Here is a 139,649-nt window from a genome sequence, read left to right on the forward strand (position 1 = left end):
TATCTCTATTCTCTTTGCCTTGGGCGTGAAATAAAGAAAGAAATTTTATCTTTTATCATTCATTAATTGGTCAAGTTGTTTGGAGACAGCAAATTCACAGTTTCCTCTCCACAAGTATTGTTTGAGTTATAGCCCACCTCTCTCTCTCTCTCTCTCTCTCTCTCTCTCTCTCTCTCTCTCTCTCTCTCTCTCTCTCTCTCTCTCTCTCTCTCTCTTCCTAGATTCAATGAACGGTTGTATAAACAACAAATCCAAAAGAAAAAGTACAAATTAATCAAGGGAGAAGAAATGTCCTTCATTCCTTTTTCTTGTTGTTTTTTTAAGCTTTTCTTAGACCCTAGCTATCATTGCTAGATATTCATAAAGAACTTCAACTTGTTTCTTTTAGTATTTGTTTAGATTTTGTACCCAAACTCTCACACTATGACAGATGAATCAAGAATGAGTCCACCCATTTAATTAACTAATAACATGTACAACAACCACATAGGAAATTGTACGTACTTAGATAACCTAAAAAAACATTTGGACCTATCTAGCTATCTATAAACGTTTTTTTTACATTAAGACGTGAATTCCGATATTTTTCAGTAAAGAGACACATATGTTATCACATAGTAAAAGTAGACTTCACTCTACCGACTCTGGTTTGACGATGAGATAGAAAGTAAGAGCCTATATGGTATGGATGGGAGGGAGAGTAATAGGATATGCAAGTAGGCAAGTTGATGGTGCAAGTAGAATTTAGATATAGAGAAGAAAGAGGTGATGAAGCAACTTGGAGGGGTGGTGGTGTAGGTGGTCCTAGCTATAGTATCAATGGCTAAGGCCATAAGGTGAGGATAGAAGATAAAAGAAGATAATACTAAGACCATTGATTTGAAGGTGGACTTCATGTGTGATCATTTCTTGAAAGTATCAACCACATTGATCATTAACTAAAACATTTGAAGTGAAAAATAAATGGAAGGCAAATATTCTTTTTTAATTTACATGAACTATAATGAAGTTATGTCATTCATCACATCACTACCTTTCCAACTATAGTTAATAAATTACCTTCCTCATGAATAATGACATCTAATAGTACTCCATCTACAACTTATTTAGTAATTTGAAAGGCTCTATCTTGGACATTTATTTTCTGTATTAATTTCTTCCCAATAAGAAACTAATGAAAATAAACTAACAAATTCTTAGAGAAAAAAATAATTTTGCTTTGATACAATACTAACTAAAATATTTATTGGTCAATAACAAGAAATATTTATCAAAATAGTCAAATTAAACTTGGTATCCGGATTCCACACGGTTTAGGGTCTAGAGTGTGTGTGGCCAAGTTAGAGGTGGAAGACAGCCAGACATGGCTGACCCACCTCACCACCTCCGCGCCTAACTGAAAACTTGAAGCTGCTATTAAATCCTACCTGGCATGACCCACTTACCCAACTTCTTTCCACATACACTTTACCCTGTATTACATTGACACGCTCTGAGAGAATCTCCCAAGCAAGACCAGGTCATAAATTCTTAAGTGCCATCTGGAATTTAAAGTTTCTCTTTCAAAAATATCTCAAATTGTACAATGCAATTGATATATTAAGATGATATAGAAATATTTAATTTTAAAATGTCTGAGAGAATCCCTAATGTAAAACTCTAAAAAAAATCATTATTAATCCTATGTGTCAAGTTTTAATTGAGATTTTCACTCTTAAGTAGTGAACATACAGAATGCTGAACTTGTTTCAATTACTTATTTGACATGATTATTTTTGTAAAAAAAATATTTAGTTACTTTGTAAATATATGAAGACTTGATTTCAATTGGTCCAAACTCAAATATTGATGAGTTGGACAGTTAAAGATACCCCAAGATGACACTCTATTTCTAGAGTGTCCCTTTAAGACATCTTAATTTAACTATCTCGGACAATTAGAAATCTAATTTAAGTTTCGAAAACTCTAAAAAGCTTATGTGACACATGACACTCAAAGTTTTAAGATTGAGTGTTGCACATGGGCGTACTTGAACCACGCCGATGCGAGTAGTAAGATATTCAAGCTCGGCTAGTGTCTTTGATTATTTGTTTAAGCTCGAGCTTGGTCGAGTAATTGGCCATTTTCTCGAACTCAACTCGTATATGTTTCAAAGAGCTCAAGCTCACAACATTTTAAGATTGTTTATCAAAATACTTTAAATTAAAATTAACTTTCCAAATTATCAAAATATTTTAATGATCATTTGTCACATACAACAACGATTAATTATTTATATTCCAATAATCTTTTGATGGTTGGTATTGCATGTACAAGTTTCAATACAATTACGTATTTATACACTATACTAATATGGATAGTATTTAAGTGAGTTGTTCACGAGTAGCTCGAGATACACTAGAAAATGATCGAGTTCGACTCGTTTATTTAAACAAGCATGATTTGATTGGCCTCGTATTGATTTTGTACTCGTTAATCTTCGAGTCGACCACGAGTTATAATCGAGCCAAACTCGAGCAACTCGTCATACACTCAACTCGAGTACAATGCTAGTGTTGCATTGGAGATGTTCTCAATTACAAACTCTATTTCTGAGTATCTTAAGTATCCTAGTCATTAAATTTAATTTCATGACTAATAGAAAGTCTTTATCTCTCAATTACTTTTTCGAGTGTTGCACTGGAGAAAGACTTAGATTAGAGACACTCACTTTAACGAAATAGGAAAGAGAATGTCAATCAAGACTAGACACATAAACGATTAGAGTTTTTTTTCGAGTTTCGCATTGGATATGCTCTTACTGTGATGTTTTTTCTCATGGTAAGAATCTTTTTTTTTATTGAAAGCTCAGAGCATCTCCAATGCAACACTCAATCTTAGAAACTCTAAGAGCATATCCAATGCAAAACTCATAAAAATCTCTATTCATCTTATGTGTCAAGTTCCAATTGAGATTCTCACTCTTAAGTGGCCTTAATAGAGATCCTCAATTTTTTTTGTCTCCAATGCAAAACTCTAAACTTATCTTATTTACTTATGTGGCATAGTTATTTTTGTCAATAAATAATTAGTTATTTTAGAAAATATAGAAGACTCGATTTCTATTGGTTGAAAATCAAATATTGATGAGTTGGGCAATTAGAGATATCTCAAGAGGACACTCTAGAAATAGAGTGTCCTCTTGAGATATCTATATTCCAACCTCAACACGTCATCTTAGAGATTCAAATAGAGTGTTGCATTGGAGAGGAGTTTTAAGAAGAAACTCTAAAAATCCTAGGTGGCACTCTGAGTTTCTAAGATTGAGTGTTGCATTGGAGATGCTCTAAGTACCACATATGATTTTTAGAGTTTTTGGTTGAAAACACACTCTAATGCAACACTCTATTTAGATCTCTAGGATGACGTGCCGATGGTGGAATAGAGATATCTCAAGAGGATTTCTAGAGGGTCCTCTTGAGATATCTCTAATTGTCCAACTAATCAATATTTGAATTTCAACCAATAGAAATCAAGTCTTCTATATTTTCTAAATAACTAATAATTTCTTTACGAAAATAACTACGACACGTAAGTAAATAAGATAAGTATAGAGTTTTGCATTGGAGATACAAAAAAGTTAAAGATCTCTATTTCCACCACATCGGAGCGAGAATCGCAACTGGAACTTGACACATAAGACAAATAGAGATTTTTTTGAGTTTTGCATTGGAGATGCTCTCATGGTATGAATCTGATTCGTCCAACTTTGCATACCGTCGTTTAGATATATTCGTAATGAGTTCAAATTGGCTAAGAAAATGATTTAACCGTTACATACCAGACAAAACAGATGCATCCTCCTATATTCTAACTCGAACTAATTCACACTACCTTCCTCTAAATATATGTTCTAAAAATCTTCTGAGCACTATGCCCGGAAATCCCAGTCTGAGAATGTTCCCCTGATAATGGCCCCTTAATAACGGTAGGGTCTAAAGTAGACATCGCCCGACTCCACTCAGAAGAGAACTTGGGCTACGGAGAGAGATTTACAGACTTCTTTACTTCGCTGGTCAAGTAAAACGTCTCAATATCTTAATCGCTTATAGTCGAATTTCATGAAATTACCTATAAAGTATTCTCCATTCACATTATTTTCCATAAGAAGGTAATACTCTATATTGTGATCAACAACAAATGAGATTGTTCTCCTTGTGTTTCATTTTCCTTAAAGGAGTACTATGATTTGACTTTCATTCACTTGTAATAAAGTATAGGTGTGGAAGTGTCAAATATATCAATCTTAAATCTTATCCATCTCACCCAATCCTAGTCAGAAATCAAAATTTCAGGTAAGAATTAGGTCAAAACTACATAATTAGTTTAGAAGTTTAGATTAGCCTCTGTATTGACTAACATATCTTACCACCTTTATACAGTCAATGCTCCCCAGGTTGTCACAAAGTCTGTTACTTCTAGAGAGAGAAAAAGATAGATACCCAAATTGCAACATCATTCACATTTTCATTAAGAAGAAAGTTAAGTGTGTTAAACCAGATTTGACTTGATTAATCTCATATCTTCTTTATGAAGTTCTAATTAACCATTATTTGAACAAGACTTGGAAAAATTCACAACCAATTATAATAGATATCAAGTAGAAATCCATCTAGAAACATTTACCACCAATGCAATTTTTGTGTGAGAAATGTTTCTTCAGAACAAGGTAGTATTTTTCGATGATAGAGGTATGAATTGTCTCGGAGTTAGATCTAAGATTTCGTCCGAGTCGTGATAATGGGTCTACTTGATTTAGCGATGCAGATTCGAACGACTCAGATTTATACAATGAGGAAAACAAACAATACCCAAATCTACAACACTGGCATCTCTAAGGGAAGCTGTTTATAACAACTTAAAAGATCTCTTATTTTAGGGCTAGAGTTATGAACTTGATCCATACATCAAAATGTAAGCTGAGTTCAATCAGACTATGTACTACTGTCAGTGAAGATAAAGAAATGACATTGTAAGCTGTTAGATACAGGTGCATTCATTGTGCTAGAAACATAAAATAAGTGTGGTAACTTATGCGCATGTTACACGAGTTCTAGAGCGCTTGCCACAATCAAAAGGAAACACATCAAACCCAAATACCTGAGGCAGTAGCTGCTAACATGCCCTAGACTCTTGATAACCACTAGAACAACGGTCTCAAGTCACTCGTGACACGATTAACTTCATTCTAAACTTGTAAGGGCTAGAAGCTTTAAAGTGACTTGGTTATGAGGATGAATTCTCCAGAGCTAAATATAGACTAAACTCTGTGTCCCTAAAGAGCTGTCTAACAGTTCCGCATTAGACTTCCAACTTTTATAGAGGACCAGTAAACTCGTGGACAATGGAATGGAGAAGTAGCTACATATTGTGGAGCGTGTTGCTAATTGTTTGAGTTGTCTCGCATAGGTTGTGGGAGGGGGTAGTGCTCAGTTTATTAGGTGTGAGGAAAAACCTCACCCATCTTGGTCTATACTGCGGGGGTGGAAAGGGCAAAGACCACCAAACAAATGCATCACAACCTAGACTTAATAATGTAGTATAGGTCTCATTGTAAGGGAAGCTGGTTTTCCAAGTCCTTGTGTGTAACACGGAAAGATTGTCGGAGTTATCCCACATAAGTTGAGGTTTATAAGCTAGTTTTTGAGACGACAGACGTCCAATATCCTTTACGTGTGAAGGCCCAAGACCACTCCAATACCAATATGGTCTATATTACCAAAAAGAGACACAACAAACAAATATGGACATTCATCTGGTGTGTGCATTCAGCACCAAAGACTTGCTAATGATCCAAAAACCACTTCAAATCTCAGCCAACTACATTTCTTCGATTCTATATTGGGACCTCTGTCTCTGTTTACCCATCTGAGACGAACCCATAATATCTCATTTTGTTTATATGTGAAGAGGCACTTCAGCTGTGAATTGATACTGACACCACATACACAAAATTACAAGCATTAATTAGACTCCAACTGTTTCTACTTTGTTATTTGCATTACTGCTTTTGACTCATATCGAACAAATCATCTCTTAGATAAATCGCTAATTCAAGCTACACCACAACACAAACATATACATTTTATTCTCTAAGTACTCAAATTGGCATATTCGGTTTATATATATATAAACATAGGCAACAGATAGCCACCAGATGCTAACATGGATACCATATGTCGAACTTCATTGTTGTTCTCGACTGAGAAACAAACATCTTTCACATTTTCATTAAGAAGAAAGTTGTTTATTAAACCAGATTTGACTTGTTTCATCTCACATCTTCTTAATGAAGTTCTAATTGACCATTATTTGAACAAGACTTGGGAAAAATTCTTAACCAATTATAATAGATACCAAGTAGAGCCTCGAGGTATAGATTAAATAGAGTTAGATTTAAGATAGTCTTTCTTGTCCGAGTCATGATATCTGAGACAATAGCTGCTAACATGTCCTAGACTCTTAATAACACTAAAACAATCGTTTCAAGTCACTCGTGACACGATAAACTTCATTCAAAACTTATAAGGGCTAAGCTTTAAAGTGACTTGGTTACAAGGATGAATTCACACCAAAGCTAAATATAGACTAAACTCTGTGTCCCCAAAGAGCTCTCTAACAGTTCCAAATTAGACTCCCAACTTTATACAGGACCAGTAAACTCGTGGACAGTGGAATGGAGAAGAAGCAACAAATTGTGGAGCGTGTTGCTAATGCTTTATAGGTCTCATTGTAGGGGAAGATGGTTTTCCAGGTCCTGATGTGTAACACGAAAAGATTGTCAGAGTTATTCCACATCAGTTGAGGTAACTAGTGGTGCTAAGTTTATAAGTACCACGGAAACCTTCATAATCTTAAGCTAGTTTTTGAGGCGAAAAACGTCCAATATCACTGTACTTGAGAGGCCCAAGACCTCTCCGATACAAATACGATCTATATTAACAAAAAGAGACACAATGAACAACTGTGGACATTCATCAAGTGTGTGCATTCAACACCAAAGACTTGCTAATGATCCACATAACCACTTCAAATCTCAGCCAACTACATTTCTTTGCTTCTACATTGACACCTCTATCTTGTTTTACACATCTAAAGCAAACCCATAATATCTCATTTTGTTTATACGTGAAGAGAGACTTCAGCTGTGAAGTGATACTGACACCACAAATAATAGTTGAATTGTTGAAACATATACGAAATTACAAAAGCATTAATCAGACTCCACCGGGTTCTAACTTGTTATCTGCATAATTGTTTTTGACTCGTATGGTACCAAACAAACCATCTCTTTGATAATTCAAGCTACACCTCAGTCTGAACAAATACAGGCGCGCAAGCACATACACTCACATATATGTTATTCCGTGATTACCCAAATTGGCATGTTCGGTTTATATATAAGCATAGGCAACAAATAATCACAGGATGCTAACACGGATACCATCTGTCGAACTTCATTGTTGTTCTCGACCGAGAAACGAACAAGTTCCCTTAACAAGTTCACATAAATTTACAACTCGCAATTGTGTATAGATATATAATGCATAGACTCATATTCTATAACCAGATACATATAAACCTATAATCTAGTACACATTATATAAGTACATTTTGCTCATTAAACTTTTGTTTCTAATAATTCATTCGAAACATTAATCTTAAATTCACTTTTAATCTCCAGTAAGTATTCGAAAAGGTATCACTATTCGTCAAACCAAGTTATGAAATTCTTTCACTCACTAAAATAGTAAGAACAAGATAAACAAAACAATGACAGAAATCTGATCAAATTCAATTTCTCACCAAATCTAACTTTGCCTTGCCATACGCTTCCTTAGCTTCCTGTACTTGTGCTTGTTCATCTTCTTTTTCCTCTTCTTCTTAACACTATCAGCCCAAATTGTCTTTCCATCATCACTGGAACCATTAACCTCTTCTTCCCCAAGCTCAGGTGGGTTAATAATGTTTAGAGATATAGGGTTCAGATTATACCCAAATGGAAAACTAGGGTAAAATTGTTCAGTTTTTGGAGAACCCAAAATAGGGTTTAGGTCATTGATTGGATTGGGGGGTTTGAAAGCAATGGGATGAGGTTGATGAATAAGGAAAGGAGTAATAAGATTTGAAGGTATTGGGTTGTTAAAGTTTCTGATGATAGGTGAAGTTTTTTTCAGTAGCTTATGAAGAAGCCCCGCCATTGGAGCAGAACGAAAATCTGAACAAAATTGAAGATCTGGGTTTCTCTTATTTTCTATTCTAAGATCTGATTACCTAAAAAAGGTGGGAACTTGGAACGAACTACACAGTAGAGAGAGAGAGAGACAGGAAGAAGAAGAAGAAGGTTCTGGTTTTATTCAGTTGATAGGGCTAGGGCTGACAATATACGGGTTTCTCAGCCCTAGTTGGCCCGTCTCGGATCAACAAAATCACGAGGGAAGCGATCCTCGCGCGAGTGCGCGCGCTTGATTCTTCATGGAAGATCAGACCACCTTTGATCCGGTAAAACCCTAATTTGCTTTTCTTTTCGTTCTTCTCTTTCCACATAGACACTGCACATTACAATTTTGATCATGTAAAACCCTAATTTAGCAGTTTTTCTTTTCTCATCTGTGTTTGTTAGGATCTGATTAACGCAATTTTCAAGCGAGTATGGAACAAGAAAGCCCTAGGTACTTCAAATTCTTTTTATCCTCTTTAACATTTTCAGCAGTAGCTGTTTCATTTACTAATTTGGTCATTGTTTTTCTTTTTCCCTTTGCAGAACGAGAAAGAAACGAAGGCGCTGAGAATTTGGAAAATGAGGTATAATTCATTAAACCCTTTTGCTTGTTTTTTGTAAGAAATTCGTTCTTTCTCTTTCTTTCATTAGATTTCAGATTTTAGGGTTATAATTTGGCTTGGAGATAGAAAAAAAAATGTTTGTTTTATTGTTCGTACAATCGGTGAACTTTTCAAGTGATGATTGTGATATAGTTAGTTCATACTTTGATCTACTAATAGTTATGAGGCTAAGGAATGGGTTCTTTCTGAGAAACTCCATCCTCACCACTTGATGTCTAAATCTCATAATTGTTTGCTCTTTCTATGATTTTTTTTTATTGGGTGCAGGCAGGAGCTGGAACATCGAAGAAAAATCGGCCAACGACAGGTAATTTTGCCTTTATTTAGATGTTTTTTGTTGATTGTTGATGGTACTCGGTAGTGTCTGAGAAAGGATATAAAAATGCCCATGTCAAGATTAGTGGTGAAATAGTATTGTGTGTGACAATTCGTCAACAATAGTATTGTGTGAGACAATTTGTATTCACTTCTTCGTCTATTTTCAATCTCAAATTCTTATGCTGAATTGGTGGCTATTTAAATGTGGGTATATAGATGTTCAATATTGTCTTACTAGCACTTATATATGCACGGACATTGAATGTTTGTTGTTTCGGTAATTCGTATCACTTGTGTATATTGCTGTGCTTTTGTGTCCTAGATCGTGGTGATGGGCGTTAATGGTATTTTGTGTCTAATGATGATTAATCTCTATGCTAGATAGTTCCATAAAAATGACATTAAGTAACTAGAGTCTCGTATATTAAGTTAATATACAGCATTACCTCCACACAACTAAACTAAACATTTGTATTTCCAAAAAAAAAACTAAACTAAACGTCATCATTTTATGAAGCATCCGATAATTCTGTCTAATTCACAGCTAAAAAGAATAAAAAACAAACAGATTGCTGATTTCCTTAAGATTTACCATTCACAATTGTTCTAACTCGTAAGATGAACTCGTTTTATAATCAAGAAGAAATTAAAATTTGATAGTTCATAGTTAGGGATTAAAATTAAGCACCTGTCGGTTTAGTCGGGTCGAGAATTTAACAGGTTCACTACAACTGGTCGTGTTGGTCAAGTGGGAACCAATAACTAGTCATGACTAACAGGGGCGTTAATACCATAGAGTGCTAGCAACTAGAATGCTTTTGATTCTGCTAGTACAATGACATTTTATCATGGTGGTATCTTTCATAGGCATATCCAATTTTTCGTGTCACATTTGTGATTAGCACTTAGATTTTATGTCTAGTTGAGAGGTCCCCTTTCCTGTTTTCATGTTGCAGCTAATGCAAATGCTCTCAAGCTGAGCTCAGAGCTTATTCGGCTCTTCATAGCAGGTACTGCTAACTGATTCCTTGTGGAAAGCAGTTGCTTGGCTGACTTGTAATTGTGTTCCATGTGCTTACAAAGTCATCTCTTGTTGATATAGAAGCGGTGTCACGTGCTGCTACAATTTCGGATGCTGAAGGTGATGATAAAATAGAAGCAACTCATTTAGAGAGGATACTACCCCAACTACTACTGGATTTTTAAGGTACATAAAAATATCGTATTTGATATCATCAACAAACCATGAAAGTCCTTGTTTTATGATATCATTAGATATTACTCCAGACGTACTATTTCTTCAAACATCAGAGTTACTTTTGGATATCCACTTAAAGAACTCAATCCCTTAAAACTCTTTATGCAAACGTATATGATTATTTGTTTTTCTCTAATCTACGTTATATAGACACAAACGACGAAGGAAGTCATTCAATCTTTATTTTCTCATCGCTTATTAACGACTCACCCTTCGTTTAACTAATAGTGAAAACCCTGTTACTCAAACAACTTTTATCTCACTCCCAATATTACAAATTAACTCAAACAGTGCTAAATATAGCTTTGGTTGTCGTTGAAGTTAATCGTCACAACATCGATATAAAATGTAGGGCTCCATTTGACGACCGCATTCGGTACAGGCGAGTTCATGAGTTTTTCCTGAAGTTCCAGGAAGAACTAAACGAGAACAATGTTCCGTAGTTGAATAAGATTTTAGAGCGTAGTCCAATGATTCTACAAACCCTAAACGATCAATATTTGCCTTCCATTCATCGAACTTAGTTAACGCCTGTAGAATTTTACTTCCATGAGCTTTTGCCATTATTTCTCCTGATCTTCTTCCTATAACAGCCCACCCGTCATTGCCACCGTCGAAAGTAAGCATTTTCGTAATTTCATGCATATGAGTATCGTTATCAATTGTTTTGCCTTGTTGCATTTTGGAATACCACATACTTTCTAACCTTACCCAGAAAAACCATATTGCTGTTAGGTCTTGCCATGAATGACTTAGTTTTTCAAGCATTATAGTGTGGATGTTCTTCTTTACTTGTTCTTTTGGATTGCTCTTCCCTACATATATCATCTCTAAGGGAACTTTGGCTTCTTGAGCTACCCTTCTCATTTCTCTGCTGAATTTTCTGATCCACTCGATATTTTCTCCTCCGTACAAGCATATAACTTTGTTTTCCCTTATCTGCTTAGAGTTATCAAAATAATCAATAATAATGATAATAGTAATTAAGATCAATTCATTTTGAAAATTTTGATCTTAGAAGTTCTCTTGTTATAGATGTTAGATTCATATAAATCAGAATCGGTGAGAAACTGACCCAGCTTAGTATTGAAGGATCAATCCCATCTATAATGAACTCAATTGTCCATTTCTCAGTGTTCCACAAGTCTTCCTCTCTCACCCTAGTGAAAGGGAAGGCTGAGATTCCCCATATCCACATCATGTGGATAGCATTCTGACACGTGACCTTTCCTTGTGGGTCCAACACCACTATGATTGGTTTCCTCTTGTCGAAGTGCCATTTCGCCTTTATGTATTTGATGACCACTGGACTGAGCAATGAAGGGTGATAAAGGGAGTACCATGGCATGGACGATTGAAGGTGATCAAATTTTTGTTGCATAGAATCGTTCCATATTGTGGGTGGGGCTGGGTCAAACACTGGCACCCATGTCACCTCATATGGTTTTTCAGTTTTGCCAATGTGGTTATTGTTGTATATTTGTTCAAGGATCATAATCTCCTCTTGAGGAATCTCATGGTCTGATATCAACAGCATCACTGTCTTCCTTCTTAGTACCTCCACTCCTACCTGTTTGTGATATAAACAAGTTAGGTACAGGAGACATAGCTAGCTAGAGAGAGAGAGAGAAATAGAGACTAGAGAGAGATAGAGAAAGACCCTTTTCTTAGAGGAACCATCAAGCAAGGGTAGGGGATCCTTTGAACAAAATAAAGCCTTGAGTATGTTAATATTGTAAGCTTGGGTAGTTTGAAAAAGAGCTACAAGATTCTCATACTCTTCGTTTTGTTTCTTAGTTTCTGCAATTCATGAATAAATGCACCATAAAAATATTATTATTACATATCTCATGTAATAACTATATTAAATATTTTCTAAAATTTAGGCATACGCACCTATTTCTTGACGGCATTTACCGATTTCAGTTCTTAGATTCTTATGCACTCTGTCAAGTTTGTGAGCTCGGGGTGGTAGTGAAAAATTCCAAAGCTCCATTGAGTGCCTAAACATTAAGTTGAAGTCAAGCAACAAAATATATTAGATTCACTTAGTAATAAAAGGATGCCATAAAATTTTGCAGGTCAACCTTCTCGGCTGCTAGTGTGTCACCTGCTTTGGCACTTCAGGGCTTCAAGGCTCTAAATGTGTTACTACGAAATACTGGTTTTCTCTTGTAAGGGCCTCCAGACTCCTCCCACTCGATGTGGGATTGGTTTAAAACATATGTGTTGATAATATATATATATATATAAAAAATTGTGCGGGCCAGCCTTCTGGACTGCTAGATATTATCTGCTTGGGCACTTTAAGGTCTCACAGCTTTAAATGTGTCACGAGGAAATAGTGCTTTCTACCTGATGTGGATTGATTCAAAACACTTGTATGTATACATATAACTTACTCTTGAGTCAGTTGCACGAGGCCATTGAAGAGAGAACTGCAAGACATGATACACCTAATGCCCCAATAAACAGCACCTTGAATTAGAGTTAGTGTCATGGACATTGATGAACCATCATTTTCTGTGATATATCCAGAAGGAAGCTCAAAAAACTCCATGATTGTCTCTGTTATACTTAAAATTGATTTGATCAGCTCATTTATGGCTTTTATAATCTCTGTCTCCATTGCATTTCGCTTACCGTTGCTCCATATTTCAGGTAGGTTCTTAAGAATCGATATCGATCTAGCTACTACATTCGTCCTGGAAAATTGTGCAGGTAACCAGCAGTCTCCATAATTAACAGCAAATGCAGCAAGAACTATGACTAATTTCACGTCCCATGAATACTCTGATACTATTTCGAACAGCCTCTGAGCCATCTCCATCTCCATCTCCCACGGATCACTCTCTGCATAGTAACATAATATCTACACACAAATATTAAACCGCCCGATTAAAAACATTGTTGTCATTGTTTACATATGGTAATCTGAAATGTTATTTTCAGTTTATCGAACATTATAAAAGCATAGCTAACCTCTTTTCTGATTTGACCTATATCATACACAACTTCTCTGAAGTTTGTATGCTCGAAAACATTGATCTCTGGTAGTTCCTCCTGTATAAAATCAAAAGCATGTCTTTTTCAGTATAATGTTGTCTTCATATTCAATCAAAATTTCATAATGCCAAGTAGTCGTTACTAATATATATACGTATATGTTTGTGTGTGCGTGCAGATATAGAAAGAGAGGACAATTTGGTGGATTACCGTTGTGGAATCATCAGACCTTGAAATGGCATGTTTTAATATGTTCTCTACTAGACGTAAAAGTGATCGAACTGTGTTCATATCAAGATCAATTTCGGGGTTATGAGTGGTTATGATATTTAACATAACACCTTCACCTTCAAAGCTAGATAGAGCAGCCGAATGGTGTCTATGTCTCATTTCAATTTCTCTAGATGATATCATTGCTTAGAAAATTATAAGAAAACCTTGTAAATTTAAGGTGAGAAGAAGAAGGCTTTCTCTAATTTAATGGTATATGGTGACAAATTGATATATATGGAGTAAGGTAAGAATAAAGGGTAAGTGAATTTGGTTCTTTGCTTGAGTGATAACATAAGGTTGTTACTTTGTTTTTAATTTATTTTATTGTTCTTGTTGATGGAGGATTCATTTAGGGCTAATGTTAGAAAAATACAAAAATGTTTACTTCATCGTCTATGCGCGTTGAAGTAGTAGCAAAAAATTTATTTGACATGAAAAACGGGTTGTTACAACAACATTCAAGTGAAACAAAAAATACAGTACTTGTTATGGAATCTTCTTTCTATTATTTCTCTTTAGGTCATTAGAATCGAATTTGATTTAGAAAATTAAAGTAGTAAGTCACGAATCTAAAAAATAAAGGTAGTTGATACCCTTCTCCATGGCCCATCCGTCGCTTTAGTGTATGTAACAGAGATGGTGACGCTTTCTCAGACCGTCGGAAAATTCACCGTTGCAATGGGTTGTTCATCCAAATTATTTTCCTTTCATTTCTTATTTACCAGGGAAATTTGGGTAACCATTGAAAAAATGAGCTTTAGTTCATTATCTTCAGATTGTAGATGATAATTAGATTGAATAAGCTCGGACCAGACTACCCTTATTGAGTAATCAAAGTCTCTCGCCCCGGAGAGACTAGGATTTGAATCTTACCGTTCGCAGAAAAAAAAAAGTTTAGAAAGAAAAAAAGAATTATAATATCGACATAACGGTGATTTTAACGTTCAATATTACAACATGTAAAGAGTGGCGAAATAAATAATAAGTCATGAACTTATTTACAAAATGTCATTTAACCAAAACAAATTTAATCACAAATTAGTTGACAAAAGTCTTGATTGGGTCAAATAGCATTTTAATAAATATTGCTTCTAAAGTGAGGTGATCAACTTTCAACAAAAAGACATTAGTGGGACGAATAAATGAGTGAAGACATTTATAGGGCATTCCAACGAAAAAAAACATTCATACGGTAACTACTAATTCAGTGGTTAACATTATAACCCACAAATTCATTTAGTATTTGAGGTCCCAGAACTTTAGAGGTACTTTCAGCCATACCACTAGAAAGTAAATCTAGGCAGATAATTATTTGAAGAGACTACAAGTCAAAATCTACTATAGTCCTATAAAATAAACTCTCTCTCTCGATAATTTTTTTTACTCTAAATAGACGGTCGGTCTAGGCTAAAAAAATTTAGAGAGACTGCAAGTCAGAATCTAGTATAGTCTTATAAAATAGGCCGCGACTTTGGGGAATAAAAAAAATTCTCAGGGGAATAAAGACTTTTCTTAAAACTAGTCAAATAAGATTGACTTTTATGTTTTTTTTTATTACTAAGGGACTTCTAATTTTTGGGAGTTCTCCTCCATCTCATCACCTCTCTCTACCACCTCATCGCCATCTCATCACCTTCTCCGGCGAAGGTCGCCGGCCGGTTAATTTTCCGGCCGGCGACCATCAAACATAAAAAAAAAAAAGTTTAATTTAATTTTTTTTCTCTCTCTTCTCTCTCCATTTTTTTTTGTTTTCCTTTCCTCTCTCTCTAGAACAGATCTAGAGAGAGAGAGTAGATCTCCAATCATAAAAAGGTTTTCATCATTCCTTCTAATCCAGTTTTTGGAATGGGTTTCTTCACATAATCAGATTTTGCTTTATAAAACCTCTTTTCTTGAGTCTTATTGAGTAGAATTTCTAGTGGACTATCAATTGGGTACTCAGCAAAATATATTGTAGATTGAACCCAACTCATTTCACTACAATCTATCTTCTCCAACCCTAACTCAGGAAATCTATATTTCATCAAAGTTAGGAGATTCTTAGAAACTCCAAGATACATGGAGTTGAATGAATCTTGTACTGTTTTTTTTTCTGGTTTGGGTATCATGGACGACGTCTAAGATGACTCGAATAAAGAGATTTTTAGGAAGTTTAGGTGCAACTTCTTGCCACTTATGAACTAGTGAAGTTGCACCTTGTTCTAGGGTTTTAGTAATTGTAAAAACTGTTACAGTTGATGGAACAGGAACCAATCTAGTCTTCCATGAAAGAATGACCCCAAAGCTCCCTCCTCCACCTCCTCTAATAGCCCGAAACAGATCTTCTCCCATTGATTCTCTGTTTAGAATTCTTCCATTAGCATCGATTATTCAAGCATCAAGGATATGATCAGCTGCAAGACCAAATTTTCTTAACAAAGCACCATAGATCTGGAGTACATTTTTTCGTGTAGATCACGAACAGACCAGGTCTGTTCGTGATCTACTCTCTCTCTCTCTCTCTCTAGATCTGTTCTAGAGAGAGAGAGGAAAAGAAAAAAAATGGAGAGAGATAGAGAGAGAAAATAAATTTTAATTTTAACTCTTTTTATGTTTGAAGGTCGCCGGCCGGAAAATTGGTCGGCCGGCGACCTTCGCCGGAGAAGATGATGAGATGGCGATGAGGTGGTAGAGAGAGGTGATGAGATGGAAGAGAACTCACAAAAAAATGTATTGTTTATTCCTGGAGAATTTTCAAAAAAATCTGGATTCCCTCGAGAATTTATTCCTCGGAGAATTTTCTTTATTCCCCAAAGCCGCGACCATAAAATAAACTCTCTTTGTAGCGATAAACATTTTCACTCTAGATAGACGGTCGATTCTTTCAACAAAAAAAAAAAAAAAAAAAAGATTGACGGTCGATTCCTGTCTAGGTGGGGTCAAGTCTACTTTTGTAGCCTCCCGGATTTGGTTGGTGAAATTAAGAGGGACAAGTAAATAAACTTGCTTCAAGGGGTAACTTTGATCTTTTCCTACCTTTTCAAGTTCACTAATATTCTATTTGTTTGCTCCATACCTGTTTGATTATATGTCTGATAGTCACATTTATATTTTTACTTCTTATTACTCTTAACACTAGTAATTGTGATCCAAATTTCAATTGACTAGAAAAAGAGAGAGAGAGAGAGAGTTGAATTATTTCTAGTAGTAGTTTTCATATTCATTACATGAAATTACTTATTACAAACACACATGGAATTCAAATTCAATTCAATATATAAATGGAAGGGATCAACATCCCTTATCCACCTTATACTAAAAAACCAATACTAGCAATATGGTTGAACCTACTATAAACCAATACTAGCAATAGCATACACACACATATAGATAGATAGATAGATGGATATAAATAGGTTGATAGATATAGATAGGTAGATGGGTAGGTAGATAGATATCCGACTTCACGCCCGAGTGCTTAATTTTTTGATTAATCGGTGCAGCAACGATACATGATGTACTTCTCCATAGGACGGCTACATTCGGAACAAACCACCATTTCAGGGATGCTTCCGGTTCCTGGCAGAATTAAACGGTTGCAGTGATGTGGTGTGTGGAGTTGATGCAAATGATCATTCAATGCAGGTATAAATCCTTTAGTATCGATATGCTCTTTCCATGCCTCAAACTCTGTGAATGATGTCAATATGGTTTCCCCTTTAGCTTTAGCTATATCAAGACCTGATCCCTTAAATATCACTGCCCATCCTTGTTCGCTTCCGTCGAAACTCAACATAGTCATGATTTCTTGCATTATTGTGTCATTCTCTACTGTCTTTCCTTGTTGCATTTTGGAATACCACATGCTTTCTAAGCGAACCCAGAAGAACCAAATGGAAGTGAGATCTTGCCAGCAATGGCCAAGTTTTTCTACTGTTATGGTGGCGATGTTCTTCCTTACTCGTTCTTTTGGGTTGCTCTTTCCAACATAAACTAGCTCTATAGGAGTACTGGAAGCTCTTGCTACTGCTTGGGCTGTGGTTGTGAACTTTCTGATCCATTCGATGTCTTCTCCACCGTACAAACAAATGAATCGCCCTTCGTTAATCTGTTAAACAACCATGTACAACTTTAGATGAGAAAGAGAAAGAGAGAGAACTAATCACAATCTTGATTGTTTTCTAAACTGGGTTTAATAGTTAGTTTTTTATGAGGCTATTTGGATAGTAAAACCGAATTAACGCATACGTACCCAGTTTAGTATTGTGGGGTCAATACCATCGACCAATAATTCGAGCCTCCATGTCTCTTCGTTCCATAAAGCTTCCTCTCTCATGCTAGTGAAAGGGAAGGCGAGACTTCCCCATATCCACATCATATGAAGTGCATTTCGGCTAACAACCTTTCCTTGAGGGTCCAAGACCACCAATATGGGTTTCTTCTCAAAGCGCCATACTTCCTTGATGTACTTGGTGACTGCTGGATCGATTATTGAAGGATGGTGAATGAAGTACCACGGCATTAATGCCTGCAAGTTCTCAAGTTTTGTTTGGTGGACTTCAGTCCATGGCAATGTCTTATCAACGAATGGAAGCCAAACAACCTCGTATTGACTCTCAATCCTAGTCGGCTGGTGCCTGGATTCCCTGTACATTTGTTCCAAAATTGAGAGCTCCGTTTGGGAGATGTCCAAGTCTGTTATTAGCAGTAACACATTTTTCCTCCTTAGCACGTCAAGGTGAACCTGTCGGACCAACAAAATCATTTTAGCTACCAAAGTCAGCAGATCCGTTATCTGCTAATATGTGTTATCATTGGCTAACTCTGAAACTCGAGTAGGGGTCCGTCGGGTCGTAAGAACATGGCCCAGGACCCAAACGGTAGGCAAGAAAATAATAAAAAGAGAGTGTTGAGACTAAGACCCTTTTTCTGGTGGAACCTTCAACCAAGGGTGGTAGATCGTCATGCGCATAAATCAATGCCCTCAGAACCTTCATGTTGTCAATGTGGATCGAATCAAAGAGGCGTACAAGCATATTATAAGCTTCGACATGTCGTTTTGCATCTGCATGAATCATATAGTATTTTTCACTCAGCCTTTTATATATGTTGCATAAGTACGATAATACTAATCAAGTCATAAGATCAAGACTTCATATGCTTTTATTATGCTAATGCGTTAAATTTAGTTTCACTCACCTATGTGCTGATAGCAAACAGCTAGTTGCTTGGTGAGGTGGCCATGAATGTTTGTAACTTTGTGAGCCAAGCTTGAAAGCTCCCAAGCCTCAGTCGTTGATGTTATATACCTGAAATTGAACTTAACTCAAAATCCATTCCTCTAATTGTGCTGGAAATAAGTTTATCTAATTGCAAGAAGATCCGAAACATACTCATGACCCAGGCCGATGAGACTAATCATTTGGGACGAGCAAGCTACAACACTTCGAATAGTCCAATAGGCAGCTGTAGGGATATGAGCCATGGCTAAGGACATTGGAGGCTGGTCATGTGAAATGTACTGTGCTGGAAGGTCTTTGAACTCAACAATGCATTTAGTGACATCTAACATGGCCTTGATCAGGGTCTTGAGAGCTTCAAACCGAGGCTTCATGAGATCCCCATGCTCCAGTATATCGGGTACTTGCTTGAGGAGAGCGACTGACTTGGCGAGGTTGTTGGTTGTGTAAAGTTGGGCAACTAGCCAGAACTCCCCATAGCTTACGGCAAAAGCTGCTAAAGCAATCACCACTTTTGCATCCCACGAATAGCTCGATAGTGTGTTACACAATGCGAGGGTGGTTGAGTGTGCATCTCCTCCGTCCAAACACTTGCAGGATATCTGTTTTCAATGCTTCATTAGAACTTCATAAAACACATCAGAACAGCAGAAATGTGTGATAAATGAGGTAAGGTCTAAGAAATTACAACCTCGCATGAAATTTTATGAATCGTATATGCCAAAGCTTCAAGCATGCCAGCGAAATCAGCATGGTGGGTCTTGTCTTCCAATGCATCCATATGTGCTTGTGTAGCTGCCTACAATACATAAAACCATCAAGATCAATATAATCTGTAATCTTTTTATGCAGAGAGACTAAGGTGGCGTTTTCTTTTCCACGTTCAACTTGTAAATCTGACTCGAGATCTCAATTGACTCAAATCAGGTTTCAGAAAGTTTGGTTCATGTAAGTCAGGCATAAACTAAGTTTGAATTAAGAGGTAATGTCTGTGTTAAGTTTGTGGCCATCCAACTCAAAACCAATTGGCAATGAGTGGAGAGGACCTATACTTTATATTCTTGGTTGCTAGTTACCCATTCTCCCATGTGGGACTATTCTCACACGCCCCCTCACGTGTGGTGTTTTTTGAGCCTAACACGTGTGTTTTTGTTCTTTACGGGTGACATGGAGCACGTGTGGCTTTTAAGCCTATCACGTGTGGGTCTAGCTCTGATACCATGTTAAGTTTGTGGCCATCCAACTCAAAACCAATTGGCAATGAGTGGAGAGGACCTATACTTTATATTCTTGGTTGCTAGTTACCCATTCTCCCATGTGGGACTATTCTCACATCTGAAATAAGGCGAAATGACTATTATGCTCTTGACTAGAACAAGTCAGACTCTGACGACTCAGATCAAGACAAGGAGACTCAGACAAAAACAAACACTACCAAACAAGTAAGTTCCCAAACCATCTATATATATATATGTGTGTGTGTGTGTGTGTGTGTGTGTGTGTGTGTGTGTGTGTGTGTGTGTGTGTGTGTGTGTGTGTGTGTGTGTGTGTGTGTGTGTGTGTGTGTGTGTGTGTGTGTGTGTGTGTGTGTGTGTGTGTGTGTGTGTGTGAACATTGAGTGAGTGTAATTACTTCGTGAATGGCACCGTCAAAGGAAGGGCTGGCACGATGAACTATATCTTCAACGATATGAAGAAGGGGCTTGACATTAACCTCCCGTCCATCCGGAGCATGAGTTGCTTGTATTTGCCTCATCATTACATTGTCATCAGACGATGTGAATAATTGTCGGTCACCTCTTAATAATGCATTATGTTGTACAGGATGAGGATTCAATGTAGTTGTTAATGGCATATGCTGCACAGGCAGAGGTTGCATTGTTTGAAGCGGCTGCACCGTATGAACTGCGTGCGACGGTTGCATTGTCTCATACGGTTTCATTGTCTGCACAGGCTGAACAGGTTGCATTGTTTGCAGAGGTTGAACAGGTTGAAGTGTTTGAGGTGAAACTCTTTCATTCAACTTATTACTCTGCTGTGACCCTCCATATTTCATTCCTCCTCCTGACATTTCTTTCCACACAAAAGCAGCTAGAGGAAGATATATATGTCTCTATATATATATAGAATGAGAGAGAGAAGGCTTTGTGATCAGTGTGGTGGAAGTCCTTGAATTCTTATTGGTTTATATAGTCATTAGGAAAGAACAATATACAATGAAAACATGGAATAAAGCTAACTACTTGAACTACTAGCTTGTTTCTTAAGTCTCTCCACTTTAGTTTTAGATCATGGGATTTACCTAAATCTAGATAAAGAAAAAATTCCCACTAGCTCTTCCTTTTGCATCTCAAAAATGTTGCCTAGGGACTTGAGTCGTTCGGTCGGTCATTTGGCGAGCCGATTGGGGTGCAATAAACCCATTATGGTGATGACCACAATCTCATATGGGGCAATAGCTTACTCTTGTTTGTCATTAGGTCTCAAACGTTAACGACAGAATATAGTGAAGTCCACTTTAATTGGGCAGTAACATTATATCTCTTGGTTACAAGGAACAAAGTCCGAGTGTTGTTGTTTCAACAAAAAGGACGGTTATCGGTCGGAAAAATTAAAAAAATTTTGGTCTGTAACTCTATAAGACAAAGTAAAAAATGTGGGAGACATTGACTTGTGAATCTTATTTTGATATATGCTTACCCATTAGAGTATCTGATATCTTCCTTGTGAATAAGAAAGATGAATAAAGGGGAAAAAAAATAGATCTTGCCTTATTGAAAAGAATTATGCCAAAAAGAGAAAGCATTTGAAAATCTAGAGGTTTGAGTGAGGAAGCTATCCTATAAGGGCATATCTTATGTATGAACTTTTGGTCCAACACTTGAATCACGTTATTTATGTTATTAAGATATTAGGGTGGTAGTTCAGTTGGTTATTCGAGAACTCAATTCACATTTTTCAAAGTCAATAGTAGAGTTATTTCGTCGGATATCTAAACTAGCGAAAGTCATATGTTTAACAAGTTTTATTTTCATCCACGAACAAACGTATAGAATCGTATCTTGATTGTCAATAATTAAATATAAAAGTGTTGCCTAATAAAAAAAATGTGTTACCTAGGTCCTCTACTATACTCAAAAGTATGGTTGTTATATCGATTGTAACCGTTGTTTTTAATGGTTAAATCAAGTCAAATATTTAATTTTCTGTTGTAACCAATGTTTTTTAATGGTGAGATCTAATTAGATATTTAAATGTAAATTGATTATACTTTTGATTGATTTTGATCATTAAGATAGGAAATGGTAGGACCTTTAAGAATACACAAAAGGACATCTTCTCACTCGCTTGAATTGGATATATCACTTTTATCTTCTATGGTCTTTAGAATTCTATGGAAATTCCATAAAAATTGCATTTGAAGTACCTTCCTTAAGGAGTTGTTAGACAACTTAGAAAGTGATTGGTCCAATATAGTGAAAAAAGAAAGGTAAAATTGAAGTCTAAAAGATGGTCTGAGAACTGCTACACATGAGATAGCTTGTTCGGCGGCTTATGATACAACCATGAAGGTTACAGGAGTATAAGCTTCAACTTGTAATTTCGACTTCGAACTCCATTGTTGTAACTTTGATTCTCTTTTGTAAGCTCTGAAACTATAAATAATATACAATGTTTACAGTTGTCCTGAAAAAAAAATTAAAAGATCATTTTCACTCTATGTAAAGACTACAAAGATGATCTACCCTATCTCCCTATATTCTACCCTTCAAATATCTAATTTCTGGTTATGTGGTCAAAATTTAGTATAATTTTAAAAATATTTTGCAGTTGTTTCTAATTTAGTATGAATAATGACAATATACAACAAAATATTTCTAAAATTACAAACGAAATTGTTAAGTAATTTGTATCTCTCTTGTTTGTCTCTAAGATTTATCTCGTGTAATTATCGAAGGTTAATTCAGATGAAGTGTGAAGCACATAGGCTTCATCAAACTCGGGTATATGTGTCGGGTATCGGACATTCAGAATATTTCCACACCTAGGGGAGAGGTTAAGGATTGTGTCGGGTAATTATCATAGCTCTAACATTACCAGTGGATTTTCTGAGTACTGGCCCAATAAAACAGGTCTGAATCATTTTTTGCTTTAATAGCTATGGAGATTTATCAGACTCCTAGTTGCATTGTAAGTCAGTTGCCGACAGATTTTGCCAATATCTTTCTTTGTGTAGTAGTTAATAAAAACAAGTTATTTAGTTCATAAAAAAAAGGATTATTTTGCGAAAGGGTCGTACATAAGTATCGGGTTTTGTGAAAGGGGCATGACTGTTTATTATTTTGCGAATGGGTCATGCACTAGTATTGACCAGTTAAGTTTTCAACACCGTTTATTCTAGCTATATTGTTTAAAAGTTTTAACATCACTAAATCTAACTACACTAAATTCACAAAAGAGAAAAATTATAACATTCAAAAAATTTGTTAGCTGCTTCTATTAATGTAACTTTAAATTTCTTTTAAACTATTAGATCAAACAAAATGACCCACCTAAAAATTTATGATGAAAATCGAAGGTTGAATAAAGAAAATAGGAAGAAGATGAATTTAATCTGTTACTTCGTTCAAAAACCGAATAGGTTCTTTCAGATTCACTTGGGTTAACGTCGTTAGATCTACTTAATGAGTTAACTTTTCATGCAATGCGAAATTTAAATCTAACATTTATTTAACGGTCAATAATAGTCCACGACTTTTTCGCAAAATAATAAACGGCCGTCCCTCTTTTGCAAAACCTAGTAATTATGTACGACCCTTTCACGAAATAAAGGTCTGAATAATTTAAGGAGTCGTGTCCAATTATTGTTCGCGCAATTGGGTACGAGAACGCGCGAAAAATAGTACCTTCCCTATCTATGTTCTTTCTTTTGCTTTAAATTTCCCCAATTGTCTAGATTTCATATTGATATTGGAATTTGATAGTTTAGCTGAAGAATTTCATGTTGATTCAGTCCAAAAGGTGAAACTTTTATGATTAATAGACATTCAAGAAGCTTACTGATTGAAAATATCTATAATTGGTCTAAAATTTGAAATCTAGAAAAAACCCTTTTTTCTGCTTCTTGTGTTTGTTGATTTCTTCATTTCTAACATACTATATGTTAAGATTGGGTATTCTTTTAGCCAGAGTTTAAATCTGACTCAAGTTATGTACTGGGTCGAGTCAAATGTCAGGATGTTTGTTATTTTCTCTGACTCGTCTGAATGGTTGATTTGAGCTGAAATTGGGTCCACTTGAGTCAGACAATTCATGTAGAGGCGAGTCAGATTCAGAGTTTGAAAAGACAGAAAAACAAACAAACATCAATTTGAGTAATTAAGTTGTTGTTTATGCTGATTTTTCGTTACAGAAAGTATTGAATGTGCGCATTAGATGTTGGTTCAGGTTTGTTCTTGTCTCTGGTTGTATTTCTATCTATGAATATGTTTCGATTATGCTTGGTCCATGCTAGTTCTAGAGGAAAGTTATGATATCGTAAAGGTTGGAACTTCATGAATTAGGAGGCTACTGAAGTGATACCAAACTCAAATTTGAACTAAAATCGGAATCCCAATTACTGCTTCATTAGTTTAAAAAAGAATTTCTGTTTAATTCATTCACCACTTTTAATTGTTAGGTACCTCTCATATTCTGGTTTGGACAATAAGGCTGGAAACATTTTCATTAAGGTTTCTTCTTTGCACCATCAATCTTTCCACAATGTGATCTTGTCCTTTAACCCTTCCCTTGGTTCGAACTTTGTGTCTGAAACTCTCAGCGATTCTAATGACCCCTCGCTGTAGTCTCTTTTGATATGATGCAGTCTTACCGAAATTTCTTTTCCCGTATCTCGCCACAGTAATCTTTCGCCATGAGCTATTTCCTCTCTTGCCAATCTATTGCCATTTTTTTGTTTTCTTGATTCAATGGATTCATAGATGTCCATGGTCTTCTGGCGTGCATACGACGGCTCATTACACAATGATTTTCCACATACCTCTGCATTACATATTGAAGATGTTAGAATTAAAAGTCGCGGAAGCTATCGAACCTATCCTAGAAATTGATCCGATTATGAAGATTAATCGAAAAGCTAAGTCAAAATCAAATATGCGAACAGAATTTAACGAGGTCCGGCTTTAAAGCCTACGTCCTCGGGCGAACAAGAAATCTTTATTGAAGGATAGATGAAGACGACTAACACAACCCGCAAGTTCGTCCCAAGATGGTACCGTATAGAATTTAACCTTCTATACTAGATCTTCGACAACCGAGAAATTAAACACCGCTAAAAAAACTATGAACCAAATTTCTCTCTTACTTGCTCTTTCTCTCTAGCTCTCTAAAGAAGAGTTGTTGTTGCTTGTGTTGGTGTGTTACAAAGAACTCAAGACCCCTATTTATATTATTATAAGCCGGCATAGGAAGTCCCAAGATTAGAACTTTGGTTTCTAAATTACTTAGGTTTCTAAATTTTGGTGTCAATTGCCAAACCGCCTATATCCAACTTTGGGTATCCACCGACCATAGCCAATTGGAAATCAAATTGGAAACTGCCTCCAATTTCTATTCAAACCGCCAAAGTGAACATGCCATCCTAAAACCGCCTCTTCAACTTTTTTTTAGAAACTGCCTCTTACAATTCTCCACCTCGTACACAATTTGATATACTTCAAATTTTGGACGAACACCAAGATACTCCTTGTAAGATATATCTGTTTCTTGTAACTTCATCCGACTGCACCATATGACCATGGCTGCCTACGTACCCTTTTACAGGATCAAGCCTACCGTAGTTCTACCAATCCTTCACATAAAGTTTACCTTGTCGCCATTACGCCCATTCGGGCAACTTAACACGAGCCGATTTGTAGCAATTCCAGGCAATGCTGAAACTTGCTACATGTCACCACTTTAGTCAACATGTCCGCGGGATTCTCATCTGTGTGTACCTTCATGAGAGAAACATCACCTTCCTCTATGACATCTCGTACAAAGTGATACCTGACATCGATATGCTTAGTACGAGCATGATGAACCTGATTCTTCGCCAAGTGGATTGCACTTTGACTATCACACCATACACTCACGCACTCCTGCTTAATCCCTAGATCATCCAGAAGACCCCACAACCACAATGCTTCCTTCACACCCTCGGCCATAGCCATATACTCGGCCTCCGTAGTAGATAACGCAACTGTAGATTGTAACATCGATCGCCAACTAACTGGAGCACCATGTACCCTAAATACATAACCAGTAGTAGATCGTCTTCTATCTAGATCGCCAGCATAATCCGAGTCAACATAACCGCTTATCTGACATGTGTCTCCACCAAAGCACAAACCCGTATCAACGGTACCCTTCAAGTACCTCAAGACCCACTTCACAGCTTCCCAATGTGTCTTCCCCGGGTTTGCCATAAACCTGCTAACTACACTGACCGCCTGTGAAATATCTGGACGAGTACACACCATAGCGTACATCAAACTGCCAACTGCACTAGCATACGGTACACGATCCATATGATCCTTCTCCACCGTAGTAGTGGGAGATTGTTTTCCCGAGAGCCTGAAGTGTGGTGCCAAAGGTGTTGACACCGCCTTCGCATTCTGCATCCCGAACCGAGAAACTACTCGTTCGATGTAACCTTTCTGATTCAAGTACAGTTTCTTACTTGACCGCTCTCTCTTAATCTCCATTCCCAGTATCTTCTTTGCAGCGCCCATGTCTTTCATCTCAAATTCTTGACTGAGTTGAGATTTCAACTTATTTATCTCCACCATGCTTCGAGAAGCAATAAGCATGTCATCCACATACAAAAGGAGATAAATAAAGTCACCTTCGCGAAGCTTCTTGATGTATACACAACAATCATAGTCACTTCTGCGAAAACCATGCTTTAGCATGAAAAAATCAAATTGTTTGTACCATTGGCGAGGGGATTGTTTCAATCCGTAAAGAGATTTCCTCAAACGACATACTTGATTTTCTTTGCCCTCAACCTTGTATCCCTCAGGTTGAGCCATATAAATTTCTTCTTCCAAATCACCGTGCAAGAAGGCGGTTTTAACATCGAGTTGTTCCAGCTCAAGATCCCTGTGAGCAACAATACTCAATAGCACCCGAATAGAAGTATGTTTCACGACCGGTGAGAAAATCTCATTGTAGTCGACCCCTTCTTTCTGTGCATAACCCTTGGCCACTAGTCTTGCCTTATACCTTGTACCCTTGATTTCGGAAGAATCCTCTTTCTTCTTGTACACCCATTTACAACCAATAACAGACTTACCTTCGGGCAATGGGACAACCTCCCATGTCTGGTTCTTGTGAAGAGACTCCATCTCTTCTTGCATAGCAACCAACCAACTCTCTCTTTCCGCCACGGTGATAGCTTGTTTGAAGGTGACCGGCTCGTCGTCTTCCACCGAGAGTGCATATTCAACCACATTTGCCTGCCCGTAATGCCTAAGAGGTTTGTCTGACCCTAACCTCTGTACCGGCTTATATAACCGTTTCGGCCTAGTGTGTACCGAAACATCCTGCTGCTGTTGTTGTAAAACTTGTGTACCTTCCCCTTGAACCTCCTCATGATCGGGTTCATCAATTTCCTCATCCTGAGTATTATCCTGATGCTCCACCTGATCATGATTCCTAGAAACCCGTTGGTCTTCGATTTCTACTTCCACTACTTGAGCTTTAGTAGACCCAACATCACCACAACTAGGCACCGTAGCTTTCGCCATAGCTACAATAGATGACTCATCAAACACCACATCTCTGCTGATTACAAACTTTTTGTCTTCCGTACACCATAGCCGATAACCCTTGACTCCTGTAGCATATCCTAAGAAAATTGCCTTCTTTGCTCTATTGTCAAGTTTGTTACCTTTAACATGGTAATAGGCCGTACAACCGAAAACCTTAAGTCTCCCGTAATCTGCATGTTCACCTGACCACACCTCGTAAGGTATGCCGCCATCTAAAGAAGAATGTGGAGACCTGTTCACAATATAACAAGCTGTAGCAACAGATTCTGCCCACCATTCTACGCCTAATCCCGAATTGGAGCGCATACATCTAGCCTTCTCAAGTAGTGTACGGTTCAATCTCTCTGCGACTCCATTCTGTTGAGGTGTGTTTACTACTGTCCAGTGCCTCACAATGCCTTCCTGATTACAAAACTCCTTGAATGCCCCATCCGTGTACTCGGTCCCATTATCTGACCTTAACGTCTTCAGCTTTCGACCAGTTTTGTTCTCAACCATTGCTTTCCACACCAGGAAAGTGTTGAATACCTCATTCTTATGCTTCAGAAAATAAAGCCAGACAAATCTCGAATGATCATCAACGAATGTAACAAAATACCTGGAACCACCCTTGGAAGGTAACTTTGCCGGTCCCCAGACATCGGTATGTACGTAGTCTAATACCTCTTTGCTCCTGTGCTTGCTTGTAGAGAACGTCACCTTGTGTGCCTTCCCGAACACACAATGCTCACAAAACTCCATGCAAGGCTTCTTCATGTCCTTCAACAAGCCTTTCCCGCACATCAGAGATAGACCCTTTTCTGACATATGCCCAAGGCGCATATGCCAAAGCGTCGTACTAGCCGTTGGATCCCTTCCACTGATTCCTACCGCTACATCTCCAGTAATTGTTGTCCCCAAAAGTTTGTATAAATTACCGTAACGAGTACCTCTCATTACCACCAAAGAACCCTTAACGACTCTTATGGAGCCATTCTCTATAATTATCTTACAGCCGTTCCGCTCCAACACACCAAGGGAAATTAGATTTTTCCGCAAATCGGGTATGTGTCTTACGTCCGTCAATGTTCTCACCACTCCATCGTGCATCTTGATCCGTATTGTTCCGAGTCCCACAGTTTTACATATACTATCATCACCCAGTATAACTGTACCACCATCTATACTCCTATAGGTAGTAAACATCTCCCTATTTGGGCACATATGGTGTGACGCCCCTGAATCAAGCATCCACTTATCGAAGATCTTCTCAGACACCTCTGTGACCGAGAAACATTCGTCCGCCTCTTCTGACACATATCCCGCCTCTTGCATCTCTTGTTTCTCCTTGTAGCCTTCGTTCTTTTGCTTCAACTTTCTCTTTGGACAAGCCGCTTTAAAGTGGCCAAGCTCACCACAACTAAAGCACGTTTTCTTGAAAGAGCCTCTAGATTTGGATCTAGATTTCCCGCCCTTTCCCTTTCCCCTTTCATTACTCCTCCCCCTCGTTACAAACAACCCTTGTGCTTGATCCTTGTCTACTCCACCCGACGCCATACTGCTAGTAGCAACCTTACGAAGGTCATCCGCTAATAGCGAATTTCTCGTCTCTTCCATGCTTAGACTATCACCAACAAGCATCAAAGTTTGAACAAGGTTCTCATAGGATTTAGGCAATGAAAGTAACAATATGAGGGCTTGGTCCTCATCCTCAACCTTAACATCAATATCCTTCAAATCTGAGATAATCCTGTCAAACCTATTCACATATTCCTGAATAGAAGAACCCTCTTCCATTCTACATGTGAATAATTTGGATTTTAAGTAGACCCGATTCGTTAAAGTTTTCGTCATGAAACTGCTTTCTAGTTTTAACCACACACCCGCCGCCGTTGTTTCTTCGTCTACTAGGAACGCCACGTCCCTCTCAAGACACAACATAATGGTAGCCCGTGCTTCGAAATCTAACTCTTCCCAATCCTCATCTGACATATCTCCTGGTTTCTTTCCCGTCAACGTCTTGTGTAATTTCTGCGAGATTAACAGATTCTTCATCTGCATCCGCCAATAAGAAAAATCGTTTTTCCCATTGAACTTCTCTATCTCATATTTCCCTGCTTTGACCGTACCACTTCTCGATCCCATCTTCTCCTTCGTTCAATCTCAAACAAGGCTCTGGTACCAATTGTTATAACTTAAAGTCGCGGAAGCTATCGAACCTATCCTAGAAATTGATCCGATTATGAAGATTAATCGAAAAGCTAAGTCAAAATCAAATATGCGAACAGAATTTAACGAGGTCCGGCTTTAAAGCCTACGTCCTCGGGCGAACAAGAAATCTTTATTGAAGGATAGATGAAGACGACTAACACAACCCGCAAGTTCGTCCCAAGATGGTACCGTATAGAATTTAACCTTCTATACTAGATCTTCGACAACCGAGAAATTAAACACCGCTAAAAAAACTATGAACCAAATTTCTCTCTTACTTGCTCTTTCTCTCTAGCTCTCTAAAGAAGAGTTGTTGTTGCTTGTGTTGGTGTGTTACAAAGAACTCAAGACCCCTATTTATATTATTATAAGCCGGCATAGGAAGTCCCAAGATTAGAACTTTGGTTTCTAAATTTTGGTGTCAATTGCCAAACCGCCTATATCCAACTTTGGGTATCCACCGACCATAGCCAATTGGAAATCAAATTGGAAACTGCCTCCAATTTCTATTCAAACCGCCAAAGTGAACATGCCATCCTAAAACCGCCTCTACAACTTTTTTTTTAGAAACTGCCTCTTACAGAAGAAATGTCCGGACTCCGGAACACTTACTTCTAGGGAGTAGTGATATGTGTAAAAGGCTATGCTTGAGATACACGAGGATGATACAAAAGATCAACCCATGCATAAGTTGGCAAATATTAGATGAAACTAACTCTGTAGTGAATGGAACTAATCTTGAAACATCAAATACACGAGAGGATTGCCTGTTCTTCTTTTCGCCTTTTCCGAAAAAAAAAACTTAAAGAAAACTAACTTGTTCTGAAATAAGTTCTCTCTATCATGCAAATAGTTAAAATACAGTTAGCTTCTTTCATGTTGATATTTTTTTGATAATTTCTAAAGCTAGATGGTCTTGGCAAATAACGTTTTTCCGGTAAAAAAAGGAAGTATGTGGCTAATCAAGGGTGATGTTTTTTAAGGTATTTGTGAATCAATTAACTACTTCATTTTGTACCTTCTTTTGCGATGCTCGATAAGTATCATCCCTGTTGTAGTTTTCTAACTATAATCTTCTTCTAGGAACGGGATATTTGACTGCATGCTTTGCATTGATGGTCGTGCAATTGGTGTAGAACACATTCCCGAGTTGGCAAGTACTTCCATTGAAAATATCCAAAAGAGTGCAGCCGCCCCGCTCTTGGAAGGAGGTTCCCTCTCTATAAATGATGGTGGTAAGTTCTCCGATACATACTTGTCATTGTGGTCCTCGACTAAAGAGTATTTCTACTATACATCTATGTACTATTTAGGTGGCTAAGTGTGTATAAGTCGTTTAATCACATACCGGCAACCATATAATTAATCTTACCTCGTAAAAAAATTTCTCATTTGCAACCTTGGTTTGATCTTATCTGCAATTCTGCATTACTATATATTATGTTTCGTTCCTCGGATTAGTTTAGGATTCTAATTTGACGAGAGTTTATATAATGGGTATTTTCTTTTAATCACATCAAAATGTTGAAACAGGTAGCTTTATGAGATTATGCCATTCACTAAATTGTGAAGATTTAACTAATACTACTATTATATATCTTAGAGGGAATGGATGTAAGGCCCAAAGTTAGGCCCAAAATAAGGGCCCAATCCAAAGTTGGGAAAAAATGTAAAGGAGGTCCTCTGTGTCAGATCCAAATTGGGACCAACCAAATACCCTTACTTTTATAACAAATTTACGATTCGTGCCACTCAAAAATTACAAATCATGCCACTCAAAATTTACGAATTTTGCCACTCAAATTGCCCGGGAAACGCGAAAAAATCGGCTGGAAGTGACTGTTGCAGGTGGAGGCGTCCCATCCCCATCACTCTCTCTCTCTCTCCCACGCCTTTACTCCAGCAAAAAAATCTTCCAAACCGTTCCCTCTCCTCAATTAACTTCAATCAACTCCCAAAAACCCACCATTATCTCTTCCAAAAAACCGTTCCCTCTCTCAAAAACCACCAGCCATTTAAGAAGATTTAAGAACAGAAGCCCTAAAATCACTCTAAAATCAGCCCTCTTTCAACTGATTTCAGTTCAAAAACGAAACCCTAAAATCCTTTTTATTGAAGAAGGGAGTTGCAAGAAGGAAACCCTAAAACCAACTGTGAAGTTTTTTGAAGAAATCAAAGGTAGGTTTTCTCTGTCTCTGTCTCTCTCACTCTATATCATGAACATAAGTTTTTGTTATTTTCTCTGGTAATTTTTCATTCAAAAAGCCCTAATGTTCTAATTTTTTTTTCTCTCTCTATCTATCTCTATATCATGAACAACTAAGAGATTTCGTTACTGTGTGATATTACTTTGTTTTGGACAGATGGTAAAGCCTACTACATCAAAAAAATCAAGTAAGAAAGTAACGATTGATGAACCTCGGTCTAGCAGATCGAAAACTGTTCTTGAAGAACAAGTAAGTCGAAGAATGAGCCCTAGGAAAAAGGTATGTAACTGAAAACTTTAACTATTTTCTGTTTCATAAACTTATTTCCTAGTACATAATAATATTTCCTGTACATTGATCTGTTTCGTAAAGTTGCGTACTGGTACAACCAAATAGTTCTAGTAAACCAGTTGATTTCTTGTACACTGGATGATTACCATCAATAAGTATTCTTTATGTGAGTGGTTTGTAGTTTTTTTTTTATAAAGTTGTATAATATACAAAGAGGAATTCGCAGAAAATTTTACTGTGTACTGGTAAATTCAACTATGCACTTAAAATGTTCTGTAAAATGTTTGGCTGGTGAAATCTGTGTCGAGTAAACCAAATGATTTCTTGTACACGGGATGGTTTCTTGTACATTGGATGGTTTCTTGTACACTGAACGGTTTCCTGTGCACTAGATGGTTTCCATCATTTACCTTCTGTATCTTCTTTGACTACTGTACAGTGGTATAAGGTAGTAGTAAACAAGTTGATTTCCAGAAAATTCAAGGGTTTCTTAGGTGACTGATTTGAATTTTTTCCAGGTTGTTGAAGAAGAAAGCATAACATGTGAAACAAAAGGAAAAGGAAAGCGAAAAATGACCGAGGATAAAGCAGAAGTAAGCAGAAAGAAAAAGACAACTCTCATAGTCCTTGAAGTTCCCTTCCCCAATGAGCCAAAAAACAGACCTGAGGACTTGGCTTCAAAGTTGAGTAAGGCGTACAAGTATTCACTAACGAATACATGGACGCAGATTAAGATTACTTATCCAAAGGGGGGTTATGGCCTTACGTGCAAGAAAACGAAAAGCAATTGATGCAAGAATTCATGAACCATGGGTGGACAAGGTATTAGGATTTTTTTTAAATTGTTTTCCGTTGTTTTCCATTGTGCATTACTCAGTTTCTAGTAAACTACTAAGTGTTTGGAAAATTGGTAAGCTTCTGGTAAATTTCTCAGTTTCGTGTGCATTAATCTGTTTCCGATAAATCTGACTGTGTACAGCCTGGAAGTTGGAGAAATTTTTAGTTCTCCTTTGCAATATTACAGTCCTGATTGTGGACTCTACGTGATGCTGAAGTTGGAGGAAATTTTCCTCCAAAGCATCCAAGCAAACTACCCAACTAAGTGCTCCCAAAGGGAAGACTATGGAGACCAAGTTAGGAGAAAGTGAGTAGACGTAACCTACCAAATATTGAATGAGTTAGAGGACGGGTGGAGACAGAGGATTGCAGAAGAATCTTAAAAGTTTCATTATCTCGAAATTGGGTCTGACTTTTTGTTTTTTTATGCTCTCTTAAGAACAGATTATTGTGACATTATTATGGTTTGTAACTTAGAACATCTTTTATGATTTATAACTTAGAACATCTTTTACAGAACTGTTCCCTGTAAACTGGATAGCCGTTCTGTAAACATAATTGTTCCTAGTTAACAAGATAATTTCCTACGCAAAAATGTAGACTATATAAGTTTGAATGTCAAACATATGAAATTTGGAAGACTGAATTTGAATCTTCTACATTGAAATCATTAAGTTTACTTGAACAAAAAAAAAGATTCGGAAGGCAAGGGAAAAAAAAACAAAGTGACAGAACAACATCAATTTTTCTAGAAACATGACGATTTACTAAACACCAACATGTTTACAAGGAAACAAAAAGGAACCTGAACTGAAATAAGCTTACTGTACATAATTAACATTAACGAGTATTGGAAACTGTCTTGTTTCTAGGATATCATTCGGTTTCCTGGAAATTGTTCTGTTTACTAGCCAATTTTGTACTGGAAATTTCTTGTTTCCTGGAAATTGTTCTGTGTACTGGCCATTAGGTTAATGTACTAGACATTTGTGTACAAGAAAATCTTTGTGTACAGGGAATAAAGTTGTGTACATGGAAGATACTAAACACCATTAAAGCTACAGTTTTACTCTATCGAATTCGATCGGAATGAATCCTTTTTGTTTTTCATTTTTTACTGATGAAAGATGAATCCTTCTTCTTGTTTCCAGGAAATTGTTCTGTTTCTTGGAAATTGTTCTGTTTACTAGCCATTTTTGTACTGGAAATTTTCTTGTTTCCTGGAAATTGTTTTGTGTACTGTCCATTAGGTTAATGTACTAGACATTTGTATACAGGGAATAAAGTTGTGTACATGGAATATACTAAACACCATTAAAGTTACGGTTTTACTCTATCGAATCCGATCGGAATGAATCCTTCTTGTTTTTTTTTTCTGATGAAAGAATATAATCGATTTATGAAAGAATATAATCGATTTCGGAATGAATCTTTCAAAAAAAATCCCAGTACAAGAATATAATCGATTTCGGAATAGTTTACAGAAAATTGGAAAATGTTCCGTACAACATTCTATGCACTCAACATTTGAATATTCCCAGAACAAATATGTGAAGTGAAATAAGCAAAAATAGTCCAATTTTGTAACACATGTTAAGCTCTGTTTCCGAAGACAATGTTCGGAAAATTGATACTACAATCATTTATGTGTAATATACTTGCATTACATTCTTACTGCTCCTACTACAATCAGAAATATTTAGAAAATTTATTTGTGTACAGGAAATAAATTTGTGTACAAGAAACATATTTGTGTACAAGGAAGAAAGTTGTGTACAAGAAACATGTTTGCGGTCGGAGAGATAGAGAGGGAAATTTTATCCAAAATTTATAGAGAGAAATAGAGAGTTTTCTGCTTCATCAATCTTTTAGGGACAGAGAGAGAGAAAGTGTGGGAGAGAGAAGAAGATGATAATCAAAGGAAAAGGCACAAAGAGAGAGTTTTCTGATTTCACCCTAAACCCTTAAACTCTAAACCCTAAACACCGAAACCCTCTAAACTTTAAACCCTAAATACTGAAACCCAATCACCCATGAGAAGTCAACTGATGAATAATACCTGGCGGGAATTGAAATTTTCACACATAAATTTTGACGCCGGAGAGACAGAGTGGGTGATTTCAGCAAAAAATTTAGAGAGAGATAGAGTTCTGGTTCAAACAATCCTTTAAAGAGAGAGAATGGTAGAGAGAAAAAGATGATAATCAAATAAGAAGGGATGATTTCAAAAAAAAATTAGAAAGAGAAAGAGTGAGAGAGGAAGCTTTCAGTAAAAATTATAGAGAGTGAGAGAGAGAGAGGAAGCTTTCAGTAAAAAATTTAGAGAGAGATAGAGATAAAAAGTTGCTAATCTTTTAGAGAGAGAGGAAAAGAAGATAATGAAAGGAAAAATGTGCCAAATAGAGAAACAAAATCTTTTTAGAGAAGATTTTCAGAAATTGATAATCTTTTAAAGAGATGGAGTGAGGTAGAAGATAATCGATTTTGGAAGATTTGTTTAGAGAGAGGGAGAAGAAGAACAGACAAAGAATCCAAAAATATTGAACATCCTTTGCTATATAAACAGAAAAAAAAATATCTCAAAAAAACAAAAAAGTGGGACTGAAATCTTCGACCAAAATTTCAATAAAAATGGCGTCAACTAAACCTAGAGAAAGCAAGAGAGGATGAAGATATAAGATCTTCTCCTTATAGAGAGAGAAAGAAGAAAGAAACAGCAAAATGAAATGCAAGAAAATAGGAAGAGAAATCTAAATGGGAAGATTTCCTTCTGTTGATTGGACCCTAATTAAATGCAAAATTACCATCACTCCTCACCGTACCTTCCAAGGGCAAATGGGGTAGAGAACAAAATTTAAAAGGGAATAGTATGGTATCCCTGACATAAAGGATTGGAATCTCATTTTGGGTTATGGCTGGAGGGGAAGCTTATTAACCCCCCAAAATTTGGACCTCCTCCTCATTTTTTGTATATCTTATTTCATAGTTAATTACTTGGAAGATTGGTTATATGCTTGTTCTAAGTTTGTTGATATGAACTTGCATCAAACCAGATGGGAGGCTTGGTTGGCCCGAGTTTGCACCATATGATGCTATTCACGTGGGAGCTGCAGCTCCCGAAATCCCACAACCACTAATCGATCAGCTAAAGCCTGGAGGTAGGTTGGTGATTCCGGTTGGTGTTGGTATCCAAGATTTGCAGGTCGTAGACAAGAAACTGGATTAGATCTGTTACCGTCCACAACGAATTTTCCGTTCGTTACATTCCTCTGACAAGTCGTGATGTTCAGTTGAAAGGATGATCTACTGGTTCGTCTAGGCGTGAGTCTACTCTTATAAATCTGAATAAGAGATTGACAAACCACATGAAACCCTTCTGATTGGTGAGGTGATACATAATTTGTCATCCCTTTGATTTATGTATTAGATTTGTGTCCATAAATTATTCAACTTTTAACTTCACATAGAGATGGGAAGAAGAATGTGGGATATCTATTCTTAGTTCAGCTGTATTTGGGATTGTTTATGTACATAAGGTTGTGATAATAAAAAAGAAAAGAATATAGTTTATACAAGATGTCTCAACATATATTTTGTCATTGTTGTGGCACCATTGACCTTTCCTGGTTCACTTTTTGAATGCTCTGTCAGGGTCAGTTTGTGCCAACCTCGACTAGTGCCCATTCTAATTGTGGTTTGTTAGGCCTATTATGTCCTTCTGATATCATACGATGTTGTTTCAATATCATATTAAGTTTGTGGCAATTTGGCATGCTGGTTAGGTTGTTCGAGACTTGTAGTGTATAGTCGGAATGCACATAATTTGACCATTGGTTTCACTATTTAGTGGTTAAAAGCGTTGTTTGGGGATAAATGGTCAGATGAAAATTTTATACTTAAGCACGACCCAATACTGTCAACAAAAAAAAAACACGACCCAGTTCCATTTTTACCATTTACACAAACTTTCTTTTCCGAACTTTGACCGAGAGCTTACCACAAAAGATTGGAATTTACCAAAAAATGGCTCTTTTCTCTCCCTCATGGTCTGTAAATTTATCTATATCCTCTCTTTCTCCGTGGTTTCAGGTGGAAATTCTCTCCCTAAGATTTCATATCTTCTACCAGGATTTAGAGAAGGAGAGAGAAAGTTTCATATCTTCGACCAGGGTGTAAAGGAGAGAGAAAGCAAGAGAACAAAAAAGAGAGAGCTCAATGGTGGTGACTGTCGATAAGTTTGACCGTGGTGATGCTTGAATAACACTTAATTTGGTAGAACCAACCAAATCAAAACTAATGTACGACACATCACATTTGGGCCTGTGATCGGTTCCAAATTCAATTTTTATGCGAGGAAGAACAATGTTATTTGACCCAAATTTATAAACGGAATGATGATGATGTGATCGACTCCAATTGATCAGCCGATAGAAATATACACATTACCATTTGGTTAGTGGTCAATTCCAAAATTAGACCAAAAGAAAAAAAAAAAATCAAAACCCACCTTCTGGGACTCCCACTTGAATCGCATGTCTCTCTCCGCATGACTGGACACGTGAGAGGAGTCTCACATGCGGTTCAAACGGGGGTCCATGTTGTTCAAGTGGGAGTATACGTTTTAAACCCACGGGCTGTCCTTTCATTTCCACCGAATCGCCTCTTCGTCTGGGTACTGTCTCGAGTTGGTTCTGTTAGAGCGAGAAAGAGAGAGGAGTTGCAGAAGACGAAACAGAGGTCGTGATCATTCTTCAGGTGAAACGCAAACTAGGGTTTTTCTTTTTTCTCATCATTTTTATTTCTTGTTGCCCATTATAATATTTCTTATGGGGATTCATTCGTTTGACAAGTTATTTCATAAATTCCTATTATTTCCATGATAATTAAAAAATGGGGTTTTCATAGAAAGTCGATTTCTTCATTTCTGTTTTAGAATTTAAAACGCCTTTGCTTTACTTAAACTTAAGAAATTAAAGGGGAGAAATTAAACTCACAATAAACTATTCAAGAACTTCTGTTTGATTTCTGATAATTTAGCTGATTTTTTATTTTTTTTAATAAAAACATGTCTATTAGGCACAAGTTTAATTTATTCAGTATCTTTTTCGTAATTTTGTGTAATATGCAGTTATGGTAATATCAGAAGCTATAAGGGTTTCGTCGGATGATGATAACGAAGTTTTACCCGATTACTTTCGTTACTACATTCGCACAATTCGAGATATTTTGTCCCAAGATGATATCCTTTCACCGTCTTCCCGGACTCTGGTGTCATCTGTAAGAACGTTACCGGAGGGAAACGTTGACAATATGAATACCCATTCTGTTGGTAAAGAAGGTACTGCATTGTTTTGTGATGGCGTCGGAGATGACCTTTCAGATTTGCAGAAGGAGAGACTGAGGATAACTCTCAAGGAGAGTGTGACTGTACTGAGCCAGGAAGTTGATGAGGTAGACTTAACTCTCTTATACATTCGTGTTTGTGTGTGTGTTCGGAGTACTCACAAATAGTCTCGGGTGGTGATAGTTAAATCATTACAAATCTAAATGATATATAGATATGTGATCGAAACCCATCATGGTTATGGAACTTAAATTCCTTTCGCTCGAATTGACCGTCAATTCGAGAAAGGAAAATGGGAAAAAAAGGATTGAATTATGGAGAGAAAGTAAGTGGTAGATGTTTAAGATCCATGCTTTTCTGCATAGTCAAGAGATTTGCAAAACATTAGCTCCGGTAACTCAATACATTTGCCTCTACGATAAACACCCAATTCCCCTTTGGGCTACAAGATCTCGCTCTTTTTGGGGCTTAATGTCTACATATATTTTCCAAAATTCTAACTCTTAGATTTATTTTGCGTATAATCGTCGAGTAGGATTTCTCATTCATTAGTTGGTCATAGAAAATGAGTATAAACATTTATATTAATGGTTAATCATGTTCTAAGTGCAGACGCTGAATTCCGTTATAGCTATATACCAGATAAAGGTACATCTAAGAAACAAAGAGTGTTTATCAACTTGCCCGAATTCATCCCAAGAGAATATTAGAGCTCCTCCCTGTAAAAAGCAGAAACAAGCCTCTTCTCCTTCTTCAACAACTACCCCTATTCATGTTGCCACCGATGGCTCCCAATCTTGTTCAAAGGTTTGCTTGTTCTTCCTAGCATTTCTTCGTTTTCCATCAAATTGAATGTGAAGTTTTATGCATGTTTTTCTTATTAAAATTGGTTGAGCTAGAAACTTTTGCTGGTAAATGGCTTTATTATGGCAGTGATCAATCTAGATTACAAATTGCAGCTCACTGAACTGCCATTCAGTTGGTTCTCAGTCGTTTCTAGGACTTCTGCTTGTTTTGAGAGTTATGTGTTTATTTTGGCATGAGAACTTGGCCCTAAATAAAGGGTTGTTCGTAAAGTTTTGGGTTCCTTGGAATATTAAGTTTGAAACTAGACTGAATGTTTAAATATTTGGAGCCTGAATTCGTGAACTAGTAGTGTAAGGTTCTTTATGGAACTTTACATATCTAGCCTCTTGATATAGAACTCATGGTTGCTCATCTCCTCTTTTGGTGGCAGGGATCAGTGTCAAAAGATAGCTCAGACAGTGTTCCCTCCGAGGAAAGTCACTTTGGTGCTCAAAAGAAGAGTTGCTCTAATTGCAAGGTGACGAGAACACCGCAATGGAGAAAGGGTCCAGACGGGCACAAGGTGGATAGTAATCCACTTCAGTACTTTAAATTCAGTTTGCTGTTTGATAATATTCTGGTCAGAACTCTGAAGTGGTGTATTTTGTAGTCTCTGTGTAATGCTTGCGGGCTCCAATACAAAAAGAACCTTACCATGGATACCAATGAAGTAAAGGAGAACACAGAGGTAATACAGTAAGCTTGCTTTTGTTCTATTAAGTTGTTAAAGTTAGAAAAGCTGTATACTATAGACATGTACTTGAAAAACAACAAAAAATGGCAATGAATCCCATAAAACAAATAATATCTGATCATATTAAAAGTTAGGCAACTATGAAGAGGTACCATCAAATTCAATAATTCAGAAGAGAATTCTAGTGTACATCGCGGTATTTGTAATTCGTAAAATTAATTTGAACTATAGCAAAGCTTGTGATGGCACGAGCTAGTTATTTAGACCATATATGGGGTGCCGGTATTTGTCCGTCCAGTTCTTCCGTTTTTCTTTGGTGAAATAAATATTGGAATTCTGTATATTTCATATTGGATTGCTTGTGATGTAATGTTCACAATAAGCGCTCTTTTCATTTAAATGAATCACGACAAGTGACCTCATTTTCTTCCAGGTAAATGAGGATTTAAAAATTCTTATAGAAAGTGGTGGATCGCTAGCTAAGGAAGCCTTGAAAAGATATTCTGATGAACTATCAACAAAGGTAATTCTGCGCAATTCACGTAATAGCACCTAAGACGACTTTTTTGTTTATGACATGAGATTATGCGAGCAACTAGTTAATTGCTGCTGGCTTGAGATTCAGATTTTAAGATGCCTTTCTGAAATATGAGGTGAAAATGATTCTACTATAGTATTAGTCAGTGTTGTATTTCATGTAATTAGAAAAATAAATATAAATTGAACCACTGCACGAAGATACCGTGCCTTGAGTCAGTATACATGCATCAAATTTTCCTCAATTCTGTTTTTCTCCCTATGGGTTTCTCTTACTACCATTTAGTTGTTATCATATCATATCCATGCTTGTTGCTGGGACATGAAAAGTTTCCATAATCTAGCTGGAGATAACTGCTTCTTTTTTCAGCTAGGGCAAATGGAACAGCAGCTTGAAGAACTTCTTGATGTAGTGTTATCGAAATGCAGGTATATCCTTCAAGTGAGTTTTTTTTTTCAATTTGCCTCCTCGCTATTTATTGGCTAATCAAATCATTTGTGGTTAGGATAGATGTTCATCTAGAGGAAATGTTTTATCGTACAATTTTTTGTGTTGCTAACAGAAACGGGAAATATATGGGTGTGACTGTTTATTCTATTCAACCTAGGTCTCGCTTCATCACAATTGTAGGTTGATTTCATGTTTGAAAATTGTTTGACAAGAAAATTTCGAACAAATCTACTTAATCTTTGCAGGCATTTAATTACTGATGATACTATAACTACATACTAAATTAACTGCTTATTACCCTAGCAGACGATTTTATGGTAGAAAACAATGAAAAGTGAATACTGGGTAACATTTAGACGAAGCTTCATTTTTTTTTACTAATAGATTATAAATCCTTTTTCGGGTACTTTTTTTATATTGGGACTGAATTTGCAGACAGATGAACCTAGCAGAGAAGCAGCGACTACAGAAACTTATTAAGAATCTCCCACCGAAAAATCTAGACCGTGTTGCAGAAATTGTTCAACGCAGGAAGCCAAAAGCAGAAAATCCTCGAGACGACATTCATATTGATTTGGAGAAAGAGGTGAGTTATAAGACTATAACCAATAAATCTTCCCCTAGTTTCTCTTCTCTTATTTTTGAGTCAAATCTAAATGCATTCTTCATTTGTTATTGAAGGATAATCTAACGCTTTGGAGATTATACTACTATGTCGAAGCAGTTGAAAGTGCTAAAAAGCTTTCGTCATAGAAGCACAGTTCATCTTCGTGCAAGCGAAGTTTCATATCGTAGTTAATGTGAAAAAAGTGAAGATTTTTCTATCATGACATAATTGGAGAAGAGAGGTATGATTGTCTACCGACATTACTTGTCGATGTCAATTTTTTGTGTAGAATGTAAACTATTCTAAAGGGCTGGACAGTCTAGTTTGATCCATTTGAATCTAGGGGTTTTAGGCTTTTAGCTATTGGAGTCAAAATAACATTCAAAATACGTAAAAAAAAAAAAAAAAAAAAAAAAAAAAAAAAAAAAAACAAAAAAAACAAAAGAGTTTCTATTATTATTATTATTATTATTATTCAGTTCAAAATATTTATAAAAGCTAAAATACCTTTTTGCTTAGTTGATTCTTTTATTTTCTCTTTAAACTTTAAACATCTGTAACTTATTCATTATATGTTCGGTTTTGATAAAACTTACAAATCTAAAATTGCTCTTCGACTCTTTTTGTAACGAACTTACTTTCAATACATTTTTTCCAAAAAAGAACAAGACTCAGAAAATGGCATCTTTTTTGTATTTCTGCAAATTGGGTTTTCCCAAATCTTGCAAACTCGGATTGGAGAATGCAAATTGCAAACTCGATTTGCAGAAAATCATAGTGAAAATCACAGGTTCACTACCTCCCTTCTTTTCGTGGAATAATTGACTTTAAATGGTTGATGGTCGAGAAGGTCTTTGAATTGGACCAGAGAAGATCCAAATCGGGTGTTGATGGTTGTGATCATAGATGATAAGTCGGTGAAGATGAGAAGAAGATATATCCATTGAGTTTACTGAGAGAGATAAAGATGAGTCCACAAAGGTGAGAGGAAAATGATAAGTCAGTGAAGAAGATGAGAGGAAGATAGAGGGGTTAGAGAGAGATCGAGGTAGTCGGCTCAGTTTAGATAGAGAAGGAAAAAATTGAAAAAAGAAAAAGTTATTTTACCATAGGGTGTAAGTTTGGAAAATAAGGGTGTTAGCATTTCGCTGCCGTTGAGCTAATTTCCATCACAGTCCCTTTCTCTCTCCATACTATTAAGCGATTATGACAGCTTCTTTTTCGGTCTCCTTTTTCGCAAAGTTGACCTCATTCTTTTTAAAATCGTCAGTTAACTTCAACAACTGATTCTTTTTTTTTGTTTTTTGAATTACCCTTCGTCTAAAATCAACTCTAATTCGTTCCTTCTCTCTTGTACGATGTCGAAGAAGTGGTCGCCGGTGGTCAGCGAGCCCTCGAAAACTTTCTCATGAGGATTAAAATCATAGAATGACATAATATCGCTGATCATCTTCTGCCCTGCTTCAGGAAGCCAAAAATCAGGACGTTATTTTGAGGCAGATTAAGACTTGGATTTTGTTGAACTATTGCCAGGTTTAGGTGGGCAAAGGAAAGGAGAAAACAGGGGGGCTTCTCCTCGTTAACTTGAAAGGCCATGGACATTTCAAATTCCTGTGAAAGAAATACCTCAATATTGGCAACTAGTCTGGTGATTATTCCTCTCCTCGAAGTTCTATCAAGAAATCCAAGTCGATAATCAATGTATGGGCATCCGTGAGAGTGCGCTCCCAAGCATGGCGATATGATGTAAGAAGGTTTCTCTCTTCTTGGCGAGAAATGTCATCTAAAAAGGTCGCCAAAGGAAACTGTGGACGAAAATGGATTTAAATAGAACAAACACAGTTGTGAACTTGTCCCAGGCCGGCCCCACGGGGAAATATATATTTCATACATGAAATTCCTTATCGAACATGAATCTCCCAGCCTAGCCGCCCTTGTTCATGGGTGGACAACATATGGACAATCAAATATCTTATGCGGATAAATGAAAAACATTAAAAATCTTATATGAACAACAATTTTATAGGAGGATATTACTTTAATATATTTCACTCATGCCCACTAAAAATTAGTGTTTTTTACTTTAAGTCCAACACCTTCTTCTTCTTCTTCCTCCGTAAACCCTATCCAACACCTTATTTTCTTCATCTTCACCAACAACTAAATTTGTAGAGAGAATTTGTGGAGAGATTGTTGATCATGACAAGACCAAGAAAATCAAAGGATATTGTTGAAGAACCTTCCCAAAGAGAAAGATAATTTTCATTCCACATAAAATTTAGATTTGAGATTTTTTTTCATCAAATTTGTTACATTTTAGTCTGAATCTGTCCCAAATATGGTTTGTTGAACAAAACCAAGCCATTCATGGAAGATATGGTCGTGGTCATAAACCCTAGAACCAAACATAGAGATGATAACCCTAAAAAATCTTATTGATTTTCCTTTGGTATGTAGCAAGCATATCTGCTCATGTTTCGTGAGTTTTGTCAAATTTTTTTATTCTAGTGTTAGAGAGAATTTCTTTATGAACTTCCTGCCCCGCTTCATTCGATTTCCGCGAGTAAGCTCTCTCATCCATTTATTCTGCGACTAGACATTCGAGAAGAAGAAAAGAATCGTAGTTAGGTATTCTATTTTTAATCAATCGCATTTGTTTATGGCCTTCATAATAATTATTGTTTTAATATTTAAGCCCCGTTAGTTTTGACTAGGGGTGGGAATTCTACCCGAAAGCCCGATACCCGTCACGTTTACCCGCGTCCGACAATGTCCATGGACGCCCGCGCCCGAAGATGGGTACTACCCGCCCAGCCCGATGATTTTTCGTGGGCGGGCTCGGGTGAAGAGCTCTGCCCGCCACCCCGCCCATACCCGAGCCCGATATGCTCACCCGACGGGTGCCTATAGATGCCAATCACTTTGAGTGTCGATTATACTTCACTATAAAGCCCAAAGTAGATTTAAGGTTTCTCCCAAGATATATAAACAACACATTGAAGCAACCCTAATAGTTTACCACATTGAATCTGAGAAATTCGGTAGCATAGAGAGAGAAAAAAAATCTACGTTGTCTCTCTAGCCGTTTCTCTCTTATTTACTAGACCTTCTTGTGCCAACCTTCTTCTCTATTAAATAAGTTATTGGGATCATCTTCCACCTCTATGTAGTGGTCAAATTTTAAAATTATTTTGATGTGAAGGAAGAACAAAGAAGAACTAATGAAACATACAAAGACAAGAAAAAAAGTGGAAGACAACCAAGTCTCATGTTTGCATATATAGATCTATATCAGTTGTTGATTTCTTATGTTACGGAATCTGAGTATTTCTTTCATTCTTGATTTATAAGTTTTGTAAAGATTTGGTATCAATTTGTTTAGAGAATCTTATTTGAACAATATCAAATTACTAGAGTTTCCTGATCTGGTAAAAAAATATCAGATAAAGAAACCCGATGCCCGATTTGCCCGAAGCCCGACTTGCCCGATGCTTTAGTGGGCATGGGCGGGCTTTGATCATAGGAGATTTCAGAAAAGCCCGCCCGAATCCGCCCGAGAACCCGAGTGGGCAGAGGAGAAACTTACCCGACCCGCCCGAGTCCGACTCAGAATTACCCGCGGGTGCCCATACCCGCCCGATTCCCACCCCTAGTTTTGACTAAAACACCAATGCTTTTTTCCCCAATCCCATTTTAAACTTCTAATACTACTCTAATAAATTCTATATTTAAAACAAGTTTATTTCTCGCTATAAAGAAGAATCATCGTTTTCAATTAAGATCTGAATAGATTCGAGAAATCTCCACCATTCCTAGCATTTCTAGATGTTGAGTAAACATTAATACTAGTTTCCTTCTTAGATCCAGAACTCAATTAAGATCTGAATGAATATTTCTCGCTATAAAGAAGAATCATCGTTTTCAAGTTTCTGGAAATCCCCAAATGAAAAATTGCATCATCTTTTTATTTGTTAGAGATAGGGAGAAACAGAGTTTTTGGAGAGAGAATGAGAGAGAGAAAGAGAGTTTTTAGAGAGAGAAAGCTCATCATCTCTTTATCCAAATAGATCTGGGAGAGAAAGAGGTCGCTTTTCTAGTGAGAAAGTTAAGAATTTTAGAGAGAGAGTTTTAGTTACTGTGATAAATGAGAGTAGCTTTCCCTCTCAGAAAGCTAGTAGTTCAGTGCATAATGACATCAAAAGAAAATACCCCACCCATTGGATTTGTTATATATGTCATTCTCTTATTGTCTTCTTTTGTTGTTATATGTATCATTCTCTTAATATCTCTCTAATTTTAAATCATTTTCTCTACAAACATTCCCAATACCAACACTATCATATTCATAAATAGCTTTCAGTTGTTTAATTTTGATGGAATTTCATTTATCTTTCAATTTTATTACTTTTAGCTATGTCAATGTGGTTACTCTGTTTTTGTTGTTGGTTTGATTTTTGAAAGTTTAATCTTCTTTGCTTTATCATTGTTTACAGAGTAGGTTTTGCTCCTGTAAGAACTATTATTGTGAATTATGATGGTCACTGGAGGATTTCCTCTGAGAGTGGAAGGTGGTCTTGTGATGACTATTTAAGTGGGAAGATAGCTATATTTGTCAATGCAGATGATGATGAACTGAATTTGGTAGACTTGATTAATTGAATGGGAAGCAAGGACAGGGATTTAGGTTGACAAAGTTTATTTTTCTTGTATTTGAAACCGAGGGTTAAATGCAACATCAACAAAGAAAGTGACTTGCTAGAATGGTGGATGGAAGGTGATTTAGATGGTAAAGGAAGGGTGCACTTGTCCCTGGATCATCAATCTCCATTTGCAACCCAACCTCCTCGAGAAAGTCAAACCTCACTTTTGTTTGGCAATATGACTATAGTAAGAACAAGAACACCATGTTTACTCAATACATCTGGCAACATATTTCCTGCAAAAAAGTATTACAACTTAGAGTATGTAAAAAGATTTAATTTACAAATCAAGTTAAGATAATTACTCCCACTGTATTTCCATAATTAGGAAAGGACCCCCAACCGTAAATCAACTAAAACAAGAAAGACATGATACATACCTTACTTGTTGATCCTTTGTTTGCACCTCCTCCCATCTTTCCTAAAATTTTAACTCCCAAATAACAGATTCTTTCAATGGAAGAAGGTTTATGAGTTGATACTATCTTATAGAGGCAAAAATGTGAAGATGACCTTTGGAGCGAGTTGGAAAAAAAAATTCAACAGTTGTGAAACGGGCAAAACTGTCATACTTCACGCGTGTGTTTCACACACAGACAAGTTAACGCCGAGTTGACGGTTTCCGTCCAACTGGGGGTACAAATCAAAAGTTTTCAGAAACCAGGGAGTGATCCTAATATCGATATAATGTCGGGGTGTATGATTAAATCTCCCTTCTTATTTCCCCAAACCAGCTGCCTTCTTCCTTCTCAAGTCACTGAGAAGTGATAACCTCTTTTCTTCTTCCTTTTTCAATCTTCATATCTGTTACGAAAAACCCTAATTTTCTCAATATTCATATCACCCATGGTTCAACAAGCTATAATGGATCATCCATCGAAGGTTGGATTCAACTTTGATCTCTGTGTTAGAAACGAGATGCTCTTCAACAAAGGTGTTGTTCAACCTCCCTCTTACCGTAAAACCGGAACCACCATTGTTGGTCTGGTTTTCAAGGTATGACATTTTCAGTTTCTACTGTTATCTTCTTGTGCTTTAGTCTTACTTGTTCATCTTTAGTCATGGGTTCCAATTGAATTAAAAGATTATGAACTTATTCTCTCACATTATAAAAATTTGGCAACTATATAAATAGATTTGAACTAGTAGAATTTGGTAATCTTAGTTGAAATCTTAGAAGAGAAGTTAGACCAGTAGTTTCTTGGTGTGTAATATGAATTGGAATTTGGAAGAAAGTGGGTTGAGGATTGAAATTGAATCCCATAAATGTTAAATTCATGATTAGGTGATAATGGGAGATATAAACTGAAATGGCGACATGATAATTTAACATGGTTCAGTCGAGATCATTCCTCATAATCTCGACTTACATCCCGGGAGAAAATAATAACGGATTTATTAATGGTCACCACAATCGTGGGTTTAATTCGTTACATTGCTCAGACATAACTGAATTGTTATATATAGAAAAATGAGTCACCTATGTTGGTTTGCTGATCCTTTGGAATGGTATTACTATAGTTCTGGTTTGTCACCTAGACTCAGTGACTCAAAAAACTGGCAACTCGAAATCGGTTTTACAATTCATGAATAAATATATGCATATGTGCTTGCTTCAAAAAGAGCTCCAGGCTCATGTGGTTACGTTTACCCGCTCATTTGAAATCTTAGCTACTGCATGTCTCTTACTTTTTGGTTATTGGTTCTTGTGTTTTTTATTTTAGTGGTTCATTGTTGTTTCAATTGATTAAGCTAGTTGTAAGAAAAAAAAACTAAATCAAAAGAGGAGCTTTAACAAGTTTATGACGAAAAACTCTATGAAACAATGGTGTGAACCCAAGGAATCCTTGTGCATCTCGTTGATTTCCAAAAATTTGAAAAAACAAGGACTTTTGGAAGTAATCCCGTCGATTTGTTTGTGGGAACAATTCATGTAGTGCTACTGTTCATGATGCTTAATATATTATATATAAAGCGATAGTAAACTTTAAGGTAAGGCACTCAAGTCTGTGACTATTACCTTTCCAACTTTATAGCTCTAAATTCGGACATTCAATTTAGTTTTGATATCTTAGTGGTAGTCTTGTTTATTTGACTTACTGCTGATATACATGTTGCTTTTGAGTCTCCGGATATATACACTGTATTTGCACGAATTGTCTCTTTTCTGCTCAACCATTAATATTTATCTTGTAACGTGTTAGTCATATGAAAAGTAATATCCAGACCATAAAGTGGTTATTGTGCTTGAACTTTCCTGGAAAAGCAGATCGAACAATCACATTCAGAACTTATGTTCTCGGTATTTTGTCTTAGTGTTATTCATGTATGTTTAAGTTTTCTTATGTTTCTGAAAGAAAGTTATCCTAATAAGATTTAAGAAATACTCAATATCTATTGGTAGTTGGTTTTTAGGATCATGTCATTAATCATGTGTGTGATGTTAGGCAACTCAATGTCTCAATATGAGACAGAGCTCTTCGAGATTTAATGATTCATTCTCATATTATCTGAACTTTTTTCAGGATGGCGTTATTCTCGGGGCAGATACAAGGGCTACTGAAGGACCCATTGTCTGTGATAAGAATTGCGAGAAGATTCACTATATGGCACCAAATATTTATTGTTGTGGAGCAGGAACTGCTGCTGATACAGAAGCAGTGACAGGTGCTCTCTCTCTTTCATGATGATGTTCAAGGTCACTTATACCATCCTCAGGGTATGGCCGTAGTTGCATGCAGCAATTAAGTTGACAGAAAATGTGCTATCTTGCTGCAAGCTGTTCATGTTCAGTATGAACAACATTATTTTGTTCCTAGTTATTTAACTCCTATCTGTTGGTTCTTTGTTAGACATGGTCAGCTCCCAACTAGAGCTGCACCGACATGCAACTGGTCGTGAATCGAGAGTCGTAACCGCACTTAGTCTTCTGAAGTCTCACCTTTTCAAGTAAGTTATGTTTCCTTAGTTAAGATCCTTTATGTTTTCGAAGTTGAAACTTCAAAGTAAAATGACACGTATAATCATTAATTTTTGAACCCTTGACTAGTTACCAAGGACATGTAAGCGCTGCTTTGGTACTTGGTGGAGTTGATGTAACTGGACCACATTTGCACACTGTGAGTTAAACTACATCTAAAAATTTTCAAAAGTCCTGTTTCTCCAAATATTCTTTTTATCAACATGTATAGGTTTTGTCTCTGTAGATCTACCCTCATGGCTCAACTGATACTCTTCCATATGCGACGATGGGATCTGGATCTCTAGCGGCCATGGCCATTTTTGAATCAAAGTACAAAGAAGGCTTAACTGTAAGCTGATTATTTTTCACCCAGCATCCACTTGACCTTAAACGTTTCTCCACAGAGAGTGGTTACTTTGCGGTTGGCTATGTTTTTCATGTCTTCTGAATTAGAATATGAGATATAATTTTTCTAATACTTGTGCTGTTTTTTTTTTTGCTGGCTCTCCTAAAATGATCTTAGTAGGTTTGGGTTTTGATGTTTGTACTGTGTTCATTGCAGAGAGAGGAAGGCATTAACCTTGTAACTGAGGCTATCTGCTCAGGTATATTCAATGATCTCGGAAGTGGTAGCAACGTTGATGTATGTGTAATAACTAAGGTACGTTTACTTCCTGACGGTAAATCACTTGGTTTTGGCATTCGATTGTGTTGTTAAATTTTTTTGTTATTCAGGGGGGCAAAGAGTACTTGAGAAACCATAAATCACCGAACCCTCGGACTTACGTCAGTTCAAAAGGTTTTTCATTCACCAAGGGTCAGACAGGTTAGTAACTTGTATTCACATTAGCTGCAGCTTTCTGTTTTTTTTTTTTAAGTAGTAAATATTTTGTCCATTCTATGCTTTGCTATGGTGAACTTGTGGATTCTATGCTTTGATATGATGAAGTGGACTTGTTACTGAGACCTTGACGTTGTCTAATTGGGCTTGTGATTTTTTATTTGCAGAGGTTTTAACGACGAAGGTGAAAGTGTTGAAGGAGCAAGTGGTAGTTGGAGGAGATGCAATGGAAGAATAGATTAGGCTGAGTTGTTACCAAAATTGACATTCTTAAAAGCTTAACAGTTTATGTTCTTTGTAGTTTCTTTAGTGTTGAAGTTCATCAATAAAATCCTACTTTAGCCTAAATGTTCTCTCTTCTCTCCCTCTCTCTGTTTTCCCCTTTACGGCCCGAGACTTAAGCTACCCATGGATGCCTGAGCCTGGCACGACTAGCACCCTACATTCACCCCATTAAAATTTTGTCAAAATCTTGACTCGAGCCACCATGGGTGCCTCAGTCTGGACCGACTCGCGCCCCTGCTTCCACCATGATTTTAGCTATCCATGGGTGCCTGAGCCCGAACCGACTTGCGCCCCTATGTTTGCTCCATTAAAGTCATGTCAAAATCTTGATTCTAGTAGATTCATCTACTACGCTATTGTTCTTTTAACCTAACAATGCTATTCTATTCGAATAAGAAAAAGAGAACAAAAAATCCATCACATCATGTTGGATCCTCTCTATGGGCATTTGATTCCTAAATTTTTCCCCAATTAGATGTGAAAAAATGCAAACCCTACCCAGAAGTAACTTACTTTCTAAGACAAATGTATTTTATGTGTTTATTGAGATGACAATGAAAACATAGTTAGAAGACTTTTGAGGTGAAATAGGTTGTTGATATGTTGCCACCATGATGAGGATGAACTTCAATAGGCAAAAGGTATTGGTATCTTCAACTTCTCTTGGTTTAGCTTTTTCTTTCCTTGCACTCTTTTTTTTTAGCCTAACAAAGCTAATGTACTCATAGAGGTAATTAAAACTCGTATTAGCATACAATAACAGAATTAACTGTCTACCCATGATTGACTCCGATTGGAGAAGTAATCAAGAGAATTATATAGCATCTTACGAAAGAAAGTGCCTTCCCCTTAAATTAGTAGGCAACTCTTGCACTTACGTCGTTGATAAGGTAATCTCATTATGCATATACAAGTCTGTCATAACACAATTTTATGTTTATTGTGTTTGAATAGACATGTCATCTCCCCATATCCATGGAAAGACAAAATGCATATTCTTTTCGGTATCCTAATATCTCAACGGTCTCTTATTAGTTTTCCAAAACCACGTTAAAAAGTCTCCTTCTCATTCCAGACGTGAAGTGCGATTTCCACTTATATGAGAAAGTGGAAAGGGAATTTAATCGCTAAAATTGGGAAACACGTAGAATTGCTCTAGTTTTACACGTATTGTCTGTCTCTATTAACGTAAAGTAGACGTACCACATGAGAGTAAAATTACTTTCACACCAATAAATTCGTAATATCCACTCTCATTTTCCTAAAGAAGAAGCTTATCAATTTGAGTTCAATTATTTCAAACTTACTTAATTTTATTCTCTTTTGGATCTATAAAAAGGTGTTCATTTCATGAACAAAATAGCAAGTGTTTATGTTTGAGGTTGAGGTCTTAGAAGTAACATTGTCCATCTTGAAAGAAAGAAAATATGGATATAGAGAAGCAATATTCCACTAATAGAGAAGGGAATAAGAACACCAACAATACTAATGATCATCATCAACAGGGTTTGGACGACCCATCGTCGAACGACCAGCCTGCCTCTGCACATAAAATAGACTGTGGTCAGCTAGCTAATGACTGTCTCTCTATTTGTTATGTGGTGTTTGTTTTTTCTTATTGTTTGAATCTGACTAGTTGGAATATTAACCAGCTGACTTAAAGTCAGCCAAATCAACCATTCAAACGAGTGAGGTATTACGCACAAAAACAAGCATAACGAGCTTTGATTCAGAGACAATTCAAACCTCGAGTCAGATTTCATATCTGACTTGGAAAAAACGAACACTACGTGAAGTCTTGTATTTGGTGATTCTTCATAGTAAGTTTAATTGATGTTTGATAATAAATTGATGCAGATTCATGGGAACAAGTGGGATTGTTGCTAGTAACAAGCTTCAACTGTGGGTACATATTGAGTTTTTCAAACTTGATGTTGGTCCCATTGGGTTGGTCATGGGGTATTACTTGCTTGATTGTTTTTGCGTTTTTCACTGCATACGCCAATTGGCTTTTGGCCGGATTTCATTTCATAGATGGTAGCCGTTTCATCCGATACCGTGACCTTATGGGCTTCCTTTTCGGTGAGAATTCTTTATATATAAGTTTGTGCGTACATTTACAATAAGATAGGTCAGTTGGTGGGACGTTTGTCTCAGTCAGCTAATCTATCTCGTATTGGGAAACTGGTTAAAGGGAGTGTGCTAAATTTGGGTAAGGAAAAGTCAGACATGTCTAAGAGGAGAGCGCACCGGGAGAAAGATACGTGAATATAGATTAATTCATGGTTTTGGTGTAACATTTTTTTTATTTTTGCAGGCAAAAAGATGTATTATGTAACTTGGATCTTGCAGTCCTTTACGCTTCTTCTATTAAACATGGGTTTCATTCTTCTTGGAGGGAGGGCACTAAAGGTATGTCGAATACTAGTTAATACACATGTATTTTCACTACTAGAGTTAACAGACAAGGCAGTATATGCGATAGTCCCACATCGTTTGGGAGAGTATCCAGAATTTGAGCCTCATATGCGCGCTCAAGCTTAGTAACTCTCTAGGTCTTATGGTCCTGTTGGTGGAACTTTCCCGAGAAATAAAACTCTATAGCTATGGACTTAGATATGAGTGTCAAAAATAAGGACAATATATCGACGACGACAACTACACATAAATACTTTATCTAATTAAGAGTGCTTTAAAGTGGATATAATTTGTTATAATATAAAGTTTTGATTTGGTATTGTATGCAGGAAATCAACTCTGAGTTGAGTAGTAATTTAACACCAATGAGACTTCAATATTTCATAATAATAACAGGAACAATCTACTTCATATTCTCAATTTTGGTACCAACCATGTCTTCAATGAGAAGATGGTTGGGAATCTCTCTCTTCCTCACTCTCACTTACATTTCCATCCTCTTGGTTTTCTTACTAAAACATGGTACATTCATTATCCACTATTTTTCTACTTTACTTATGCAATATATGCATACACATAAATATCCTTAATCGTCAATGTGCGTAAAAAAAATATTGTAAAGGGACGACAAACAAAAATAGAGAGTACGCAATCAAAGGAAGCAAAGTCGATAAATTCTTCAATGGGTTCAATGCAATGGCAGCTATCGTCGTTTGCAACACTTCTGGCGTGTTACCCGAAATGCAGGTACTTTGAATTATTCTACCTTTGATAGTAATTGTTTATGTCTCATCACTATTCTATTTTCGAGATTTCGAGTGAAAATCTTAGTGCAAATGTGAACAGGCAACACTGAGAAATCCTGCAGTGAAGAATATGAGAAAAGGGTTGATTATACAATACTCTATAGGGGCAGCAATTTACTATGGGGTGAGCATAATTGGGTACTGGGCTTATGGAAACCTTGCCTCTGACTATCTTCCAAAAGACCTTTTTGCCCCTCGCTGGGCTAAACTCCTAATCAATTCTGCCCAATTCTTCCAAAGTATTGTGACCCAACATGTAAGCTTCTTTATCCTCCTTATTCACATTTTCTGTTTTAACCCTAATTTATTATTTGTTCATTTGACATTATCTTACTGGTTTATAATCATAGTTATATTATATGTAGTAGAACCATATTTATCCGTTCTTCAGTGACGGTCAAAGTAACGAAATACGACTTCTGAGTTTGTCCTCTTTTTCAAAACCATGGATGAGACTTTCATCTCGCACAACTCCTAAGATTTAGCATTTCTACCAAACTACGTAGAGACGTAAAAATTGGTAAGAATGATATGCATATATTTCTGAACGAACACAACATGAATTTTACATGTAGATGTTCGCTTCTCCAATTCATGAAGCGCTCGATACAAATTTCTTGAAACTTGAGGAGAAGATGAACTCCATTTATAACATCAAACGTCGTGTCATTCTTCGTATCATCCTCTTCGGGGCGAATACTTTCATGACGGCCGCTTTTCCTTTCATGGGAGATTTTGTTAGTTTATTCGATTCATTTACACTCTTTCCTCTAACCTTTGTGTTTCCAAGCTTCATATTCATCAAGGTAACTAGTTTTTTTATGTCTCAATGAGAAATAATATTAGTCAAAATTAGTCATTTGGTGAATATTGACTTTCTTCAAATGCTTGTAAATTGCAGGTGAAAGGAAATACATCAAGAATAAGGCAAAAGGTGTGGCATTGGGGAAACATTGTTGTTTTCTCTATGATTGCAGTCATAACTACCACCTCTGCCATTAGGTCCATCATAAACAATGTCCAAATTTACAATTTTTTTGTGGACATTTAATTTTTCGAACAAGAGAAAGATTTATATATGTAAGAAATATACAAATTTATGAACCAAAAAGGGCTCAGAAGACCAACAAGAAATAAGGTCTACTGATATTAATATTTGACTTTGTTTTCTTGAGGAAATTATGAATCGATACAAATTGATAAACACAAAAGCTACATTATTAAGGCAATGGAAGTGTAGAGAAAGATGAGATGCAAAATACCACTAAGAGTACGAAAAGAAAAACGTTACGGAAGAAACATACATCAGTCTCATGTACTAATTTTATGGGATTGTATGGCTTGGTACAATCGATCATACCGATAAATACTTGGTAGGAACTAGAAAGTAGCAAAAGTATAAGGAGGAATTCGTAAGATTGAATCTTGTTTGCCACTTCTAAAAGAGATGAATACTCCCCATTAAAAATTCTGCAAGAAACAAAAACTCCAACTACTTCATGAAGCAAATTCACATATCTGAGCATGGACATAATGTTATATCTTCTGTTTCAGTAGCTCCTCCTGTACTTGCCTTTATTGGGGGGGAGGGCCTCTTCCTGGTCCAAACCTAGTGCGCAAATTGTCAAAAGTCTGAGAAACCAGTAACAGTCGTGGGTCATCTGCAGGTATCTCTCGGTTCTGAAAATCAACCATTACAGTTCGTTAAAACTGAACGAGGTGGTATCCAACAAATGGGTAATCAAGCTGTTTAAATACAAGAAAAAATAAAATGTGCCGCTTCTTCAAAATAAAACACATGGAACTATTAAATAACAAAAAATTACTAAAAGAGGAGTTGACCGTGAAAGCTAGCGAAGTGAGACGTTCTTTAACCATAGAAATTGCCGACAAACAGAAGGGCAAGTAAGGTATTACTCCCTCCCCATTAGTTTGCACTAAGAATGTAAATCATCTCACCTTTAACCCGTTGTAATATGCTTCCACGGCAGGAAAAGAAGGGGTAATTCTGCGAGCCTGCATCAAATCCCATACATAGTTGGCGGTCGTGTACCCTCCCATCTGCATAAAATCATTGAATTTGTTGGTGGACTAGTAATTACCAAAAGAAGCCATTCTTACAACTCAAGTTCATATATCCATAAATTCAGAACTACAGTTTGTTATAAATCGGGAGTCACTGCACCCTCTCTATGAAGAAAAAGGAAAAGCAGAACTGCAGAAGCTATTTTCCTTGAGGAAGGAAACTGACTAGATGTTAGGTGTAAAAACCATAAAGGATAAACGTTTAAGAGCTAACCTTATCTCCAGAGGCTGCAAGAAGAAGATCATTCCCCATCTTTATGTTCAAGAAGAAGCCTCTAGAAATCATTTTTTCCTGTAAAAAGAGAGAAATCATAAGTAAACTAACCAAAAGATCGACTAAACAAAGAATTGAGGTGTTGAGTGAACCATCGGAAAACATTCAGGAAAAGATGTCATACCAAATTCTCTTGAGCAAGTTGCATTCCTCTTGGGGTATATCCAACCATGAGCCCCTCTATCAGTGTCTACAAAACACAAGATACATTTTTATTTATTTATGTACATAACTACTTATCAACAAATCTGACCATCCAACTGATGTCGTTGAATAATGCAAGTAAGATACGCAACAACCAAGTAATGAAATTTCGCGAAACGTTTCCTAAATTTAGCTTAGGGGCACGAAATACACTTCAACTAGTTCCTACATATAGTTTCCACCGACATGTGGGAAATTTCGACCGACATTGTTGAAAATCTCGACTGAAATTGTTGGAAATTTCGGCCGAAATTGTTCGAAATTTCCACCGACATGATGAAAATTTCGACCGACATAATAGACATCTAGCAAAAAATCTGAGAAAATAATACTAGAACCATATCTCTTCCTCCATCCTTTTCATCTTCATTTCTCATAGATATCTCTTGATTTTTATTTTATGTTTTTAATGTTTTTTAAATCTATTTGAATGATTTACGCCCTGACTTAACTGCCTAAATTGATTTAACCATAGTAACACTCCTAATACAACTGTGTAATTGACGATACCTTGTCAGACTAATATAGTTTGTTACCTATTAACTATCATCGGTAAGAATGTTATCTTTTGGATGTTATAGCCAAAATGTTATTCAATTTACCCCTAGACGTAACTGTGTAATTGTTATTACTCCCTCAAACTAATACATTGTGTTAATCCGTTAGAAACATCATTTGTATGCTTCATTATGGTTTAATAATCTTGTTATACATAATTGCATCATACTTCTATTATTTCTGTACATTTGTAAGATTTCCACACTAAACGAACGTTTCTACGAAACGTTTCACTTTTGGACCGACCGAAATTTTCCACCGAAACCGAAATTTCATTCCTTGGGCAACATATGCAGCAATCAGGAAACATGGCTTACTATGGCCTACTAATGACAGTATCACCATGTCAACATTATGAATCACAATAAGCACAGTGGCCTAATAACCATCTGAGACTGAGTGATTCGGGCGAACCAATTGTGTCACAAGAAATCAGAGGACCAGTAACTAACCGCATAGAGTTCCGCCGCGGGTGCTCTGGAACTCAGGTAATCTTCAAAAGTTTTAAGACCGTTATCGATGTCTCCGCAACGTAAGTAGCACCTGCTCAAGATAGAGTTAAGTGTTATAAAGGTTAGTGTCACTTCTCTCAGTACCAAAAAAAATATAAAAAACAAAAAATAGGGAAGGTTGAGCAGTAAAATAACAAATTGAAGTGAATTGATTAAACAAAGGAAAACCCCCAGACGTTATTTGGGGTTTATGGAAACAGAGAAAAGAAGGCTATTGTTTAGGACAAGACGGTTATTCATTTGGATAACATAGAGCTGGTAAAAGCCAATTTATATCATCTGAATAGGAATTTAGTGCGGGCAAAACGTAAAGGTTTGTCAACTTCACTATCTTCAGGGAAGTTATAATTGAAAGTTGAATTACTGTAGTCTTCTCTTTTTTACAGACATTAGCTCTGTCATCCCACTCGCTTGTTTTTTGTACAGCGGGTGGCTTTTGTAAATGAATTTTCTCTTCAACATTAACCATACTTCTTCCAAAGTAAAAGGTGGATCTCCAGAATCTCTTTACATATACAGAGGAAGCAAATTTACTTTACAAGTTAACAACAAAAATAATGTAGAATTAAATGGATGAAGTAAAGGCATGCTTCCAGAAACAATCTGTACAAAGAACTCAGTCTCTTGTCAATGTCAAGTAGCTTAAATTTCTTAAAAAATTAAGATCAAATAAGAAACTTGAAGATTAGACAAATAAATATAAAGTTACCTAATAGCTTGCATTGCAATAAAGCCATCGGGAGTTTTACCGTCCTTCTTGAGCATCTCCAAAAGGGTCTCCATAGTCTAAGGTTGTCAAAAAACAGTAACAAAAAGAATATCATACACACAATAGTGCAAGAAAGAGTCATCTCATTTCCATACTTCTTCATTCTTTCTAATTCATACACTTCAAGGCTGGTCCTGTTTCCCAACTTGTACTAATCAAGTAAATAGCCAATACATATATATATATATGTATTACATATTGTCATAACTCATACGAACATATACATATGTGTAAGAGACCGAGACATAATTGAAAATGGCCCCGGTCGTCCACTATTTTCTATACAAATTAGCCACTATAGGACCTATAAGCGATAAACTTAAGAAGCTCCTCATTCATTTCATGTGTTCAGTATCACTTATGCAGCAACTAACTTCAGAAACAGTGATAAGCTTTATTTAGTTGTACGAGTTGCAGAAAGCTCAACTGGCTTGTTCCATATCAAACCTAGTGTTCTGAGGGATATGTTTATCTGATATCAAACCCACACCCACTTTTGGATTTCAATAAGTTGGTAGTGGTTCAAAAGAGATTTGTGAAAAGGTACCTCTTTACTCCGCAGATCAGCACATGCATGAAAAGCAACATGATAAACTGTTAATTGCCTAGTTAGGAAACCTCCTCGCCTTAATGCATAATCTGCAGTTGGCAGATTATATAACTCTTCTTCAGGTACACCTGACATCATGTTCTCTGCAGAGTCACTTGAACCTTCCACAGAAGACCACCCTTTTGACTGTTCAACAAGCTCGATAATCTTTTCCCGGAAACCAAGTCATTAGAAAGTATAAGATCACAGATAGTTTAGAAAAAGAATTTGAAAACCTAATTGTACTATGTATCACATACTTTAGCACTTGTTTCATCTGTTATAGGAGTCTTGTTCTTATGTGCTGCAATAAGTCCAGCATAACAAAACTTGTTTAAACCAAGACCAGCCGCAGTCATATCACGAACAATTGCATACCTGGAACATATATATTCATTTAGCTGTAGGAAATTTATTATTACTACGATTCAAAGCTAAGAGTTTCGTAAGTGGTAGGCCATAACTGAATAACAGAAAGTGTAGAATTAGAGTAGCTTATCAACTGACAAGAATTAAAGGAAGGTGGGGTCATTTTTGTTCTATGATTAAGGATAAAATAATAGTCACCTGCGTCTCTCGTGACAAAAATTGGAGTGGTTAAGTTTCCAAAGAGAATAGGCTAATAACTTAAGATAATACACTAATTTCTCAAACATATCGACTCCAGTAAAACAATTAAACAATGGCAATTGGAGATCTGACTCAGAAGTCAATGACTTCAAGCGGATGATAGGAGAAGTCGGCTCATAATCCACAGATCCTAACTGAACATCCAACAGGAGCTATGCAATATTGTATTTTGAAATTTTGAATTAATCTTGAAAAAGAGAGAATTTAAGAAGGAGCTCAAGAGCTATGTAATATTAACTCCACGGGTTACTGAATTTAGCATCAAAATATAAAGAAATGGATTGAAAACTACGTGATGTTACATACACTCGATCTATTCGGCCAGTTGCTGCACATGCATTGAGTAGACAAATATAGGTTTGTCCATTCGGCTTCACCTCATTTGCCTTCATTTCTTCCAGTATCTTCAGTTATATAGATTAGATAAGAGTAGTTAGACACACACTGTTTAAATTTGTAAGCATGAATAATCTGTGAAACCCTCAAACCAAAACAAAAAAAAAGTAAAATAATTTTAAATTCGATTGACAGTTAAGTATGGAGAGTAAAATCTTACTCGAATTGCAGTATCAGAACTCTTGCATTTTCCGCATGTTGAGATCAAGAAGTTGTATAACGCAACCTACAACATAAATTAAGTGATCTAATCACTACTCATAATAGAAGTAGTAAAAAGTAACTAATATAGAAATGAACATGCTAGCTAACGACAACAAATAAAAATTAATGACTTAGGTTAAAATGCAATACTATTTTTTATCTTTATTACAACAGATTGGATTTATTTCTCCTTCAAGAGAAAACATTTACCCTAATTTATAATACACAACTTCTTGTTCTCTGACTTTTTTCCTGATATTTCACCTATTATTCCCTGATATTTCAAAAATTTCACTTATCAACCCTTGGCTGATACAGTCCAGTGTCCCATATCACCTACTTAGGTTGCATTGTTGCATGTTCGTTCTACCCCGAATTACCAGGTACTCTCCTCCACCCTGCGTACCGGGTACCCGATTTTCGCACCCTTTTTGGGTGGGTCCGCGATCTAGTACCCCAAAATTAGTGTATCGAAATTTTAAGTCTTAGTTAACCTAAAATCTTTGTAGAGAACTATAAATTCGACTAATTGGGTAGTCAACTACAAGAATTTTTTTAATTAGCTTGTTTGATTGTAATTTTTATGGCAAAAGAATGTCTAAGATTAGGTGTGCATCATAAATAGTATATATTGTCTAGGAAAATAGTCCAAAACGAACTGAAACTGAAAATGGCTTACCGAAGAAGTAATACCCTTAGAGTACCTAATTCCCAATGGTAGCGAACCGCGTACCAGTACCCATACCACGTACCGGAGCGATCCGCGTACCAGGTAACCCAACTGATAATTAACAACCCAATTCACATTTCACTCACCTTAGCAGTATCTACTATCTAGAATAGGACTTTTATACAGAAGCTCCAATCAACAAATAGAACTAACTAAAAGACTAGTGACGATTGAGTCCAGATGTACAAGATCTACACGTTTCACACAAGAAGTTTGTTTTTGTACTATGGTGTGATGATAGTACATGTTTGTTGATATCCAAATTCAAGCCAACCTTAAATATTATATTCTTGGTCATGAGACGTCCTATTGTCCATGTAGCCTGTAGGTATATCACTAACAGACAGCAGCACCATTTAAATCAGAAATGGTTACTTACATCCGGAACCAGACCCATTGCCTTCATCTCATCTCTGAAAAAGAAAGCATCTTGCATCCGAGCTCCCTTCATTGTCCCAACAACCAATGAATGGAATGTATCTCTTGAAGGCTGCACACCATCAAGAAGCATATCGTCATATGCATCTCTCAATAAAAAATGCCTGAAACATAAAATAACAAATAAATTAATGAACAAAAATGGCTGATATATATGGAAGCCTCCAGTTTGGCGTACAATCAAAACAAATTTTGTAGAACTTTGACTCTAAAATACAATACGAAACTGAGTCCTAATCTCATTATTCTTACTACTTACTAGTCAAGTTTCCTACTACATCAGATAACTTTGTCGAATTGAAGTGTCAAAAGGAATACATTTTTAATGTGAAAAGGGCACACCAATTTTTTTTTTCAGGTTTGGATTTGTCTTCTGGATTCTATCAAAACCCTAATCCAGAAATTAACCTAACTTATCATTTCTGAGCAGATACTACACGTAGTTCTCAAACAAGAAAACGTTACTAAAATCGCAAGCTAAAAACGAGCTAAAGAAGTATCATTGAATACAAAAATGAGAATTGAAATGGAAGATGAATTCTATTGAAAATAGAGAAGAAAGGGTACACCTTCGCTGAGAAGTTATAGACGTGAAAACATGATTGTACTCAGAAATATTGCTGGCGTAATTTCTCCTAGCGTATTCTTCAGGTGAAGTTGCAAAATTTCGAACTCCAATGAGTCTAAGTAATGATCGACGATGACCTGAAAAACAAATAAACAAACTTTAGAGAGAAAGAGATGAAGAAGAAGCTATTGAGTTTTTCTGTGAAGTTGAATTTGAGATGTGTTTGGAGAGAAGTGGTACCAGAGATGGCTTGAAGAAACCTCATTGTAGAGAGAGAGAGAGAGGGGGGGGGGGGGGGGGGGGGAAATCAAATCGAAGAAGAGTGAGTGATTCCTTGTTTGTTTCTCTCCCTATTTCTTCAGATTCTCATTTGGAGTAATGTTCTTCCTTTCCTGGTGAGGCCGCTAGGGTTTTAGAAGGGGAAGATTTGAAAAACCCGCAAAAATAAAAAGGGGAAGCGCCGCTGCCGGGGATCGAACCCGGGTCACCCGCGTGACAGGCGGGAATACTTACCACTATACTACAACGACATTGTTGGTGATGATTTTCTAGTTACTTAATTTATTACTATGTTACTAGCAACAGGTTAGCAGTGATATTATCTGCTTTAGCGCACATGGACCTCACAGTTAAAAGATGTCGCACTACGGAAGATTGTTTAACATTTTTTGAGGAGCACCACATTTCCTCTCACCATCGATGTGAGATGGATTACAACACACCCCTCCCAGGATCACATTATAGTAAAACGAATCGTGTTTTTTCTTTTGAGAACTGGACTAGGAAGATTTAGTCATTACAAGGCATTAATACATTATGAAGATGTGATGAGCACGGTAACGGCCTAATTTACACCATAATGAAAGAGACCTAAAGCTCGACTACATTAAAGAGACCTAAATCTCGACAAATTATTATATCACTTACTACATATATTGCCTACATTACATGGGATAAATCTTGATGGAAAACTGCTTTCACCGAGACTCGATCCCAAGAATCGTGTTGATAATATGTTATAGGACGATGCGGACCAACCTTCCGGACTGCTAGTGGTAACGTCTGTTTTGTCACACCTGGGCCTCGTGGTTTTAAAAGGTCTTGCGAGGGAAGATTGGCCAATATTTTAAGAACATGACACTACGCCTCACCGCCGATGTGGGATTGATTTCAACACGAATGTATTTTGTTTTCTTGTAAACAAATGTCACGTCCACCACCTTTTGGTGGTTGGACACTTACTCAAAAATTCCAAGGTCATAGATTTCAGATTTGGTCTCACGTGGAGATCCACGATTTATTAAACTTGAAAATAAATAAAGTTATAGGTAAATCAGATGGGCTTTAGGCCTCTTAGGATGGGCTTTAGGTAACGTAGGATGGGCCTTAAGGTTTGATGTTCTTAAGAGCTCGAAATTTCTTAATATCAACTTATTATAGTGCTTATTCAATTTATGAATCTTCATGTGTCTTTGTGTTTATCTCTTAATGATGTATCAATGTCTTATAATGATTCATGTAGTCTATGTTAGAGAAAAATATCAGGTCGGTGGGAGACAACGTGTGAGGTCACTACTAGTAGGCTAAGCACCCTTTTTTTAGTGACTTTTCATTTCATTTTAGAAGCGCGGCTTTGAAATGTCAAAACAGACAGTATCGCTAGTAGTCGAAGACAACAGTCCTAACCAGTGGCGTGGCTGAGAAAAACGGGGACCGGTGCGAAGTTCTATTCGGGGCCCTTCGATAATATAAGACGAAAATAATTTCTTATACATATGATAGTTAACAAAAAAGAATAACTTTGGTTACCAAATTCATTTTTGATATATTTTAGATGAATGTGAATGAATATAACAATTGACTATGTTTGATGCTTCAAAGTATTTAGGACAATTTAAAAAAATATTTAGAACAAAATAACTTGTCAACCAATTATTTTTTTTTCAATAGAAAAAACATTAATTTTAATTCTATACAAATTTTCAAGAATCATTTTTGAAAAATAATGACGAAAAGAATACTTATTAAACTTCAATCATTAGCTTAGAAGCATATATTTGTAATTGATGTTTAGAAAAGAAAAAAAAAATGAAAGTAGTGAGTTTTGAACTCTTGACCTCTTGTTTGTAAAACAAGGAGGTTACCAAATGAGCTACAACTAAATTATGTTAATAGTTTAGTCCTTCAAATATTTATACAAGATAAGTTATTCGAGGGGCCCCAATTTCTTCAGTTTTTTTTTGTCGTTTGAGGGGGGTCCGGTGCCGTCGCACCTATGGCACCCCCTCTTCCACGCCCCTGGTCCTAACAATCCTTTTAATATGATAGCCTTGCTTTTATGCCAAAAGGAAGGATATTCCAAAAACTCTTTAGTAGGAGTATAAGTTTATACTATTGATTATATTATCTATTTGTATCAACAAATAAAAGAAAATCTTTCAACAAAAAAAAAAATAAAAGAAAATCATATAATCTTTTTTTTTTTTTTGTTGAAAAAAATCATATCATCTTAAAAAGACCTACTATTGAATGATATGTCCTGTGGAAGAATATGGTAAGCTCTTTGTCAGCCTTATCTTCCCTCCACTTTCCTCCTTCCCCAAAATCAAATCAAATTCAGAAAAACCCTAAACCACCTGAAAATCTTAAACCATTTGATCTTCTTTATAATTTCAACACCACTTTAGAACTCAATCAAGTTCACTCTTACATCATTAAGACTAACAAAAACTATTCAATTCTTCCCTTATCTAGAGTTGCCTCTGTTTGTGCATTTTCACCAAACTTTGATTATGCTCGTCAAATCTTCCAAAGAGTCGAAAAATCTGAAATTGTTATCTGGAATTCTTGTTTAAAGAGCTTTGCTGAAGGGGATTCTCCAATTGAAGCAATTACTCTGTTTTATCGATTACGTCAGTGTAATATCTACCCTGATACTTTTACTTGTTCTTTTGTTCTTAAAGCTTGTTCAATTTTATTAGATGTTTATAATGGAAAAATTGTTCATGGGTTAGTTCAGAAACTAGGGTTTCAATCAGATTTGTTTCTTCAAAACACAATTGTTCATATGTATGCACGAAGTGGTTCGATCGATGATGCTAAGAAGTTGTTTGAGAAAATGGTTGAGAGAGATGTTGTTACTTGGAATATTATGATAACTCAGTTAACAAAGTTGGGTGAGATTGAAAAGGCACATGAATTGTTTGATCAAATGCCTGAGAGAAGTGTGAGATCTTGGACGGCTATGATTGCCTGTTATGTACAATGTGGGAAGCCGAAAGAAGCTATTGATCTTTTTACACAGATGGAAGCAGCTGGAGAGAAAGCGAATGAGGTCACTGTCGTGGCTGTCCTTGCCGCTTGTGCAGATTTGGGTTCCCTAGATCTTGGTAGGAGAATTCACGAGTATTCTGATCGATGTGGATTTAAGAGCAATGTACGTATTTGTAATACCTTGATCGACATGTACATTAAATGTGGTTGTTTAGAAATTGCTAAGCAAGTTTTCAAGGAAATGGGAGAACGGACAGTTGTGTCTTGGTCTGCCATGATTGGTGGCCTAGCAATACATGGCCAAGGAGAAGAAGCTCTAAAACTTTTCTCGAAGATGACTCGAATAGGAATTCGACCAAATGGAGTAACCTTCATTGGGCTTTTACATGCTTGTAGTCACATGGGATTGATAGAAGAAGGTCATAAGTTTTTCAACAGCATGAGTAAAGATTATGGTATAGTTCCACAACTTGAGCATTACGGGTGCATGGTGGATCTCCTTAGCCGATCTGGCTTCCTCCGAGAAGCCCACGAGTTTATCAAGAGTATGCCAATAAAGCCTAACGGAGTTGTTTGGGGAGCTTTGCTTGGTGGATGTAGAGTTCATAAGAATATCGAATTAGCAGAAGAAGCAATCAAACATCTTCTGGTATTAGACCCACTTAACGATGGATATTACGTGGTTTTATCGAACATTTATGCAGAAGCTGGAAGGTGGGAAGACACGGCACGAATAAGAAGGATGATGAAAGACCAAGGAGTGAAAAAGACACCAGGGTGGAGTTCAGTAACCATTAATGGTGAAGTTCATGAGTTTGTTGCAGGAGATGGAGCTCATCCTCAAGCTGAGGAGATATATCAGAGGTGGGATGAACTACTTAAACAAATGAAACTTAAAGGATATATCCCAAACACCAAAGTAGTCTTACTAGATATGGAAGAAGATAAGAAAGAACAAGTTTTATATCGTCATAGCGAGAAGTTGGCAGTTGTGCTTGGATTAATGAAAACACCTCCAAGATCGACAATCAGAATCATGAAGAATCTTCGTGTTTGTGAGGATTGTCATTCGGCGTTGAAGTTGATCTCAGCCGTTGTTGATAGAGAAATAGTAGTTCGAGATAGAAATAGATTCCATTGTTTCAAAGATGGTTCTTGTTCTTGTAGGGACTATTGGTAGTGAGTCGAATCATCGAACCATTGAATTTTCTTGAGAAACTTGTGATATTCTTGTTTATTTAATGTTCGAAAAAAGTGTATTGTAAGCTGTAATTTTCTTATTCTTTGGCTTTTGGGTTCAAGATGAATTACATCAGATTAGGTGGATCATGTACAAAATTTGTAAAGACAGTGAACACAGAAAAATTAGCCGAAGACCAAAACAATATATAGTATGTGGTATTATGTACAAAGATTACCCATTTTCGTCCATTAACACCGTGATCATCAACGTCATAACAAAAAGAATTGATCAATACTGAGATCATTTAAACAACTAAGCTATACGTAATTTTAGATCCAAAAAACGAAAAAATAAGACCATCTTTAGTAGAGCCTTATTCTGGTTCCTATAGGGGTCCGGCAGATTGGGCATAGTTGGAGGTCTTTTCCGCATCCACAGCACGTCTGCACAGAACAACGAAACAAAATCAAACTTCTTTCTTTTAAAAGTTAAAGCCTTCGGCAGCTGCGTTCATCGATTAGTTTTACCCACCAAAATCAAGATCTGAGATTTTACGAAAAGGAAATAGAGAGAATAAACAGATGAAACGTATCAAAAAAGAGATGCAGAGTTGAGAAGTCGCACCTGATGTCCACAACCGAAAGCCATGTTCTTCGGGTCGGTGAGGCAAATTGGACATGCCTGTTTCACATCAATGAGAAATATTAGCTAGCCATGAATGCTTATAAACCGACAGAAGGCTTTGGACAACAATGTACAATCATATATATATATATATATATATATATGTATAGATTGATAGATAGATAGATAGAGAGTTCTTGATTGTCTATGTACCTTGCTATCAAAATCAGAATTTGCAGGTGGGGCAGTTGCTACTCTTATTCCGGAACTACTAGGACGAGTAGGCTTAGATCTTGAAGAAACACCACCATATATAGGTGGAGGAAGACACACCCTTGGTGAGTCTTTCGTGTTCCTACAACTGGTTGACCACACGATAGAAGAATTCGTGATAGTTAGTTTTAAGGTTCATATCCGAAACCGTTTTTATAATGTGAGAAGGAAAACATTAATAAAGTTTGATTCAAGACAAATGTATTACCCCAATAAACTTAGTTCTAGAGTTGCTTTATACTGGGAAGGTATTTCCATCAAGGCAGCAAGAGCAAACTCTGTTTCTTTTCTGGACAAGAGAACATTTTTTGACATGATTTCTGTAAAATTTACAAACTGGAGAAGAGACAAAAACTCAACTTAGCCTTGTCAAAAATGGTACGAGTGCATCAAGATAATAAACTAGAGTACAGCAATCAAATTGAATACACCTAGTACTACTTACCTGGAAATTATCGAAGGCTCGAGATGGGATGTTATCATCAAATTCTCTCATCATGTCCCAAGGTCCATCTCCTACTCCAACTAAAATGATCGACAAAGGATACTCACTGCAAAAACACGCTAGTAAGAAATCGTTCAAAAAGAGCAAAAAAGAAGATTACAGGGTAGGAGCCAAAAACTAACCTTGCTTTCACAATTGCCTCAACGGTCTTTCGCTCCTGTGGGCTTAACTGACCGGGCTCAGTGTCAACACTTCTAGTTACCTGGGACAAACACATGATACAGAAATAAGCCGTGGAATACGACGGGATGTGAAATAAGATATCCAGACATCGACTGCATCGTTCTCTATGCTTAGAAAAATTATGTTGATTGCTTTTTTATAATACCGCTTTGATGTAATCAAAATACTAAATCCACTAGTATAACCGTTCCTTTTAAATATAACTTTATTTCCATATAAATCTCCAAGCAAGCCAAGTTGTCTCTTCACTTTCCTCGATGAATATTTTCTCTGAAGTTGTAATGGAGTTCCTAATTTTCAGTACCATGGTTCCATCACGATATGATGAGACCCAGGAGCTTCGTCTACATACCGTCTGTAACTCCCCAAGGTTTAGTAGTTACAGATACTGTCCTTGCTTTTGACACCCACGTCCAAGCCCAACAACTATGGGCTCCTGATCCTGGGGAAAACTCCACGAGCCCACCCAAAAGGCCTCGACATTGGAGAAGACACGTGATTCACCCTACTTAGTCACCACCCTATGTGGTGTGATGTTTTGTCCTACATTGTGTAAGGCCACCTTCTAGACCTGCTACATATCAGGTAAACCTATTCGGTGTGTTTGGATCTTAGGCTGTCATATGGAGAAGTCGGGTGATGGGTCCGACGGGCCCATATCAAGGAAAGACACTGCACCATGTGGAAATGGGCTGATTGAGCGTGGGTGGTGCCTAAACCAGAGAAAATATGGCTACTCTTCGGACAAATTTTATATCACAAAATAAACCAAAAATACACATAACTGTCAAATTTAGAAGTACATCCAGAGTTCTAGACGTATATAATTATAAACTATATACCCCACATTCTTTTATATCTCCCAAGAATGCTTCCTACCTAACTGGAGCCTTCTTGTTCTTGTTAAAAATACTGGAGAAGTAACTCAACGGTGTCATATCTTGACATCACTTGCATCCTAGGAGTTATCTCACTGGTTAATTGTATTACTAAGTTAAAAGCTCTAATGGAGACTAGAAATACCTGCCCATCAGCGATTATTAACAAAACGTGGTACTGCCCGCCACTTTGATTTACAATAGTCGTAGCCATTTCAATGATCGGAGCAAAAGATGTCGGCCCTGCCACAAGAATAGGTTAAATAACATATGAGAAAACTAAGCCAAATGAGTAAAAGTGATACTAGTAAGGATACTTAAAGAAGAAGCAGAACTACCTGCCAGCTTTAGATGGGGCACAATCTCTCTATACCGTGACAATGCTTCCTCAAATCCACTACAAGGTTCCTCTTCTGCATAGAAGCTGAATACATCCTGATCATGGGTCGATGCTGTACAATATATCAATAAACTTGCTCATCGGAATCTAATAAGTAAAATATAAACTAATTGACCAAAATGACCAACTTCAGAAAACTACCATCTCCAAATCCAAAGCATGGTATTAAGTTATCCTCATCAAAAGCTGATAGTGTTCTTCCAATAATAGATATTGCTTGTTCGTACGGATTTTGTGTATCTCCAATTAGATGCAAACACTGTTTACTGAACGATTTTGCACCTAGAAATCAAAGTGAAGTTATTATGTGAAACTCTACGGTCATATAAGAAGTTTTAAGGTGCTTATATGAGAATAAACCTGTCCACTCATTGCTTTTTGTGAAATCGATTCCGACAATTAGATTAGAAGATTCAAGACCAGCTTGTGCAAGAGCTTGAGTGACCTGGTGGAAGATCCATATATCAGTCATCCTTGATCAGTTCAAATAAGATTAACGCTCTAAGCCAGTCATTAGTAAAACACCAGTACCTAAAAATTTAGAACAACCCAAATCCGACAAACTAACTTTATAAGAAATTAAGAATATCCAAATATTTCTCAGCAGTACGGTATCATGGATTTGGAAAGCCACACTAAGGTAGTGCTATCTTTTATTCTTCTTGTCTGAATCAAATCGACCCAAAATCAATAATAATCGATCAGCCCAAAGAGTCAGACATCACGAGTCAGTAGAAAAGAAAACAGTCTGAAATTTAACTCCAGGTCAATTTAAACCTAGAGTCAGGTTTCAAATCTAACTTAGAGAAACAACCACAAAATATTCTTCCACCTCTAGACATAGAAATCCTTATACAAGGAATTGCCTGGTTATTAACAAAAGGATACCCTGAGACAAAGACAGGGGCAACCAACTCCACAACTACGAAAAAACTGCACTAATCGAATAAGATTATTAAACATAAACCAAACATCATTCGTAAGATCCGAAGACACCTAGCGAAAAAGCAGCAAATTTTCATGGTTTTACCTGATCCAAAGAACTGTAATCGTCGGCTATCCTTGAATACTTTCTCTCCAACTTCTTCTTCTGAGGTCCACCGCTTTGAGGAACGTTACTTCTGGCTGGAGGTGGCGGGGTAGATGCATAATTCAGCGGAGGCGCATTGTTGTTTAAAGGAGAATAATTTTGATCATGTGAAACATATGGTGATTGTTGGTACTCTTGATGACTCCATGAAGAAGAAGCAGACCCAAACGAAGACGAAGATCGTCTTGAATTCCCCGCTTTTGAACTTTTACCACCCATCAATAATCTGTATTAAACTTCTCCTTCTCAATTCTCAAAACTTCCAAAGAAAGCACTCAAAAACCTTTTCCACTTCTCCCTTTGACAGAAAATCAAACACCTAGAGACCAAAATCAAATAAATTTCAGAAGATAATAAAATCAACTTCACTAAGAAACCAATGAGATTTAAACTCTGGGTATTTCAAGATTTCAAAGAAACTTCATAAACTTCTTATCTAAGTAAGGAACAAAGACCAAAGAGACGACTTAGTAAGAGTAATTACTGAATCAAAGAATGAAGACAAGACTTTTTTAACCAACCCTTAAACTAAATACATTCAAAGAATTTAATACCAAATGAATTTTATGAAGATATAAACACGCAACTGAAACAGTTTCAAAATTAGTAAATTGATTCGTAAAATTAACTACAATTTCTGTAAAATTCCTTAAAATTAGGGGAATTATCTAATCACTATAATTATCTGTTTAGAAAAGAGTCCATTCTTAATTAATCTCCTCAGAAATTTCTTTAATTCGGGATAATATCATGAAAGATTCACAATTTTACGGAAAAGGTCGTACCTTTATATTCCAAATACCGAAATTCACGGTTTTCTAGCAGAAATAGGGTTACCCATTTTCGTAATCAGACCTAAAGTTTGATAATTTTGTTCTAATTCTCTGTAATTTCAAGTATAATGAACTGATGATGTACATTATTACTTGATTGAGTTTGAAAAGTAGACCTTATTTATTGGTCTTGTCCAGTTTAGTATTGATTTTAGGTTTAGAGAGAGAAAGTGACCTTCTATAAATGGCTGGCGGGCGGATAGTGAGGATGCCTCCCCGAAGGAACAACGACGGTGAACAAGATAGGAATATGATTTTGGGCTACCAAAATAGCAAAAAGTAAGGGCAAGTGGTGTTAGTACAATTGTACAAGTATGGGGTTTGGTGAGTGAGAGAAGAGAGATAGAGAGTAAAAAACAATGTGCTTGAGTGGTAATGGTATTTCACTATCTTGGGTGTGTATTATATCATGAGTCAGTTGAATAGAAGTCTTGTACACCACCTTTAGGTGCACAAGTTGGACATCCCTCTTAAACTTATGAGGTCGTGAGATCGAATTTCGGTGGAAACACTTCATCATCAAAATTTCTCTCATGTAATTTAGGCAATCTATAAAATAAATAATATAATAAATCTGTCGACCTTTTAAGCCTCGTTCATTATGGTTCAAATTTGGATGTTATCGTATTCATCACATCTTTATGATGTATCAATTTCTTGTAACGACTGACGTAGATCGTAATCGATTCCTCAAAAAAAAAATGAATAAAAGGCTTTCAAAAAAAATATTGTTAAAAGAATCAGGAGGTAATAAGATTGTTCTGTAACAATTAACTCAAAATATAAAATAGGTCCAAATGTCAGAAACAACTCAATTTTTACTTTTTTTGTTTATATATTTTCTCTTCCTCTATTGCCTCGGAACGGTAATATTATGTCGCTAATAACCTGATTTTTTGTAGTATGTGGTGTGATTTTTGGTGGAGTGACGAAAGTGATCACCTACTAAATGGAAGTTACGTAGTTATCGGCTATAAAACAGACCAAGGCATCTTTTCTAATTACATGGAGTTTTTGGATATTCAATGGAAAAATGAGACCTCCTTCGTTTAGTACTAAAAATGTTACTCCTATGTTCTAAATTATTTCTATACTAATGAACTAATATGTTCATGTTAGTTCTCTTTTCATTTGTTGGAAGCATTTTGAGATGAAGGTTTGGTTATATTCAAAATGAATTTTGGTTTAACACAAGAAAAAGAAAATATTTTGACGAGCTCAACTTCAAACAATCATATTTTGAACTACAACTGAAAACATTAATTCCAGTTTTACACTAATCTCATTATTTTCAAACGTTTGTATGTATCAATATCAATAACATTTATTGAACAAAATTGTATCATTACGAGAAATCGGGACCAAAATACAATTACTATTCCAATTCTAATGCAATTCCGGGTGGTCTCGCTCTTCAAATAATTTCTTGTGCAGTTCTTGTTTGTCACCATATCCTTCTTTCATGCCCATTCTCATCTTTTTTTTTTAATGAAAGTTGGCCAAGGCCCTTTTATCATCCATGGTATTTGGAGTTGCATTGAGACTCTTTTCAAAAATCAAAATACTGACTATGCTAAATGGGGCTCCATTGTCTTCCCGTAGCTTGCATATATGAGAGTCAAAAGCTTTCTTCACCAAAATATGGCAATCAAATCATTTTACTAATTTTCCATGGACTGTCTTCTAAAATATCAAAACAAACACGAATGACAATAGCCGTATCTCCTTCAACATGAGGTGACTCATATTTTGGCGCGATACGATTAACTTTTAGCCCTTGTATAAACTTCCAGCTTGTAACCAAACTGGTTAGCGAGAAATGATAGAGAACAAGAAAATCCAGACATACTCTAGACATACATCCCATGTGGCTTGCCGTGATTCGTTGTCTAGTGAACTCGGATCATCAAAAACACGAATCACGACAAGCCACACAGGATGTATGTCTAGTGTATGTTTGGATTTTCTTCTTCTCTATCATTTTTCTTTTTTGATAGAGAATGAATAAATACAGACTTAACAGGCACTCGAACTCCCGTTTAAGTCATCTCGCTCCTGAATTTTTCTTTCAATCCACCATTAATCAAGATAGAGTGTACGAGGTTGTAGAGACAGAATTCATCATCGAGTAGCCATTTCTGCAGGTGCAAATTTGGTTAACACTTCACCTGAAAATTGCCACTTAACCCTGCCTTAGCGATGTCTTCATTTTAGGCAAAACCCTTTGGTTCGCCGATATATTGTTCAGGAAGTAAGACATCTTCTGAGCAATAATTACGTTCTTGGCGTGGTGCTAAAATACCATATTGAATGACTCAAAATACATTAATGGGCCTCTAGGTAGAGTCAATTCTAATAATTTATGTTTCTATGAGTATGTTGGGCATACACGGAGCAACACATCATCTTTTTCTCATTTATTGAAGAAAAGCATTTTGATCAATTTCAACCGAAGAGACTCAGAGATTCAAAAGAGCTCAAAAAAGTCAAAAGAAAAGACATTAAAGATTAGAGGTCAGAAGAGAAGCAAGATGAACAAAGGATCCAAGGCATTATGGTTATTTTCCATTTAGGGCAACACTGGAAGATTGAGCGAAAGAGTCTTAGAGGTAATTTTCTTATTTCCTCGAATCAACGGCCAAAAACAAATGCCTTTGGGATAATTTGAGAAAAAAGAAAAAATGAAGAAAAAAGAAGAAAGGAAATGGGATCATATAGGATTCCTCGAAGGTCCACGATGGAAGCTGGTCATACTTTCTGACTTTAAAATTAAAGGGCCAATCGAAAAATAACACTTGTAGAAGTAAAGTGGTAAATTGGGTACTAGTCATTTGGCACAAGGATGGGCTATTGTTTTGAGGCTCGGATTGGAGTTGAAAATTGGGCTTCAAAATTTGCTGACAGCCCAAGTAGTATTTGAACTTGACAATTCCGATACTGTTGGTATTCTTATCTTCCATTGAAGATAAACTTCTTTCTTTCTCTCTCTAGTTTGATCCTCATTCATCTCACTCTAAAATGGAATCCTTAGCACTATCACCTCTCACTACTCTTACCACTTCAAACCAAAGTAGAAAACTCAATGGAAATAGAGATTACTTCACCTCTTCAAAATCATCTTCTCTGAAATTCAAACCCTTTTATACTACCCATTTTAGCCATGTAAATCTTCAATTTCTTCTAGTTTTTAACAATGGGTATTCATTAATTGTGTTTTATTATTTATTTGAGATGGGTTTTTGGTTTTTGATACAGAGTATGAGTATTCGCATGTCAGTGACTATGGATGATGACCCAACTAAGCAGATGAAGGAAATGAATGCAGCAAAAAAGAGATGGGAAGCTCTGGTATTTGACTTCACACCCAGTTAAGAGATTAGTAAACTGTTTACTTCATTTAAAAAAAACACATTTTCACATCTTGGGGGTTTTTTTTTCTTTCACTTCAATTGCCAAACACCACCAAATCTACTTATATTGGAGTTCTTCTTAGTGGTTAAACTTAAGAATTGATATTTATTTCATCATTTTATTGATTAAAGAATGGTTAGGATGTGTGAGAATAGTCCCACATGGGTGGATGGTGATCTAGCAACCAATAATATAATGTTAAATTGGTCATTATATATAACTATAGAGATATATTAGTTGATTTCGTTTAATGAACAAGTGAAGTTCTTTTGATTTCTTGAAGTAATTTGAAAGGAAAAGAGATAGTAGTGAGAAACTAATAAGAAAATTATAGGATTAGGAATAGACATAAACTAAGTTTTCTCTCTTATGCAAGTAATTTCATTAAATAATGGATACAAATACCAACCCGAGCAACCTCGTTCATTTCCTTTAAGTTCCCGAGAGTTGTTCTTGTTAGTTATTCTGCGATCGGCCTGGACTGATTCTCTATCAATTTGTTGAATTATGTCATGTAACGTTTATAAAACTATCCTTTTCCAGATTTAGTGTTCAATCAGTCCTGGACATTCTTGAGATGCCACATTTTGGTATGCTTTTTCAATTTTTATGTTCACCAAGTTTGTAGATCAGAGAAGAGAAGGTGAAGGCACTCACACCAAGGGAAGCTGGGTATGCAATTCAGCTATCATACAAGACGCTCCTTGATGTTCGTCCCTCAGCTGAACACAAAAAAGTGAGCAATATCATTTCCATTTCGCATTTTAGCTCAACTCCCACCATAGGTATTTGGTAGTTTTGCTTGTTGAGATATGCCCTTTCTATTAGAATTGGATCCTTGTAGCTTAAAAGCAGGGGCATCAAATTATGATACTTCTTTGTATGATTTCGAATTGCTATTGAGAATAGATTTCACTTGAATAAACCTCGTGGCATTGCTTTTATGTATCCATGTCACTATAATTTCCCTCTTATTGTTTTGCAGGCATGGGTTAAAGGCTCGACTTGGATTCCAATCTTCGACGTTGATAGCACTCTAGATGCTGGGGCTGTTTCCAAAAAGGTCATGGACTTTGTGATGGGTATGGTATTGAGTCCATGGGTCATCTATCTTATTATGCACTATTTCCAACTCCTTCCCCTTACTTTTTGTTTAGCTCAAATCATCTCCCCTATGCATGTTAAGATTGTGTATATTATGCTTAAAACCTGTGACTTTTCCAAACTATCTAGACACAATAATACAAATCTCTCTCCTCTATTCAACTACAGTACGAGTCTGCATCATGTCAAGAGTGTAAAACAACTTGAGTACTGCCATATAATATGCCTAATTCCGTGATGAAACTCCACAGCGCGCATAACTGCAAGGCTAGTGCAGAGTTCTATTTACTGATATCAACTTTGAGTAATCGCTCCGAGTATAAAACAAGTATGTGGAACCCTGTATTATCCAAAGAGAACTAGGTTAGATAGTTGGACACTTGAAGATCCTTTCAGTCTGCTAAGGAGGAGATCAAGCATGACTTCTGTCATCCCATTGTCTGAATTTGAACTGTTCGATTTAAATGGACTTAAAATTCGCCGAAATTAGTACATTGGAGTCAAACAAAAACAAACATTTTGAATCTGGCTCGAGTCAATTCAGACCTTAAGTCAAATATCAGATTTGACCAAGAAAAAAAAAACTCTACCTAAATCTGTACACATAGATGCAATTAGGTGAATATTTATACAAATTCGCTTGTTTTCTTTACTGGTTAAACATTTCCACTTTTAGGAGGAAAAAAATAAGACCTCTTTATAAGTGATTTGCATTTTTATAGGGGGTTGGTGGAGTGGTGTACCTACACTATCCTATGATAAGTAAGTCTTTTCCCCTTTTGCCTCGATTTTATGTGTGTATAATCTTCAGCATTCCACATCGCAAATTACCTATTCGTTATCATCTTTGCAACAGACAATTCACATCGAAGGTCGAGGAAAAGTTCCCCAAAGACTCAGATCTCATTGTAGCATGCCAAAAGGGGTTGAGGTAAATGTGTTGACAAACTAATTGGGTAGTTCACAAACTGACTCCATACTTTCACTATACAGATACTACAATATTTGTAAATTTTGTCGAACATGAGTAGTAACTCAAACCCCAGCATCTGTTTCTGACCTCTTTTCGAGTTTCAGTAAGAGGTAACTTGGAGAAGTTAAAATGAAATCCCACATGTACAGAATGCAGAATGAAAGAGTGCTAAAATCACTATTGTGTACCCTTTACGAACTTGAACAAGTAATCTACTTTATGATACATACATAATTTTTCTCTGTATTGAAACTATACCATCGGATTGAGCAGGTCCCTTGCTGCATGTGAGCAACTATATAAAGCTGGCTACAGAAACCTTTTTTGGGTTCAAGGGGGTCTTGAGGCTGCTGAAGAAGAAGTAAGATTGCTGTTGAGATGTCGTTCTTTTTCTAATTGACAAACATTTTTCTCATTTTTCTATAGTTGAAATATTGAAGCTTTTGCTGTAAAATTTGTTGTTTTTCTTGTTGGAATAGGATCTTGAGAGGGAAGGACCTCAACCTTTCAAATTTGCTGGAATTGGAGGAATGTCGGAGTTTCTTGGGTAGTCTATCGTAAACTTAATCAATTTGTTTCCCCAAACAATTAGTGAACTCATTGTGTAGAAAATCGAACTATGCATCAATTTTTCCTTAAAGTATGGGAATTTAATCTACCTGAATTTAATCTGGCTACAAATAATTGCGCCATTAACTTTTAGGCCATTAAAGTTCAATAACGATGTACTCCTCATTCTTCAGTTGGACTGATCAACAACGAGCTGCAGCTGCAAAAGAAGGCTGGGGTTACCGATTTGTTTTCTCTGCTCGGTTGGTATGTGCCTAACTATTCCAAGAAAAAATAATCCATATATTGTTTCCTTAACTTGGCTAATAGATATTGTTTTCTGGACATGGTTCCCACAGGTTGGAGTTTTTCTCCTTGCAGATGCTTTGTTTATCGGAGCCCAGCAAGCAAATAGCTATCTTCAAAACCTGAGATCTCATTAAAGACACCAACTGAACGATCGAACGAGTGGATGTTTCACGAAGATCACAATTTTGCTTTTCAATTGTAAGTCTTAAAACTGGTATGAAAATTGCCATTAGGTTGAACTACTTTTCAAACTTGCTAAACCGTGTAACGCTTTTGTATTTTTATAAATAAATGATACAAATACTGAAATTCAAAATAACATAAAACAAAACACACAATTCCCTCACAACAAGCCACATCCTGAAAACCAAACGTAACACGATTTAGGAGAACTAAAACAATCACTCTAGTTGTATGGTTATATTAACTATTAACTCATAAGTTGTCCAGAAAAACGATAAAGCTTCGAAGCCGGAAGGTCATAGAATAGTAAGGTATAAGGTATTGAGAAAAAGCATTTATTAGTGGCGGTGTGGTGGTGGTGGTGGAGAGAGAAGAGGCGGAGAATCACTACCACCATCACCAGCAGGATGGTAGTAAGGGTAAATGGTATAAACAGTCTGAGCAACTGTGAGTGCCATTAGGAATATAGCAGCCACAACAGAGAGAATAGCCCATGGGTTCCTGAAGTAAGTATGTATAAGGTTAGCCCTCCATTCATTCCAGCTTTTCTTACAATAATCATGCACCTTCTTGTGCACCACATCCAGACTACTCTCTGGGTCGAGAGTTATGTCTTTCGATAGCTCATTGAACAGCTTCGCCACCGCCTTATCACTCCCAATAGCATTCTGTATTATCCCACTTGAATGAAGCAAACTTACATCTTTTGCTGAATCTATTATATTATCCATGAAAAATATGTACGATGTTATTTCATTTCCCGCTCCCACATGGAATCTCTCAAATGCCATTAGGTTTAGGAATGTAGATTCAGTGGTGTCATCGACTATGACCACTGGAAGTCGAAGAACCCCACCCCGAAAAGATATGTCTTTTAAGCTCATGGTTTTACTAATTTTGAACCTTATTCCGGCTTCATGAAGCTCCATTGCGGAGCGGATAATATCCCCACTGCTCTCGTACTGCTCATCGGTGCTTTTGACTTTCTGCTGGTGCCGTGATTTCTTCCGTGGGTCTTGGAGCAAGTTCTTCCTATAAACATCCAATACGTGCAGGCATTTTCCCATGGTGTGGACAGGTGCGTTCGGGGAGCAGAACTTTGATATGATTCTATTCAAGAACTCCTCATTCTGCACTCGTTCAAAAGTTTATATCTTAGTATTGAACTCAATATTTAAAAACAGTTGAAATAATAGAAAGAACAGTAATTTTTAGTTAACATCTGTCTTTTCAGTTGTAACGGGCACAAACACCAGTGTAATAGGCACAGGCATTATGTTATTTATTTTGTACTTATGCAAAGTATGTACATCCATACCTTTGGTTTTCCACCAGCTTCGACGGCGACTAGAGTGTCGAGAAGAAGCATGGGAAGTTGGTTTGGGAGCATGAGCATATCTCTCCTAATATAAGGTATAATATATAGCTTACCATGATAGCTAAATATAGGGTCATTAAAGGCATAATCATCAGTAGTTCCGGTAGCAGTCCGGAGGACCTCAAGCATAAAACAACCATCAACCATCATAACGCGGAGGAACTCGTTTGGGTCATTCTGCCACTTACTGTCGAGCCAGTCATAGGAATCCATAAGCTGGTTGCAGACACCGTGTAGCGCATCCAAGTAAGAGCTGAGAGGTTTGTTCGAACGTTTTAGGAAGTGGAGGAGGGCACGGTGTTTGTGCTCCTCCATCTGCCGGAGATGGTCGTCACCGTAGTGGTAAGGGCCGAAAGATACAGACTGAGGTTTATAGGCCTTTTTATTGAGGTCTGTAACACAAGGAGGTACTCTGTAAATCGATTTCTTCTTCCAGTGTTCAACTTCCTTTGCTTTGTCCATTGTTTCTAGTTTTTCCTTAACATCTATCACCCATTTGCAGCTACTACTACTACTGCCATTAGGATTATCATTTGCTTCAATGTTATCAATGTTAAGACTCATGATCAATGTTAGAGAGAGTGAAGAGAAAGAGAGGTTAGAATGGAGGTGTGATGAGTTAGGGTGGTGATAATAGATGGATTTGGAAGAGATTCTTGCCTTGTTATGAAGGTTGAAGAGACCAGAAAAATGAAGAGACCTAGGATAAGGGGTTGGTAGTTAGCAGCCTTATGACTGAGCACATATGCTTGATGTTTTGGGTGACTTGTTCACATGGTTGTTGAGTGAGACTTTAAATTTGGAATAAATCTATAATTTAGACAAGAAAAACAAGAAAAAGTATAGACAAACCAATATCTTCTATCTTTTGATTATTAAAAACAAATCTACATTAGTACATGATGAATATTACATCTTTACACATGCTTATAAGTGGGTCTAATAAGTAACAAATGTCACACTACTACTAGTAAAATGATGGACTATTACTAAGAAAGTCTATTATAAAAGCAAATAGTATACAATGATTTGAAGCTAGTTGTTTCGAAATACATTCATTTAACCTAATCGAACTTGTCAATCTTGTGAAATTTGAACTATTTTAGACCGACCCGTTGCGTAATTTTTGTTTTGTATTTAACACTTCTATATAAGTATAGGATTGGGAAAATTTCCAATTTACTATTCCTCTTGGATTGTGTTCTTTTGAGTATCTTAGGGTGGTTGGGTAAAGAGAAACTAATAATGAGATAAAGTTAGGATATAACCCACACATATATTTAAAGTAATATGGAGGAATTCTAAAGCTCTTATATGCCTTTCTTCCCTCGATACAACAACATATGATTTAGGAGTATATTAACCAAAGAGGCATAGTTTAAAGAAGCGAAAAAGTGATTTTTTTAGTATTTTATTGGTATCTTGCCTTTAGTACCTAACATTCAAGGGTGATTTAGCTATCATATAATTATTTGTCGTGGAGAAGATTTACAAACAAACCACGAAAATCTAGTGTACTTCTTTGTTATTGTTTATTTCAGTGTTGCTTTTCTATTTTTATTGTTATCGGTCAAAAGCTAGATATGTCCTCAAGAATAGTTCTAATAAAGTACTTGCATGGTTTGCACACTTGGTATATCAAATGCCTACACCAAGAACTCACACACTCTCTCTATCTAATATCTATATATAAATAATGTGTTATACATACTGCATACAACCAATGTCCTAGATATATTGGTAGACATTGCCATGTCCACCGATGTCGGCATCCATTACTCCCTCTAATGTTAGAAAACGAAACATTGTATTCTCATTAACATTTCACAATTACAATAGTCCATCTATTTATATAGACTAGGGTATATCCCGCGCCCTAGGGCACAGACACTTGTATCAATCAAAAGTTACGAAATTTATTGTTATATTTTATTGAGAGAGAGAGAGAGATTTTTATTAGTTATTATATTTTTGTATTATTCTTTTGTTTATTTTCTCTTAAATTAGTTATTATTTTATTGAGAGAGAGAGAAATTTTAATTTCTTTTTTTAACTCTTGAAATTTATTTTGTTTCTTTTTTTCTTAAATTAGAATTTCTTTTTCTAAGAAGGAAAGGATTATTATTTTTTAAATAGGTAACTCTACGAAGGACTATATTTTAAATTTTGAGAAGGGCCTCTAGACAAATATCCTTTATTTAAAAAGGGTGTTTGTCCCAATCATCGTTTTCCCTTCTGTTTTATATAATAGATGAATCTTATAGAGAGAAAGATAACAGAAAACTAACTACCACTCTAACGGACAATTAACTCTCTAACGAATTTCTTGACTAACTTTATTTTCTTAACAAACTTTTATAAAGACACTCATCAGATTATGAAGGCACCACAACTTTCCTTCTTACTCTCATTAGTGACACCATCTTTACACCTTCTTTCTTACTCTAACATATACAAAATAGAACAATGGGTGCTGAAGGGTACAAACTTGTGTTTTGGTGTTTGAGATATCTTCCATCTCCCTGAAATAACGAAGGGAGAAGAGAGAGAGAATCAAATAATTTTTGTGTTTAGGATTCGAGAGAAGAGAAAAATTCAGAGGAAAAATATAAGAGGAAAAATAAATTCTTTTTCTAAATTTTTTGTTTTCAGCAAGTTAATAGAGACAATGAGGGTGATGAAGATGATGAAGTGGTGTGAGACCGTGAGAGAAGAAGAAAGTTAATTAGTAGAGAGGTAAATAAATTAAAGAAGGGGTAGTTTTGGAATATCAAAATCTGACTTCACCTTGACTTAACTGCCTTTGGACGGGAAAAAGGAAAAGGGACATTTCTTACAAACTAAGGGGCCACACAGAAAATTAACAATATTTTAAGGGGCCAAATAGGAAATAACTTTAAATTGAAATCTTGTAATAAGATTTGACTAATAAAATCTTGAAGAGAAATTTGATTATTTAATATCTTAACAATAGATTTGTAATGGTAAGAATCTTGAATCAGATTTTGATAAGTTAGAATCTTGAGGTAAGATTTAGGTATTAGTGAAATTTATCGATCAAGATGTGTATAAATACAATCCACCACCATAATACAAATACTACCACAATTCTCAAACAAAATTATGGGTCATAAGTTCCTAATTTTTCTAGTGTTGATATTGCTTGGCTTTTTACCATTCTTCTCTCGTGCCATAGAGGTGGTGATCGTAAATGAGATTTCAGAAAAAATACCATTCAACATTCACTGTAAATCTAAAGATGATGATCTTGGTGAACATAAACTTTCTTATCATGAGAAGTCCCAATGGAGTTTTGGCATCAATTTTTGGGGGACAACACTATTCTGGTGTAATTTTTGGTGGAATGATGAGAATAATGTCCGAGTAGAAGGAAACTATAAAATTTACGACTATAACAGAGATAGGGGTCTCTGTAAGACTTGTTTGTACGAAGCTCGTCATAAGGGCTTGTATTTTATTTATAAGGAAAATGTCCGATTTTTGGTTTATCAATGGAAAAATGAAACAACCTTAATATAATATTAAAATGGTGTTCTAAAACTTATTTCATAATAATAAACTACTATGCTTACATTATCTTTATTTTCTCTTTTAGCACATTTTCATGATGAATGGTTTGGATTTATGCAATAGACTTTGGTGTAAAATGACTCACCGAAATCACCCATGGCCCAAGAGCTTCAGAAATGACCTCAAGACCCCAAATTCGTGCACCAACCCAATTGCGGTGTTTTCCTCACACTCTAAGTCCAAGAGGTGACTACTTTGTTGCCACTACAATGGATGAAGGAAACCCCAAAAAAGTTAGAGAAACGTCAAAGAACTCCTTTTAAATACATCAATAAACTCTATTAAATCGATTTCTAGATATGATCCAACCTCTGAAGAGGTATACGCAAATTTCATGAAATATCTTTTGTTATGCAAAAAGATATTTAGAGCAGGAGCAACATTACGGTTATCAATATTTAAAGTAATTTTCTTTTGGGTTATTTCCCTAATGGCCCCCTACTTTGTGACCAGCTTCCCGCCTGGCCTCTTACTTTACGATAAATACCCATATGGCCCCCTTCCGTTATAACACCGTTACTCTCTCTCTTCCATTTCTTTTCTCTCTCCTCCAACATGTTTTCTCTCTCTGCCACCTCGTTAAAACCAGCCAACTCATCATCTTCTCCGGGAAGGTCGCCGGCCGACCAATTTTCCGGCCGGCGACCTCCAAACAAAAAAAAAATTATTTTTTTTATTTCATCTCTCCTCTCTCTCTCTAAAAAAAAAAATATATATATTTTTTTTTTTTTACTTCCTCTCTCTCTCTCTCTAAACTCCGGCGAAGGGGGTTACCCTTCGCCGGAGTTCGGGAGACCTTAAAGGTCTGCCGGAACAGACCTTCATGGTCTGTTCCGGCAGACCTTTAAGGTCTGCTCGGAGGTCTGCCCGAGCAGACCTTCATGGTCTGCTCGAACAGACCATGAAGGTCTGTTCCGGCAGATCTGGAAGGTCTGCCGGAACAGACCTTCAAGGTCTGCTCGAGCAGACCTTCCAGATCTGCTCGAGCAGATCTCAAAGGTCTGTTCCGGCAGACCTCGAAGGTCTGTTCCGGCAGACCTCGAAGGTCTGTTCCGGCAGACCTCGAAGGTCTGTTCCGGCAGACCTCGAAGGTCTGTTCCGGCAGACCTCGAAGGTCTGTTCCGGCAGACCTCGAAGGTCTGTTCCGGCAGACCTCGAAGGTCTGTTCCGGCAGACCTCGAAGGTCTGTTCCGGCAGACCTTGAAGGTCTCCCGAACTCCGGCGAAGGGTAACTCCCCTTCGCCGAAGTTTAGAGAGAGAGAGAGAGAGAGGAAGTAAAAAAAAAAAAAAATTTTTTTTTTTTGAGAGAGAGAGAGGAGAGATGAAATAAAAAAATATTTTTTTTTTTTTTTAGGTTTGGAGGTCGCCGGCCGGAAAATTGGTCGGCCGGCGACCTTCCCGGAGAAGATGATGAGTTGGCTGGTTTTAACGAGGTGGCAGAGAGAGAAAACATGTTGGAGGAGAGAGAAAAGAAATGGAAGAGAGAGAGTAACGGTGTTATAACGGAAGGGGGCCATATGGGTATTTTTCGTAAAGTAGGGGGCCATGCGGGAAGCTGGTCACAAAGTAGGGGGCCATTAGGGAAATAACCCTTTTCTTTTATTATACAAAAGAAATTTCATGAAATTTCTTTTGTTATCGGTCAAAAGTTAGATATCTTCAAGAATAGTCCTAATAAAGTAGGAATAATTACTATACAGGTCAAAATAATATGGAAAATAAGTAAAATAAAACATAGTAAGATATTTAAAAATTATTATTGAAGTAAAAAAGTATACAAATACTAAAATAATATTTTTTGTCTTTTTGTTTAATTAAATTCTTTTATTTTTCTTTAAACTTCAAATCGATATAATTCTTTCATTTTGTGTAACTAAATTGCCAACTTTTCTTAATTTGGATTTGCAGCCAGCATTTGATGTCCATTATGTAATATGACCAGGGCCGGTCCTGACATTTTGGAGGCCCGAAGCGAGTTATCAAAATGTGGCCCCTTTACGTTTTTCATGATTTTTACATGAACGTATATTTACAAGATTTTTTCGGCTGCAATGAAGATTATCTATTGTTGATTTCATGTGACGATACTCTGATTACCATTTCAGAGTCCTAATAAATCTTATAATGTATCTAACGGTTAACTAATTGCATTTTTGTACTTGTGTCAAACTGAGTAGATCAAGTCGATTCACCCATTCTCATAGTAAAAATTTTCTCAGAAAGAAGGAAGGTAGATTCCAGTTAAAAACTCGATTTACAAGGTTTTAAAGTCATTACTAGATTTGCAACTATTGGTTGCGAATGACCTATGCTTAAATATGTCAAGGGATACATAGTTTGAAGTGTGACAAGTCCCAAGCCTATTATGTTATGTTAAACAAGTTTTCATTCTAAGTGTTGTGCCTATGCTTTTGAGCCAAATTCTTATTTTCTTTCTATGTATATTAATATTCCAAATGATATCAAATTAATAATAACAATGATAATAATCCTACAGATTATAGTACAACACGTCAAACAGTTTCTTACAGGATAACAAAAAGGAGAATTTGATCTATTTTCTTTTTCTTTTCTTTTTTATTTGAATCGTCAACGGACTATAGGGCATGGCCCTTTAAAAAAAGAATACTAAGAACCAAAAAACACAAGGTAAATTAGAAAACAACCGAAAAACAAAAAAACCAGCCTATCTAGTGAACCCAACAACATAGATTTTATCTTTCACCAACTCTTTTTATACTTATAATGATATTAACCTATTTAAAAAAAATGATATTAACCAAAAGAGATTTACCGAGTTCGTATTGTGCGGTATTCACCTAGTCTTTTTTATAACAACAACAACAATTACATACGTAAATAAAATAGCTTAAAAGCAACAATTAAAAAAAAAATTAAGTAGTTGCATACCAATATACCATTAGAGAGAGAAATTGCAAAAGTTAGTGAATTAGATGCTTTTGTTGTGGGATGATTTGGCACTTCGGTTGGCAGTTTGTTGATGGCACTGGAAGAATAATGAAGAGAAGATTTGGAGGAGGTTTGAACAATCTTGAGAGGTTTCAGGGTTTGGTCATTTGGAAATTCCAAGTTGGAAGAAAGGATAAGGGAAGAGAGAATAAAAATTGGGCCAAATAGGAGAGTTTATTACTTAAACATATTATGTTGTTGGGTCCACACAATAAGCAATGGAAATGGGCCAAAAAGTGTGGCCCCAATCTATTGTTTTAATATGTGTGGGGGCCCTTAAAATCTGTTATAAGAAGAGATAAACAGTTGAAGCTTTTCTAGTTTAGAGGCCCCCAAATTAGTGAGGCCCAAAGCGAGGCTTTGCCTGCTTTGGGCTCAGGGCCGGCCCTGAATATGACATACTTCTGCTTCCAAAATAGTTTTAGTCATGAGGAAATGAAGTTTGACATTTCCTATTTGAACAGATATCTAGTATTTCAAATCCAGGGCGCTTCGATGCAAACAAGGTACTGACTGCCAGAGTGATGAAACAGTTCACATGCCCAAAATATAGTAAAGTTTTGAAGTAAATAAAATCTTGTTCAGAATTATTAGATTCTAGTATTTGCAATTCACCGCCGAGTTTCAGGTCAAGGTAGCTTGCTGCTATGTGGATATCCTAAGACACCTTAGCTCAGAAGCGATCTCCCGAATCCCAGCTGACAGTTCATCTAGAGACCGAATGGGGAGGCTTGCCACTCATCTATTGAACCAACGAAGGCAAGTATATGCCTTAAAACATCAATTCACTTGAACCGCATTTCATAGATGCTAGAAATGTCGAAAGTTTATCCTTTGTATCCTCCTTCAGAAGATGTTCCTTTGGATCTTTCTCTTGCTCCAGAAGCACTACGAACTCCTTCGCTCATTGATATTCTTGTATTGCCTTCAGATCTAGCTCCTTTTGTGAAGGTATTGATAAACCCCACATCTTTGAGCACCATACAAGTTAATTGATACAAATCGTGATGGCACCCGTGAGATTAAATATGAATAGCATGTCACTTAACTTTAAGGATTATTTAGTAAGTGTTTGAAATTCTTCGCTAACAGGTATTGTCTCTTGGGAAGAACGTCGATGGAGAGCAGGAGATCAAGTCCGTCGCTATAAATCCTGGGAGATTGGCTAAGGGCGTTGGAGGAGGTACCTTTGTAGAACTCACGTACTATGGGATCCAGATAAATTAAACTAGTGCTTCCATTATAAGAATGTAGCTTAAGCTTCACGGGCATAAATACACGGCCGTATAAATTTTGGAGGATTCGGGCTGGTTTATAAATGAGTTCATGAATACTGAAGCTGTGGAGCTGACAGTCGAAATCCATTCTTAGATGAGCTTAACCTGTTCCGACTGCATTTCAAGTGCACCTCTTCACCTCAGCAGAGTCTTAACAGTCGAAACCATAGCAATGTTGTTTAGTTACTTTATTTATTCTATTTGGTTGTAAAAATATTTTATATAGTCAATCTTTTAAATCTCATAATCTGTTACTCTTTTTCATCTTTATTGATTCAAATATAAAATAACTGCAAGATTAATGTTGAAACAAAAATATGAAGTAACTGCAAGATGAAATAAGTTACTTGATATAATCGAGAACTAGAAATCATATTGAAGAAGACGAAGAAAACTATAAATCAATCTGGATTATAGTTGCTATTATTCAATCTGTACAGTTACACGATGAATGTCATAACTTCTTTCACATTAAACTCTAGTGCTAGAAAGAGTTTCTTCCAAGTTTGAATCCTTTTCAACTATTCAATGAAAGATAATACAATATTTCTTAGTGAAATAGACCATAAATGAACATCAAGAACTCCATGAATACTTCTGCTTCAAGTTCAACAACATTAATACCATTTGGAGAGCTTTCAACAATTATCCATTCTGGTTTTGCCCAAATTATAGCTCCACCGATCATTACTCCAATTGATTGAATCAAATCACCCAAGATATGACAACTTAGAAGCATTAGGAAGAAGACGAAAATATTTAGGAGAGAGTTTTATTACGAAAAGAGGGTGGTGAAACTAGTCTAAATGTGAATATTTGGGAGATTAAACATATTACGAAACGAGGGTGGTGAAACTAGTCTAAATGTGAACCGTATGACTCAAATAAAACCACATTAGCCATTGACACGAATTAAACATCAATATTGAGACGAAAAGAAACATTTTAAAATCGAATTCGATTCAATCTAGATTTCATATCCGACTTAGAATTAAAAAGAAAAAGACACTACATTAGTGATAAGCCACCCCGCAATCTTGTAAGACACTCTTGAGTAATAACAGAAAACTCTAGCTTGCTTTAGACAAGAAACAGACCAGATTCTTGTTTACAGGATAATGGCAGACGAGCATACATCCCTCCAGAGTTGGGTAAGATGGTTTCAACTATTCTCTGAAAACAACTACTCCTACTATTATCATCAACAACTTCATTGTCTCCAATCATCTCCGCAAGTTGTTTTACTAAGCAACATATGATCAAGATCTTCCAACTCTATACTCTTGAATAAGTTTTTTCGGCACTTTCGAGTAAGAACATCATCAAGTCCATGGATAAATAGTTTTACCTTCTCTGCAATTGATTCGACAAAGCAATGTTGTATAACAAGTTCTATATATTCTTCTCTATTAATGGTATACACACTCATTGTGCTACCCCCAGGACACAACTCCACAATTTTCCTCATCAAACTAGACTCTTCTTCTATTTCTTCAGTTTCCCAAACAAATCTCAATCCCAAACCATCTGAATCTATGAACTCTGTATCCATCTTTAGGATTTCTTTGCAGCTTTTATACATGTACGGATCTGCATCACATATATCTTCCAAAGTGATTGTAGATCCGGCTAATTGTGAAAAGGTAAAACCTCGATGAATAGAACAACACAAACTAAAATATAGAACACAATGGTTTACGTGGTTCGGTCGGAGGATCACGACCTACATCCACGGAGAAAGCCATTCATGGCTGATTTATATTATCTCCACAATCGTGGGATTGTTTGGTTACAGACTCGAAGACTCAATGCAACTCAACTCAATGTAAAATACATAGAGGTCACTTCTATTTATAGAGCGATTTTGGTATCTTATTTTCCTAAGACTCTATCTAGGATAAGTATAAATAATATCTTCATATATCTTGGACGGTTGATACAGACATCTACGGATCTCGATTCATCTCGATCTTTATACTCTAACACTCCCCCTCAAGTTGGAAGCGGAACTTGTGGAGTTTCCAACTTGAAAATTGTACTTGGAAAAGATGGATGTTGCTCGCATACGATCTTATTCAAACTTGAACTTGAATTTTAATTTTTTGTTTAATGTCGAACAATTGGCAATGGTGCTCAATTCTTTGTCTGCAACTTGAACTTGTAATCGCACATAAACTTGATATAATATTTCTGTCTTTCGCAAGCTTGAATGTCATTCTTTTCTTCTTTGCTTTATTTTTTTTTCTCGAGCTTGAATAAAATTTGGTGAGAGAGAGGTGAGCTTCAAATTTATCAACAAACTAAGAAGGAAACGATACCATATGTAGTTGATGATGGAAGAGAGGAACCGGTGGATTCATCTTGAGCATCCGTGAAGAGGATGATGAAGACATAGTGTCACAAAAAGAAGAGAGGTGACAGAAAGATAGCGTATCGAAACCATGTGAAATTTCACAGTCACGTGAGAAAAACCATGAGGGAGAGATTACAACCCACGAGTGATATCGTGAGGGAGAGAGATATAGCCGAGAGAGAGGGTTATGGCCGAGAGAGAGAGATTACACCATGTGAATTATCGATCTTGAATGATCGGGAGAGAGAGATAAACTCGTCGGATTACAAACCGAGAGGAAGAGGGATGATTACTCACAAAACTGAAAAGAAATCAGTGGTGGCTAATAAGGTGATGTCCAAATCGATGAAGGATTTCGATTGGTCTAAGGAAAGGCCAGGAAAGTCGATCGGCAAAAAAAGAAAGTTCTCAATCCAATTTTCGGTGAGTTGGAGAGACGAATTTCGAGAAACCAAAAATTCAATTGGTTTTGAAAAAAAAACAATTCACAACATTGAATACATCAAACAACGTTGGAGGCAAGATATTGAATACGATGAATATCGAGATGAAACAAAAATTATAGTAGTATATCCTACTAAATATGATTTAAAGTTGATGAATAAAAATTCATGAATACCAACTGAAAATTTTAAAAAAATTCGGCCAGAGCGGTTGAAAAAACAATTAAACTAATTTCAACCATCTCAGACGAAATTTATTACTATTTTCAGCGGGATCGGCCGAAATTTGTTATCTTTTCAATCGACCCAACTGAAATTTGTCATCTTTTTTAACCATTACGACCGAAATTTGTTGTCTTTTTCAGCCGACCCTACCGAAATTTGTTGTCTTTTTCAGTCGATCCAATCGAAAATTCTTTACGAAAAAAAGCGACTTAAAACCTTTAAACGTTCGTTTAACCATAAAGGACCTGCGGCATATTATCTTAATTATAAATGTCTTTGTTTAAGTCGATAACTTCGTTTAAGTCGATGTCCTTGTTTAAGTCGATGATTTCGTTTAAGTCGATGTGTACGTTTAAGTCAAAGGAATCTTCTTTCTTGATGTAGGTTGTCTCCTTCATTAACGGTGGTTCCTCATCTACGAGATCTTGAGGCATCATTAAAAGCTCGAAATTAAGACTATAGTGAATTAGTGATATTAAACTTTGCAAGTTTTTTAATACTAATGGTGATGTTGATAGTAGTGACGATATTAGGGTTTTGGTTGTTTATGTGAGAGAAACGACAAGTGAATAAAATTTTAGATTTATTATTAATTTTTTTCTAAGTCATTCTATTTTGGCACTATTTATTAAATGATCCTTATAACGCCCTCCTTAAACTAGTTTGGCAAAGAAAGAGCAAATACATAAATTGACCTTTCTAACGCACTGCCTTTACTAAATAATGCTCTTCCTATACCATAAGCCGTCTGTTTATATGATACTCTCTGTCTATATGAAAACTCCTCTTTTTATGTTAAGAACAGTTCCCTATTCCACAAGGACACGGTTTGCTAAAAATAGAAATCCATATATCATACTCCTGGCGTGGACCGTGGACCCATAGTCCATAGATACGCTTTAGAAAGTGAGTTTTTATTTTAGTTTTTATTTTTGTTGAATGAGTTTATTTTAGTTGTCCATGGAATATTGTCTAATTCACAAAATTACATGGTAGATAATTCTTATTTTTCTGAGAACTACATGAGAGTTACATATGTAAAGTTCACAGAACTTTCGAATGTAAAATGCCTCATGAAGGGAAAGGGATTGACAAGACATAGACTCAAAAAAAAAAGACCATAAAAGTCGAAAAAAGATATCCTTAGGGTCGAGAATGAAAAGACCCTAAAGGTTGACAATAATAAAATTACATCAATAATATTATACTAATTAAAGTGAAATCTTGATTGTTTTTTTCTCTTGTGTTGTAAATTCATCTTCAATCTTCTTGAGATGTTCATCGTAGAAATCGGCAAAAGTGACTCTTTTTTTCTCTCTAACATCTATATCCATACTTCCATTCCATAAACATTTAAAATCACCAAAAAGTGGATTATATTCTTTATCGAATTTAAATGTTGTAAGGCGATCCATGTTGGAGAGAGAAGAACAAGAAGAAGAGGAAGAATCCATGGAGAGGAGAGAATTGGCGATCTAGTTGATGTTAATGATATTTTTTTAGAGTTAAGAGAGAGATAGAGAAAAATTGTGTAGTATGGGTTTAGATTCAATAGTTTCTTTCTCTAAAACCTACACTGCCAAGATCTTATTATAGATCTAATAGATAACATAAACTAAAAAGAGGAAAGTCCGGAGGAGGGATCCCTCCTCCAGAGAAAATCAAGATCTGTAAAAGTAGTTTGAGAGAGAGAGAAGAGATGAAAAGGTTTTTGTGACAAAGAATGGGCAGCACAGAAAAATTTATCTTAATAACTATAAAAGCCTACATTTTTCACCATTAACTAAAAGTTGCCAAAATATTATTGGTAAAGATGCATAGAGTTTAAAGTAATATGAATAATTAGTGATCATGTCATTTTTCTTTTTTCCTTCCTAAAATACCCTTATCTACAGAACTCTCTCTCTCTCTCTAAAAAAAACCAAAAGTTTATAGGGTTTTTCCCATTTTCTTCATCGCGATTCTTCTTCTCAGTTCTTCTTCAATTTTAATCAACAAAAACATTCTAAACCTAATATAGATGAAATCAAGATCTTCAAAATCATTGATACAAGTTATAAATCATGAGCTTAAAATCAACATCTTCTTCTTCTCGGGTTTGTTTTCTTCTTTTGTTCTTATTCTAAAGGTTTGACGACATCGTAGAAACTTACATAAGATCGAAACAGAAAGAGAAATGGATCTGGAGTTCAATTGGTGTTGCAATTAGTCTTGGAACTGCAGCTTACTATGTTCTCATAACTTCATTTCAAATGAATCATCATCGACCATTGTTTCTAATGCTCCTGAAAATAGCTGTGATGGCATAACCCCAACTATGATCTCCCAACTATTGAAAAGGAAAAAGATACTAAAGAAAGAAATTGTTGGTTCTTAAAGAAGAACCAACTTCTGGTTTGCTTGTAAAAGCTGTAGTTGAGTTATGGACTTCATCAAAGTGCTGCTACAAAAGCACTTCTCTTTCATTTCATTTTTAGCAAAGAAGGAATAGAAACAAATTTTGTGATCTGATCACAAGAATTGTTAAAGAATTAACTTCGCTACTTGTGTTTACTAACAAACAAGATCTTCCAAATTCAATGAGTGTTGCTGAGATGGCTGATAAGTTTGGCTTACATTCGGAGCACATGTGCTACTTTAGGAGAAGACTACTTTAGGAGAAAATCTGTACGAAGGACTCGATTGGCCCTTTTTGAGACTACTTTAGGAACTATTTTCCTTTTTGAGATGTTGCTATAAATGTTGGATTAGAGATGTTACATAAACTGCTATGGTTATTGTCTTGGTGGGATTGTTTGATCGTTTCAACTTTTGTCCTCTTTTTTCTTCTCTTGATGCAAGAAAGGAATGCTTTGGGCAATCCTTTCTTGTAAACAAACAAATGTTGTGAATGTATTTTATCTCTAGTTTCTATGACATAGTAAAAGATGGATAGATGAATTAGGCATTTGTTTGATTACTCTTTAGATTCATAATAAGTTCCAATATGCTTTAAAAAAAAGTCCAAATGTAACTTCTATTGGTTTCTATATTTAAAGGAGATTTGTCTAGAACTATATTCTCATCTTGAAGATCACAAAAGTTCGTAAGAGTTTATGTTTGCCCGTAAATCTGCCATGGGACGTACCTAAGGGGTTTCTTTAAGGCACAAAAGAAAAATTATAGCTAGGTGATGGGCCTAAAAAGTTTCCTAAATAGGTCTACACCCGCAAGTGTACGGGTGTCAAGTTGTAAAATTCCGGTAAGTCCGGTTCGTTCCTCAGAGACTAAGTCGAATTTCTATTCTAATCTTAAAACTATTAGGTTTTCAAAAAAAATGGTTTGATTGATAATATTTTTTTTTCAAATAATAAAAAATTGAAATAATACTAAAGTTGATATTCAGATAAAGGGAACCTAGGGTTTTTCGAATCCATCCATATAATCAATTCTAAAGACAATTTAATTTTGATCTAATTAGGGAGTTCTTTATATAACTCAGGTTTTAGTCCATGAATGGTCTAAAAACCCGGAAGATTTTATCGTTAAAATAGTAAAAACTTTAATAAATTTATCGAGAATAGAATTATTATGACTTCATCTAAAACCCTAGATAGAAAAATTAGTTACTCATAGGCATTATGTAAAAAGAATTGGAAAATAAAGTAAAGAATTGGAGAGAAAACACCTTTTTTCGCTTTTTTTTTTTCCTTCTGCGCAGCCAAACAGAACCTTAGGGAAAGGATTTCCTGCTGATTTTCCGAGATTCTGCCAAACGCACCCTCTGGGAAAACGATTTTCTCGTCTTCCCGGAAATGAATTCTCTGAGAGAAAATTATTTTCTCGTCTTCTTTCTTTCTGTTTCTTTTTCAATCTTTCTGTAATCTCTCTCTCTCTTTCTCTGTAATCTTCCTCTCTCTCACTAAGAAGTATAAATTAACAAGAGAAATCAAAAGATCACGAAAAATCAAATTACTTTCTTAAAAACCGAGAATCTGTTTCTCTCTCTCTCTACAATATCCCTCTGTCTCTCTCTCTAACTTTCTCTCTCTCTAACTTTCTCTCTTTCTCTGTAATCTCTTCTCTCACTAAAAAGTTACAATCAAACGAAGAAGAAGAAAGATAGAAGATGATGATGATGATCGGTTTTCTCTCACTAACCTCTCCTTCTCTGTTCTCTGTTCTTCCTCTCTCTCTCTACTTCTTTCTTGTTTTAACCCGAAATCAGATAACAACAATGGTTCCTCTCTCTCTAGCTCGTGGGTATTTTCTTCTTTAGCCGTGAGACCATAATCCAGCCGAGATAAGATGATGTTATAACCGTGGCTCCCCCCTTTCCTTCTTTCTTTCTCTCTCTATAAACTGCAACCGAATCCTTCTCCAAATCCTTTCATCCATCCTTGATTCAATCTCTTTCCATCTCTGTTTCTATCTTTCCTTTCCTGATGTGTAAGAGAGAAGGAAATAAAACCTTCCTTTCTCTCTCTACACAATACCACGACTCCCCGTATCTTTCTTTCGTTCCTTTCTTCTCTTCTCGGTTTCTCTTTTATATGGAAAGAAGAGGAGATACCGAGTATGCTGGATATTACTTGAGCTTGATGATATGCTGGAATAGGGACTACCAAGAGAGAGCACAACAGCCATTGGATGAACTGACCAACTCGTGTGTAGCATAGGATCAAGCAGGGAGCACCATAGTATCTTGTAGCGCGCGCCACTGAATCAAAACCGGGTCTGGATCCCGAAAGTATCCCGATTATGCACACTAAGGTACCGAAAATTCTATTCTCACCATCAGCTGCACGCCACGTGTCGGATTTAGATAACTAACTTTTGGCTCCGACTTTGACTACCTATAAGTTTCTCATCCGAACTCCGATTGGAACTCCGTTTTCGCCCAAAAGTTCGTCTTGAACTCTACTTTCACATGAGCACTAATATTGACCATAATACCCTTGTCATTAAAATGACCAAAATGCCCCTCAAGTATATCTTTATCACGATGTTTTCGCATCGAACTCCGTAAATGAGACCTGAGAAAGAAAATCAAACAAATCATCAGAGTAACCGCTCGAACTGGACTAACTAACCCGAGTTAAGATATCCAGATGGGACATTTTCATGTCTCATCACTAGGCACTGATAGAAGTTAGGATTTGCAATGAAATGTACATAATCATAGTTTTAGTAATAGAAATTATGTTGAGTTACAGTTTTTTGTAGTTTGCAGGATTTTGCAAACCTAGTTTGCAGACGTGAGCTTGTGCAACTCAGTTTGCAGTAATGCGAATGCAAACTCAGTTTGCAGAATTTTTTTTTTTTTTTGTAAAAAAGGTATTGGATATGGACCTTGTTAGAAAGCTAATGAAAAATTCTTTTTAAATATAAAAGTTTCATAAAACTCTGACATCTAAATAAGAAGTTGTGTAAATTTAAAGTTTAAAGAAAAAATAGTAGTTGCATGTTTTTTGACCTTAATAGTAATTATGAAATGTTTTTTGTTATTCTACTCAATTTCAATATTGTTTTGGCCTATTTAGTTAAAACCTCGTTAAACAACAGACGACTCACCGTGCCATTCTTGGTTCATCCCATTTCTGCCTTTGTCCTTACCTCTAAAGGACTCAACATATACGGTACCTTCTTGTGCACCAAGTCACACTAAACTCTTGCCACTGAGCTTGCACATGACTTCTTGTGCCAATACGGTTCCATCTCATATCTCGCATATGTCCTTCATCTCAAAGGAACATATACCCAAGTATAGCTACCACCGTAGCATCCGTGCACACAACCTATTCCTTCCACCGGAACTCTCGTCGCCTTATGCACCATGCATCCCTTAACAAGGTCCCCCTCTTAGCACCATAGCTTCAGAGACCATACCATCTTGAATGCATCTCACTCTGAAAGCCTTCTCTTGGAAATCATGCTCTCAACGTAGCTCTTCATACACACTCCAGTATACCACATACCATAGTGGGAGAATCACTAAGCTCTTTGTCACACTCTTCGAGCATAGATACCAACCATCATGGGATCGGAAAACCATCCCTTTGAACCTGCCATCCAGGCTCCAGTAGTATGCTTCCAAACATACCACATGTTCTTATGCATATCTTCTTGCTTGTCTTCTCAAGCTCCGAAAACACATCCATTTGCCACTATCACTAGGCTCTTGGAACATATCTCGTAAGCTATCAAGCTCTAAGTCCATCCATCAGTAGGACCAGAGTAACATACTCGTTTGCCTATCACATAGGCTATGATACCAATTGTTAAATGGAATCAGAACACAATCCATTAGCTTGCTCTTCAAGCTCTGATACCAATTGTCAAATGGGTATCAGAGTGTAATTTATCTTTGGCCTTTCATCTAGGCTCTGATACCAATTGTTAAATGGGATCAGAACACAATCCATTAGCTTGCTCTTCAAGCTCTGATACCAAGGTAGTTGCTCTTCAAGCTCTGCTTCAGGTGTCGAAGTAATTGGTTCTTCGTTACTTGTATTTCCTTCTTTCTTGATGTAATCTCCTCTTCAGTATCGAACCTAAGGTAGTTGGGATAAGAATCACAAGGGATTCTTAATTCTGATGCAATACGATCGCGCCGAGCCTCAAGAACTTTGATTCTGCGATTCACCTCGGCTTTCTCTTTCTTCTTCTTGCAGTATAGAATTAACCCAATTTGATCAACAATCTGTACATGTTAATTTAGAAGAAATTAGATAACAACAGTGGGAGAGAAGATCGAATTGATTAACAGACAGATAATTTTACCTCACTCTCGACACCTTGAAGCACGATTATGCTTCTATTTTTGTTGAGGATATGAATCTCTCGATCAAGATGACGTAGCTGTTGCTTTAGATGGGCGATGTGAGCTTCCATGGTTTTTGATTACTGTGAATTTTCAGAACTGAACTTTTCGTAGAGAGAGAAAAGAGAGTGGCCAGTTGAAATATAATTTATAATAACTGATCGATCGACATTCACACAACTGAAATAACCAACTCCGTTTCCCAATTCTACAACAGGATTAGGGTTAGGTTTTAAGTTTGGTTAGGGCTTAGAGTTTTAGGGCTTGGGTATGTTTAATAATTTTAATCTATTTTGAGAGATGAAAAAAAAAGATGTAAATTAGATACAACAAGTTTACGTGTCCATCTTGATATTTTTTTTTCGTTATAAGTTTATTTTTTTTTCAAGATAGATATTCTTTCTTAACGGGTCGGGCTCGATAACCTCTGATATTTTCAAAAATAATAATTAAGCATAATACGAGTCCAATATCGAACTCTAACGGCTAGAAAAATGGGGTACCTTGTTTGCGAATATATTCAACAAGAGACAACAACCAAAATAACAAATGCTTTCAACTTCGATGGGGTTTTCTTGAACTGACTCGTGGAAAGAGACCTATTGAGAAAGAACCAAGTTAAAAGATGGTTACATTTTGAAGGAAAGATAATCGAAGCAGCGGAGCGAAGACCGAAAGGGGAGTTCAAAGAAGACGAGATGAGAAAACTTTGGGTCATAGGTTTGAGTTATGCTAACCCATTGAGCGAAGAAAAACTTTCAATGACAAGAGGTTCTTCATATTCTTAGGGCAAGTCCAACGTGGGGCTCGGGCTCCCAATTTTGGGAGCTCCGAGGCTTTTCTCTGTTCCAAAGTCGGACTCTCAATAGGAGCTCTCAAATCTAAATTATGTATGTGTGTGATGTACGTGTGCGGACTTTTAATTTCAATTTTCAACTATAAATTATTAACTTTAAATATAAAATTAAAATTCAATATTATGCTGGAGAGAGAGAGAGAATTTTGAAAAGATAAAATAATAAAAGAATTAGAGAAACAATTGAAAACGAAAATTTAAAACAATTAAGAATCTGAAAACTCTCAAATGGTCACATTTGAGGTTGGGAGCCCCCGCAGTCCGGGCTTCCAAATGGGAGCCCGGGAGGGTGGGGCTCCCTGGTTGGGTCTGGGAATTTAGGAGACCCAACCCCTCAATGCTGGAATTGCCCTTAATGATAAGGAAGAGGTTCTAGTAGTACCTATGAAGAAACCAAGTATTTCTTTTATCCATTTTTTATTTATTATTTTTTTTAAGCTTCTCTCTCCTTTATATATGATAGAGAAAGATATTCTCTATATTTAATATTAGGAGTTTCTATATTTTAGTATTACGTTTATCTTTGGCTGGCCTAGAGAAGGACTTAGGTTCTTATCAATATACAGTCTCTCCTCCCTAAGTATCTATAAATTCTGGAGTTTATATCAACACCTTGGAACCACTTGGGCTACCAACGGTTGACAATAGGAACTCATTTATAAACTAGGAAAGAAATCAATTTCATTTCCGTTAAAGTAACAGATTTTTAACAAACTTTCATTTGTGTATTTAATAACAAACTATAACGGAACTCCCTATAATGGCACCCCCTAATTGCATTTTATTTAATTGTGACACTCTGCGTGCACTTCCTTCTTCAGCTCTCTTCCTGGATTTCAATCTCTGATTTAGGTAATAACTTCTTCATTTTTAGATTTCAAACATGAAAACCCTAGGTTGATTTCTTCAAGGGCCTTTGAATCAAAACCCTAATTATTCAGTAATTACTATTGTCTATTGGGATAGTCAGGACATGTTATTTCCTTTGTAATCTTAATTCTGAGATGGATTAAACTCAAATAGATGAATTTGTGATCTTCCTTTGAAGTATTTTTGTGCCAATGAAGAAAATAAGTGAAATTCAAAAATGGAATTTACAAGCTTTCACTCATGGTTGTATCTTAAATTTGTTGTGTTGGCTCTATGTTAAAATGTTATGAAGGAATATCTTAGATTTGTTGTGATGGAGTGGTTCGAATATTAAAAGGCCATAACCGAGGGGTTTGGTTCGGGGCACGAGCTTATTTGATAGATAACCGAACCAAACCGTGTGTTGATGTCTCTTATTTGTGTACATGAAAAAGTATATGATGGGCACGGTGGATATTTAAACAACCCGTAATTTTTTTTCTCGCCTTTCAATCCTTCGTGTTCTTTTTCTTCTTCGCGGTTGGCTCCCCCTCTTCTACTCGTCTAATCTTCTTCAATTTTCTTCTTCAACATCAGTTCTTCTCTTTCCTCTTGACTCTCATTAAGTCACAACTAAATAGTGATGCATCTTCAAGTCGGCAAGTCCATAGCTCATCAATTCTCATACTTTCATCTAATATTCTTCTTCTTAATTTTTTCCTCTCGCTTTCACAAACTAATTTTCTACATGTTCTAAAATGAAGTGTTGAAATATTAGTGTAAATACGTGATATAAAAGCAGGATGAGTAACTAAGTTTGTTTTATTTTTCAAATAAAAAAAAGTTGGTTTTTTTGGTTAACTTGGGTTTACAAGTTTCAAGTTCAAAGACCTTTAAGACTTGATTCCATACCTTCAAAAATAAACTACGATAGGCTTCTGGTTTATATATTTCTCGGCTAAAACTTATGTTATGCTAAAACAATAACATATATTCAACTATTCTCTCTAAAAGAATATCCACATTTCGGACATTCGTAAAAAACAGTCTGCCCTTCATCAGCCGATCTCAACTGCACAAACCATGAAAAGATAGGTCAATATAAAATGACTTCTTCCGACAAAGTTCATCTTATAAAGAGAGGAGGAAGAAGATTATGATATGATAGATCGATACCTGCTTCGTGTAGTATTCAACCTCATGGTGATGGCACGCAGGACATTCTAAACTAACCTATTTCAGGCCAAAAAAATATATGTAAGCGTTGAAAACCCGTAAATGTATGATTTCTACCAAGAAAAAGATGAAAAGGAAGTAGTACTTACAAGTGGTCTTTTCACTTCTACCTCAGCAGTTTCTCCATCAAGTTCCACGAAAGGTTCAATTCCTAGATCCGTCCTAGTATCCTATTATTACAAAAGAGTATACTTGAACTATACTGTGATGAAAATACATTAATATTAGGGTAAAATCACTAGAGAACAGACTAAGAACAGCTCAATAATTTCACATGGATTGTTTTTATGATAAAGTGTGTGTAAGATCATTGTAACATGTACTTACTTTATTTCTAGTCATTATTCAAGTAAAAAAATGAAAAGTAGAAGGATTCAGATTAGCTTATTAAGGTTGGATTATATCATAATTACAGTATATATATTTTTTTTTGCATTGATGAGCAGAGATTAAAGGGCCCAGACCCAAACACATAAACAAGCAATAAAGCAACAAGAAAGGAAAAAAACAACTATACAATCACTCCCAAAATTTCCTCAATCTCACTCTTCCACTCCTATCCTCAAGCACAATCTTACTCAAGTCAGGTGGAAGGTTAGTGTTAAGTTTGTGGCCATCCAACTCAAAATCAATTGGCAATGAGTGGAGAGGACCTATACTTTATATTCTTGGTTGCTAGTTACCCATTCTCCCATGTGGGACTATTCTCACACGCTCCCTCACGTGTGGCGTTCTTTGAGCCTAACACGTGTTTTTTTTCTTTACGGGTGACGTGGAGTACGTGTGGCTTTTAAACCTATCACGTGTGGGCCTAGCTCTGATACCATGTTAAGTTTGTGGCCATCCAACTCAAAACCAATTGGCAATGAGTGGAGAGGACCTATACTTTATATTCTTGGTTGCTAGTTACCCAGTCTCCCATGTGTGACTATTCTCACAGTTAGTAGGGTCAAACTCAATTTCACCACGAGGCTTCATCTTGGACAGGAGGTCTGCTGCCTGATTAACCTCCCTATAAACATGCTTGATTCTGCAACGCTTAAGAGAAAACCAAAGCCTCTTAATCCTCAGCCAAACAGTCCAAGGAGGAAGCTTGTCAAAATCAGAAAGCAGTAAGTAAACTGCCATAGAATCAGTAACCAATATAACCTGCTCATACAGTATATATATATATATATATAGAAGTTTGACCAAGGTCATCCAAACATGTGTTCTCTCTTTACGACGTGGGATTGAACCACTTTTAGTCGCTCTCTAATTTTGAATGCGCGGGCAATTATAGGCGGGTTATGTCAGACAAATTCGATCAAGTTGGGATTGGGCGGGATGTCAGGTAGCACTTAAAAATCCGAATCCAACCCGCTTATTTCATCGGTCCGCTCGGATTGGACTCTCCTTCGTGTTTCAGGGTGTCCAAGGGTTCTAACAGACATATGTGTCCATGATAGGTTTCAAATTCTCAGGGGTTTTTCCCAGCCATATTCTTCTCCCGTTCCACACAAGTGATGTTCGTTTTCAGAAGAAAAAAATTACCATTGAATCTTCACTAAACGACAATTCTAGTGAGCATAAAATTTATTATCTTAAGCCATTTGAATGAAATTTAGCAACAACACTGCTCTTGTGCAAGATTAGGTGGAATGATAAAAATGTCGGATTCTTTGTACCATGATTGACATATCGATCAGGGCTTACGTAAACAATTATATTCATCAGGAAGATGACCAGATTTTGGTTTATCAATGGAAAAATTAGACCACCTCGATGTGGTAATAAAAATTTAAAACTAAATCACAAAATGCCAAAAACAAAAATTAAAAAGAAGAGGAAAATAAATGAGAAGTAAAAGCTTGAACTCAAAAGTCAAAGAGAAAATGAAAGTTAAAGGGATGGCAAATGAAAATTGGTGAGAAAGTTGATGGATTTTCATTTTGGTAAGAAAAGTTGGAAGTTTCATTGGTATTGATGGTAATTGTGTGAATATTTGATGATAGCTTTTACGTTGGAGAAAGATGTCAGGAGAGTGGCGTCTAATTCTCACCGTTGATGACTCGAGCGGGTATGAGCTCGATATCATCCAATCAGTGCTCTTTTCTAATAACAATATCATTTTCTAACTTATTTTGTAATAATAAACTAAGAGAAATTATATTCGTCTTTCCATTTGGTCCCTCTCCCAGCCTTCTGTCTGATGTGACAACATAGCACTTGAGCGTATATTCTCACTATTCTCTCCATTTGTTCCACGCTCAAGTGATATGTCGTCACGTCAGGTGGAGGGTTGAGGAAGGAAAATGGAAGGATGAATAGAATTTCTCATAAATTAATACGCTAATGTTGATTCTCTGCTTTTTTGCAGCATTTAATGACGAATGGTTTCCATTTATGCAAAGGATTTGGGTGTTTAGGGATGAGAAAAAATGACTTGTTTTTTTTTTTGTTAAGAACTTTCATAGATAAACACTTAAACGAGTACACTATTACAATACAAATTAATAAAAAAGGAAGGGACAACTGCCCAGGACTTCGACTTTTGATGCTTTCTCGCCCATTTAGCCAGTTTGTCGGCTTTGTCATTCAGAAGTCTATTAGTGTAGCTGAATTTCACGTTGCCCACTCTTCTCATAACTTCTCTGATCTTCGTGATATGAAAGCTGGAGAACCAGTGAATGGCCTTCCTACGATCTTTTAGATGGTTGATGAGATTAATATTGTCGCTTTCTATGATGATGTTATTGTGTTTATTCTCTTCTGCCCAGATGAGTCCCTTTAAAATGGCTAAAGCTTCTCCTTCTTCGCTATTCCTCGCTCTTTCCATGGACGCGAGAGCTCCCAGGAATTTTGAGTCCGCGTTATGAACTATAACTCCGATGCCCGCATTGTCTGCCACAGAGGTGAAGGAGGCATCAACATTGATCTTGATGAAAGATGCGTCTGGCGGTTTCCATTCGGTAACTTTTGGAGAGTTAGTTTTGATCTTATGCACGGGTTTTTCAGGGAAGCTTTTGATGTTTTTTATGACAATTTCGGGGTCCGATATCGTAAGTTGGAAGCAGTTGTCGCATCTCATTTTCCATATATTCTAGAGAATCGTGGCGAAATGGTTGTGAGAGGCCGTGTAGCTGTTTTGAAACGAGGCTTGCCAAGTGAAGATCCAATCTATGATTGAGCTAATATTCTCCGAGATTACATTAAAATAGAACCATATATTTTTTGCCATCGGGCAGTGTAAAAGGGCGTGCTCCATCGTTTCAGGGACTGCACATTTTGGGCAAAGCAGGTCATTTCCGATAAATCTTCCTATTCTGACTTTAACCGGTAGCGCTTTTGTGCAAATTTTCCATATGAAAAGTTGAATTCGTGGAATAGAGGGTAACTCCCATATGAACTTCCAGTTATGATTATTTGTGGGATTATTAGAATTTTGATTCCTAAGATGGTAGTACATGGACTTAATGGTGAAATTTCCCGAGTTCGTTAACTTCCATTTGAGTTGATCTCTCCCGTTACTGTCAATTGGGATCGTTTTGATCATGTTTCTAGTACTTTCATCAAAATTTTCTATTAAAATTTGTTCATTCCAAGTTTCATTGGTAATGAGTTGAGAAACCTTATAAAGGTTTGAGTTGAAACTATTTTGAGGCGGGGAGCTGAAGGTTGGAATCCATTTATCCGTCCAGATATTGATATCATTCCCCGAATGAGTTTCCCAGCATGACAGGTCATTCACTTGATCATTATATTTGTTTATATTTTTCCAAATCCAGGAGTTGTGAGATTTTGCTCGTATTGGCCTGTCAGAATTTGGATAATATTTTGCTTTCATTAGTTGGACCCATGCGGCATTTGGTTCTGTTCGTAATCTCCACGCTAATTTGCTAAGGAAAGCTTTATTGTCTAGTTCTGGGAGATGCAGACCCAAACCTCCCTCTTTTTTAGGCAAACATATCGAGTTCCACGCCTTAGTACAAATACCTTTAGACTTACCCCACCAGAACGACTTTTGAATAGTCATTATGCGTTTACTTACACTCTTTGGGAGTGCAAAGCATTGCATCTGATATCGGGGTACGGCTGCCGCTACAGCAGAGATCACCACCGTACGGCCTGCCTGAGAAAGAAAAGAGTGATTCCAAGTGTTTAATTTCTTGTTCACTTGGTCTATAAGATCATTGAAGACTTTTGTTTTGGTGGCCCCTATAAATAGCTGAGCGCCAAGATACTTCTCTGAAGTCGATGCATATTTTACTTTAAGAGCTTTGGTAATCATCCTTTTAAATTTTGGGTGAGAGTTCTTGGAGAAGAAAATATTAGATTTGCTATAATTGATCATTTGCCCCGTCGATTCACAGAAAATTCGAAGAAGATTCTTAAGATTTGCGATGTTATCCAGAGAGTTTCTGCCGAAGATTAGGCAGTCGTCCGCGAATAAAAGATGGGTCCGAACTAACTCGGGATTATTTGTTGGGAAACCCAGGAAAGAAGAGGTACCTGTGTTTGTAGTGATGAGCCTGCTAAGACCTTCCATCGCCAAAGTGAATAGAAAAGGAGAAAGAGGATCTCCTTGTCTGATACCTCTGGAAGGGTAAAATCTGAGTCCTGGTCTGCCATTAATGAGAACCGCCATAGAGGAAGTGGAAATGCAGGATTTGATCATCTGGATCCAATGTTCCGCATAACCCAATTTCCTCATGATTTCTACCAGGAAATTCCATTCGATCCGGTCGAAAGCTTTGGACATATCCAGTTTGAGGCCAAAGTATCCTTTGCTACCTTTCAACTTTCTAAATGAGTGAATGATTTCTTGCGCCATGATGATATTGTCTGATATTTGCCTGCCAGGGACAAACGCAGATTGAAAAGGAGAAATAATATTAGTAAGGGTGTTTTTGAACCTATCAGCCATGATTTTGGTGATAACCTTATAGGTGGTATTAAGGAGGCTGATTGGACGATAATCTGCCGGGGTTTGAGGGGCCGAGGTTTTGGGAATCAGACAAATGTTAGTATGATTAGTGTCCTCTGGGAGGATGGCTGTCTCAAAAAAATTAGTGACCATCAAAAAAATATCCTGGTTAATCGTATCCCAGTTGGACTGAAAGAAGAAAGGAGGGAAACCATCAGGCCCCGGAGCAGCGTCTTTCTTTAAGTGCTTGATGGCTTCCTCAATTTCCTCTTTGTCCGGAATTCTCGTCAAATCAATGTTCTGGGAATCCGAGATAGAATTAGTGAAAAGGTCACTAATTTGCTGATCAAAGGTAGTATTATCCGTGGTACTAATATTTAAAAGGTGAGCCGAGACGGTGGAATGGATATCATTGATATTTTCCTGCCAGTTACCAAGATTGTCTTTAATGGCAAAGATGCGGTTGTTTCGGTTTCTATAAATCGCTTGAGAATGGAAGAATTTCGTGTTTTTGTCTCCAAGCGAGACGAAGTTGTTACGAGATTTTTCCTTCCACATGCTCTCTTGCAGTTTGTACAGTTCCTCTAGTCTTTTACTAAGACCTATATACTCGTTATGGTCATTGCAAAGCTGCAAAGAGGTCACAATGTGGTTTATTTGGTTGTCAATGTTGCCAAAGACCTTTTTATTCCACTGAGAGAGGTGTTTGCTTAGGTGGGTCAGATTAGCTTGGATATCTGTCGGAGGGAAGATTTTGGAGTACCATTTGTCTGCAATGAAGTCCTGACAATCCGGGTGGGACATCCAGGTTCGGATGAACTTAAAAGGTTTCGGTAGCTGATTATTTGGCTCAAAACTAGAAAGTAGGATCGGGAGATGGTCCGACCCTATCCCTTCTAGGTGAGTGATGACGGAGTTGTTGTATTTCTGAAGCCAGGGCTGGTTGGCCAGCGCTCTGTCTAATCGTTCCTGAATCAGATTATGACCAAATTGCTTATTCGACCACGTGTATGGGTTTCCCTGAAAGCCCATATCCGTAATTTCCAGGTTCGAAATAATGTTGTTTACTTTTGGGGTGAAAGAGTTGGAATTGACATTACCCCCGCTTTTGTCCTGCGGGTCCAGAATAATGTTGAGGTCCCCAATAATCAACCACGGCATGTCAGGGCCCGGGTTAATGTTGATGAGGTGTTTCCAAGGTTTCATTTTGTTTTTGTTATACGGGCTACCGTAGAAACCCGTAATAAAGTTATGGCTATTATCCTGGTTATCTATCATCTCCAAGTGAATCATGTTCTGGTCCGCGAAAATAATTAATAGAGACTTTGATGCTGTGTTTCCAGAACATAACTAGGCCTCCAGCCTTATTTTCTGGATCAATGAAGTGACTATCATACTCTTTTCCAATTCGAATATGCTTCATGATGTTAAAAGATTTGTTTTTAGTTTCCGGGAAATAAATATACGGAATTCATGTATTTTTTGTACATTCTCGGGCCATATTCTATTTTAGTCCAAGAACTCATTTGATCAAACATTGGCCCCTAATCTTCATCTTCTTCATCACCTTCACCACCACAACTTCCCATCACCACAACTTTCCACCACCACCATTCCGATCACAAAATAGAAAAACAAGACACTTGAAATTGTGATCACTCTCAAAACATGTACCATTTTTTTATAATGATTCATCAATCTCACAAGTCAAAACTTCTTTTGAGCAACTACAACTCGAAATCTTTTTTGATCTAAGCCTTTGATAATGTTTTCTCCTTAGCTTTCTGGATCTTCAATACCTTTTTCACCATTTTTGTTTTTCCACCAAGAAAGCACAGATGATCCTTTCTCTAACAACGCTTCCAGACAATACCCCAACATAAGCATGGTTCACAGTTCTTCGGTTCCTTGACAATCTAGATCTCTTATATTCAGCAGGTCTCAAGTGAGGAACCCCTTAGATTCTTTTCCCAGTAACAGGCCACTTGAGACCACTAGCTCTCTTATTGGTCCTTTGGTAAACCAGATTTCCGCCAGGGGTTTTGACAACCCTAATTTGGTGGGATTTGGTAGCATAGTTGTACCTTGAACGATAGGTTAATTTCTGCGCCACTTTTGGCTAGCCTAAGTTTGAGCTATCACTCTTCTTCGTTTTCACTGAAACTTTTATTGGGTGAGAAAGAGAGAATAGATGCAATCAAAGTTGAAAAGAGATAATTTCATCTGAAACTAAAGATACCCATTTAGGATTTGGGCAATTTAGAACATGATTATTAAAATGTAAGAAAGAACAAAAATAAAAGCATAGTTTTGAATATTTGAACTGCAAAAATAAAGGATAAGAGAGAGAAGACGAAGGTTATGAGGCAATGCTTGATAAACTCAAATTTTAGACTAAAACAAAACGCCTCTGAATCAATATTTATTGACCAAATCTTTATTCTCTAGAGAAATTTTTAGATTATTTCCCAAATAGCCCCCAACTTTATGACCAGCTTCCTGCCTAACCGCCTACTTTATCAAAAATACCCAGATGACCCCCTTTTTCAGATTCCGTTGTAACACTGTTAACTAGTCATCATCTCTCTCTCATCCTTCTCATCTCTTCTCTCTGCCACCTCATCATCTTCACCGGTGAAGGTCACTGGGTCAATTTTCCGGTCGGCGACCTTCAAACATAAAAAAATTATTTTCTCTCTCCTCTCTCTCTAAACACTCTGGCGAAGGGAGAAGAGAGAGAGAGGAGGGAAGAAATTTTATATTATTTTTTAGAGAGAGGAGAGAGAAAATAATTTTTTTTTTGTTAATGTTTGAAGGTCGCCGACCGGAAAATTGGCCGGTCGGCAACCTTCGTCGGTGAAGATGATGAGTTGGCGAGAAGATGAGGTGGCAGAGAGAGGAGATGAGATGGAGGAGAGAGAGATAATGACTAGTTAACGTTGTTATAACGGAATCTGAAAAAGGGGGCCATCTGAGTATTTTTGATAAAGTAGGGGGGCTAAGCAGGAAGCTGGTCACAAAGTTGAGGGCTATTTGAGAAATAACCCGAAATTTTTTATTCCACAAAGCGGTGTCCTGACATAATGGTTTGAGAAGACGAGAGACATGATCCGACAACCAAAAAGTGTAAGATATTTGAAGATTCATAAGATTTCATTTCATATATTCAAGATCTTCAAATATCATCAAAGATCTTCATATATTTTCAAGTAGCTTTGTGACCAACTGACTGACTTTGTTCCCGTACGTATCCGACAGTTCAGTTTGGCCCCAATTGTGAGTGAGAGTCCCATTTGGTCCCCACTTTATAGTTAAATTTTCTATTCTTTCCCTTCACGAATTTTTGTTGTTACAAATTTTTTTATTTGTCAACTCACTTCTCTTCTTCTCATCCATACCTCTCTCCCACTCCTCCACTTCCTCTTTCCTTCTCCTCCATATTTCCTTTTGGGATCGGTTCTAATTTTGGCTCGACTTGACTCGTGAAACTCAGAAACGAAATGCGGCATTGCATTCGTCTCGTCGAGCTCTTAAACTTAGAGCCAAGAATCACTCGAATCCGATTCCGGATAAATGAGAAATTCAAGTTTGAATATTGTACGTAGTTCGGTTAATTTAGGGACTAAACGACAAATAAGACGAATCCATTTGGGGACAATATGCGCGAAGCGAGCACGCCCAGATCTGGACGGTTTGCGTTCTCTCCGCGCTACAAGTGTTTGATCTAACGGCCAACCGAAGTTTCTTTCGGTATCGCAGTGGGACGTGACCAGAGGCGTTGGATCCTTGTGGATCTGACAACCTTTTCCCGACGACCTTCTTAGGTTGTAAAAGGGGAAGAAGGTGAAGTGGAGGAGATGGAAAGATGTAGTGGAAGAGTGGAAAAAATGCTAACGGGACTATAATGACATTTCTTACAAATTAGGAGGGCCGAGAGGAGACTGAATTTTTCTCAGGAGGCCATGCATATGAGAAGTTACCCTAAATGGAAATCTTGAAATAAGATTTCATTAAGTAGAATCTCCAAGTAATATTTGATTACAGGAATCTTGAAATATTTCAATTAATTAGGATCTTGAGGTATGATTTATCTATTGATATGTATAAATAGAAGAAATAGAGAGCATAATACAATTAATATTACCACTCTGACTCAAAATTATGGGTTCTATCTACACAATTTCTCTAATGTTGTTATTGCTTGCAGTGTTATCATCATTCTCTAATGCCACACAGGTGGTGTTGATAAATGAGATTTCAGAAAAAATACCATTGAACCTTCACTGTAGATCGAAAGACGATGATCTTGGTGAACATAAACTTTCTATTCATGAACAGTTTGACTGGAAATTTGGTGTTAATATATGGGGGACAACACTCTTCTGGTGCAAATTTTGGTGGTATGATGAAAATAATGCCCTAGTTGAAGGAAGTTATGCAGTTTTGGACTATGCAGTAAATAGGGACGGTTATTTGTTGTACCACGCTCAACGTAAGGGTTTATATTATATTAAAAATAAAAATGAACCGACTTTGGTTTTACCATGGAAAAATGATACCACCTTAATGTAGTAATAGTGACAGTATCATGTTCTAAATTGTTTTCGTAATAATAAATTAGTACGTCAATGTTAGTTCTCTATTCTCCTTTGGAAGCATTTCATGATGAATGGTTTCGATTTATGAAATGGATTTGATTGCAAAATGAGGAGAAAAAGAAATGTTTTGCAAATTGATGTCGATAGATTCTAACAGACTCGAGCGTCCATGAAGAGTTTCGAATTTTTGGTCCACTTTTTCCAGCCCTATCCTTCTCTCATGCGACACAATTGATGTTTCTATATGAGATTTCAGAAAAAATATCATTGAATCTTCACTATCAATCCAAAAAGTATGATTTTGGTGAACATAAAATTTATCATGGCCAGACGTTCGAATGGAAATTTAGCGTCGATCTCTACGGGACAACACTTCACAGGTGCAAGTTTTATCACCTCTTTGAAGGAAACTATGCTCTTGTGTTAGGGAAAGAAAAAAAAGAATATGACCACATTTTGGTTTATCAACGAAAAAATGAGACCAAACTAATACGCTATTGTAGGGGCATCAAAATTCATTCTTAAATTTTTACTTTATTTATATCGTTTAACACAAGTCCATAAATAATAGATTCTACTTGTATCGAAACGGAGACTTTCGGACTTTCAAAGTAAATACATAATCAGCTGGCCAACGTTGTTGGCAATGTTAGTTCTCTATTCTTTTCTGGAAGCATTTCATGACCAATGGTTTCTATTTATGCAATGGATTTGGGTGTAAAAGGAAGAAAAAAAATGACATGACAACCCAACTTCAAACTGTCATATTTGAGCAACAAAAAAAGATCCTATTAACCTGACGGGTGGAGAGACGAGATCCAACCGTAAAAAGGTGTCCAAGATATTTGAAGATTCAAAAGATATAGTTTTATATATTTAGGATCGTCACAAATCTCCAATATATTCATATATCTTCTGAGTAGCTTCAAATATTTTCATATATATTCCAATATCTTCATACGTTTAGGATCCCCCATTCTCGTTTATTCCTTCTTGGCTTCCACTTTTTGACCAATTGGCCGACTTGGTCCCTATAAGTATGACAATTCGATTTGCCCCCGATTGTGGCTTGGAATTCTACTTGGGGGCCCCCAATTTTTAGTCAAAATTTTCCAATTTTCCCTTATGGAATTTTTCTTGTTACAAATTTTTTTTATTTGTCCACTTCATATCTCTCTCTCCTCCACATCATTTTTTTATTCCTCCACTTCATCTTTCCTTCTCCTCCACCTCTCCTTCTTTAACTTAAGAAGTTTGTGGCAGAAAGTCCCCGACTGGTGACTTTTTGTCGCCGACCTTAAAATTTAGAATTTCTTTAAATTCTTATCTCTTCTTCTTCACTACCAACACCTTCACTCCCACTCCCTCTCTGTCACTCCGTTCAAGCAAAAAAGGAATACCTTCATCTCTAGAACTTCGTATGAAAACTAGCCTTTTTTCGCATTGTTTCAAGACGAAGTGGAAGCCATCTTGGTCTGCATTAAAAATCCCAGCTCTAGACGAAGGGGTTCTCTTTTTTGGCAGAACAAAGAGAGGGTGGGAGAGAGAGAAAGAGGGAGGGAGGGTGGGAAGAGATAAAGTTGGTGTCAGTGGTGGAAGAAGAAGGAGAAAGAAAGGTCTGAAAAAAACTCTATATTTCAAGGTTGTCGTTAGAAAGTCACCGCCTGACAACCTTTTTCTGACGACCTTGTAAGTTGTAAGTTTTTTTTAGAAGGAGAATAAGGTGAGGTGGAGGCAATGGAAAGATGAAGTGGAGGAACGGGGAAAATGCGAACGGGACTATCTTTTTTTTTTAAGAGGCCATATGAGAATGAGAAGTTACCCTATTCTTGAAATAAGATTTCATTAATTAAATCTCAAAGTAATATTTGATTACTTAAAATTTTTAAGATTTGATTAACTAGAATATTATTGAAATATTTCCATTGATTTGGATCTTGAGGTATGATTTGTCTATTATTATGTATAAATACAAGAATCCAAGAGCACAATACAATTAGTACTATAACTCTGAGTAAAAAATTATGGGTTCTATCTACAAAATTTCTTTAATGTTGGTATTGCTTGCCCTGTTATCATTATTCTCTAATGCCACAACGGTGACTATCGTAAATGAGATTCCAGGAAATATACCATTGAATCTTCGCTGTCAGTCGAAAGACGATGATCTTGGTGAACATAAACTTCATCTTCATGAGTATTTTGATTGGAGTTTTAGGGTTAATTTCTGGAGCACAACACTCTTCTGGTGCCATTTTTGGTGGTATGATGCAAACAATGCCCTAGCTGAAGGAAGTTATCCAGTTTTCACATTAGAAAAAAATCCGGATATTGATATGGTGTACCATGCCGCATATAAGGGCTTATATCATATTGCAAGTTTTCCTATTTTGGTTTTACAATGGAAAAATGTTACCACCTTAACGTAGTAAAAATGATAGCAAGTATTGTGTTCTAAATTATTTTCATAATACACTAATCTTAGTTCACTATTCTTTTTTGGAAGCATTTTAAGATGAGTTGTTTTGGTTTATGCAATGAATTTGGGTGTATAATGAAGAGAAAAAAAAAATGATTGACGCGCTTCATGTCAAACGGTCATAGTTGAGCTACAAAAGCTATATTAATCCTATTAATCAAAGGGTCTGTGGGTATATAGACCAAAATAATATTCAAAAAAGGTTTATGATCCAATCTTCTCAAAACATGGATATTTAGTCCTTTTACATTATGGACATAATAACCCATTCTTTATGAGAGAACTACCGTCCATGTCCCTCCTACAAAAATCACGGGATTTTTAATTTTCCATAGTGAATTTGGAATGTTTCTAATGTGGGCGTGATTTAGGGGATTTAAAGCAACTAACGTATAAATCCGAAATTGATTTATCTCTATCTTCTAACCGTTTTGGAAAGCAAATCTATTTCCAAATCAATTCACAACAAAAATCGTAACCAAATCAATTTTCTCTCTCTTTACAGATTTGGAAACCAAATCAATTTTCTCTCTCTTACTATGTAAATTTTTTTCGATTCAAATCAATTTTCTCTCACTTAACTTGCAGATTTGGAAATAGTATATTTTCTAGGATCAATTTAACGTGATTTGGGGGTTAATATACAAAACATATATATCACTTTCTCTCACTTAACTTTCAGTTTTGGAAATAGTATATTTTTCTGGGAACATTAAAACAACATATGTTTTCGTTTTTACTCATACATAAATACACATAGAATACAAATTATGAAACAAATACGTAAATTATGTATTATTTATGACGAGAAACCGTCATTTGTCAAGTATACAACATAATTTATCAAATGTATGTGGGTCTTGTTTAATAAATTACACATAATTTCTTTTACATTCATCATTTACATTCTGTTACAAAAAAAAAGTACAAAATCTTCTTTGGTTCAAAAATGGTGCCCATCCATGTACTCTCCATTAGTTTCGTTGACTCACTTTGATTTGATGATTCTCTTTGAAATTTCATCTGGTATATCAAACCTACACACATAAATACACATACATTAAAGAAAAAAAAAAAAAATCATATATTGTATTATAAACTACATGTACAGTTTCGTAAATTATATACAATGTTTTTCAAATTTTGACAACATTTGAATGTTTTGAGTAGTTTGGTAAACTTATCAAGGCTACTGTTGTGGGTGAAAAGTACACGTAATGGTAAATAAATAATACATAATTTATGTGCACTTATACGTAAATTATATACATAATGGTAAGAACATGAAGATATACGTAAATTATATATACTTTATTGCAAAGTACACGAGATTTGATAGTAAAGCGAAGTATTTCTACTAATGAAATGAGTACTGTTTTGGTGTTAAAGCACGGGTAATGTTCTATAAATTACCTATAATTTACTATAAATTGTGGTAATTTACGATACAGTACATGTACTGTAAATTCTGTTATGAGTAACCGTACGAAAGAACAAATGTTTCATAAATCCGTACGGATTGAAAACCAAATCTGAAGAAAAAAATGAGAATATCATTAAGCTTAAACTACAAATCTAAAGATATCTGCTATGATGATTGATTGCAATAATGTCAAACTCGAGTTGAAGGATTAAACATCAAGATAAAAAACATAAATGAAATTTTAAGAGAGAGAAAGAAAATAAACATCAAACATTCGATTAATGATTGATAATCTGATCTCACGAAATATCAGAAACAACAGAAGATTAAACATAGATCTAAAGAAATATGATATTATCACTGGATGCAAACATAACATACTAACTTTGAAGGAATCATTGAATAAGGAATAAACATACAGATCTTAAACAGTTATGAAAATTTTAGAGAGAGAAAATAAACATCATACATTCAAAGTTAATGAATTAGCAAACAGATCTTATAGATATGTATCATAAATCTGATACGTTTTATAATAGAGCGAAATAATTAGGGTTTTAGTTATAAGAAGAAATATTAGATATTAACAATGGTGTTTATAAAGATTTCGAAAGTATTAAACCTGATAAATGATGAATTTGGACAGCAATATAATGTAGAAGAAGAAGATTTTCTGAGTTTAATGGAGGTTTGTCAACTAAATCTTTTTTAGAGAGATCAAATAAAGAGTTTCCGTTACTGAAAATAATGAAGATATCCTTACTTTGAATAGAAACATGATTGGAGAGAAATATGGGAGATAATAATGAAGATATCCTTACTTTGAATATAAACAAGATTGGAGAGAAATATGGTAGATAAATATGAAAAAAGATATGCATAGATTTCGAAGATAAATCAGTTATAAAATATGGAAAGGTTAGATTAGGGATTATGAAATAATATTTATTCTAGAGATTTGTGTTTTCTCTCTAGATGAGACCAAATGGACTAGATATCCATTTATATTATTTTTTTGGTTTTAAAACCCTTTATAGGATTAGAGGGGATTATATCTACTATTAGGACCCGTTTTTTGGACTATAAACCCAAAAATTCTTAATCAAATATGCGTTACAAAAAACCAGGGTGTTAGGGAAAAAATCATCGACGGTTTTCACAAAACCGTCAATATTTTGCACCATTGCCGACGGTTTTTTGAGAAAACTTGAGACTAAGAATGAACTGATTCCAATTTGGTTACTGATAAAATATAACACTTTATGAAAAACTTGAGACTAAAAATGAACTGATTTACTAAAGAATTCATTATAAAACTAGTAACATTTATCTTGACTAATTTGGTTATACCTTCTCGACATTTGTGAAAATATATATTTGATAATCCGTTGGATATCTTCATATATATTATGTTGCACTTTTCTGTTTTAAACTCCTATGTTGTAGCTTCGTTTCTTTCCACCTGTAAACTCATGACTTATAAATAATACGATGTTTACAGTTGTCTTAAAAAAAAAAAGAATGAACTGATTCCAATTTGGTTACAGATAAAATATAACATTTTATGAAAAACTTGAGACTAAAAATGAACTGATTTACTAAAGAATTCATTATAAAACTAGTAACATTTATCTTGACCAATTTGGTTATACCTGCTTGACATTTGTGAAAATATATATTTGGTAATCCGTTGGATATCTTCATATATATAGGATCCCTGTTCTCGTTAATTCTTTCTTGGCCTCCACTTTGTGACAATCTTTTTCGCCGACTGACAATCTTTTTCTGACGACCTTCTAAGAGGAATTTGAATATTCATGCATTAGAATATTCATGCATTAGAAATTTGAATATTCATGCATTAGAAAGTCACCGACTGACAATCTTTTTCTGACGACCTTCTAAGTTCGTACAGAGGCGGAGCCAGGAATTTGAGTATGGGCAAGCTGAACTTATATTAAGGGTTCACGAAAATTTTCAATTTTCAATTTTTATACACCTCCGATAAAATTTAATAGCTTAAATATTCATGCATCTGAAAAATATTTTGTAAAAAACAAATTATATAAATGATCATAATCATAGTGCTAGTTCACATTTATATTTGAAAAAGTTTAGAATTTTAGCTAAACCACAGAATCATTGTATCATTCGATCCATATCTATCTTTTATACAAAATTGACATTATTGGGTTTAATACTAATAAGAATCTTTGTACGAAAAGAATTTTTTCTTAAATATTTTAGTATGAGAGGAGAAATATACACAAGAATTAAAGCTTAAAATAGTGAAGAACTTTATTTATGTTATAGTTGTTGATGTTAATAGTTGTGGATGTTAAACTAGTTAAAAAAAATATTGCTGGGAAAGGGACTCGTACACACGATCTCATGGATATAATCCTCTTGTCTTACCAACTAGGCTATTGAAGTCTTTGGTAAGAAAGCTCAATGCAAAGTATAAGTCAGGTGGGAAGACCCGGGAAACACAGTAAAAAAAACTCAACGCAAGGTAGAAGCTACAGGTGTGAAGACCTCGGCTGCAGCCCGGCTTAGCCCACCTGTAGCTCCGCCTCCGAGTTCGTAGAAGGAGAATAAGGTGAGGTGGAGGCAATGGAAAGATGAAGTGGAGGAGCGGGGAAAATGCGATCAGGACGATCTCGACATTTCTTACAAACTAAGAGGCCACACAGGAAACATACTTATTTTTAAGAGGCCATGTGAGAAATTACCCTATACTGAAATCTTCGCACAAGATTTCATTGATTGAATCTCAAAGTAATATTTGATTATAGAACTTTTGAAGTAGGATTCGATTAACTAGAATATTCTTGAAATCTTTCCATCAATTTGGATCTTGAGGTACGATTTATCCATTATTATGTATAAATACAAGAAACCAAGAGCACAATACAATTACAATTACAACTTTGAGTCAAAACTATGGGTTCTATCTACAAAATTTTTCTAATGTTGGTATTGCTTGCCTTGTTATCATTATTCTCTAATGCCAGAACGGTGACTATCGTAAATAAGCTTCCAGGAAATATACCATTGAATCTTCGCTGCCAGTCGAAAGACGATGATCTTGGTGTGCATAAACTTCCTTTTAATGAGCAATTTGATTGGAGTTTTGATGTTAATTACTGGGGCACTACACTCTTCTTTTGCCATTTTTGGTGGTATGATGGAAACAATGCCCTAGTTGAAGGAAGCTGTGTCGTTTTCTCATTAGCACATAATCTGGACGTTGATATGACGTACCATGCTGCATATAAGGGCTTATATCGTGCTCGGGATTCAGGTTCTTTTAGTTTGGTTTTACAATGGAAAGATGTTTAAAAATGATCGGATTATCATGTTCTAAATTATTTTCATAAATAATTACGTATACACTTATGTTAGTTCACTATTCTTGTTTGGAAGCATTTTATGATGAATGGTTTGGTTTATGCAATGAATTTGGGTGTATAATGAAGAGAAAAAAAAAAATTTGATTGATGCGCTTAACTTTAAACGGTCATATTTGAGCTACAAAAACTATATTAATCCTATTAATAAAAAAAAACGGGGTATTAGGGAGAAATATCACCGACGATTTTTATAAAACCGTCGTTATTGGGAACCATAGGTGACGGTTTTTGAGAAAACTTGAGAGTTGAGATTAAGAATGGACTGATTTCAACTTAGTTAAGGATAAAATATACTCACAATTCATGAAAAACTTGAGACTAGAAATGAACTCATTCATTAAAGAATATAAGTATTAATATAAAATTCTAAGTAACATTTATCTTGACCGGTGTTACCTTCTCGACATTTGTGAAAATTTACGTTTGTTAATTTTTTGAATATCTTCTTCTCAAGGTTTAGATTCAAACCATGTCTCAAAGTTATAAATGTGACTGCTAAACTAAAGTGAATTTTATTGTAATTTGTTGAATATTTTAAGAAAGATTTGTATTTTAATGCAGAACAATCAGCTGATTATATCTTGGTGATAATTAAGTAGAAGTGTTGGGATCTCCCCCACTCCCCCAGTACACCTCATTAATATTTTAAGAAAGACTAATTTTCAGATGTTTAATTAGGGGTAGCATCTTTTGGGGCAGATATTAGCCCTTGCATGATTTGGTTGTAGGTTAACATGTGCCATTTCAAGAGATGATGGGGTTAACATGTGCCAAGCAATTGCAGCTACATTTTACATCCAATAAACCAGGGGGAACTGGTTAAAAAAATGATTATTGCGTCTAATTCTCTGTTTCCATTTAAAATTAATATTTGAATTAAACATTTCTCATTTATATAAGCTTCTCGTTTCTTTGTTCTTTCTAGTGTTTCTCTGTCCACAGACAAAATGTCTTTATAGACATTTCAAGATATTTGATTCATATACAAAATGTCTACAAATCATTTTTTTAATTATTTTTTACTAAAAAAAAATGTCTTGTAGACTTTTGGTTTTTGGACAAAATATTTGAGGACATTTCAGCATATTGAATCCACAGACAAAATTTATAGTGATTATTATTATTATTATTATTATTATTATTATTATTATTATTATTATTATTATCTCATCATTGAAAGACAATCTATATAATAAAATAGGTGGATGGGTGCTGACTGGGACAAATAAATCCGGTCGTCCGTCCCACGTCAGCACTAGCATCCACCATTGGATTTGACCACTTCATTTGAGGAAAGGATTCAGCCACGTAAGTTGGGGAAAGGATTCAGACACATCTGTTTCCCAGGACCAACGCATCTATTTCCCGCCGGATACATCTATTCAATCTTTTTTTCTATTAAAACAGTGGCTGCTCCATTTCGAGAATTTTTCATTCGTTTCACCTTCCATGATCAGTGCAGAGGAAGCGAGGTGAGTTTGCTTCTGTTCGTCTTTTTTCTCATGTTCGTCTATTCATCTAATCTATTTTATTGGAATCAAAATTGAGAGTAGTTTTGTTGAAATCAGAAATGAGTTCTTTTGGTCTGTTTTGATTTGGAATCTTAGAAATAAGTATGTAGTTGCTTCATCTATGTGAGAAATAAGTCTTGTAATCTATTTAATTTATTCATCTATTGGAATCAAAATTGAGAGTAGTCTTGTAATCTATTTAGTTGTCTGGGAATTTTTATTTTGTTGTCTGGAGTTGATATGGTACTTTTGTGATAAAAATCTGCATAGACTTCATACGCTCACAACCTGTTTGATAAAATGTCTCAAATTGAATGCCTCAAACTTTGTTATATCCAATTTATGTTTATGTTTACTGCTGTTTCACATGATAAAAAGTTGTTTGTATGTTGTAACTTGGTACCTCTCAAACTAGGAACCTCTCAAACTTAATAATATAAATGGAAATTAGAATAAATTCATTAGAAATCATGAACTTTTCCATGGGGTTGTCTTTTTCAAATATTAATATTTGTAGTAGTCTATTGATCACTGTATACTTTATGTTTCATCATTGGCTTGTGACATGAATGATAGTTTGTTTTGGCACCACTACTCATTTTTCAACTTGGTAAGAATCATTTTTCACAACTTTTCACACTGACATCCCTTCGTTGTAATTTCAAATATATAGAAATGTGTATTGTGCATTTGGGGGGTTTGTTTCAATTCATGAGTTGTTGTGAGATATTGGGTTATGCTTGAACGATTATTTGATTTTGTAGGTAATAGTAGTGATGTGTTCTAAAGATTTTGGTAGTTTTCGATTTTTGGTGGTCTTCACAACCTGTCACCTGTCCATCATCATGCGATGCACATGTACTAAATATGCACGCCATAACCACACCACCAATCCCTGTTTATAGAAGTCCTGCTTGCCCCCGTTGCCATATTATACATTGTCCCAAAATCGAAAGTGTGGAACTCAATATAGTGCGACTTCCAGTTGTTCGATAAAATGTTTTAGGATATCAAGCTATTTTACCTTTTGTTTGAATTTCTTGATATTGAGTGCTTGGGACTTGTGAAGCTTGATGTACCTGTAAGGCTTCTTCTGGATTTGCATGTTCAGTGGATGAGGTTGACATGGTAAATGGGCTGTTGGGGTAGTCGAAAGTGGAGGTATTATTAACTTTAAGGGAACATACCAAATTGCATTAGTGGCTCACATCATGAACAACCCAATTTATGTTGCTGCTGAAACCTATAAGGATCGTAAAGGAAATTTTAATTATCTATTATGATTTAATCATAATTGGGATGTCTATCAACTTTCTTTAAAATGTTGAAGGCATACATTAACAAGAAGAAATGACGTCAATCCACATAGACCACGTAACAGCCGACTTCAGTATTTTTGTGATTAAGCCTTGTGATGGGGAAGTTAGAGTACTAAACTTCACCATCCGTAGCCAATATCACAGAATGTTGTGTTTTTTGTTCATTTTGTTTATCGATTGACATGTTGGGAAAAACATATTTTTGTGGAGTACTGGATGGATAAAGTTGTAGGTTCTCAAATTGGTTGTAAGATAGGTTGAGTGCAATCTAGAGTATGCAATCAAACTTGAGGTTCCTATTAGTATACATGTGTAGCTTGACTTCGAGGAGTCGTAAAGATAAATGGTTTATTTATTTCAAACATAGACACCATTCTTCTTCTTCCCTTCTCAAAGGAATTCGTGGTAATTGTTCTTTTGCATTTCAGGTTGGCTGCAACTATCAACAATCTCTATTTGTTGTTCTGGCTTCTCAAAGGTAAACTATTTTTACTCATCCTTTGATATAAGTTTTTTGGTTAAATTGTTTTCTCCTTCTGTCTTTAATATAATATTTTCTTAGATTATTGTTTGAACAAATTTGAAAGTGAAGATCAAATTGTGTTACATAGTGAATTTCTTCATGATTTTTGTTATTGGTGGTTGAAAAGTGTTTGAATTAATGTCAAGGTAAAAATGAAAAATAGGAGTCCACTAATGAGTTAGATTCACCAAGTCAGTGATGTCTTCTTTCAGTATCAAAGAATCACCAATACAAGACTTTCATAGCCATACAAGTGAATTGATGCCTTAGATCTGAATTAGTGTGACTCTAATGTGAGTAACACTTCCACATAAAACTAGCAAAGCATTGAACATGAATTTGAGAGCTTTCTTTTCGGCTAATGGTTATAGTTATTAAAGGTTCAGATGGAACTACAAAATTTGAGCGTATATGCTATAATATGTATGGTGTTTTATAGAAATGTCCATGCCTTATGGCACAGTTTGTCTATAGAAGAAGAAGAAGACAAACCAAAATAACAACAATATAATCAGGTACTTTTTACAAAGGTCACAATAATGATTTTTTTTTCCTAAAATCTGTTGTTTCTCTCTATCTGGTTGAGTCTTTTTATACTTACTCTCTTTTGGAGTAGATTGTACTGTGAGATTCAAATTAAGATATGAATAATGCACAAGAATATATAGATAGATGAATGAGAGATGGTAGCACTATCTCTCTTCCATTGGCATAAATATTCACATCATAAAACCATACGTTTCCCATCAACTTGGGAACAATATGTCACAAGCAAGTTAGAGAACACAGTGAATTGTAAGTACTCTTAGAACTTTGATTTGCAGAAGAGTGAATTTCAAATAATTGCATGTTTATCATTTGAAAACAGTATGAGATCTACCATCTCATTCATTTCGAGAAGGAGAAGAAGAAGATACATCAAAAACGTTTCTCATTTTAAAATGATCTGAGTCTTGCTATTTCTCAAAAAGATTTGCTGACAAGACATATCAAAGCTTGTCATGACAAACTATTTAGGGACAAGACGAACGACATGTATGCTTCATATTATGTTTGACTGTTTGTTATGTTTTCACTTTTCTTAAGATTCTATTTTTTAATTTTTTATTACAAATAGGTTAATATTTCACTAATACGACTTAGATCTTAGTCTATCTCTAACACAATCTTTGGCGGAGAATATAATATTTTTTTCTAGATCAATATCTTCCTCGTGTGGAGACCACTTCCACTAGAACGATAAATGTGACTCATGGTCTCAATTGGTCGTGGTGTGGTACTGATGTGGCTTAGACTAGTTTATTAAACTAGAGTTATTTGTTGCCATGTGTTTCTGGTATTTTCCTTAAACAACTTATATTTTTCCTTTTTCTCATTTTCCACGGGTACATGAGCAAACATTGTAGCTAGCTCCAAGTCCAATCCAAAGAATTTTGCGAAATTTGTCGTTCAATTTCTATTTGTATTCTTCCCATTAATTAATGAGGAGTTTTTATTGGATTTATTTTCAATAAAAGCATTCAACTGTCCTTTTATTCTTCATATAATGTGATTAATGATTTCATTAACAGGAAATATAAAATTTTAGTAATGAACAAATGCAACATACGTATAACAATTGGATGCACTAAACCTTTGCAATGCAAATTAGATAATGTATCAAACAAGTTCATCCGTGCCGGAGGCACGGGTTATACCTAGTTTGTATACATTTATTATTTTAATATTATCATTATTGTCTGACCATATGAAATAATATAGGTACTCATATTTCAAACATATATTTTTCGACTTTTGTGGACATTTGTGGATATCTGAGGACATTGGTGAACAATTGGTAGACATTTACTATTTTAATATTATCATTATCATCTAATCATATGAAATAATATACTTGTACTCATATTTCAAAAATATATTTTTCGCCTTTTGTGGACTTTTGTGGACATCTGTGGATATCTGAGGACATTGGTCGACAATTGGTAGACATTTATTATTTTAAAATTATCATTATTATCTGATATATGAAATAATATACTTGTACTCATATTTCAGAAATATATTTTTCGACTTTGGTGGACATTTGTGGATATCTGAGGACATTGATTGACAATTGGTGGACATTTATTATTTTAATATTATCATTATTGTCTAATCATATGAAATAATATAATTTTGAAATATTTTAAAATTATATTTTTCGACTTTTGTGAACATCTGTGGATATCTGAGGACATTGATGGACATTGGACATTTATTATTTTAATATTATTATTATTATCTAATTATATGAAATAATATAACTGTACTCATATTTCAAAAATATATTTTTCGACTTAATTTTGTTAACATTTGTGGATATCTGAGGACATTGATGGACAAGTTGGTGGGCATTTATTATTTTATATTATCATTATTGTCTAATTATATGAAATAATATATTTGTACTATTATTTCAAAAATATATTTTTCGACTTTCGTAAACATCTGTAGATATCTGTGGACATTAATGGCCAATTGGTAAATATTTATTATTTTATACAGTAAAATAATATATTAATATAATATCAATATAATAGTAATATATTAATATGCTAATAATATAATATAATAATAATATAATATTATAATAATAATAATAATAATACAATAGTATAGTAATATAATAATAAGATAATATTATAATAATATGATAATAGTATAATAATATGATAATAGTATACTATAATAATATTATTACTTCTTCTTTTTTTGAAACCTGCAAAACCACATAATTCATAAGTGATACAATCACCAATTTTCTGGGATAATATCTTATTACTCTCGGCCAGATACTTGAGAGTTACATAAGTAAGTTCGCAGAATTTCGAATGTAAAGTGCCTCATGCATTGAGAGAAATTGACTATACACGAACAAAAATAAGAAAGAAGAAAGATGAAAGGATCCTAAAGATCACAGATGAAAAGACCCTATAAGTCAACAAAATAAGAGGAAAAAAACACCACCGTTATTACAATACTAGTACTAAAAGGACAGCGCTTTAGGGAAAGCAAAATAGTTTCCGGGGTGTGAAGACTTGGTCAAAAATTGGTCAATTTTGTTTGACAATTTTATTTTGTAAGTTGTTAGAGAGAAATAAAAATAAAAAACCCTCCACCTCACCTCACTCTCTCTCCACCTCACCTCTCTCTCTCCACCTCATCTTCTCTCTCCCCATCACTCTCTCTCTTCTCCGACCGGCGACCATGGAAAAAAACATATTTCACTCTCTCTCTCTAGAAACTCCGGCAAAGGGTCCCTTCGCCCGAGTTTCTAGAGAGAGTGAATTTTTTTTTCATGGTCGGAGAAGAGAGAGAGGTGAGGTGGAGATAGTAGGGGTGAGCAACGGTCGGTTTTTTTCGGTTTTGGCTCGAGTCGAAGCCGAACCAATAAGTGGCGGTCTGACTAAATCTTCGGCCGAAGTCGAGCCGATCATTCGGCCGGCCGACAAGGTTCGACTCGGTTTGGTTCGGCTCGGTTGAGTTCGATTGATCGGTTTAACCGAACACAATTTAGAGAAAATTGTAAACTAATGTTATTCATTTCATTGCAGATGTCGAAAATAAAAATTAAGAACCCATCGTATTTTTCCGCCATTACACACATATGCCGAGAATAAAAATCAAAAAATTCCTCGTGCTTTTCCTCCATTGCAAAAAAAAATAGAAGTGCGAATACAAAATCTATAATTTTAAGTTACTAACTAAGAATAAGTTGTGGTAAAAAGAAAATTAGTGAAGACTTACCTTTAAAACCTTTCAATCAAGTTGAATAGGTGGTTGATGAAGCCCACAACAACAACTAGGAAGGAAGAGAGATAATAGTATGGAAGACTTGATTAGGGGGTTTTCTAATTTTTTTCCTTTTTAGTTTAACACTTTCTAACTTTACAAAATTATTATTTCATTTTTCCTCAGGGTTCGGTCGGCTCGGTTTGGGCGGTTTCTAGAAACTTAAGTCGAGGCCAAACCAGACCGATTTTGGGTTGTTCGATTTTTCAGCCGAACCGAGTCAAACGGTGATCGGTTCGGCCGAAAAATCGATCGGTGCGGTACGACTTGGTTTGGTTCGGTTTTTGCTCACCCTTAGGAGAGAGAGTGAGGTGAGGTGGAGGGTGTTTTTATTTTGAAACATATTCCCCTTAAAATATGTTTCCCCGAAAAATTTTCAAAATTTTGCATAATCCCTTTAAAATTTCACACCCCAGAAACTATTTAGCTTTCCCCAAAGCGCTACTGGCCTACTAAAATAACCACCCTGGTCTTCACCGGAAATCCGTCGTCTTTACCGGAAAAACTTTTTTCATTACCGGAAAACCTTCTTCATCGCTGGAGAACCGCCGCCATCTCCGGAGAACCACCACCACCACAGAGGAAACGCCACCAATGCAACCACCCACTGCCCCATCACCGCCGTCACTAGAAAGCCGATTCTATCGCCGGGAAACCACCGCCATCGGCGGAAAGGGAAACCACCATTGCTAAACGCCACATACCACACAACCACACCAATCTGTTCATCAGCAACAACTCGGTTCTCACCAGATTCCAATCATGACTGGACGAATAAAAAATTGATCACTGATTCTAGATGGAAATCAATCACTGATTCATGAACTTTCTTTTGTTGTCCATGGGGGTTTTATGAAAGTATGAAGATTATTAAGAACATAAAGAAGAAGATGATTTAACGAGCAACATCATCGTGGTTGAAGAATTCCTTCAACGAATGACTCTTTTATCAAGATGTGAACAAAAGATTGAAGATGGATTTATTTAATCAATACTTTTGGATCTTCAAATTTCATATACTTTTTTTTTTTTATGATATTAAATTTCATCTACTTTCTAATCTAAGGATTCATTTTTTAAGATGAACGATAGGTTAAAAGATCAACAGAACCTTGAATTAATCCTTATGACTTGGTAAAATCTAAACAAAAAATTTGAAGCAAAACAAAGTATTATAATAATTAATTTTATATTAATAAGAATAATTATTTTTATTATCTTCCTTACTGAAATGTCCGTAAGTATCCTTAATGTCTTCCATATTTTGAGAAACATCTTATCTCCAAGAGCTCTCCAAATTTACACTAAAATGTATCTAAATGTCCCAAAACTAATTTGTCGTGAAATGTCTATAATTTCGTATCCCAAACGAATAATACAAATATTTCAGGACATTTGAAATGTCCCAATAGAACAACACGGACATTTGGAGACATTTGAAATGTCTTCAACCAATAACACAGATATTTGAAATGTCCCCAACCAATAACACGGACATTTCTCTTCCACTACCCCCTAGTTTTGAATGCAAGGGGCAAGGCCGGAGCCAAGGTTTAGAGTCTCACCTGGCTAGCCAAAAATCCTATATAACAAATTGCTTACTACTTACATCTACTCGCAAAACTGTTGGGTAGAGATAAATTTTTGGTGTATAATGTCTGTTTGTATCACTATTGTCACATATACCCGATTTGCTCTCGTTTCACCACCTGGTGCCTTAGTGAACCTAGGCGACCGACTAAATTGGACTGAGGAAAAGAAAAGCCCTATTCGAGTGAAGAAGAAACCATGAAAGAAAAAGAAAATTTAAAGAGATAAAATATGAAATTTATACTTTTATCTTGATAACTTCTTTCAATCTTTGCTAAGTTCGTAACTTCGGGACCTTGAGTTCATACCATATATTAAAACCCCATCATCAGATCAAATTCAAAGAAATCCAGAAAAGAACAACTACAATAGTTCTTGATGATCACTCAGACAATTTGGTGGAGTTGAATTTTTAGAAGTAAGAAACCTAAAAGTAAGACCTTACTGTTAGAATAGTGTAGAAGAGATGGAAAGTTGGGATTTTCGTTTCACCCAAAACCCTAGATTGAATCCTTTGACATAATGACATAAACCCTAGATTTCTTTTCTTCCCCAAATTTCTTACCAAAAGTTTTTGTTCCGCCAATCTCAAAGACTCAAACAGTCGACTTCTCAAACAAAAGGCCCCGCGGATACCTAAACCACCCTTACCACTAACAAAATATTACAAAACCAACCCCTGGTTGCAGCCAGGGGTTGTCTCCAAGTAGCTACGCCCTTGGAAAGGGGATAAAAGACTTGGTCAACCAAATTTGGCCCTGATGACTTATGGACAATATAAGACAAGGGGATTCTGAGTGCCTGACCAGCTGACCCTACTGGTTCCAATTCCTACAAGAACCAACTAAGTCAGACATAGGATTGCATTGGCGTGGTTCAATTTTCGTTCACCCTCTTCTCACTTTTCTCTCAACCTCTTCTCGGGCATTCTTTGGCTCTCTTGCTTTCTCACGATGCGTTATCTTCTAAATCTCTCTGATGCTCTGTCTTCTAAATCTCTCAGCCTACCATCTTACAGTCTCTCTTATCTCACATCCCTCTGAATCTCTCTCAATCACAAAGCCCATACAAGGGATCTCCATCCCAAAAATTCATCAGTCAAAACAATGTATCCTTGGGGTTGGTTCAGAAGATGATGAAACCTGTTCTTTAAACCTGTTATCTCTATCCCTAAAATGATGAATATAATCATATGGCACAAGACTGATTTATTAATGCTGCTGCAAAATCATTTAAATCAAGTACTTCCCAAAACAAATTCCTAAGACAAATAATCTCCCCACATCTGGTTACATATAGATGCATAAAATGTAGAACCAAACATGTAACTAATTTTTTATTTTGTAATTTCGGTTTACAAGCCAACAACCCTTGGTTGGAGTGGTAAGAGGTATAATCCCTTACAGGTCAAGGGTATGAGGCACACGCTGAACAATTCAAATAAAAAACTTCGGTTTACAAGTTTCAAGTTGAAAGACCTCTTTCAAAAAAAAAAGAAGTTGAAAGACCTCTAAGACTTGATTCCATACCTTCGAAAAATAATCTCCGATGGGCTTCTAGTTTATAAATTCCTCCACGAAAACTTATGTTATGCTAAAACCATAACAAATATTTAACTATTTTCTCTAAAAGAATATCCACATTTCGGGCATTCGTAAAAAACAGTCTGCCCTTCATCAGCCGATCTCAACTGCACAAAACATGAAAAGATGGGTCACTAAAATGACTTCTTGAGACAAAGTTCATCTTATAAAGAGAGGAAGAAGATTATGATATGATAGATTGATACCTGCTTCGTGTAGTATTCAACCTCATGGTGATGGCACGAAGGACATTCTAGACTAACCTATTTCAGGCGAAAAAAAATATATTTTAAGCTTTGAAAAACCGTAAATGTATGACTTCTACCAACAAAAAGATGAAAAGGAAGTAGTACTCACAAGTGGTCTTTTCACTTCTACCTCAGCAGTGTCTCCATCAAGTTCCACGAAAGGTTCAATTCCTAGATCCCTCCTAATATCCTATCAATACAAAAGAAGAAACTTGAACTATATTAATATATCATGATGAAAATACACTAATATTAGGGTAAAACCACTAGACAACAGACTAAGAACAGCTCAATTATATCACATAGATTGTTTTAATGCTAAGGTGTGTTTATATATGATCATAGTATCATGTAGTCATTATTCAAGGAAAATATGAAAATAGAAGGATTCAAATTAGCTCATTAAGGTTGTATTATATATCATTGATGGAACAGATTGAGTGATTCTAAATTTCTAATGGTTGCTAGCAAAAACCCATTTTGCTCTGAAACTAATAAGTACACCATACAAAGAGTAGAACTGTTAACTGAGTGACCCGAAACTAATAAGTCATTTAGTTCTCGAACTGCCCTCAAATCCTACCATCCTCTTCACTCTCTGTAGTAGCAATCCTTTCTGGCCGTTATTTTCCTCTAATAAAAAAGGGCTGAGTTCCCTTCATGTAGGGTTTTCTGTCATTCTTTGCTATAATTAAAAGGGTTAGTTCAAGTTCATGTAGGTTGAGTTTGGACCTTACTTTACACTGAAACTAGTTATTGATCAATCTCAACGATCGTAGTCACGGACTACTTCATCCATTTGAAATTTTATTCAATCATCTAACATAGCTAGCATCTGCAGATTCTATAGCTCCCCATTTTTCTCAACTCGTAGGTAATTTCTCCAGGCAAGTTGTTAGCATCGTGAAACTAATGCTTATCGGGTCAAGCTTTCTCCACATGAATAGTTGGACGTACAATCTTGGAGAATAGTTTGTAGCACTTCCTCAACATGAAATCTTCTTCCCCTTGATCTTCCACAATCTTTTATCTTCTACTTGGGTGAAATCCACATTTTAAGGGTCTTTAGTAGCTGAACTAGCATGGGTACTTCCAAATCATTCAGATTCCTCCTGAGATGGAATAGAAACTTGATACTGGGTCCCTTCTTTTGCGACATAGGTGGAATACGCTCAAAAAACTCGATCTTGGGTAGGGTTTTGTGCACTAACTATTGTTCCAAAAGTCTACCAAGTTATCGATGCCCACTTTTGATTTAGTAGTGACATCAAACCCTATGTCCACTCCACATCAAACCCTTTGTCCGTTCACAACACAAACCCCGCGAGCTTCAAATAAACCATCCGTTCTTCTATCAGCCCCACCACCATTAGTTGTAATATGGAATTGTTCCACTACACCAAATGAATCGAACTTGGGACCACCGGTATGCGGAGTAGGTCCAACCACTACACCAAATAGTGGTGGACAAGGAAAACTTTATTGATCATAATTATAGTATACATAGACATCACACAAAGATAACTTTACATAAATATAGAACCCCATACATGATCTTCATCAACCGTCTTATGTGTGCTTGATGGACGGTTAGTTACGGAATTTGTCCCTTTCATGGTGAAGGTCGGTGAGGATGGGCGTCGCATACATAGAGACCCACCATGATACCTCTATGGTGTGTGTGTGTGAAGAAATTTGAAGGATGGGTATCCCGCACAGAGACCCACCATGATGCTTCAATGTGCGCGCGTGTGTGCACGCGTGTGTGTGTGCGTGTCTCTGTGTGTGTGTGTGTGTGTGTGTGTGAGAGAGAGAGAGAGAGAGAGAGAGAATATAGGCCATACCTCAGCCGTGATAGTATAGCTTGTCTCTTTTCCAGCAATATCTGGTAATAAGATAACCTTAAATTTAAGGTAAACGGTAAATAAAAGATGATATGATCACTCTGGAAAGTAAGATATACTTTAACAACCTAACAAGTACTATATCAAAATCTCATTCTTCTTGTTTTACAAACATGTCCCTCAAATCAATTCAGTAGACATTACGGCCTAAAGCTAAACCTTAAATAAACTCCGAAGGAGCATCTTAATTAACAAAAAAAAGTGATTTTAGTATGTCTAGTTGCTCTGAACTTCACTGATCGCTCTAAGAAAGGATACTCACAACTATGAAATGTATATTTTGTTTACCTTAAAGGTCTCTAGTGATTTGTTTACCTTTACATAGACAAAAACATTCAAAGCTACACAGGGAAGAATTTTGTTTACCTTTAATGTCTCTAGTGAAACCGCATGAAGAGCACTCTGCGTACTTATGAGAACCCAGAGAAAGCAAAGTTCCGCAAATTTCACAAAACAGGAAATCACGAGCTCTGCAGTATGACATTTTTAACTTAATTTTAGGATATACTGTTAGAGTTTTAGAAAGTAGTGAAATTCATTAAAAAACGATGGCTTTCATCTCCAAAATGGCTTATCTAACTGGACCCCCTCGGTGACCTGTTAATAAGACGAGATTTATTTTGGTCTTCTTAGGAAAAGACTAAAATAAACCTTGTCTTATTCGCGACTTAGGCGAAGAAATCACCTAGGGGCTCATCATGAGGGTCTAGTACCTATGTTGTATTAAGCGAGAGGCGACTCGAGGCGACAAGGTTGTCGCCTCGCCTTAGCTCGCCTTGGCGCGCTTAGGCGAGCGCTTCAGGTTTGGTCCTGAATTTGAGGGTTACCTAAACAACATATATATTATATATATATATACAGAAAAAACAGTAGCTATAAGAAGAAATTTCAGTTGAAGAAGCAAAAAAAAGAGAGTTGGAGAAGAAGTAGAAGCAAAAAAGAAGTAGAATAAGACCAGAAAAATCAATAGCTATAATCTGTATTCATTAGAAAATACAAAGGAGTTTCAGTTGAAGAAGAACCAAAAAAAGAACAGAGTTAGAGAGAGAAACCCTCGAATATGGAGAGAAAAGAAGAACAAGAAAAAACAAAGAGAGAGAGAGAGATCGAAACAGAAAGAGAGGAAGAAAATAGAAAAAACAGAGAGAGAAAGACTGTACCTTCAACTTCAAAAGAGCTTCAACAATGGTGGATGAGGAAGATAGATGTCTTCAGTTGAGAGTAGATCGAATGCCCCTTCCCCATTTTGGTCGACTAGGGCAAACTAAGCCTAGGTTTTTGGACCTAAACTTTGGGCTTCACCCAGAAAAAGAACAAAAAGTCTGAAGGCAACTACTGGTCGCCTCAGATCGACTTCCTACTTCCCCTAGTCGACCTGAGGCGAGTCGATGGGGAAGCAATATTGAGGCGAGTCGATGGGGAAGCAATATTGAGGCGAGTCGATGGGGAAGCAATATTGAAGCGAGTCGATGGGGAAGCAATATTGAAGCAACATAGAGAAGGTCTTTCAAAGTAGACCCCTATGTTGTTAAGCGCGCCTTAGGCGACCAAGGCGCAAGGTCCTTGAACCCATCGACTCGCCTCAATATTGCTTCCCCTGGTATCGACTAAGCGCGCTTAGTCGACCGCTTCAGGTCGACTAGGGGAAGTAGGAAGTCGATCTGAGGCGACCAGTAGTTGCCTTCAGACTTTTTGTTTTTTTTCTGGGTGAAGCCCAAAGTTTAGGCCCTAAAACCTTGGCTTAGTCTGCCCTAGTCGACCAAAATGGGGAAGGGGCATTCGATCTACTCTCAACTGAAGACATCTATCTTCCTCATCCACCATTGTTGAAGCTCTTTTGAAGTTGAAGGTACAGTCTTTCTCTCTCTGTTTTTTCTATTTTCTTCTTCTCTTCCTCTCTTTCTGTTTCGATCTCTCTCTCTCTCTCTCTTTGTTTTTTCTTGTTCTTCTTTTCACTCCATATTCGAAGGTTTCTCTCTCTAACTCTGTTCTTTTTTTGGTTCTTCTTCTTCAACTGAAACTCCTTCGTATTTTCTAATGAATACAGATTATAGCTATTGTTTTTTCTGGTCTTATTCTACTTCTTTTTTGCTTCTATTTCTTCTTTTTTGCTTCTACTTCTTCTCCAACTCTCTTTTTTTTGCTTCTTCAACCGAAATTTCTTCTTATAGCTACTGTTTTTTCTGTATATATATAATATATATATATGTTTTTTAGGTAACCCTCAAATTCAGGACCAAACCTGAAGCGCTCGCCTAAGCGCGCCAAGGCGAGCTAAGGCGAGGCGACAACCTTGTCTCCTCGAGTCGCCTCTCGCTTAATACAACATAGGTCGAAGACAAGGGCGGAGCCAGGATTTCAACTTATCCGAGGCTAAGAACTTCATGGCAGCCAAAATGTTTAACTGAAAGTCACTACTAGAAGGTTTATACCTATGACTTGTGAGACATGTAAATTTGTAATACATGTAAAGGTGTTATTTGTAGGTAATTTCTAGTTACAACAATACATTCTTCATGATGCATCTCATGTTCATATAAGTTTTCTGACAATTTTTTTTAATAGTTCACAAAAATTAAAATTTAGTAATACCTGATGGTCGCGCAATAACTTGACATTATTCCAATTTGGTACCTGACTAAATATACCATTTCATGGAAAAACTTAAGTAAATTTACATTGACCAACGTGTACCTATGTACAAGATTTACCATATATCTCATGAAGTATGACAAAATACATACAAAAGGAAAGGTAGAAACATGATACAACAAAAAGAGACAAAAAACCACCAAGACTAAATATTAGCTGACCATCAAAAGAACACTACTTTGATATCAATCAAATATCCACTAAACATGAATCATACATCAAACAATATCAATCAACAATCAAATAAAGTAACTATGAATCAATTTATAACAGAGTAGATTTAGATTATGGTCTACCTAATATCTCATATAATATCTATCTATAAAGCAGATCATGTCTCATATCTCAATATAATATCTATCTAATAAAACAAATTATGGTCTCATATCTCAATATAATATCTATCTAATATTCCTTGAATGATTTGGTTGTAGGTTAGAGTAACTGAATCTTTTCTTGGTGATGGGGTTAACATATGTCAAGCAATTGATAGCCCAAGCTGCATTTTACATTGAATAAACCAGGCACACATTATTTGAGTGTCTTGTTTTCGTCAAAAATATGACTATTGCGTTTAATTCTCTTTTTCAATTTAAAATCAATATTTGTATCAAATATTTCACATTTCCATAAGCATCCTTAATTTTATTTTTTGACCCACTTAGCAAGCCACCCAAGAAACTTCAGTATCACTCTTTTGAGTGTTTTGAGCTTCAAGCTTCCCGATTCTTTGTTCTTTCTTGTGTTTCTTCTAACATACAAAGATACTCAATCGGGACCTACCTCCCACTTCCAGGCACCACCACCTGTCTCTCTCCGACTACCCTTACCTCCCCCATCCAAGGCGGAACCAGGATTTGAGGTCTAGGGGAGCATACCCCTCACTTAAAGTTAGAAAAAAAGAATTAAGAAGAAATCACTACATAATCTAGATGCATCTAGTACTTCCAAAACTAAAATCTAAAGACAATGAAAACAAGTTTTTCTCCTTCGTTATATACCCACGTGTGCGGAAGTTTTCAAACTTAATGCAATTACAAAGCAACTTTTAGATTGAACATATGTAGTTACAGAGAAAACAAATACAAATTGATTAAACTAATTAAGCAAAAGAAGAAAAGCAAGAACATACTACAAACTGATAAAAATATGTCCTGGTCAACTAGATTTGTTAAGAGATTAATCTTTGAATGTTGGTTTTGGTTGTTGTCTTTTCAAACGAATCCGTCTCTCGTAGTAATTGATCAAATGTCTGGGGTTTCAACCAATAGAAACATTTTAATATAAGAGGATTGAAATTTGGAAACTACATAAAAAACATATACGAGTCATACGATATTACGATGTAAGACATCAATATCGACAATTTTATTAAGTTGAACATTTCACAGAACATCTAATTCATATAATAACCATAGCAAAGACATCCGATTTGAGATGAGTTGTGATAAAGCAATTCGAGTAAATTGTTCAGTATACATGATAGTGAAAACTATGAGGAGAAAAACTAAGATCCAATTTTTTACTTATGAATGCTAATACTAATTGCAACTCATCTAATACGATAAATTGAGAGAAAGATTTAAACTAATTTACAGTCTAATAGTGATCAAGTAACGTCTATTTGATTAATAAAATTCAGATATTAGGTTTCTACACTAGATTTTCGTTTCAAACTATAAAATTAGATCAAATAACTATGTAAACTGTGAAGAACATACCTATAGAAGAACAACCAAAACCCTAAACACCAAAAAAAAAAAACAAAAAAGAATCCATTGAAGAACAGTAAACTATGGTTCAGATAAATGAAAACTAGGTTTTATCTATAGAAAATTACTAACCTTAACTTGGATATTGATTCTTGAAGAGTAAGAAAGAAAGAGTTGATTGTTCGGCTAGGGTTTACTGTTCTGGTCGGCAATTCCCGCAAACCCAACTCCTGCAAGCAAGGAACCCTGCCATACCGCTACAGAAAAAGAAAAGAAAAGAAACCCAACCTAACCAACGTCCAACCCGGACCATAACTCAAACCCTATACCCAAAGGCCCAACCAGAGTTTGAATGAGCGTGGGAGGCAGAGTGACGCAGAGGAGGAACCCTAATATCACTATTGGTATGATTTCCCTTTTTCTTTCTCTTTTATCCATCCTTTCTACTATATGATCCATGTCTTCGCTGAATATTGGTTAATATTGAGACAGATCTTATAACAAGTTTTATTGTTGAATATGGAGTGATTTTTTCTGGTTGATCTTCTTTAGTATCATCATTGTTATATGATTATTTTATATCAAATCAGATTTTGATTCATAGATCTGACCTTTGATTGAATTTCATAAGTATGATTTGACTGCTTATTAATTTCGAACTCTTTTGTTCCTATAATCTTTACCTGGTAAAGGAAGCATATAATCTTGAGTGGCTCTTCTGATTGGTGGATTACAAATGTACTTGCATTTAACTTATTGCTGAGTTGCTTTAGGTTAGAAAGTTAAAATGCTTTGAATTCATGCTAGAGTTTGTAGTGTTAGACGGTAATTACTATCGTAATGGAAACACGATCTTATGCTACCTAAAAAAAGGGTTTTTCAAATGTCACAAACTAGATTGCTTCACCGAAAAGTGGTTTTTCTTTTCCCTTCAAAAAATACTTCATCGTGTATCGTATAATTGGTTTGTTTACTGAAGGATATCAATCTCATTACAACGAGTAAAAGAAATTTGTATCCAGTCCAGACGAGAATCTTTAATCTAAGAAAGACATCAGTGAAAGGTATATGTACATCAACTTCCTAACAAGTTGGACTATGTTTTAGACGATTTTTCCAATTATACTGTACTTAGTTACACACAATCAATGGGAGAAGGATTTTACAGGTAGTCTCTAGATTAAAGATTCTCGTCTGGACTGGATACAAATCTCTTTTACTCGTTGTAATATATATAATTATACAATGCAGATGGTAAAACTACAGAATTTGAATGACATAATTGGTTCCTTCGAGTTTCTCTAAACTAGACTGCGAGCATTTCCATCTTGAACAAAATGTTGTCTTCATTCAATGTTATATGATCATACAAATGCTATTTCTTTCTAGCTGTTCATTACTGTGAGGACTTCATCTTGATTGGTAGATTGAATAGCATAGAAAAGAACAACCAATGATGAAACTATTTGTATATTTTAGGAGTCATAGGACTAGTGTTCATTTGAACTTGGTATTCCATTAGTGTATGGCTATAGTTGTTGACAGATAGCAGCTAATCTCTATCTCTCTCTCTCTCGTAGAGATTGAGTTTCTCTCTCCATAAATAGAATTCCTCGCCTTACATACTTGTTCCATAAGATAGATAGAGATTGTTTGAAACAGAGTGATTTATAAAGAACAATTAGTAAATCACAGAACAAAATTTGGTTCGGAATATGTAAATGGTTCCACTTTTAGCTTATCAACATCACATAATCCGACTGGTTCCCGATTTGATCCCTAGCTATGAAGTAAAACTCGCTGACCTATGCAGGCCTAGGGGTCACTCGAATGATGCACCTAGCGACATGAGACCTAGTTGTTTGATAATTGTGTTTGCCGGCAACTAGGGAGCCAATCAGCCGACTAGCCCGAGTCAAGCTAGTCGCTAGTAGCCGACTGACTCGGTGTTCCATTTTTGACTACCCAGCGAACTGGCGGACTAGCTTTGAATCCCAATTTCTATTGAATTGGCTGACTCGCTTGAATACCAATTTCTGCAGCATGATGTTCAGCAGTTTTCACTCTACAGGATTTTTGTTCTCTTGATATGTAAATTTGTACAAACACATAGTACGTTACCATTTTTTCTAATACTTTCATTGTGTTCGTAGGTGAATTTTATCCAATGGGTATAAAAATGTCTGACATAGAACCTGAAGTCCCTTCGAGTATAAAGAAAAAGATGAAGAAGAAGAGATTGGCATCTGATTTAGACCTCGCAGCTTCTTTGGCCACAAAAGATAAAGGTAACAGAGAGTTTTGGTATCTGAATTTTATGCTTTTTCTTATTACTTAATCTGAATTGTTAGTAAACTAAGAACTATGATCAGTTAATCCGCACTTTTTATTTTTCATTGCTTACCTTGAGAATTGGAAAAGCTTTGGTCAATAATAAACTGAAATTTCGGTTGATAATGTGAGAAGTTTAGTTGATGACAATAAAAGATGAAGTAAACCATCGATGCTCTATAGTTAAACAACGAAATAGCTTATGCTAGGCACTTTCATCCATCTTTGAGCTGGTCAAATACCTTTATGATTAGTGTTGTTATAATAAATCTAGTATGGGCTAGAATTTGTCGGCAGACAAATATGAAAGATCACTTGTAGAGTCTATCTGCAAGATAGTTGTTGTCACTGACTCGATGCTAAATATTTAATTTTAATCCACGAAAAGTGCTTTACAAATCAAGTCACTATTTTGCATTCGTTACTCTATGAAGTCCATATGGATGTGACGACATTTTCATAACACAGTAGGTGGTAGCACCAGATATCTGACTCAGGATTTAGTTGGTTTGGTTTAATGACTGAAATTGATCTATAGATAGTTAGTTTAGTCAGTGTTTCAGATCAGAAATTCAAAACTAACCTTGTTATTGAATATTCTTAGATTATGTAGAGGCTAAAGATGAGCTGCATGTGGAAGATGATTTAAATGAACCAACCATGGGAGAGAAACTTGCAAGTTTAAATTTAGTTGACGATGAGAAAAGCAAGAGTCTTGAAGAGGAGGAGCATGCACCTGGCCCAAAGCCACCAAGTGCTGATTCAGTTCATGTTTTACTCAAGCAAGCATTACATGCTGATGATCGCGCTCAATTATTGACCTGCTTGTATACCCAAGATGAAAAGGTTTGCAATGTGAATTGATGATATACAGACACCCCCCCAATTTGATCAATCCGTGTTTATAGTAATCCGTGGGGTAGGCACATAAATTGATTTGATAGTTTTACTTTTATGCTTACTTGATTGCAGGTTATTTCAAATACAACCTCGCTATTGAATCCATCAGATGTTCTGAAACTTTTGGACTCCCTGATATCTATAATGCAGTCAAGGTAAAACTCCTTTAATCTGAAATAGATTATTATGTTAGAAATATCAGATTCATGTAGTGGGTATGTGAGCTAGAATTCTTGTTGATTTGTTATAGACCACTTTGAAAGAAATACTTCAAATACAGCCTCTTTTTCCTATAAGTTTCTTGTGGGTTTAGACCAACAAATCGCGGATCAAATGGTCTCTATCGTTCTGTTTGGGAAGGTTCAACTTGATGTGTATCTGGTGGATGTGTTTTATCTCAGGGGTGCTGTACTTGCCTGTGCTCTTCCATGGCTAAGAAGTTTACTTCTCCAACATGCAAGTGGTATAATATCGCAAGAGTCTTCCTTACTTGCTCTTAACTCTATATATCAGGTCAGTATCTTTAGGTTAATTTACTTCACTACTTGGAAACAATGCTTTTAAAAGAAGCAAATAGAAAATAAAAATAAGGATTTCTGTTAGTTGACAATCCAGATTCCAGAAATGAGGTTTTAGAAAAAATTTATAGAACCCGAGAATCTCAGATGCACTTGAAACTTTCAAATAGTTTTGTTCAATCTGAAAACTGTGTTTGAATCTAAATAAACTAAGAGTACATTCATTTTGTTAAACACATGATAGATTTTTCTTGTGAAATTCTGAAGTCTATATGTAGAAACGAAAAAAATTTCAATTTTGTTTCTTGGAATGTCAAAAGAGGAAAACCCGTTGGCAACTTAAGCAATTATCCACTTTTCCCTTATGTACAAGAAATTGAAACTGAATCGAGATCATGGACTAAACCTTCAGATTGTTTATTACCTTTTCCTCTACAGCTTATTGAATCTAGAGTTTCAACTTTTCGGCCCGCTCTTCAGTTGTCTAGTTGCTTGGACTACCTCTTTACAGATGTGAGTTGATAAAAGCTTTTCCTTCAAACAAAATCTGGCAGATCTTTTGGCTTCTAAGTACTGACTTAACTTTGCTTCTTCATGAACAGATAACAGAGGATGAAGATGGTGAGTTAAGCAAGATTACACCTGCAGTTTATGAAGATAAGGATGAAAGTGATGAAGAATCTAAAGACGATGTTATGGACGACGAAGATAATGAAGAAGAACCCCAGGAGGGGGTAATTGATGGGAGTGTTAGCGACTTTGATGAAAGTGATGATAATGATGTCTTTAGTGATTAATTGAATTAAAATCCTTCGTCAAATCTAATTAAGGGTTTTATAGAGAAGTAGAGTAGCTTAAAATTCAAAACCAATCCATGGATGAACATTAAATTGAAAGAGGGTGAATGAAAATTTTTGTTGGTAGACAGAAAGGTCTGTGGGTGGGGTGGGGGGTATAGTAACATAAATGGATGATGAACAAATACCCACGGTGAACGTGAGAGAGTACCATTAGTTTTCAATTTAATATAACGCCTCAGATTAAAAGAAAATTAAATAGTTGGTTAATTCTCACTGATATGTGAATGGAGGAAAGTAAGGAAAAGGGATGATAAATAGTCATCTGAGTGTGGATTGTGAATGGTTTGAGTACTTGTGAGTAGTCACATTAGGGCTCCCATTAGAAGAGAATTAAATAATTTATTACTTCTCAATTATATGTGATAATATAGGAGTTAATTGAGAATTTAAATTACCAACCAGATTTTTTTACTAAATGAATTGATTATTGGAAGAGTAAAGGTGACTTAAATGAGAACATTTATGGTGAAATTTAAGGATTAAATACAAGGTGTCATCTTCCAATCCAGTTGGCAATTTTTGTTTTTTTAATCCTAGTCAGCTTGTCCTAATCACAACCAAGCGGTTTTGTTATATAGATGTTTTACAACATTATTTCGAGCTAAATTAGGTTCTGATGGGCCCTGTTTCTTGTCTCTCCTGAAAAGTTTTCGATCAAGTCCAACTCGACCTAATGAAGCTTGTGACAATTCAGGCGTGGTTTTCATTGAGTCTGGCATGTATTTTTTTTTCTTTTTAGGCGATGGAGAGCACATGGAGCTTTTAAACGTATCACGTGTGAGTCTTGGTCTGATACCATGTTAAGTTTGTAGTCATCTAACTCAATTAGTTAGCAATGAATTGAGAGCACCTAGACATTATATTTTTGGTTACTAGATTCACCTTCGTCCTCGTGGGACTATTCTCACAGAAAGGAACCGCTTCTTCCCTACTCACCCTAAAATTAACTTTATACATCTCGTGTGAATGATTTTTTAGTACAAACTTTAGCATAATGTATTATTACAATCTTAAAAATTACAAATTTGACTATAATTCATTATTAAACAGATCAATACATAAATAAATCTCACTTTATTTTGGTTTTGACACTCCACTAATTAAAATGGGCAGAGAGAGAGAGAGAGAGAGAGACGCACACAAAGAGTGACTGAAACACAGTTCATCAAACTTGGTGAAAGACAGGTACTACATAGAGAGGGTTTTTTCTGTTGCAAGCCATACCAAAGCCTTCAGTCATGTCTAGTTCCTCAAAGATTTCACCTTTAGGAAGTTCCCAGTTAAACCAGTACAAGAGACTGGCAAGAGTAATCTCTACGATAGCAAGACTGAACGGCCCCCCAGGGCATGCCCTTCGTCCTGATCCGAAAGGAATGAACTGAAACTCTTGGCTTTTAAAATCTATTGGGTTTTCGATAAATCTTTCAGGACGAAATTCTTCGGCATATTGCCATAATCTAGGATCCCTATGAATAGCCCATGCATTTGTCATAATTCTTGTATTTGGAGGAATATCATAACCTTTTATCTTGGTAATCTTATTGGTCTCTCTTGGGGCCAAGGTAGGTGCAGGAGGATGTAACCTTAAGCTCTCTTTAACAATACATTTCAAGTAGTCCATTTGATTAATATCTTCCTCTTCCACTTTTGGTTTCTTTCCAACAACTCTTCTTACTTCTTCTTGAGCTCTCTTCATCACTCTTGGGTTCTTTATGAGTTCGGCCATCACCCATTCCGTTGTACTTGAAGTCGTATCCGTTCCAGCAACAAACAAGTTCTGATAATGTTTAAAATGACAAATAAATTACAGATGCACAGGCACATTGTTTCGTAGATATGAAAAATTTCATTGTTA

General features: G+C 36.0%; 13 protein-coding genes, 1 long non-coding RNA gene, 1 other non-coding gene and 3 pseudogenes across 41 annotated transcripts in view; 9 read left to right on the top strand and 9 right to left on the bottom strand.

Moving 5' to 3' along the window:
* The first annotated feature begins 7,687 nt into the window (after positions 1-7,687).
* On the top strand, positions 7,688-14,012 carry LOC147542652 (centromere protein X). Of its 4 annotated transcripts, XR_015223415.1 has the most exons (9): positions 7,688-8,541; positions 8,663-8,711; positions 8,804-8,844; positions 9,151-9,190; positions 10,158-10,211; positions 10,304-10,408; positions 12,541-12,633; positions 13,121-13,180; positions 13,644-14,012. XR_015223415.1 is itself a non-coding variant. In XM_086634804.1 (7 exons), exons 1-6 carry the CDS (start codon positions 8,515-8,517, stop codon positions 10,405-10,407), a joined length of 315 nt encoding a protein of 104 aa, XP_086490930.1. In that variant the 5' UTR covers positions 7,688-8,514; the 3' UTR covers position 10,408; positions 13,644-14,012. The 4 variants fall into 4 exon arrangements, 2 of the variants coding, with proteins under 2 accessions (XP_086490930.1, XP_086490929.1); XR_015223414.1 differs by lacking the exon at positions 12,541-12,633; XM_086634804.1 differs by lacking the exons at positions 12,541-12,633; positions 13,121-13,180.
* LOC147542653 (protein SIEVE ELEMENT OCCLUSION B-like) lies at positions 10,559-13,944 on the bottom strand. The gene is made up of 7 exons (XM_086634801.1): positions 13,676-13,944; positions 13,442-13,522; positions 12,862-13,331; positions 12,356-12,462; positions 12,120-12,259; positions 11,535-12,029; positions 10,559-11,398 (listed from the first exon to the last, which is right to left on the bottom strand). Exons 1-7 carry the CDS (start codon positions 13,877-13,879, stop codon positions 10,781-10,783), a joined length of 2,115 nt encoding a protein of 704 aa, XP_086490927.1. The 5' UTR covers positions 13,880-13,944; the 3' UTR covers positions 10,559-10,780.
* A 2,903-nt stretch (positions 14,013-16,915) lies between the features above and the next one.
* LOC147542654 (protein SIEVE ELEMENT OCCLUSION B-like) lies at positions 16,916-21,117 on the bottom strand. The gene is made up of 7 exons (XM_086632152.1): positions 20,590-21,117; positions 19,649-19,756; positions 19,111-19,559; positions 18,917-19,026; positions 18,640-18,782; positions 17,970-18,461; positions 16,916-17,825 (listed from the first exon to the last, which is right to left on the bottom strand). The coding sequence occupies exons 1-7, from the start codon at positions 21,025-21,027 to the stop codon at positions 17,208-17,210; spliced, it is 2,358 nt and encodes a 785-aa protein (XP_086488278.1). The 5' UTR covers positions 21,028-21,117; the 3' UTR covers positions 16,916-17,207.
* Positions 21,118-30,869: 9,752 nt separating this feature from the next.
* On the top strand, positions 30,870-36,866 carry LOC147542655 (protein-L-isoaspartate O-methyltransferase 1 pseudogene; annotated as a pseudogene). The gene is made up of 3 exons (XR_015223524.1): positions 30,870-30,896; positions 31,018-31,194; positions 36,348-36,866. The product of XR_015223524.1 is annotated as a protein-L-isoaspartate O-methyltransferase 1 pseudogene (transcript).
* On the top strand, positions 32,765-33,889 carry LOC147542656 (uncharacterized). Its single transcript, XR_015223707.1, has 3 exons — positions 32,765-32,898; positions 32,976-33,279; positions 33,437-33,889. It is a non-coding gene; the product is annotated as an uncharacterized LOC147542656 (long non-coding RNA).
* Positions 36,867-37,441: 575 nt separating the features above from the next.
* On the top strand, positions 37,442-42,390 carry LOC147542657 (uncharacterized). Of its 5 annotated transcripts, none has more exons than XR_015223645.1 (10): positions 37,913-38,049; positions 38,423-38,745; positions 39,251-39,445; positions 39,876-40,007; positions 40,095-40,172; positions 40,612-40,701; positions 41,086-41,157; positions 41,602-41,752; positions 41,848-42,118; positions 42,293-42,390. XR_015223645.1 is itself a non-coding variant. In XM_086636174.1 (9 exons), exons 2-9 carry the CDS (start codon positions 38,425-38,427, stop codon positions 41,917-41,919), a joined length of 1,098 nt encoding a protein of 365 aa, XP_086492300.1. In that variant the 5' UTR covers positions 37,794-38,049; positions 38,423-38,424; the 3' UTR covers positions 41,920-42,291. The 5 variants fall into 5 exon arrangements, 1 of the variants encoding a protein (XP_086492300.1); XR_015223643.1 differs by having other exon boundaries at positions 41,086-41,144; XR_015223646.1 differs by lacking the exon at positions 42,293-42,390 and adding an exon at positions 41,279-41,342 and having other exon boundaries at positions 41,848-42,291.
* A 3,676-nt stretch (positions 42,391-46,066) lies between these two features.
* On the top strand, positions 46,067-50,624 carry LOC147542658 (proteasome subunit beta type-7-A-like). Its single transcript, XM_086673817.1, has 8 exons — positions 46,067-47,469; positions 48,999-49,140; positions 49,326-49,422; positions 49,523-49,592; positions 49,680-49,784; positions 49,998-50,096; positions 50,171-50,261; positions 50,444-50,624. The coding sequence occupies exons 1-8, from the start codon at positions 47,320-47,322 to the stop codon at positions 50,512-50,514; spliced, it is 825 nt and encodes a 274-aa protein (XP_086529943.1). The 5' UTR covers positions 46,067-47,319; the 3' UTR covers positions 50,515-50,624.
* Positions 50,625-51,902: 1,278 nt separating this feature from the next.
* Positions 51,903-54,996, top strand: LOC147542659 (proline transporter 1-like). Of its 2 annotated transcripts, XM_086673814.1 has the most exons (8): positions 51,903-52,124; positions 52,419-52,643; positions 52,879-52,973; positions 53,309-53,501; positions 53,602-53,726; positions 53,826-54,041; positions 54,361-54,591; positions 54,687-54,996. In XM_086673814.1, exons 1-8 carry the CDS (start codon positions 51,989-51,991, stop codon positions 54,834-54,836), a joined length of 1,371 nt encoding a protein of 456 aa, XP_086529940.1. In that variant the 5' UTR covers positions 51,903-51,988; the 3' UTR covers positions 54,837-54,996. The 2 variants fall into 2 exon arrangements, with proteins under 2 accessions (XP_086529940.1, XP_086529941.1); XM_086673815.1 differs by lacking the exon at positions 54,361-54,591 and having other exon boundaries at positions 51,946-52,124.
* Positions 54,997-55,022: 26 nt separating this feature from the next.
* Positions 55,023-62,107, bottom strand: LOC147542660 (Pentatricopeptide repeat (PPR) superfamily protein). The gene is made up of 14 exons (XM_086673816.1): positions 62,071-62,107; positions 61,983-62,015; positions 61,744-61,879; positions 61,116-61,278; positions 59,963-60,028; positions 59,713-59,810; positions 59,037-59,154; positions 58,735-58,944; positions 58,128-58,204; positions 57,359-57,449; positions 56,269-56,334; positions 56,085-56,162; positions 55,745-55,846; positions 55,023-55,465 (listed from the first exon to the last, which is right to left on the bottom strand). Exons 2-14 carry the CDS (start codon positions 62,005-62,007, stop codon positions 55,361-55,363), a joined length of 1,335 nt encoding a protein of 444 aa, XP_086529942.1. The 5' UTR covers positions 62,008-62,015; positions 62,071-62,107; the 3' UTR covers positions 55,023-55,360.
* A 93-nt stretch (positions 62,108-62,200) lies between these two features.
* On the bottom strand, positions 62,201-62,272 carry TRNAD-GUC (transfer RNA aspartic acid (anticodon GUC)). Its single transcript has one exon. It is a non-coding gene; the product is annotated as a tRNA-Asp (tRNA).
* A 1,954-nt stretch (positions 62,273-64,226) lies between these two features.
* LOC147542662 (pentatricopeptide repeat-containing protein At4g21065 pseudogene) lies at positions 64,227-66,284 on the top strand (annotated as a pseudogene). The gene has a single exon (XR_015223366.1). The product of XR_015223366.1 is annotated as a pentatricopeptide repeat-containing protein At4g21065 pseudogene (transcript).
* A 96-nt stretch (positions 66,285-66,380) lies between these two features.
* On the bottom strand, positions 66,381-71,454 carry LOC147542663 (E3 ubiquitin-protein ligase RGLG2-like). Of its 4 annotated transcripts, none has more exons than XM_086634424.1 (12): positions 71,160-71,454; positions 70,092-70,470; positions 69,422-69,506; positions 69,203-69,343; positions 69,000-69,113; positions 68,807-68,904; positions 67,723-67,802; positions 67,541-67,646; positions 67,304-67,431; positions 67,036-67,183; positions 66,823-66,879; positions 66,381-66,641 (listed from the first exon to the last, which is right to left on the bottom strand). In XM_086634424.1, the coding sequence occupies exons 2-12, from the start codon at positions 70,368-70,370 to the stop codon at positions 66,561-66,563; spliced, it is 1,317 nt and encodes a 438-aa protein (XP_086490550.1). In that variant the 5' UTR covers positions 70,371-70,470; positions 71,160-71,454; the 3' UTR covers positions 66,381-66,560. The 4 variants fall into 4 exon arrangements, with proteins under 4 accessions (XP_086490550.1, XP_086490551.1, XP_086490552.1 ...); XM_086634425.1 differs by having other exon boundaries at positions 70,937-71,223; XM_086634426.1 differs by lacking the exon at positions 71,160-71,454 and adding an exon at positions 70,636-70,744.
* Positions 71,455-73,812: 2,358 nt separating this feature from the next.
* Positions 73,813-77,631, top strand: LOC147542664 (Rhodanese/Cell cycle control phosphatase superfamily protein). Its single transcript, XM_086634873.1, has 10 exons — positions 73,813-74,146; positions 74,240-74,332; positions 75,024-75,131; positions 75,381-75,477; positions 76,222-76,261; positions 76,356-76,430; positions 76,746-76,833; positions 76,952-77,019; positions 77,216-77,288; positions 77,381-77,631. Exons 1-10 carry the CDS (start codon positions 74,003-74,005, stop codon positions 77,462-77,464), a joined length of 870 nt encoding a protein of 289 aa, XP_086490999.1. The 5' UTR covers positions 73,813-74,002; the 3' UTR covers positions 77,465-77,631.
* On the bottom strand, positions 77,583-79,659 carry LOC147542665 (UPF0481 protein At3g47200-like). Its single transcript, XM_086634872.1, has 2 exons — positions 78,832-79,659; positions 77,583-78,643 (listed from the first exon to the last, which is right to left on the bottom strand). Exons 1-2 carry the CDS (start codon positions 79,453-79,455, stop codon positions 77,852-77,854), a joined length of 1,416 nt encoding a protein of 471 aa, XP_086490998.1. The 5' UTR covers positions 79,456-79,659; the 3' UTR covers positions 77,583-77,851.
* Positions 79,660-99,084: 19,425 nt separating this feature from the next.
* On the bottom strand, positions 99,085-135,055 carry LOC147542666 (uncharacterized). 13 transcript variants are annotated; one of them, XM_086634695.1, is made up of 8 exons: positions 134,970-135,055; positions 133,318-133,651; positions 131,425-131,459; positions 129,188-129,328; positions 128,762-128,802; positions 127,027-127,107; positions 126,876-126,932; positions 99,085-99,329 (listed from the first exon to the last, which is right to left on the bottom strand). In XM_086634695.1, exons 4-8 carry the CDS (start codon positions 129,303-129,305, stop codon positions 99,252-99,254), a joined length of 375 nt encoding a protein of 124 aa, XP_086490821.1. In that variant the 5' UTR covers positions 129,306-129,328; positions 131,425-131,459; positions 133,318-133,651; positions 134,970-135,055; the 3' UTR covers positions 99,085-99,251. The 13 variants fall into 13 exon arrangements, with proteins under 13 accessions (XP_086490821.1, XP_086490820.1, XP_086490815.1 ...); XM_086634688.1 differs by lacking the exons at positions 99,085-99,329; positions 134,970-135,055 and adding exons at positions 126,400-126,776; positions 133,195-133,216 and having other exon boundaries at positions 129,188-129,291; positions 131,414-131,455; positions 133,318-133,451; XM_086634686.1 differs by lacking the exons at positions 99,085-99,329; positions 134,970-135,055 and adding exons at positions 126,400-126,776; positions 133,195-133,216 and having other exon boundaries at positions 129,188-129,291; positions 131,414-131,459; positions 133,318-133,451.
* Positions 106,151-107,908, bottom strand: LOC147542667 (large ribosomal subunit protein eL34 pseudogene; annotated as a pseudogene).
* Positions 133,483-137,865, top strand: LOC147542668 (uncharacterized). Its single transcript, XM_086634683.1, has 7 exons — positions 133,483-133,589; positions 135,339-135,473; positions 136,121-136,362; positions 136,489-136,571; positions 136,818-136,929; positions 137,373-137,447; positions 137,537-137,865. The coding sequence occupies exons 1-7, from the start codon at positions 133,538-133,540 to the stop codon at positions 137,729-137,731; spliced, it is 894 nt and encodes a 297-aa protein (XP_086490809.1). The 5' UTR covers positions 133,483-133,537; the 3' UTR covers positions 137,732-137,865.
* Positions 137,866-138,728: 863 nt separating this feature from the next.
* LOC147542669 (cytochrome P450 71A1-like) overlaps positions 138,729-139,649 on the bottom strand; it is a 1,962-nt gene continuing 1,041 nt past the window's right edge. Inside the window, exons 2-3 of one of the 2 annotated variants that reach the window (XR_015224210.1) lie at positions 138,868-139,571; positions 138,729-138,823 (exon numbers count right to left, since the gene is read on the bottom strand). Coding sequence is in view for 1 of the 2 variants with exons in the window: in XM_086638111.1 (XP_086494237.1) it covers positions 138,960-139,571 (612 nt within the window). In the remaining variant the exon portion in view is untranslated. Of the gene's footprint in view, positions 139,572-139,649 lie in introns of both variants that reach the window. The other variant, XM_086638111.1, reaches the window with a different exon arrangement.

Source organism: Eschscholzia californica, unplaced genomic scaffold (assembly GCF_041429995.1).
Source record: "Eschscholzia californica isolate CP2 unplaced genomic scaffold, dmEscCali1.0.p SCAF_4, whole genome shotgun sequence".
In the NCBI taxonomy this organism is placed as follows: domain Eukaryota; kingdom Viridiplantae; phylum Streptophyta; class Magnoliopsida; order Ranunculales; family Papaveraceae; genus Eschscholzia; species Eschscholzia californica.

Bases quoted from the DNA above. Each gene is read 5' to 3' on its own strand.
- LOC147542652 (XM_086634804.1), top strand. From the start codon at position 8,515: ATGGAAGATCAGACCACCTTTGATCCG. The intron at 8,712-8,803 runs GTACTTCAAATT...TTCCCTTTGCAG, and splicing joins ATGGAACAAGAAAGCCCTAG to AACGAGAAAGAAACGAAGGC. The intron at 9,191-10,157 runs GTAATTTTGCCT...TTCATGTTGCAG, and splicing joins GAAAAATCGGCCAACGACAG to CTAATGCAAATGCTCTCAAG.
- LOC147542664 (XM_086634873.1), top strand. From the start codon at position 74,003: ATGGAATCCTTAGCACTATCACCTCTCACTACTCTTACCACTTCAAAC. The intron at 74,147-74,239 runs GTAAATCTTCAA...TTTTTGATACAG, and splicing joins ATACTACCCATTTTAGCCAT to AGTATGAGTATTCGCATGTC. The intron at 76,262-76,355 runs GTAAGTCTTTTC...TCTTTGCAACAG, and splicing joins CCTACACTATCCTATGATAA to ACAATTCACATCGAAGGTCG.
- LOC147542660 (XM_086673816.1), bottom strand. From the start codon at position 62,007: ATGAGGTTTCTTCAAGCCATCTCTG. The intron at 61,880-61,982 runs GTACCACTTCTC...TTTGTTTTTCAG, and splicing joins GTTTCTTCAAGCCATCTCTG to GTCATCGTCGATCATTACTT. The intron at 55,847-56,084 runs GTTAGCTCTTAA...GATTTTATGCAG, and splicing joins TTGCAGCCTCTGGAGATAAG to ATGGGAGGGTACACGACCGC.
- LOC147542658 (XM_086673817.1), top strand. From the start codon at position 47,320: ATGGTTCAACAAGCTATAATGGATCATCCATCGAAGGTTGGATTCAAC. The intron at 49,785-49,997 runs GTAAGCTGATTA...TGTTCATTGCAG, and splicing joins AGTACAAAGAAGGCTTAACT to AGAGAGGAAGGCATTAACCT. The intron at 50,097-50,170 runs GTACGTTTACTT...TTTGTTATTCAG, and splicing joins ATGTATGTGTAATAACTAAG to GGGGGCAAAGAGTACTTGAG.
- LOC147542654 (XM_086632152.1), bottom strand. From the start codon at position 21,027: ATGTCAGGAGGAGGAATGAAATATGGAGGGTCACAGCAGAGTAATAAG. The intron at 19,560-19,648 runs GTTGTAATTTCT...CATTGAAAACAG, and splicing joins TTCATAAAATTTCATGCGAG to ATATCCTGCAAGTGTTTGGA. The intron at 17,826-17,969 runs GTACGTATGCGT...GTTGTTTAACAG, and splicing joins ACCCCACAATACTAAACTGG to ATTAACGAAGGGCGATTCAT.
- LOC147542666 (XM_086634689.1), bottom strand. From the start codon at position 131,439: ATGTCAAGTTATTGCGCGACCATCAG. The intron at 129,292-131,413 runs GTATTACTAAAT...GTCATACTGCAG, and splicing joins AGTTATTGCGCGACCATCAG to AGCTCGTGATTTCCTGTTTT. The intron at 126,933-127,026 runs GTGAGTACTACT...CGCCTGAAATAG, and splicing joins TAGAAGTGAAAAGACCACTT to GTTAGTCTAGAATGTCCTTC.
- LOC147542653 (XM_086634801.1), bottom strand. From the start codon at position 13,879: ATGATATCATCTAGAGAAATTGAAATGAGACATAGACACCATTCGGCT. The intron at 12,030-12,119 runs GTCTTTCTCTAT...TATCACAAACAG, and splicing joins ATGGTTCCTCTAAGAAAAGG to GTAGGAGTGGAGGTACTAAG. The intron at 11,399-11,534 runs GTCAGTTTCTCA...AACTCTAAGCAG, and splicing joins ATCCTTCAATACTAAGCTGG to ATAAGGGAAAACAAAGTTAT.
- LOC147542659 (XM_086673814.1), top strand. From the start codon at position 51,989: ATGGATATAGAGAAGCAATATTCCACTAATAGAGAAGGGAATAAGAAC. The intron at 52,125-52,418 runs GTCAGCTAGCTA...AAATTGATGCAG, and splicing joins TGCACATAAAATAGACTGTG to ATTCATGGGAACAAGTGGGA. The intron at 54,592-54,686 runs GTAACTAGTTTT...TGTAAATTGCAG, and splicing joins CAAGCTTCATATTCATCAAG to GTGAAAGGAAATACATCAAG.
- LOC147542663 (XM_086634424.1), bottom strand. From the start codon at position 70,370: ATGGGTGGTAAAAGTTCAAAAGCGGGGAATTCAAGACGATCTTCGTCT. The intron at 69,507-70,091 runs GTAAAACCATGA...ATCTTCCACCAG, and splicing joins ATTACAGTTCTTTGGATCAG to GTCACTCAAGCTCTTGCACA. The intron at 68,905-68,999 runs GTAGTTCTGCTT...TTCTTGTGGCAG, and splicing joins GCCCCATCTAAAGCTGGCAG to GGCCGACATCTTTTGCTCCG.
- LOC147542668 (XM_086634683.1), top strand. From the start codon at position 133,538: ATGAGCGTGGGAGGCAGAGTGACGCAGAGGAGGAACCCTAATATCACT. The intron at 133,590-135,338 runs GTATGATTTCCC...TTGTGTTCGTAG, and splicing joins GAACCCTAATATCACTATTG to GTGAATTTTATCCAATGGGT. The intron at 136,572-136,817 runs GTAAAACTCCTT...GTTTTATCTCAG, and splicing joins ATATCTATAATGCAGTCAAG to GGGTGCTGTACTTGCCTGTG.
- LOC147542665 (XM_086634872.1), bottom strand. From the start codon at position 79,455: ATGAGTCTTAACATTGATAACATTGAAGCAAATGATAATCCTAATGGC. The intron at 78,644-78,831 runs GTATGGATGTAC...GAACGAGTGCAG, and splicing joins AAGCTGGTGGAAAACCAAAG to AATGAGGAGTTCTTGAATAG.
- LOC147542657 (XM_086636174.1), top strand. From the start codon at position 38,425: ATGGTAATATCAGAAGCTATAAGGGTTTCGTCGGATGATGATAACGAA. The intron at 39,446-39,875 runs GTTTGCTTGTTC...TTTTGGTGGCAG, and splicing joins GCTCCCAATCTTGTTCAAAG to GGATCAGTGTCAAAAGATAG. The intron at 41,145-41,601 runs GTATATCCTTCA...CTGAATTTGCAG, and splicing joins GTAGTGTTATCGAAATGCAG to ACAGATGAACCTAGCAGAGA.